At 59.3% G+C, this 139,775-nt stretch overlaps 2 protein-coding genes and 1 long non-coding RNA gene across 4 annotated transcripts; 1 reads left to right on the top strand and 2 right to left on the bottom strand.

Annotated features, from left to right (window-relative positions):
• Positions 1-55,094: 55,094 nt before the first annotated feature.
• SLC9A3 (solute carrier family 9 member A3) lies at positions 55,095-105,001 on the top strand. The gene is made up of 16 exons (XM_064375828.1): positions 55,095-55,311; positions 87,232-87,534; positions 91,856-92,016; positions 94,362-94,440; positions 94,881-95,058; positions 95,636-95,856; positions 96,353-96,555; positions 96,927-97,016; positions 97,211-97,281; positions 99,033-99,162; positions 101,545-101,657; positions 102,240-102,369; positions 102,517-102,693; positions 102,804-102,876; positions 103,224-103,331; positions 104,748-105,001. The coding sequence occupies exons 1-16, from the start codon at positions 55,095-55,097 to the stop codon at positions 104,999-105,001; spliced, it is 2,508 nt and encodes an 835-aa protein (XP_064231898.1).
• Positions 97,912-99,672, bottom strand: LOC135274851 (uncharacterized). Its single transcript, XR_010342560.1, has 2 exons — positions 99,283-99,672; positions 97,912-99,132 (listed from the first exon to the last, which is right to left on the bottom strand). It is a non-coding gene; the product is annotated as an uncharacterized LOC135274851 (long non-coding RNA).
• Positions 105,002-111,742: 6,741 nt separating the features above from the next.
• EXOC3 (exocyst complex component 3) lies at positions 111,743-138,080 on the bottom strand. 2 transcript variants are annotated; one of them, XM_064375827.1, is made up of 13 exons: positions 138,022-138,080; positions 134,738-134,937; positions 132,014-132,233; positions 125,434-126,115; positions 122,758-122,875; positions 120,699-120,824; positions 118,850-118,950; positions 116,599-116,709; positions 116,195-116,345; positions 114,687-114,809; positions 113,877-114,038; positions 113,347-113,474; positions 111,743-112,193 (listed from the first exon to the last, which is right to left on the bottom strand). In XM_064375827.1, the coding sequence occupies exons 2-13, from the start codon at positions 134,879-134,881 to the stop codon at positions 112,022-112,024; spliced, it is 2,238 nt and encodes a 745-aa protein (XP_064231897.1). In that variant the 5' UTR covers positions 134,882-134,937; positions 138,022-138,080; the 3' UTR covers positions 111,743-112,021. The 2 variants fall into 2 exon arrangements, with proteins under 2 accessions (XP_064231897.1, XP_064231896.1); XM_064375826.1 differs by lacking the exon at positions 138,022-138,080 and having other exon boundaries at positions 134,738-135,112.
• Between the last annotated feature and the right edge of the window lie 1,695 nt (positions 138,081-139,775).

Genomic DNA, 139,775 nt, shown 5'->3' with positions numbered 1-139,775 from the left:
TGCGTGGTGGTACCGGCCCAGCATCTCTGTGGCCCACGTGCAGCAGTGGCTGGCCTGGGCTCTCTGTGAACAATGCATGGTGGTACCGGCCTGGGTTGTTTGCGGCCCACGTGCAGTGGTGGCCAGCCAGGCTCTCTATGGTCCATGTGCGGCAGCAGCCAGCCGGGGCTCTCTGTGGTCCACATGCAGTGGCCCAGGCTCTCTGTGGCCCACATGTGGTAGCAGCTGGCCTGGGCTCTCTGTGGTCCATGTGCAGTGGCCCGGGATCTCTGTGGCCCATGTGAGGTGGTGGCCAGCCGAGCTCTCTGTGATGAATGTGTGGTGGCAGCTGGCCCAGGCTCTCTGTGGTCCACTTGTGGCAATGGCCAGCCCGGATCAATGTGCAGTGGTGGCCAGCCCGGGCTCTCTTTGGAACACATGCGGTGGTGGCCGGCCCGGGCTCTCTGTGGCCCATGTGCAGTGGCGGCTGGTGTGGGCTCTCTGGGTCTGCATGCAGCCTGGGGGATGGTGGGAAAGTGCAGAAGGAGGAGGAGGCCCATGGGGACAAAAGCACCAGGGGCTATTTCTTCTTCTCTCCGTGGGGAAAACAGGACATTTTAACACTATTGTCACGATTATGCTGAATTAAGTGGTTAAGATAAAATGTTACTTCCTGAAATGCATCCCTTCCAAAACAACTTAGAAAAGTTAAGCAACAAAAATTTTATGGAAAATGCTGTCAGGAAACCAGGGGACAGAGGGAGGCAGCCTCTCTGCCAGGGTCTGGCTGCATCCACTGGGCAGAGGGCAGAAGAAAGGTTTAATTACGGAAAGCTTGTAACGTACACAGAGGCAGAGAGAGCCGGCCGCCCCTCATACCGTCGGACACACATCCGGCTGTGTTTACTTCACCTGTTATCCTGGCCGAGGGAGTCAGGTCCACTTATACACGTCGTGGCATCGGACCCCTCGGGAACTCAGCAGGTGTCTCTAAAGAATAAGGCCTGTTCCTATGGAACCCAATACCACAGGCCCCAAACAAGTACGATTCCCTCACATCAGCCAATCCCCAGGCCACACCCACTTTTTCCCATTGTCCCAGAAACACAGGCCCCTGGCTTCTTCCACCATCCAACCGAGGCGTGTGCTGCACTCAGCATTTGTGAGGATGGTGGCTCAGCTGCATTCAGCATGTGTGGAGATGATGCCTCAGCTGCATTCAGCATTTGTGGAGATGCTGGCTCAGTGTGCATTGAGCGTTTGTGGGGATACTGGCTCAGCACGCACTCAGCATTGTGGGGATGCTGGCTCAGTATACATTCAGCATTTGTGGGGATGCTGGTTCAGTATACATTCAGCATTTGTGGGGACACTGGCTCAGTATACATTCAGCATTTGTGGGGATGCTGGCTCAGTGTCCTTTACTTGGAGAAGTACAAAGAGAAAACAGAGTAGACCTGTACCTCCCTCTTTATGAAACGTCTGCTTACATCTCTGGAAAGTAATCAAGTGTAGGGGTGTGAGACCAGGAGATTCAACCTACAGAGCCGTGGAGAGAAACCAGCGGCACCTGCCCAGCCTCTGGGTGGCCGGCCCTGCCAGGGTTTTGCTGCTCATTCCTGCTTTCAGGGCAGGTCTGGTGTGTGCTCATCTCTGTCTTCGTTTTCTTTTCCTTCTGCACCAGGCAGCATTTCCCTCCCTGTCTGCTGGTATATGGATACATAACCGATTTTCGTGTACTGATCTTGTGTTCTCAGACCCTGTGAGTTTCACATTCATTCCAGTTGTTCTGAAGACTCCTTAAACTTTTCCTCGTAAATAACTGCATTGTCTGCGATTAGAGATGATTTTACTTTTTCCCAACCAGTCTTTACTCCTCTTTCTTCCTTCCTCTGTGGTCCAGCCAAGACCCGGAGTAAGCAGTGTTGTGGAAATGGAGCACCCCTCCATGCCTTGTCCCTGGTCTCAGGGGAGAAGCGCGTGGCATCTCACCATTGTGCGTGACGCGGGTGCAGGTTTCACGTGATGCCTGCGATTGCCAGCGGTCTCTACCTCACGTGGATTTCGGATTTCATTAGAAGCTCTTTCTGCTCCTACTGATGATTCATATGGTTCCTCTTTTATTCTATCAATATGGTGAGTTACATTGGTTTGGTTTTCAAACACCAAACTCTTGCATTTCTGAAAAAACCCTACTCTGTCATGATGTATTATATTTTTTATAAGTGTTTGGACTCAATTTGCTAGTGTGTGTTTACAATTTTTTGGATCTATCTTCATGAGGGATACTGTTCTGTAATTTTCATATCTTATAATGTCTTTGCCAGGTTTCTACATCTGAGCTAAGCTGGCCTCATTAAAAAGTTAGGAATGGTTTTCTTCTCTTCTCTTCTCCTAAGTTTTGAAAGGTTTTATTAAATATTAGCATTATGTTGTTTCATCAACTCTTTGATAAATTTTATCATTGAAATCATCTAGCTCTAGAGTTTTTTTCTGGAAAAGTTTTTGACAAAAAGTTCATTTCTTGAATAGATATGGGAATATTCAAGTTTTATTCCATTTTGTGTCAATTTTGATAAGTTGTATTTTCAGAAGAATTTATTACATAAGCTGTCAAATGTATCAGCAGAAAATCACTCACAAGGTTATGTCATTTCTGCTATCATCGTAGGGTCTGTAGTGATGTCTTTTTTCTCCTGGCGTTGGTAATGGATGATTGCAGTTTCCCTTTGATCAGTCTGGTCAGAGTTTTATCAATTTTATCAACCTTTTCAAAAAACACCTTTTGTCTTTATTGACTTCTCTACTTGTTTTATAATTCATTAGTTTCTCATCTTTATAACTTTTTTCCTTCTAGTCCCCTCTTATTTTGGATTTAATTTGCTCATCTTTTTAAAACTTCTTAAGGTGGAATGTTAGATCATTGTTTTGAAAACCTTTTTTTCTAATGTGAGCATTACAGCTGTCATCTCCTCTCTGAACTTATTTTTAGCTCATCTCACAGATGTTTATATGTTTTGTGCTCGTTGTCATTTGTTTACAACATTTTCAAGTTTCCCCTGTGGTTCTTTTGACCCACGGGTTATTTAGATGTTTTCTTTAATTTGCAAATATTTGTGTTTTTCCCCAGATGTATGATTATTATTGATTTCTCTTTTAACTCCGCTGTAATCAGAGGGCATCCTCACTGTGATTTCAATTATTGGAAACGTTTGAGATTTATCTTATGACCCATTATATGGTCTGTGGTGCTTTCCAGTTTCAGCATTTCCATTTGGTTTGGAAAACACGCCTGAGACAGATCCCAATCAGTTAGAGGTTTATCTATCAAGGTTGAGGACATGCCCATGAGTCACTCTGGGGTCTGTGTCCTGCGCTGTTTCTGAAGAGGGTTTGGGGAACGTCAATATTGAAAGGGAAAGAACAGACAGGAGGAGAAGGAAAAAGAGGGGGGTGGGCAGTGAGGCACATGGTTCTGTCCTGTGAGGCTCTGATCGGCACCCAGTGGGCCTGAGTTTTACGTGAGATAAAGAGAGCATGGGAAATCACTGCTGTCTTTCTGGGAAAAAGAGGATGACGGTTTCCACAAGAATCCACTCCCAAGCTTCACTTTCCCTTGGGCACCAGGAGTTTGGGGTCCTGAAATTCTATTTTCCTTTCAAGAATTTTTTGAAAAAGTGATTGCAATTTATCTGCTGAGATTCTCTGTTCATTCATTGTGACTATACTTTCCTTTAATTCCCTGAACATATTAAAGTCCCTGTCTTCTAATCTTATCATCTTTCATTAGCTTGAGGCAGATTTCTGTTGACTGCTGTTTCTTTCAGCTGTAGGTCACATTTTCCTGTCTCTTTTCATGCCTGAAAGCTTTTCTGTCACCACCGTATATGGCTGTTGTTGTCAATAGGATACAGAGACTCTGGATTACATTTCCTGTGCTGGAAGATGTTGCTCTCACCCTTGCAGGCCACATGTCAGTCCACTGTGGCCACGCCCCACTGGAAGATGTCACTCACACTGTGGCCACACCCTGCTGGAAGATGTCGCTCACACCGTGGCCACGCCCCACTGGAAGATGTCACTCACAGTGTGGCCACACCCTGCTGGAAGATGTCGCTCACACTGTGGCCATGCCCCGCTGGAAGTTGTTGTTCTTACTGTGGCCATGCCCTGCTGGAAGACACTGCTCACACAGGCCACGCCCCGCTGGAAGATGTTGCTCTCACTGTGGCCACGTTCCACTGGAAGATGTCACTTTCACCCTCCCAGACCATGCACCCAGGCACTGTGGCCACATCCCACCTTCCCTCATGGCAGCTGCCTCCTCTCTGCAGGGACCCTCAGTGTTTCCCACAGGACGCTTAGTCCAGGACAGGATTGAGATGGAATTTGCGCACAGTGCTGAGGGCCCTGTCATCTGTGGCTCCCTCCTTTTGGGTTCCACTCTTCCTTCTCCAGCCTCCCACATGTCTGTGGGTGACACCCCCCATGGGCACCGAGAAGAAGAGCTGTCCAGACCCCAGGCACAATTAGTGCCTGAAGAATATCTTAGTTTATAGTGTTATTACTCAGCTATTTCCTTTATATAATGCTTTATATATAATCATATATTAGTTTACAGAATTAGTGCCTGAAGTATAACTGACTGCTTACATATATCCAGCTTATATAATCATATTTAATACCTATATCTAACATACTTAGTTCTATATAATCTTTCTATATAATCATATAGGTATTGTAGCCAGAGCTGTACCGACACATTTAGTGCTGATTAATAGAATCCTTCTACATAACCATATAGCAGTCTGTAGCAGGAGGAATGCCTAGAGCAGTCACAGAACAGAAGCAGCACATGGGAAAACAGCCAGCCCAGGACGAGAACCAAAGACCCAGGCGGTGGCGTCCCTGCCTGAAAGGGCACACGCTGTATGGCAGGCTTGGAGCAGGAGCCTCTCCTCCTGATAAAGGAGCTGTAGCACCTTGCATCCAGTTCCTGTGGAAAGTCGGCCTCAGGCCTGAGATCCTGGAAGGAACCGAGGGAGAAGAACCCTCTGGTGTGACCAGTCACGGAGGCTGTACACCCCGTCAGTCTTTTCTCGCTTCTGGGCTAGCTCAAATCATCCTCCCATAAATATCTTAAGAGAAGAGCACAAGTCTGTCAGCTCCCACTGCACTGGCTGACAGTATCCTTCTACTAGAAATCCTTTGAAGTCTGCAGCCCCCAGATAAGAAGTGTTGCACATGACACCTGTTGCACACAGCCCATCTCCTTGCCTCGGTGACCTAATGGGGGTGGACCCCTTTTCTGTACATGACCCTCTACTACTGCGCATGGCACGGCCCCCTACTGTGCACGGCCCGTGTCTCTGCCCAGGTGACATAATGGGGTGGTCCCCTCGCTGTAACTCATGTGATTATATATGCCCTATTACTAAGCCTATAGATGATGACCTCACTCAAAACCCTGCCCCCTGCTTGTACCTAATAAATACAGATGCTCTTGGGCATTTGGGGGCCACCACTGATCTCTGCTCACAGGTGGCATGGCCCCCCGAGTCCAGATGCTCTTCACCAGTTCTTCAGTGTCTTGTCTCTTTACTTCTCGGACCCTGCACCTCAGCACAGCATAAGGGACACCCCACGACGCTGTGGGGCCCAATAGCCCTGTGACATCCAGCCAGTGAGACTGCAGTGCTCTGCTGATGCCACCCCCACCGGTGGCCAGGGCACAGGTGTGAGCCGTGTGCGAAGCTCGCCCATTGTGGTTCCTGCCTTCAAGGCTGCCACGCTGCGTCTCTGCCATCTCTGGTTGCTCTCCACTAGCTTCCAGTAGAGTTTTATAGTTTTCCAGAGTCTGTAGTTTCTGTTCATGGGAGGTGATTCTGATATAAGCTATCCTGCCATTTCCAGAGGAGAACCCCCCATGCTGTTTTCCTGTGCCCCACGTTTTCTTCGTAAAATCGTCAGTGGCTGCTCATGTTTGCCGATAGGCTTGCCAGGTCTTCTCTGTGCGTCTTGGCCTCTTCTGCTCCCCTCCTTCCTCCAGGGCTGTTTCCTCTGCGAAGGGCGTGTCACGACCTTGCTTTGGGGATGGTCTGTGAATTTTGTGTCTCTTTTCTGGTCTTATATGTCCCAGAGTGCCTTTATCTTACTGCATCCTTGAGTGACGCTTCGCCCACAGTTCAATGCTGCTGCCTGTCCCTCGCACGCAGAGGCGCTGCTGGGTCGCTTCCTGGCCTTTGCTGTTGTGGGTGAGAAGTTGGCTGTCGGTCTGATCACCGTGCAGACCCCAGGGTCTGCTTTTCTCAGTGTTATTCGGCAAAGGCCAGGCCTCTTAAGGGGATGCCCTATCTGTTCATAAGACCAAAAATACACCATTTAGAATGCGATTCACCTAATATTTCTGGTCACTATTTTCCAGCCTAATTGGAATAACTGCTCATCTTGAAGGGATAAAAAGGCCATTTCAGGCTGAATTTGTATCCCACCACTTTTCGATGAAAAAACGTTGTGGGAGGGAAAATTTATTTTAAGTGGTCGAGGAGAATAAATGGTCATCAATAGATTGCATAAAATCCACTCCTAAGTACACACCTGTCAGCAGTGCATCCACATTCACACGCAAGCCCGGATGCGAATGTTCACAGCAGCATCATTGGTGAGAGTCAAGAAACAGAGACAGCCCAAACGCCTGAGTGACAAGTGTGAGAACACTTATACCCACACATGCAGCCACTGCTGATACGCGGCACAAGGTGGGAGTCTGGGAGCGTCATCTGAGTGAGGAGCCGTGCGTGACGGCCACACACCGTCGGTGCTGCCACGGAAATGTCCAGGTGAGGAGCCGGGCACGATGGCCACACACTGTCGGTGCTGCCACGGAAATGTCCAGGACAGGCTGACTCGTGGAGGCAAATTGGCCGGGACAGGGGTGACAGGAGGAGGTGAACACTGAGGCAGGGGTGAGGGCATGATATGTTCTGACATGTGTCGTGGTAACAGACACACAGACCCAAGAGCATATGAGGAGCAAAACAGAAAGAAAGAAGCCGCGTGATGAGCAGCAAGGGTCCCCTCTGCAGACCTTCCATAAAGCCTGGCGGCGGGGAGCTGGCTGGGAGGATGGCGCCCTGCTGCATTCGGAGTCCTGAGTCATGAAGGATCTCGGCCCTCGGGACCAGACCCCCACCAGACCACATGTGGCTCTGTGCCAGCCCCCTCTGCTCCCTTCCCACATGGGAAGACCCCAGGAACTGGGCAGGGGCCGCTGGCCCTTCAGATCCTGGCCAGGATCTGGGCTCTTAAACAGTGATATCAACACAGTCTCACCAGCAGCAGCAGGGGCCCCTCCTGTCACGTGATTTCCGTGCCAGGCGCCAGGAATTGAAGCCGCAGGAGAACCCGGGAAGGCTCCTGCTCTGGAGGACGCATGGGGCCCAGGAGGGAGAACAGCCCCCTGCAGCCACTGGCCAGCTCTGTGGCTCAGGGTCACACCAGACCCCGCAGCCACCGGCCGACTCCGTGGCTCAGGGTCCCCCAGGAACCCCGGCCCGGCTCTCCCCGGTGCTCTCAGACCCAGCTTTAAAGGTCACGTTGTATTTGGTTTTATTTTTTTAACATGTAAGAACAACACACACATGTGATAGAAAAGAGACGTGAATGGGGCTCCTGGCCACGCAGCTCCCTCCAGAACAGTGGGTGCTGGGGTCGCCACGGGCCCTTCCAGAGCCGTCAGGGGAGCACCCGCTTTCTCTTCACTTTATATAAACAGAGCGAATCCCGCCTCCCACCACGTCTTCTCCAGTAACGGGAAATGACTCCTTGGTCATAACCCAAAGTCTTCCTGTTTTGGGGTCTTTCTCTAGACGCACATCCCACTCTGCAGACTGAGCCACTGAGACACCGTGCCTGCTTCCCCAACGGGCCTGAGTGTGACAGGGCGGACCCCCCGCTCCTGCTTCCCCAACGGGCCTGAGTGTGACAGGGCGGACCCCCCGCTCCTGCTTCCCCAACGGGCCTGAGTGTGACAGGGCGGACCCCCCGCTCCTGCTTCCCCAACGGGCCTGAGTGTGACAGGGCGGACCCCCCGCTCCTGCTTCCCCAACGGGCCTGAGTGTGACAGGGCGGACCCCCCGCTCCTGCTTCCTCAACGGGCCTGAGTGTGACAGGGCGGACCCCCCGCTCCTGCTTCCCCAACGGGCCTGAGTGTGACAGGGCGAACCCCCCGCTCCTGCTTCCCCAACGGGCCTGAGTGTGACAGGGCGGACCCCCCGCTCCTGCTTCCCCAACGGGCCTGAGTGTGACAGGGCGGACCCCCCGCTCCTGCTTCCCCAACGGGCCTGAGTGTGACAGGGCGGACCCCCCGCTCCTGCTTCCCCAACGGGCCTGAGTGTGACAGGGCGGACCCCCCGCTCCTGCTTCCTCAACGGGCCTGAGTGTGACAGGGCGGACCCCCCGCTCCTGCTTCCCCAACGGGCCTGAGTGTGACAGGGCGGACCCCCCGCTCCTGCTTCCCCAACGGGCCTGAGTGTGACAGGGCGGACCCCCCGCTCCTGCTTCCCCAACGGGCCTGAGTGTGACAGGGCGGACCCCCCGCTCCTGCTTCCCCAACGGGCCTGAGTGTGACAGGGCGGACCCCCCGCTCCTGCTTCCTCAACGGGCCTGAGTGTGACAGGGCGGACCCCCCGCTCCTGCTTCCCCAACGGGCCTGAGTGTGACAGGGCGAACCCCCCGCTCCTGCTTCCCCAACGGGCCTGAGTGTGACAGGGCGGACCCCCCGCTCCTGCTTCCCCAACGGGCCTGAGTGTGACAGGGCGGACCCCCCGCTCCTGCTTCCCCAACGGGCCTGAGTGTGACAGGGCGGACCCCCCGCTCCTGCTTCCCCAACGGGCCTGAGTGTGACAGGGCGGACCCCCCGCTCCTGCTTCCCCAACGGGCCTGAGTGTGACAGGGCGGACCCCCCGCTCCTGCTTCCTCAACGGGCCTGAGTGTGACAGGGCGGACCCCCCGCTCCTGCTTCCCCAACGGGCCTGAGTGTGACAGGGCGAACCCCCCGCTCCTGCTTCCCCAACGGGCCTGAGTGTGACAGGGCGGACCCCCCGCTCCTGCTTCCCCAACGGGCCTGAGTGTGACAGGGCGGACCCCCCGCTCCTGCTTCCCCAACGGGCCTGAGTGTGACAGGGCGGACCCCCCGCTCCTGCTTCCCCAACGGGCCTGAGTGTGACAGGGCGGACCCCCCGCTCCTGCTTCCTCAACGGGCCTGAGTGTGACAGGGCGGACCCCCCGCTCCTGCTTCCCCAACGGGCCTGAGTGTGACAGGGCGGACCCCCCGCTCCTGCTTCCCCAACGGGCCTGAGTGTGACAGGGCGGACCCCCCGCTCCTGCTTCCCCAACGGGCCTGAGTGTGACAGGGCGGACCCCCCGCTCCTGCTTCCCCAACGGGCCTGAGTGTGACAGGGCGGACCCCCCGCTCCTGCTTCCCCAACGGGCCTGAGTGTGACAGGGCGGACCCCCCGCTCCTGCTTCCTCAACGGGCCTGAGTGTGACAGGGCGGACCCCCCGCTCCTGCTTCCCCAACGGGCCTGAGTGTGACAGGGCGGACCCCCCGCTCCTGCTTCCCCAACGGGCCTGAGTGTGACAGGGCGGACCCCCCGCTCCTGCTTCCCCAACGGGCCTGAGTGTGACAGGGCGGACCCCCCGCTCCTGCTTCCCCAACGGGCCTGAGTGTGACAGGGCGGACCCCCCGCTCCTGCTTCCCCAACGGGCCTGAGTGTGACAGGGCGAACCCCCCGCTCCTGCTTCCCCAACGGGCCTGAGTGTGACAGGGCGGACCCCCCACTCCTGCTTCTCTTCTGAGGCACCCCGGCTAGCATCTGTTTAGCCCGAAACGCCATTGTTTTGTCCATTTAAACTTCAAAAAGAGCTGGTAGTTGAAAAATATTCTTTTGGACCATTTATTGGGACCTTAAATCTTTGTCTTTTTGAAGAAAGTCTTTGAGTCCAGGGATTCTGTGCCCTTAGATTCGTTCACATATTTATTTCTGGCCCCTTAATGGCGTTTTAAAGCTTCCTTCACGTAGATTCGATGCCTCCGGTCATCCTGGCGTGTCCTCACCGGCGCCACGGAGGGAACCCTGCCGTGCGGGAGCGGGTGGCTCACGTCCATTCAGCTTTCTGCCGTTTCCGCTGTTGGTGTGGCCCCAATGTTGCCTGACCACCCGGCGCGGTCACCCATGTTCCGTCAGACCCCGGAGTGTCCAATCTTTTGGCTTCCTTTGACCACACTGGAAAGAGAATTGTCTTGGGCCACACATAAAACACACAAACACTCACAATCGCTGATGAGCTAAAAGAAGAAATCACAGAAAAATCTCATAATGTTTTAACAAAAGTGTCGTGGCCCGCGGGCGCATAGTAGGACCAGCTTGCTTTACCCCGTCAAAATCGCCGGCCCCAAATTTGCCACATAACCACGCAACCGTCCTGTGTTCCAGGCCAAGGCGGTTCTCCTTAAGCTGGACGTTTTCCTTTATGATTTCCTCACTTGAATGCTGCTGGCAACAAATGCCTTTTATTTTCTGAGAATATCTGTGTTTACCCTTCATGTTTGAAGGACGTTTTTGTTCTGTGTGAAATTCTGGGTTCGCGGATGTGGGCTTCCTTTGTTCATTGGAGGGAGTCTGGTTTCGTCGGCTCGCAGAGGCTGCCTCTCATGCTCCGACCCCTCGTGTCCGTGCCACGTCCTCCACCGTTGCTCCTGACCGTGTGTCTCTTTTCTTTAGGGTTCCCTCGACCTCGGCCACAGCCTTCCCTTGGGGGCCCCTCACTTCTGGTGGCTTCATCCACTCAGGTGTCCCTGTATCCTCCGCTTTCTGGCGTTCTTTTTTTTTGTAGTTGTGAATTTATGGCTTATGTGACTTGTTTAAGTTGTTTAGTGAAAATAGTCTCTTGAGACTTTCTACATTGTGGAAGTGGAAGTTGTGTGCATTTTTTAATAAAAAACATAACTTATTTAAGCAACGTATGAATTAAATTTGTTCTTTTACAGAAAGGTGTCAAGAGTAGCACAGGAACATTTATCTCTGACCGTTTAGGGGTGACATTGGCTTGACTGGCGGCTGCCCGCAGACTCAGAGTCCCCAGAGCGAATCCAGTTTCCGATGGACACCAAGCACTGCCCTCTGCAGCCTGGCCCCTCTGCCGCCCAGGTGGGTGGCAGGGCACGTGCTGGGAGAAGACCCTCGTTCTGGGTGCATTGGCTGTTTCCTTGAGGCAGAATCAGGCTACAAGCCTGTGGTGGGAGCGCCCCGAGGCCCCGCCAAGCCCCTCCCGTGCCGTACCCCCCCGCACCCCCTCACCGCACGTCCCCTCCCGCACCACACCACCCCCGCCGCAGCCCCCGCCGCACCCGGGTCCCCCCCGCGCTGCACCCACCCCGCGCAGGTGCCCTAGCTCGCACGTGAGGCTCGGGGCCATGTGGAGGCCACTGCCGTCAGGCGTCCTCGAGGTACAGCGACTGGTCTACCCCGGTACAGTTACCAGGCCCCCTGAGACGGTGCAAAGGACCCGCTAAGGTCTTCCGCGTGTGTATTTATGTCAGGATGGGCTCGTGGGGTCCAGTTTTATGCCGGGGCTAAGATTTGGGACTGTCGTTTATATTGACGTCTAGACGCATGTCTCTTGATGTCTTCAAGGGATGGGTCCCAGGACCCCGAGGTTAACCTGCAGAGGATCAGGTCCCTGATGTGAAACGGCATTGGACTGACAGGTCACCTGCACACAGCCGCCCCGTGCCTCGAATCATCCCTGATCACTCATCCCACCGAGTACGTGGAAGTGCTGTGTAAATAGACGTTACGCCGTGGGGTTATTTTTATTTGTATTTTTCATGTACTGTTACGTTTTGTTCCTTTCCAGGAACTCGTGGCCCTTGGTTGAATCTTTGACCCTGTAGACGGGGAGGCACCTGCAGACGGGGAGGCACCTGCAGACGGGGAGGACCCTGCAGACGGGGAGGACCCTGCAGACGGGGAGGACCCTGCGGACGGGGAGGACCCTGCGGACGGGGAGGCACCTGCAGACGGGGAGGACCCTGCGGATGGGGAGGACCCTGCAGACGGGGAGGACCCTGCAGACGGGGAGGACCCTGCAGACGGGGAGGACCCTGCGGACGGGGAGGACCCTGCGGACGGGGAGGACCCTGCAGACGGGGAGGCACCTGCGGACGGGGAGGACCCTGCGGACGTGGAGGACCCTGCAGACGGGGAGGCACCTGCGGACGGGGAGGACCCTGCGGACGGGGAGGACCCTGCGGACGGGGAGGACCCTGCAGACGGGGAGGACCCTGCGGACGGGGAGGACCCTGCGGACGGGGAGGCACCTGCGGACGGGGAGGACCCTGCGGATGGGGAGGACCCTGCAGACGGGGAGGACCCTGCAGACGGGGAGGACCCTGCAGACGGGGAGGCACCTGCGGACGGGGAGGACCCTGCGGACGGGGAGGACGCTGCGGACGGGGAGGACCCTGCAGACGGGGAGGACCCTGCAGACGGGGAGGAACCTGCAGACGGGGAGGCACCTGCAGACGGGCAGGCAGGCTGTCTGTATCTCTATACACACCTATTCATTTTGCAAATTCTAATTCACACAGATGCCTCCAAACCGAATCCAAGTCAGAGCTGATGACAGTTTTCTCTTTGCAGAATTTGAAACTCTGACGGTAAAGCCAGCTCCCGAGGTCTCTGACACATTTGCTTCTGGGGTCCACCCCCCTAGTGACCATCCCCGGCTGGTGACACCCTTCTCTTCTTGCCTAGGCTCAGCTTCCCCGCCGTGTGGGTGGCCCTCGCCGACCAGGGCTCTGATGCCCCGCAAGCCCACAGCAGACCCTGTCCCCCTGCCCTAGGCTGGGGCTGACTGTGTGGGACACCCCACCCCACCAGCCTTGGGGTCTCTGATGCTAGGTAGGGGCTCTGCACCTGCAGTGGCCAAGGCCACCTGGGCACAGGTGCGTGGGAGGAAGCGCCGCTCAGGAGCCAGCGGAAGTGAGGCCCAGGAGCTGGAGGAGACATGGGGACAGCAGGAGGGCCTGGGGCAAAGGGCCCGGGGCCACCCTGAAGCCTGAGGGGGCTTTGCGGAGCACACACCTGGGTGCAGACCCCACGGGGCCGCGCTGCTGACTTGCAGGTGGCCGCGTTGAGTGTAATCCCTCCGCTCCCCCATCCACGCAGAATTCCAAACAAGGACGAACACCTGATAAGAAACCAATTAAACCCCGTTTCTTCATCAGCTTTTATTTTACCTGACAGGCAGAGCCTAATCTCGTGGAGGGGATGGGCGGGCCGCTCTGTTCCCACACAGGGAAACGGACAAGGGCTTTGAACTCCCGCTGGGGAGGTCCGGCTCCCAGGAAGGCCCTGTGGCCACACGGAGCGCTTATCTGCTGATGGCCTGGGGGCCAAGGCTGCTGTCAGCAGAGGGAAGGTGCTGGGTGAGGCGGGAGGAGCTGGCACAGCTCTAGGGGTCACCAGGGACCAGTGAGGAGGCTCCCTGCAGAGACTACGTCCCTGAAAGTTGAGAAGAGCCAGGCGGACACTCCGCGCCTAGTTGGTGGCAGGCGCCCCCAGCATGCGGCCCTGGGGGGCTCGACTGTGTGCCTGCGTGATGCTGGCCTCCCTGGCGTGCACCGCCCAACCCCGTGCACTCATGGGCCGGGGCCCGGGGCCGGAGTCCCCCGTCCCCCGGAACAGCAGCGGGATCGCGGTGGTCAGCCTGCGGTGGCTCCCCGTGCACGCCCCCCTCTTCGTGACCCTGTGGACTCTGGTGGCCCTCTCCGCCCTGCTGGGTAAGCACCTGTGGCAGTTCGTGGCTTCTGTGGCTGTTTTGCCTCTAGAAGGGGGTGGGCGGCCAGCTCGGCTTTTCTGGTTTGGTTTCTCGATTCCTTGTGTGTTTTAAACCTTCTTTGAGTAAGCCGTGGTCCTCCTGCGGCAAACGGGCCAGCAAGGCCATCCCTGGGCCTCCCTCCTCAACGCCCCTCCGACCCAAACGCCCTTCGCTGTCAGTCCACACGGCCCGCCAGCGGGGTCTGCGGGAGGGAGGCTGCTGAGCCTTTGAAGGGTCTTTGTGGTGAAATGGCCCCAAGCACATGCCGTCCACACTGCGCCGCGTAGGCCTGAGGGAACCCGTCGGCAGCCGTCAGAGAGGGCCCTGGGGCCTGGCCCCCGGACTGTGCCGAAGGTTGTGATGCTGTGGGGGGGTCATGACCCCGTGGGGGGGGGTCACAACCCCGTGGGGAAGTCACGATCCTGTGGGGGGGTCACGACCCCATGGGGCGGGTCACAACCCCGTGGTCAGCCACTGCCTCCTGCTCATGGTACATTTGTTCCCATGTTAATTTTGAGTTTGTGGAGATTAATGTCAACCACCCACCATCCTCTGGTCTAAGAAAGCCGTGGTAACTGTAGAGAAAATCATTCCCCTCTCGGGGCAAATCAGACCTGGGGCTCGGTACCAGCCTTAACAACGAACGGGCCACCCAGCAAGGGTCTAGACTAAGATGAAGACAGACAAAGAGGCCCAAGGGTCAGGGCTGATGCCCAGGACCTCGTCTTCACAGAAAGAATTCACCAGGCCGCATGTCCCTGTGGCACCACCGTCTGCACTCAGGACTGGTCAGCCAGGGGCTAGGGTGGGAGGGGCAAGAGGTTAGGGGCTGAGGACCTGGCTCCAGCCCCGCCTGGCCACTGGGCGCCACCTGGCCTTCCTAAACGTTAGGACCGCTGACCCTCAGGCATCCTTGGGCCCACCGGGAATGTGGGTCACTCGGGGGCGGGCATGGAAATGTAGCTGGGTGCTTTGGCACTGCAGAGACACCCACAGCTGAACTGTGCCACGCCTGAGGGGCCACAACAGACCGAGGGTCCCCTGCTGCTGGGGGCTGCGGCGTTTCCTCGGTGCTGGAAACACCCGCTGTAACCTCACAGCCAGAGGTCAAAGGAACTGGCTCGCAGGCAGCCTGAAAGGCCGAGTCATCCATCCTGTAGGCGCAGAACTCCCCAGGCCCCTGCTCCGCAGGGCTGGCCACCTGCATGTGTCCTGAGGGCTCTGTCCCCCGACAGCTGTGCGAAGAACCCCAGTCCCTCATCAGCCACCCCGAGCTCCGGGCAGGCTTCCCGCAGTCTGGGTGCAGCGCCCGCCCTGTGCTGCTTCCAATCTATTTCCCAGTCAACGTGGATGTTCGCGGGTGAGGGCGTTGGAGCCCGTGGGGCCTCACAGAATAACACATGGAGATTCGCTCGATGCGTTGCTTTCCAAGACCTGCTCCCCTGTGGGAGGTCAGGGAGAAAAGGGTTTGCTGCTCTGCTTGTAAAGATGGGAGGAAGCACGTCAGGCTCACAGCCGATGGGGGCTCCAGCGGCGAGGGAGGGGCCCCACGTGAGGAGCCGGAGCGCTGGCAGACTGGGGGCACGGCTGGGTGGGCGAAGGCACCCATGGCGTGTGGGGGTGGGTGCCGGGCAGCTGGACACCAGAGCTTCGGTTCCTTCCAGAAAAAGGAAGGATGTTCCACAGCCAGGAGTGAGGCTGGGCAGGGGCTTTGGGGTGAGGAGAAGGGCGCGGCCGGGCGTGGGGCACGGAGGCTGGAGGAGGCTGCTCTGCACAGGATCTGTTAAACACAGGACGTTTGCAAAAGGGCGGCTGAGATGATAGAGCCGAGAAATGGGGGAGCCGCGCGGGAGCAGGAGGCACCAGGGCAAGGGGCCGGCGTGGGGAGGGCTGGGCTCAGGGCTCAGGGCTCAGGGAGCCGGAGGCTCCCCCAGGGGACGGGGTGCGGGAGCTGCAGCAACGGGTCTGGGGTGTGAATGTGGGGTAAGGGGTGGGGCAGGTGGAACACGGGACCCCTGGAGGGCTCAATGACCTCAGAAGCCGGGGTTCGAGGGGGCTCTGCGTGTTCTGAAATTGCCAATAATCGAGGCAGAGGTTGCCGTGGAGACAGCTGCTCCGAGCCAGGAGCTGAAATCCTAGAGAGAGGAGGCGATGGCCTGTCACAGGGCGGGGTGGCATCACAATGACCCCGGGTTTAGGAAAGAGGAGGGGAGGGTGCCCTGGAAGTGGGGGAAGAGCTTCTGGATAGGGAAGAGGGGATAGGCTGTGGCCAGAGACAAAGGCTTCGGGGCTGGGTGCAGATAGGGGGCCCAGGGCTCCTCTGTGGATGGAGGATGGCACACCCTTGCCAAGCACAGCTCTCTCCTTGACCCTGTATGACGGGCAGAAGACCCTGGGGGAAAGGCCCCAGGAACCCCTGAACCATGGCTGTTCAGATAACAGCAGCCTCAGGGTTCAGGGTTCCACCTGCGGCCGTGCCGTCCCCAGGCCGGACTCTCCAGGGGTCTCTGCAGGAACCTGCGTCCTCTTGCAGGGCTGAGAGGTTCCCTGGCTGCCGGGGGAGGATGCTGCAGTGACCTCGCTCCCAGGCCCCTCGGGGAAGCAGACCCTCAGCCACAGGTGAGCTTTGCAGGGTGCAGGCCCGCTCGGGCGGTGGCTGGAGGGCAGGTTGGCTGGGCGGGCACCCACGGCACTGCCTTGTGGCTTCCCTGAGTACCATTTCCGGCCTCCCTTGAGTGGCTGTGGGTTCCCATCCGTGGCCTGCTGCGTGTGCCAGGGTCGTTAGCGGCTGGGTTGCCGGGCGCTGGGCACGTGAGCCTCGGACCCGCGTAGATCCCGCCCAGCGCGAGGGCGCCACTGATTCCCGTCCTCGGTGTGGACGCCTCCGCACCACGCTCCACGCTGCTCTCGTCGCCAGCAGGTCTTTGCATCATGGGCATCTATGGGCCTCGTGGGGGTTCGTTTGCGTTTCCCATCTCATGTATTTTGACTAAACGGGGCTTCTTACTTCTAACGTCGTCAAAGTCATCAAACTTCTCCCTTGTGCTCAGTGTATTTTGTGTCCTATGTGAGAAATCTTTCTCCGTGAGCACCTGATGCTTTTTCCTGCGTAGATACTCCGTGGTGCCAGCACCCTCTGTTTGAAAAGACGGCCCTTCCCCAGGACTCTGAGATGAGCCTTTGTCACAAATCCTGCGTCCACACGCCCGTGGGCCTCCTGGAGTGTCCATCTAACCTCATGCCAGCACGGGGTGGTCTCCATGTCGTGGCTTCACAAGGCGTGGTGCAGGCAGGCCACACTCCCTGCCTCCTTGTCTATGAGGACATTCGGGGCCATTCAGGGACGTAGGTCTGTCTGTCAGGTCCCGGATGAGTTGCACAAAGTGTTGGGATTTTGGTCGGGATTGCGTGGAATCAATAGCAGGTCGCATTTTTACGTCGAACCTTCCGGTCCAGGAACGCGCCGTCTGTCCTCCTGTTGAGGGCAAAGCACTACCCCTACTGTGAGGGGAGGTTCACGGCTCGTCAGTGGCACTGAGCACCTCCTATTCCTCCCAGGCGATGGGTCCCTTTGGAGGCTCGGCTGGGCCTCTCTGTGACTGGGGTAGACAGCAGCAGCACCACCAGGTCAGCCTTGATGGGGGTGTTCCCAGCTGCATGTCACCCGCATCCCAACACCCTGGCACATGTCACCCCACCTCAACACCCAGCCGCACGACCCCTGAATCCCAACACCCAGCCACATGTCACCCCCATCCCAACACCCAGCCACACGACACCTGAATCCCAACACCCAGCCGCACATCACCCCCATCCCAACACCCAGCCACACGACACCTGAATCCCAACACCCGGCCGCATGTCACCCACATCCCAACACCTAGCTGCATGTCACCCACATCCCAACACCTAGCCGCATGTCACCCCCATCCCAACACCCAGCCACACGACACCTGAATCCCAACACCCAGCCACATGTCACCCACATCCCAACACCTAGCTGCATGTCACCCCCATCCCAACACCTAGCCGCACATCATCCCCATCCCAACACCCAGCCGCACGACACCTGAAACCCAACACCCAGCCGCACATCACCCCCATCCCAACACCCAGCCACACGACACCTGAATCCCAACACCCGGCCGCATGTCACCCCACCCCCAACACCCAGCTACACGTCACCTGAATCCCAACACCTAGCCACATGTCACCCCCATCCCAACACCCAGCCGCACGACACCTGAATCCCAACACCCAGCCGCACATCACCCCCATCCCAACACCCAGCCACACGACACCTGAATCCCAACACCCAGCCACACATCACCCCCATCCCAACACCCAGCTACACGTCACCTGAATCCCAACACCCGGCCGCATGTCACCCACATCCCAACACCTAGCTGCATGTCACCCACATCCCAACACCTAGCTGCATGTCACCCACATTCCAACACCCAGCCGTGCGTCAACCCACATTCCAACACCCGGCCGCATGTCACCCACATCCCAACACCAGGCCGCGCATCACCCACATCCCAACACCCGGCCGCGCGTCACCCACATCCCAACACCAGGCCACGCATCACCCACATCCCAACACCCGGCCGCATGTCACCCACATCCCAACACCCGGCCGCGCGTCACCCACATCCCAACACCCGGCCGCGCGTCACCCACATCCCAACACCTGGCCACACGTCACCCACATTCCAACACCCGGCCGCATGTCACCCACATCCCAACACCCGGCCGTGTGTCACCCACATCCCAACACCCAGCCCCTTTGCTCATGGCTCACCGAGCAATGTGCCACGGGTGTCCAGTCTCCTTGATGGCGGACGCACCCTCTGCTGTGGTGTCCTCTGGGGACTGCAGGGGGACGCACGGGCCTCCATGCTCTGTGTTCAGTCCGGTGGCTCCCCACCCCCACCCCACCTCATAAACCTTTACCTGTGTGCTTATTAATAAATTCTTCTAGCCCCAAAGGCGAGACTGTGTTTGTACTCATCCACAACAAGGTCTAAACAAAAATCCCTCAATGGTTTCTTGCTCCTTTACAGACTAAAATTTAACTAACTCTAACTTCAGCTGGAACTAGCTCCGGCCTAACTCCTGGTTAGACACATTTGAAGCCCTTTTTAAAAATCAGGCTTTGTGGGTGAATTGTTGAAGGACACGAACTCTTGAACCATAGCAGTTGGCTGTGAAACGTTTCATTCCTTAAGAGTGTTATGAAGACCTCCCACAATACGGACAAAACACTTAAAATTTCACAAATGTTCTCAAGAAGACTCTCTCTAGCTTGTTTTTATTAGCTAAGTACGAGATCTTATCACAGCAATTGCTCCCACCCAGTCCCGGACGAGTCAGAGCCTGCGCTGGACTCTGTGGCCCCAGGACCCCTCTCGCCCTAGGAGATCTGGGCATGGCTTCACTGCAACCCCCGAGCTGGGACGGCCCGGGGCCTGCAGAGGAGGTCACCCGATGCTCCCAGCACACGGGGCCCCCTCTGAGCCTGGTCGTGGGGTGTCCCCAGGCCTGCCCAGGGGCAAGATGCTTGGAGGAGCCCAGCAGCTGCACCCCACGGGCAGCTGAAGCCATTCTGGTCCTGCGCCCACACCCTCTGATGAATGGCTCTTCATCATTTTCATCTCTTGCCCACTTTTGAATGCATTCCTGTCTGGGGTGCCTCTGTGAGCGCAGGACTCTGGGCTGGCAGCTTTCTCTCCTTTCACCACGGCTGAGATGCTGTTCAATCTTCTTCTGGCTCCCATGGTTTCACTGAAAGTCAGCTGCGAATCCTTTGTTGTTTCTTTGAAGATAAATTCCAAAAATAATTTATAAATTTAATACAATTCCAATCAGAATCCCAGTCAGATTTTTTAAAATAGAAATGAACATGCTGGTCCTGAACTTTCTGAGGGGTTAACGATCAAGAACAGCCGGGACGAATGCGGCGAGTAACACACCAGATGCCAAGATCTACCGTCAACCGTTTGTTAAGACGGTGTTACCCTGGCTCAGAACTCTGCAAGCACCATCATATTCTTACTTCAAACAAAACATTCATGTGCATTTACAGAGTTTTGTTTTTCTGGATGCAGGTTTTTGAAAGTTTCATGAGTGGCAAATGCCTTCTAGTCAGTATCTTTTTTCTTTCATTTTCACAGTATGTTTTTTAAAGAGAAGTGTTGAAACTGGAAATGAATTTACTGTTAGACCTGTCCTTCCACTTCGTTTTTCTGGGTGGCATTTTTCAGCCATTCCTCCTCCCCTGGAGACAACAGGCTTGATGTTTAGTCATTGTCTCAGCAAACTCCTGTGAATCGTAAGCTAACAGGGGAATCTTTACAGCACATGAAGCAACGCCCTCATCCTGGGAGGGTCGCCTTGCGGCTTAAAGGCCCCCGGACCAGCTCAGCCCAGGTAGGAGCTCGGTGTCTCATTATCAGGGACAGAGAGGACCCTCCAGTCACACACCGTGCCTATCACTTGGGTCACAGAGGTGGCTCAGAGCTGTTCCCTCCCCTGTAAAATCGTGCAGGAGCAGCCCCTGCTTCACCGGGCGTGCTGCAGGAAAGCTTACACAGGCGCTGGGAGCCCGGCCCTGCGCACGTGGCCCTGGGGCTGTTCTTCTTGTACGGGGCAGGCACACAAGGCTCTTGAGTCCTGTGACCTAGCCCGGGGCTGCCGGGGCCACATGGAAATGTGGCTGGGCCTGTCCGTGGGGACCCGTCATCTGTGTGGGGAAGGACCCGGCACCTGTGGCCGGGACATCGCTGCCAGCCCCACCTGCCTGGCGTCCTCGCCTCTCAGGAGCCCGCACGCCCTGGGCTCTCCTCCATCCAGGAGAGGACTCTGCCCCGGGGACTGGCCTGCAGGGCCTCTGGGCAGCTGGCACGTTTTCTCCAGGCACCAAAACCCTGGGCACAGCGTCTGCTTCCCTCCTGTCCTTCCCTTTAAACTGGCTAAAGACAAACGGCTCAGTGACAGCCGTGATGCTGGAAGGGACTCCGAGAACTCTTGTCTTGCTCGTGGGGAAACTGAGGCCCCACGTCTGCTCCCCCAGACCCCAGAGAGTAAGAACTGGGGTTCAAGGACAGGGCTTCGGGCCCGGGTTTGGGGACCCCTTCTGGGGGCTCATGCTCACATCGCCTTTCCTCGGGGTCACTCAGAGACCCTGGACCCACCGCTGGGCGGCTTCCTCCACTTTCTGGAACCTCGTGGTTGAGCAGAGAATACATTTTTTCAAAGAATTATTTGTTGTGCACTTTCAAAAGAGCCTGGTGAAAACAAAAATGAATATATCCCTTAAACAGCGGTTTGGGCAAGAAGGAAACACGCCTTCCACGTCCGGGGTTTATGACAAACGCCTCATCGCCCTGTGCCCCCGACCCACGGGACTCCTCAGGCTGCGTGTGGCGCGGGGCCGGCCGGGACTGTCTCACGCAGGAGGCCCTCGAGTCTCTGCCACCGGAAGGCACCGGGCTGCACGCCGAGGCCGAGAGACACAGGATCGTCCGAAGCAGCAGCACGCGTGTCCTGATGGAAACCTGGACAGCTGACATGTCCGCCAACGATCATGGAATGGCTGAAGCCCGGTACCTTCCAGAATGTTCCTGCCTCAGAAGATGATACAGCCAGTTAGGTACACGGGTGATAGACAGAGCTGGATAGATATAGAAATACAGAAAGAGAGGCAGACGTAGTTGAAGATGAAGATACAGGTGACTCAGGGATACAGAAATCCAGATGGATGACAGACGGACGGGTAATGGACAGATGAATAGATGGTAGCCGGACAGACAGGAGGGAAACTGCTTGAGAGATGACAGGCTTTTGATAGACGGAGGTTAACAGACAGAACGGGCATCAATGGATGGTTACGGACAAGTGATTGGCAGGTGACTGACAGAAAGCTGGGGCTAGAGAGAGATGGCGGAAGGCAGGCAGACAGAAAATGAGAAGGTCGTGTTAATAGACAAAACGGGCAGCTTAAGAAGCTGGATGAGGCCGGGCCCAGTAGCTCACCTGGAACCCCAGCACCTTAGGAGGTCAAGGTGGGAGGCTCGTTTCAGGCCAGGAGTTTAAGATCAGCCTGAACAACACGGTGAAACCCTGTCTCTACCCCGCAGCAAGAAAAATTAGCTGGGTGTGGTGGGGCATGCCTGTGGTCCCAGCCACGGGAGAGGCTGAGGTGGGAGGATGTCTTGAGCTCGGGGAGGTCGAGGCTGCACTGAGCTGAGATTGCAGCACGGCACTCCAGCCTGGGTGACAGAGAAGCGGCAGCTGGACAAAGGACAGGGCACGCAAACACACGGAGGAGGGATAAAGATTCCGCAACTGAACTGCGCCACGCGGTGGCCCCACAGAGAAGGAGGAGGCCGCCTGCTCCGTTCCCTGAGCCTCAGCCCTGGCGGGAATCGGGGGAGCCTCACGGGTTTTTGAAGCAACGGCACAGACGACGCGCTGGCTTGAAAAAGGAGCAGAAATGATTGATGCCAGAAACCGAGATGGGAGCGGAGGAACCCGGCAGGACGTCGGCGTCTCCGTGTGTGTGCCCTGCATGCGTGATGCGTCACAGATGCACACGTGTGTGCACACACACAAAGCGAACAATTTCTACCAAAATACAAGCCGTCAATCAAGAAGACGTGAAATCCGAACAGCTGTAAAATCACCAAAGCGTGGGATCAAGGACGAAAAACCTGCCCAGCCTCCAGGGAAGCGAAGCCCCACCAGAAAAGGGGCTGGAAAGATAAAAGCACCTGCTCCTCCTGCTCAGCGTCCCGGGCGCTGGGGAGACAGCCTAGCGGTGAAGCGGCGTCCGGGCTGCCAAACACTCGGCACCTCCGTGGGCCGTTGAGTCCTCGGTCCGCGACTCACACCCTGAAAGCAGCGGGAGGGCCAGAGAGGCCTGCCTTCCCTGGGACCCGGGCTGCCGGTTCGCCTCCATCCTGCCCAGATCAGGCCTTGCAGCCCAGTGTGACCCGCGGTCCAGCAGCAAGGGTGTCCCGGGAGCCATGGGAAGTGCACTGTCCCAGACCCACCTGGCCCTGCTGGGACAGAAACTGCATTTAAACAGGATCCCTGGGGTTCAGGGCACGCCATGTTTAATTATGACTGGATTTAGGGGTCTGCCCAGCTCCCTGCCAGGCAGAGAGGAAATTCTTTTCCAAGGAAGGTAAAATCACCCAGACCTCTCAAACCAACCCCCATTTACTACACAGATGGCTCTTAGGACACCTGCGCTTACCATTGTAGGTGGCAATGCAGGTGGTCCAGGTAGGGTGAGTGCTCCGGGCAGCGTGAGTGCTCCTGACAGGGTGAGTGGTCCTGACTGTGTGGTGGTCCCAGTAGGTTGAGTGGTCCAGGTAGGGTGAGTGCTCCGGGCAGCGTGAGTGCTCCTGGCAGGGTGAGTGGTCCTGGCTGTGTGGTGGTCCCAGTAGGTTGAGTGGTCCAGGCAGGGTGAGTGCTCCGGGCAGGGTGAGTGCTCTGAACAGAGTTTTGTATGGGGCAGAGGTGCAGGTGCCGGCAGACACGTCAAGCTCCATCCATTTTCCTGGCAGTGTTGTTGAGCGTGGCTGGAGGATCCCAGAGAGGATCTGAGGGAGGATCAAGGCTCCATTGAGCGACCTCACCCGCCCATCCATCCTCACACGAGCCCAAACCTTTCCCTCTCCCCGCCCATCCATCCTCACACGAGCCCCCACCTTCCCCTATCCCTGCATGTCCAGCCTCACACGAGCCCCCACCTTCCCCTCTCCCTGCCCGTCCATCCTCACACGAGCCCCCACCTTCCCCTCTCCCTGCCCGTCCATCCTCACACGAGCCCCCACCTTCCCCTCTCCCCGCCCGTCCATCCTCACACGAGCCCACACGTTCCCCTCTCCCTGCCCGTCCATCCTCACACGAGCCCCCACCTTCCCCTCTCCCTGCCCGTCCATCCTCACACGAGCCCACACGTTCCCCTCTCCCTGCCCGTCCATCCTCACACGAGCCCACACCTTCCCCTCTCCCTGCCCGTCCATCCTCACACGAGCCCCCACCTTCCCCTCTCCCCGCCCGTCCATCCTCACACGAGCCCCCACCTTCTCCTCTCCCCGCCCGTCCATCCTCACATGAGCCCCCACCTTCCCCTCTCCCTGCCCGTCCGTCCTCACAGGAGCCCCCACCTTCTCCTCTCCCCGCCCGTCCATCCTCACACGAGCCCACACCTTCCCCTCTCCCTGCCCGTCCATCCTCACACGAGCCCCCACCTTCTCCTCTCCCCGCCCGTCCATCCTCACACGAGCCCACACCTTCCCCTCTCCCTGCCCGTCCGTCCTCACACGAGCCCACACGTTCCCCTCTCCCTGCCCGTCCATCCTCACACGAGCCCCCACCTTCCCCTCTCCCTGCCCGTCCATCCTCACACGAGCCCACACCTTCCCCTCTCCCTGCCCGTCCATCCTCACACGAGCCCACACCTTCCCCTCTCCCTGCCCGTCCATCCTCACACGAGTCCACACCTTCCCCTCTCCCTGCCCGTCCGTCCTCACAGGAGCCCCCACCTTCTCCTCTCCCCGCCCGTCCATCCTCACACGAGCCCACACCTTCCCCTCTCCCTGCCCGTCCATCCTCACACGAGCCCCCACCTTCTCCTCTCCCCGCCCGTCCATCCTCACACGAGCCCACACCTTCCCCTCTCCCTGCCCGTCCGTCCTCACACGAGCCCACACGTTCCCCTCTCCCTGCCCGTCCATCCTCACACGAGCCCCCACCTTCCCCTCTCCCTGCCCGTCCATCCTCACACGAGCCCACACCTTCCCCTCTCCCTGCCCGTCCGTCCTCACACGAGCCCACACCTTCCCCTCTCCCTGCCCGTCCGTCCTCACAGGAGCCCCCACCTTCTCCTCTCCCCGCCCGTCCATCCTCACACGAGCCCACACCTTCCCCTCTCCCTGCCCGTCCATCCTCACACGAGCCCCCACCTTCTCCTCTCCCCGCCCGTCCATCCTCACACGAGCCCACACCTTCCCCTCTCCCTGCCCGTCCGTCCTCACACGAGCCCACACGTTCCCCTCTCCCTGCCCGTCCATCCTCACACGAGCCCCCACCTTCCCCTCTCCCTGCCCGTCCATCCTCACACGAGCCCACACCTTCCCCTCTCCCTGCCCGTCCGTCCTCACACGAGCCCACACCTTCCCCTCTCCCTGCCCGTCCATCCTCACACGAGCCCACACCTTCCCCTCTCCCTGCCCGTCCATCCTCACACGAGCCCCCACCTTCCCCTCTCCCTGCCCGTCCGTCCTCACACGAGCCCACACGTTCCCCTCTCCCTGCCCGTCCATCCTCACACGAGCCCCCACCTTCCCCTCTCCCTGCCCGTCCATCCTCACACGAGCCCACACCTTCTCCTCTCCCTGCCCGTCCATCCTCACACGAGCCCACACCTTCCCCTCTCCCTGCCCGTCCATCATCACACGAGCCCCCACCTTCCCCTCTCCCTGACCGTCCATCCTCACACGAGCCCCCACCTTCCCCTCTCCCTGCCCGTCCATCCTCACACGAGCCCACACCTTCCCCTCTCCCTGCCCGTCCATCCTCACATGAGCCCACACCTTCCCCTCTCCCTGCCCGTCCATCCTCACACGAGCCCACACCTTCCCCTCTCCCTGCCCGTCCGTCCTCACACGAGCCCACACGTTCCCCTCTCCCTGCCCGTCCGTCCTCACAGGAGCCCACACCTTCCCCTCTCCCTGCCCGTCCATCCTCACACGAGCCCCCACCTTCCCCACTCCCTGCCCGTCCGTCCTCACACGAGCCCACACGTTCCCCTCTCCCTGCCCGTCCGTCCTCACAGGAGCCCACACCTTCCCCTCTCCCTGCCCATCCGTCCTCACACGAGCCCACACGTTCCCCTCTCCCCGCCCGTCCGTCCTCACACGAGCCCACACCTTCTCCTCTCCCCGCCCGTCCATCCTCACACGAGCCCACACGTTCCCCTCTCCCCGCCCGTCCAGCCTCACACGAGCCCCCACCTTCCCCTCTCCCCGCCCGTCCATCCTCACACGAGCCCCCACCTTCCCCTCTCCCTGCCCGTCCGTCCTCACAAGAGCCCACACCTTCTCCTCTCCCTGCCTGTCCATCCTCACACGAGCCCACACTTTCCCCTCTCCCTGCCCGTCCATCCTCACAGGAGCCCACACCTTCCCCTCTCCCTGCCCGTCCGTCCTCACACGAGCCCACAGGTTCCCCTCTCCCTGCCCACCTGTCTGCGTCTCAGCTTTCCTTAGGCTGTCCCGTCGGGGGACTCACATGTACCAGGGGGTTTCTAGGCCCTGACTCAGTCAGAGCGTCCAGCTGACTCCTCTTCCTGCAGGGAAGGCGCGGATCTGGAGTCCGCAGCCCAGCGCCATCCTAACCGCCCAGGCCTGCCTGGAACGCGACGGCTGTCAGGCTCCCGGAGAGCAGAAGCGCACGTCCCGCCAGGGCCCTGCTGCAGCCAGGGAGGTGGAACTCCCGGCGCCGACACCGTACAAGCCTTGCTGGTCACCCCCCCCCGAGTGCCACCCGCCACACCCGAGGGCCCAGCACCCTCCGCGTACCCCTCCCCGGCAGCCCAGGCACCCCTGGAGGGAGAAGGTGCGCCCCAAAGCTAGGCTAGGGCCCCTCCGAGCCCCGCTCCACTTCTGGGTGTTTTGGGCTGCACGTCCGCCTGCCTGTGATCTCGTCTTCACGCCAGCATTTGGAACGGGAGGGCGCACTCCACGGCCCACGCAGCAGCTCCTGTGGCCTCCTCGCAGCCCCCGGGGGACACACGCCTGGATCCTGCTTGTACTCAGAAAACCACCTTGCACTGGGCTGGTTTCTTTTCTGAAGGGGGCCTGTGTGCGCAGGCGTTCCAGGGGCGTTGCAGGGGGCATGGCTGTCGACTCCGCGCTACGTCCCCATCGGGTTCCAAGGCACAGATGTTTATGGGGAGAGCCTGAGGGACTCACCGGGGGCAGGGCTGAGCAGCGGTGACGGGCACTCTGGAGCCCTCACCACCTTGGGGTGGCTGCATGTCAAGGCCCAGAGGCCTGATGTGCCCACTGCCGGCCAGTTGCTGGGTCAGGCCACTCCCCGGGGGGGATGCCAGGCTACCCTCCTCAGGGCAGAAGCAACTGTTAGGAGCCTGATCTCCACGGTGGCAGCCACCAGCCCTCCCAGCTGTGGAACAGGAGCTCATCCCCCCGGGGAGGGGGCCTGGGCAGCCCCACCATACCCTGAACCACCTGAGCGTGCTGCTGCGTGGAATATTCACAGGGCTCCTCACAGTGGGAGGAGGCAGATCCAGCCAGGGCACCGGGGAGGAAGCCGGACGTCTCAGGAGTCACGCAGCCCCCGCCTGGGCGCTGGCGAGGAAGATGCCCTGCAACCTTGGAAACCCCAGGTTTACCCCGTGACCCACCCCGGCTCCGGCAACCCGCGTGGCTTTTCTATTTATAGTTGCCTTGCTGTATGTTGAGCGCAATTTTACAATCGGCCCAGAATTCCTTTGAAAAGAAGATAGGTGTGTACGCCCTAAAGGAATAAAACGCAGTGCGATTCGGTGAAAGGTAACGGCACATTTATCTTCCTTGTCATAAACACGCTGCGATTGCCCTGAGTATAGACCTGGCAAGCAGCACACGCGCAAGGGGGGCGTCACCGGCCTCTCCTGCGCGCTCTGACGGGGCGCACGGCTGGAGATTTGCATACCAGGCTCTCAGACAGGCAGGAGGCGGCCACTGATCCCAGAGCGCGGCACTGATTCTCCTCCTGATATCCCCTGGCTGTGTGGCCACAGCCTGCAGTTCAGTCTGTAACCAAATACTTTGTGTAGACGGTCCAAGTGATCCCAGACCCTAAAGGAAGCTTCTCCAAAATGCGAGACTGTGGGTGGTTAGAGATCGGAGGCTGTGGGTTAGAGACGGGAGGCTGTGGGTTAGAGATGGGAGGCTGTGGCTGGTTAGAGATGTGAGGCTGTGGATTAGACACGGGAGGCTGTGGGTTAGAGACGGGAGGCTGTGGGTTAGAGATGGGAGGCTGTGGGTTAGAGACGGGAGGCTGTGGGTTAGAGACGGGAGGCTGTGGCTGGTTAGAGATGTGAGGCTGTGGATGAGAGACGGGAGGCTGTGGGTTAGAGATGGGAGGCTGTGGGTTAGAGACGGGAGGCTGTGGCTGGTTAGAGACGGGAGGCTGTGGGTTAGAGATGGTAGGCTGTGGCTGGTTAGAGACGGGAGGCTGTGGCTGGTTAGAGACGGGAGGCTGTGGGTTAGAGACGGGAGGCTGTGGCTGGTTAGAGACGGGAGGCTGTGGGTTAGAGACGGGAGGCTGTGGGTTAGAGACGGGAGGCTGTGGCTGGTTAGAGACGGGAGGCTGTGGGTTAGAGACAGGAGGCTGTGGCTGGTTAGAGATGGGAGGCTGTGGGTTAGAGACGGGAGGCTGTGGCTGGTTAGAGACGGGAGGCTGTAGTTTACAGATGGGAGGCTGTGGGTTAGAGATGGGAGGCTGTGGGTTAGAGATGGGAGGCTGTGGCTGGTTACAGATGGGAGGCTGTGGCTGGTTAGAGATGGGAGGCTCTCTGTTTGAGATGGGAGGCCATGGGTTAGAGACAGGAGCCTGTGGCTGGTTAGACTCAGGAGGTCTTGGGCTTGTTAGGGGATGTAAGGCTGTAACTGCAGTTTCTGCTTTTCTGTGGCTGATGCTCCCACCCTTGCCATCGGAAATCTCTCTGTCACCCTCTGGTGTTTCCTCTGCCTCTGACGTTGCAGCCGCTGCAGCTGCTTCTCCTGGGTCCACCACCCTGAGTCCCCTCACAGCCACCAGGGGCCCCTTATTTCTCATCCTCCTGCCTGGGTCCTGGATGCAACGTCTCTTGATGAAAATCTTTGTTTTATATTCATTCATTTATTTATTTTTGAGACAGAGTTTCCCTCTTGTTACCCAGGCTGGAATGCAATGGCATGACATTGGCTCACCTGGGTTCAAGCGATTCTCCTGCCTCAGCCTTCGGCGTAGCTGGGATTACAGGCACGCACCACCACGCCTGGCTAATTTTGGTACTTTTAGTAGAGATGGGATTTCCCCATGTTGGTCAGGCTGATCTCAAATTCCTGACCTCAAGTGATCCGCCCACCTCAGCCTCCCAAATTGCTGGGAATACAGGTGTGAGCCACCACACTCAGCCTCTTGATGAAAATCTTCATGATTCTGGAACCAACTAAGGACCACTCAGAGCTGAACATCACCTAAATTTAGAGGGTTTTTTTAAATCTTACAGGAACTACTATAAAACTTTCTCTGCATCCACGTCTTATTTAAGAGGTTTACTGGGGTATAATTGACATACCATAAACTGCACGAAGTGTCAGTTTGATGGTTTCACGTGTTTCCACATGGGTGAAACCACCACCATGAACTAGATGAAGAGCATTTCCATCCACCCGAAGACATCTCCTTCCCCTTCGCCGCTCCCTCCTCCCAACCTCCGGGACGTCACCGACCTGCTTTCTGTCACCGTTGATGAGTGGCATTTTCTATAACTTTCGTAGAAATTGATCAGACACTGACTCCCTTTCTTTGGTTTGCCTTGTTTCACTCAGAAAACAATTCTGACGTTTATCTATGGTTTCACACGTATCAATACCTCATTCCCTTTCAGAGCTCAGTCACGCACCGTTGAATGGATATACCACCGTCTATGTATCCCCAGCCCTGCTGAGGCACACTCAGTGGTTTCCAACTTTGATGTTAACTTAACACCTCCAGATGTCTTTGATTAGGACTAGCATGGTCCGTTTTTTCCCGGTCTTCTGTTTATTGCTTATTTGTGCCTTTATATTTAAAGTGTGAAGGGGGCACACAGTTAGGTCTTGGTTTCTTGGTTTTTTTCAATCTGACAACTTTGCTTTTTAATTGGGATATTTAGATCATTTAGATATAATGTGATTGGTGATAAGGCTAAGTTTAAATATACCGTTTTTCAGGCCGGGCGCAGTGGCTCATGCCTGTAATCCCAGCACTTTGGGAGGCCAAGGTGGGCGGATCACTTGATGTCGGGAGTTTCAGAACAGACTGGCCAAACATGGTGAAACTCTGTCTGTACTGAAAACACAAAAATTAGCCAGGCATGGTGGCACATGCCTATAATCTCAGCTACTCAGGAGGCGGAGGCGGGAAAATCACTTGAACCCAGGAGGCAGAGGTTGCAGTGAGCCAAGATCGCACCCCTGCTCTCCAACCTGGGTGACAGAGTGAGACTCCGTCTCGAAAAATAACAATGTATGTACCAGTTCTCCATTGGTCTCGCCCTATCTGTGTACCTTCTCTTTCTCCTTTTTTTCTATTTCCCTTTGGATTATTTTTCTATGATTCCATTTTATCTGTTTTGTTCAGTTTTTGGCTGTTATTCTTTGTTGTGTTAAAATGATTGCTTTAGGGTTTATAATATACATCTTTGGTGTATCACAGTCAACCTTCAATGCTACGATAGCAGTTAAAACCCTTGCGACAGCACACTTCCCTGGCTTTCCTCCCAGCCTGCATGCCATTTCAGCCAGACAGTTTTTCTACATATGCAAAACAACACGATTACTTTTGCACCGACGTAACACGATCCCATAGTATGTTGTTAATTTGCTTTCCCCATCTTAGGGATAACTGTCCTGTGTTGTCTGATGGCCAGTGTCTTGAAAACCTTTGCTTCCCGTATCGTTTTCTGGTTTACTTGTTTCAGACAGGTGGTAAACCTGCTCCCAGTGACTCCATCACAGCCGCAGGAGGAAGTGAATCCACTTTATTCATTTGTGTGTACGCCATGTGCATTCAGTGATTTAAAACATTGGAAGCTATAGAGAACTAAAAGTTGACAGAGTAAAACCCACCCCAAATTTTACTATCTAGAGCGTCATTAAGACCCAGTTACATTTCAGCCCAGTCACGTTCACAAAGAATATTTCCCAATCACAGTGTACACCAATTTACACATCACACAGAGGACATTTCTCCATGTCATTAAAATTCAAAAATTCAAATTGAAGTATCATTTATTTATAACTTTTCACTTGCTGGGTTTGCATAATCGACCATTTCAGCCGGTAGAATTTCAGGTAGAAGATTGGTGTGGACGTGAAGATGGATCCAGGGGAGAAGTCTGGAAATACAGCCGTGTACACGGAAACTGGCACATCAGAGAGGCAGCGTTGCCAATCCGTGGGAAACGGTGATTCTACCTGCTAGGCACTGGGAGAATGATAGGCCGGGCCACGGTTCTTTCTGCCAGGGTGAGTGGTGCAGAAAAGAGTCGCCATGGAAAATGAATAGATTGCTGGGGTCACCTTCTTCCCGCCTCCTTTGCCTGTGCTAATCCCACCCTCAGGACTCACCCCAGCGTCACCTCCTCCAGGAGGCCTCCCCGAAGCCAGGTGCCCTCTCTCTTTGGGGCCCATGGGAGCCGATGCTCTCATGTGATTGGGGATAAGGCTGTTTAGATATAGCGTATTATATATGGCATATATGTAAATATATATATGACCTCGGGGTGGACTTTCGCCTTGGTAAGCCCTGCCAGTGTCTCTGGTGCGTGGGGCAGAGGTTGGGAGCTCTCTGAGAGTGAGGTCCTCTCTCCTTGCTGCTGGCTGGGTCTCCACACCCTTAAAAGCAGAAGCCCGGCTGCTGCTCACACTGGCTTGGCCTTGCTCGGGGTGAGAGGCCCTCGCAGGACTCAGGGCGGTGGGGATCAGCACGGAGACATGCCAGCGTGGCCGTGTCTCAAACACAGCAATGGACAGGCTCCTGTGAGAGAAAGGGAGTGGCTGCGTGTCTCCCAGGGCGGTTCGTGGTTTTGAGGCTCCGTGTGCTGGTTCAGAGCAGGCGGAAGTGAAGCTCCCGGAACAGAGAGAGACAGTCCCGACGTAACAAGACGTGTCACGTCAACTGCATCCCAATCCAAAGACAGATTACTGTGTGGCATATTAAAGCTGGCCGGAAAGTGGTGTTCATTCCTTGGAATCCACGGAAGCCTATTCACGGTGCATTTGTTACTCATGAGCACCAGCGAGTCGGTACCTGCAGAAACAGGAGGGAGGAGGCGCCATGTGCAGCGTCCAGGCAAGGCCCGGCTCCAGTGCGAGGCGGCCTGTTTGGGCAGAGCTGGACTCGTCCGCCCGCACTGGGCAGACACATGAACCCACAGAGCACAGCCCATGCGGGGCCCAGCACTGGCGGGTTGTCCTATCCTCTTCTGGGCAGGAGGATGACACTAGCCCTGACACACAGAGGCAGGTGGGCGCCAGCTCCTGCGTCCCACCAAGAGCCAGGGTCTCCTCCAACCTGGTGCCTCAGCCTCAGACAAGCAAAGTAGAGAAGACCCCGTTAGGTTCATGGTGGCAGGTGGCCCAGCAGTGGGCAGGTGTAGGAGGCTCATCCTGGACAGGCCACTCTCAAGGCTGTGGGCTTATCTGCCTGGCCCCTGTGGCCCTGTCCATCTCCTGGGCCAAGACCCCCAGAACAGGTCAGTGGACCCAGGTCTGCAGCTTCTGAGGACTGCACAGTTGGCGCCCCCAGCCCCACCCTAGCGGGACAGGTCCCAAAAAGGGGGCTGGCCTGCAATGAGGGTCCAGGAAGGAGCCATCTTGGGCAGCTGCTCCCCAGGCCCCGGCACTGCCCTCAGTGCCCCCCACACACACACTCAGCCTCTCCACTGGCCGGTCAGCCTGGCTCCCTCCTGGTCAGGCCCCTCCCACTGGCCAGAGTCCAGTTTTGCCCCTTGGGTGATGGCAGGGGAGCAGCCTTGACCCCCGGGCCCTGACCCAGCTCGGAGGAAGAGCCCGGCCCTTCCCACCCGAGTAGCTTCGTGGGCAGCTGCTCTGGACTGTCCGGCCCGTACCCCTAGGGAAGCCTGGGTCACAGAGGAGATCCCAGGGTGCTGACAAGAAAGAGAGACCCCGCTTCAGCTGTTTCAGATGCAAAAGAGCCCTCTTTCTGTGAGACCCTGGTATACTCAACCCTGCACACGCAGCTACCTCCATCCCCTCCCCCGGCATTTGGAGGATGTCCTGGAGGGCTGGGGTGGGCAGGGTCTCAGGGCCAGGGGCTGTGGCGCTGGCCCGTTTCCCCCTGGAGGCTGCCCTGCTCCTGGCCCAGGGCAGGGTGGGCAGGAGGGAGGCCCCCTGTCTGGCAAGGTCCTCATGCCTTTTGGAGACCCTCTGGAGAGAGTCCCTTCTGCCTCCTGGGCCCGGATCTCATTTTCTGCCTGGGGGTCTCCAGGTGCACCTTGAGGGGGCCCTCACCCCTCTGAACCCAAGTTTTAAACACAAGGCTTCCCAGCCCCCATCCTGGTCTTTGGGCAGAGGCAGCAGCCAGTGGGACCCCCGTTCCGGCCATCTGCGCCTCAGTTATCTGGGAGTAGGAAGTGGGTGTTGCAACAGAAGTAATCAGGTGTCGAAGTTCAAGCCACATAATTCCGGGAACTTTATTGGTAGGAGGGGTGTCTCCTGCTGCTTGCCCCATCCTTTTGGCCCCAAGTATAAGGTGCCCCAGCCCATAGCAAGGCCATTCAGGGATTAATACATTCGAGCCCCAGCCTCCAGTCGGGTAAAGGGCAGAGGACGGTAAAAGGCCTTCCAGAGATCCCAAGGCTGGCCTCACGGGGCAGGGCAGCTGGCGTCAGGGTCACAGCCTGGCACCAGCACCACTACTGAACACAGCCCCCGCCTGGCACGGTCATAGGACTGCCCAAGGTCAGTGCAGGGGCCACACAGCATGGGTGTGACCTCGGGTGGACTTTCCCCAGATAAGCCCTGGCAGCTGCTCCAGACCCCGGCAGGGACAGGCAAAGTCACTTTCCCTGACCTCCTCCTTCCTCGGCCCTCCCAGAGCTGCCAGAGCCCACCGTGATGCACAGAGGCCAGGACAAGAGGAGAGGAAGCCTGGGGCTGGGGGCAGAACCGAGCCTGCGGGGTGGTTGGCGCTCTCCCAGGCTCCAGGGCTGGCTGTGCCGGGCTTTCACCAGCGAGCAGGGTGGAGGTCCCGCCCATGCTCCCTGCAGCCCCAGCCGCCCCCCTTCAGACGCTGGCCTCGAGCAGGGCCAGGGAGGCTGCTGGGCCCATGGAAGAGCCTGTGCAGGAAGAAGGCCTGAGACAGACAGGGAGTGCTCCGGGAAGGCCCCACTGAGGATGCTTCCGTGGGGTCCCACGAGCACCCAGGACCCACTTGCTGACGTGATGCGGATGCCAGCCCCCAGGAGCCAAGGCAGAGGAGACGGCTTCCCTCTCCCCTCCACGAAGGGTTGCCACGTTCTGCAAAGTCAGGGGTCAGGGCCCACCGTGGCCACCAGGAGCCTGCCCTCTGCCCCCCAGGGTGTGCTGCGCCTCTCTGCACCTCACAGCCTCCAGCAGGCCTGGCCCACCCCAAGGAAAGGGGCTCCAGGGTGCCTAAGGTCCCACAGAACTCAGGCCCTTGACCACATCCGGCCTCCAGGCCCCGTCCACTGAGGTGGTCGGCAAGTGCTGACCCACAGGTCACGGGGGTCTTGGGCCTCAGGCCCTCAGTCCAGAAGGGAGATGAGCCGGGCAGCATGTCAGGCGGGAAAGGGCCTCTCAGCAGCCAGTCTGAGTGGCACTGACTAAGGCCTGGCTAGGGCTGGGCCCACAGTCCCGGCAGGTGGTCTGGGACCCACAGCCCCATGTCCCACAGAGCCGAGTTTGTCACGGCACACACAGCTGCGTTCACGCACAGACACGCCCTCCAGGACCCTGTGATGAGACGTGGCCGCAGGTGGCTTGGCAGGACCCAGGTCGACCAGACCCTCAGAGCCGTCCTCTGCCGCCCATCCTTCCCCGGGGGGTCGGGGCATCCTGAGCAGCTCAGGACCTCAAGGAAATGTGGCGACATCTCCCCCCGGCCTGCAAGCAGGTGATGGGCCGCTGCAGCCCACACCCCAAGACCGCTGACCTCCCGTGGTCTTCTGGCCCGGTTTGGGTTTGGTGCTCTACCAGGCTCATGTGACTGCTGGGGCCCACCTCAGGGCCAGGCCAGACAGGCTCCCTGGATAGACTCAGGTCCCACAGCCTGACCCAAGGCAGGGAGACAACGGGAGAGGGGGTGAGACACTCCCTTGGGTGCCACGGAAGGGACGCCTGGTGCTCGGAGGCCCGACCCCGGCCCCTCGGCGAGCAGGAAGCAGCTGCGTCCTCCGTGGCCCCTGTAGGGCTGTTGGGCCCCACAGGGTCATGGGGTGCCCCTTATGCTGTGCTGAAGTGCAGGATTCAAGTAGAGACAGGACACTGAAATGCTGGTGAAGAGCAGTTGGACTTGGGGGGCCACGCCGCCTGTGAGCGGAGATCGGCAGTCCCTAAATGCCCGGAAGCGTCTGTATTTATTAGGTACAAGCAGGGGGCAGGGTCGTGAGTGAGGTCAGTTTATAGGCCTAGTAACAGGGCATACATAATCACATGAGTCACAAGCAAGGGGACCACCCCATTATGTCACCTGGGCAGAGAGGTGGGCCGTGCGCAGTAGGGGGCCGTGCCGTGCACAGTAGTAGAGGGTCATGTACAGAAAAGGGGTCCACCTCCATTAGGTCACCGAGGCAAGGAGGTGGGCTGTGTGCCACAGGTGTCATGTGCAACACTTCTTATCTGGGGGCTGGAGACGTCAAAGGATTTCTAATAGAAGGATACTGTCAGCCAGTGCAGTGGGACTGACAGACTTGTGCTCTTCTCTTAAGATATTTATGGGAGGATGATTTGAGCCAGCACAGAAAAGACTGACGGGGTGTACAGCCGCCGTGACTGGTCACACCAGAGGGTTCTTCTCCCTTGGTTCCTTCCAGGATCTCAGGCCCGAGGCCGACTTTCCACGGGAACTGGATGCAAGGCGCTACAGCTCCTTTATCAGGAGGAGAGGCTCCTGCTCCAAGCCCGCCATACAGCGTGTGCCCTTTCAGGCAGGGACGCCACTGCCTGGGTCTTTGGTTCTCGTCCTGGTCTGGCTGTTTTCCCACGTACGGCTTCTGTTCTGTGACTGCTCTAGGCATTCCTCCTGCTACAGACTGCTATATGGTTATGTAGAAGGATTCTATAAATCAGCACTAAATGTGTCGGTGCAGCTCCGGCTACAATACCTATGTGATTATATAGAAAGATTGCATAGAACTAAGTAGATGTAAGTATTAAGTATGGTTATATAAGCTGGATATATGTAAGCAGTAAGTTATACTTCAGGCGCTAATTCTATAAGCTAATATATGATTGTACATGAAGGATTATATAAAGGAAACAGCTGAGTAATAACACTATAAACTAAGATATTCTTCAGGCACTAGCTGTGCCTGGGCTCTGGACAGTTCTTCCTCGGTGCCCATGGGGGCTGTTACCCACAGCTCCTGTCCCAAGGAGTGGGCAGCCGGGCCCGGGCGGCCATCTGCTTACTCTCCGGGGATGGATGTGCCAGGCTCGGCGTGTGGACCCCCATCTGACCCAGCCCTCTGCTAGGGTGGCGCCCGCCCTCCCCACGCTGCCTGCACGAGGAGTGGAAGTGGAAGTGAGGCCGGCCTCTCCCACGGCCTGGCCGGCAGAGCACGGGGCTGGAGCTCCCCCAAACCTTCACCTCCTTCCAATGAGCAAGGTCGGCTAAAGGTAACTCAGTCGTAAAATGATTTCCGGATCTCCTGGAATCCCTGGCAGCAGCTCCCACCCAATCCCATCTGCTAGTTGTTCCTGGCTGATGAGGACGGGGTTGAGGAGGGGATGGAGACCGGTCGCGACCTAGGGCCTCGTCTGAGCCACTGTGTCCGGACGCGGGGCCCGGCAGGGGTCACCACGGTGACTTTCCCAGTGTCTGTCCCAGACCCCCAAACTTAGGCTCCAGGCAACTCCGCCGTGAGCCCTGCCCAGACTCCCCTTCGTGGGCCAGATCTGCCATCCCGGACATGGTGCTCAGGACCCTTGAAGACCTGGCCTTCTGTCCCACCATTGTTCTGGGGACCTCAAATGCCCACAGGGTGACGCCCCGGAATCTTGCCCCCTCCTCCCTGGCCTGGCTCCCTCTGGCCTCCACTAAGCCCCAACCCCAGGCTCTGTTCCTCCTTGGGAGGCTCCAACTAAGCCCAGCGCCGACTCCGACATGGTTGTTCTATTTCCCCACCTGACCATTCTTGGGACAGCAACACGCGGCCCCAGGAGCGCCGGGCACCTTGGCTTCTGCTCAGCCCTCCGTCTGCTCCCTCGACGAGGCGTCTCGAGCACACCTGCTGGACCCGCCAGACCCCCGACCCCGAAGCCCAGCCCTGGCCCGGGGTTCCGTGGTGCTGAGCCCGCCCCAGCCCCACCCCACCCACAGCTGCTGCAGACGTGCAGGCTCCGGCCCCGGACTTCCCTCCACAGGCGACCCCAGACACAAAAGCGCCCTCAGCCGCCGCCCTCCCACGTCCTGCCCAGTCCCCTGCACCCCGCACGCCCGCCTGCCCTCCGCACGCCAGGGCCGCCGCCTGTCCCTCGGCCCTGATGGCTTGTCCGTCACCACCTGCGCACGTCCCGCCATCGTCTGCTGAACACCGAGAACAGCAGATCCTCCCTCCCGCTGCCCTGCTTCTGCCTGCCGCTGCCAAGCGGCCCCAGCACCCGAAGCGCCCACACCCAGCCCCCCATCGAGCCCGGGCAACCCCTGGCACCTAAGTCCCCGTCACCTCTGGGCCCCTCGCACCCAGGCTCCCCAGCGACCGAGCCCACCCCCCCATCCGGGCCCCCCACACCAGAACCGCCCCTCGCACCGGAACCGCTCACACCCCCTCACACCCAAGTCCCCTCACAATCCCTGACACCTGAGCCCCTCACACCTGAGCCCCCTCACAATCCCTGACACCCGAGCCCCTCACACCGGAGCCCCTCACACCTGAGTCCCTCACACCCGAGCCCTTCACACCCGAGTCCCCTCACACCCGAGCCCCTCACACCCGAGCCCCTCACACCCGAGCCCCTCACACCCGAGCCCCTCACACCCGAGTCCCCTCACACCCGAGCCCCTCACACCCGAGCCCCTCACACCCGAGCCCCTCACACCCGAGTCCCCTCACACCCGAGTCCCCTCACACCCGAGCCCCTCACACCCGAGCCCCTCACACCCGAGTCCCCTCACACCCGAGCCCCTCACACCCGAGCCCCTCACACCCGAGTCCCTCACACCCGAGCCCCTCACACCCAAGTCCCCTCACACCCGAGCCCCTCACACCCGAGCCCCTCACACCCGAGTCCCCTCACACCCGAGCCCCCTCACACACGAGTCCCCTCACAATCCCTGACACCTGAGCCCCTCACACATGAGCCCCTCACACCTGAGTCCCCTCACACCCAGGCCCCTCACACCCGAGCCCCTCACACCCGAGCCCCTCACACCCGAGCCCCTCACACCCGAGTCCCTCACACCCGAGCCCCTCACACCCGAGTCCCTCACACCCGAGTCCCCTCACACCCGAGTCCCCTCACACCCGAGCCCCTCACACCCGAGCCCCTCACACCTGAGTCCCTCACCCCACGTTTCCAGGGGCGTGCATTCATGCCTGGTGCCATGTGCAGAGCGACGGCCACCCTGAAAAGCCACTGGAAAGCCGGAGTTCCCACCCGCATCTCAAGTGCTTTTCTTGAAAAGTGTTTTTGTTTTTTCTTCTCAGATAACAAACTGTCACCAAGGTCACGCCTAAATCCTGACTTAGGCTCCTCCTGCGAGCACAGTTCCCCGAGTAGGCGCCAACTCTGTGGGTCCTTCCTGTGGGGGTGTGAGAGGCTCGGCTGTGAGGGTCTCAGGTGTGAGCGTGTGAGGGGCTCAGCTCTGAGGGACTCAGGTGTGAGCATGTGACGGGCTCGGGTGTGAGGGTCTCAGGTGTGAGCGTGTGAGGGGCTCGGGTGTGAGGGTCTCAGGTGTGAGCGGGTGTGAGGGGCTCAGCTGTCAGGGTCTCAGGTATGGGGGTGTGAGGGGCTCGGGTGTGAGGGGCTCGGCTGTGAGGGACTCAGGTGTGAGCGTGTGAGGGGCTCGGGTGTGAAGGTCTCAGGTGTGAGCGGGTGTGAGGGGCTCAGCTGTCAGGGTCTCAGGTGTGGGGGTGTGAGGGGCTCAGCTCTGAGGGACTCAGGTGTGAGCATGTGACGGGCTCGGGTGTGAGGGTCTCAGGTGTGAGCGTGTGAGGGGCTCGGGTGTGAAGGTCTCAGGTGTGAGCGGGTGTGAGGGGCTCAGCTGTCAGGGTCTCAGGTATGGGGGTGTGAGGGGCTCGGGTGTGAGGGGCTCGGCTGTGAGGGACTCAGGTGTGAGCGTGTGAGGGGCTCGGGTGTGAAGGTCTCAGGTGTGAGCGGGTGTGAGGGGCTCAGCTGTCAGGGTCTCAGGTATGGGGGTGTGAGGGGCTCGGGTGTGAGGGGCTCGGCTGTGAGGGACTCAGGTGTGAGCGTGTGAGGGGCTCGGGTGTGAAGGTCTCAGGTGTGAGCGGGTGTGAGGGGCTCAGCTGTCAGGGTCTCAGGTGTGAGCGTGTGAGGGGCTCAGCTCTGAGGGACTCAGGTGTGAGCATGTGACGGGCTCGGGTGTGAGGGTCTCAGGTGTGAGCGTGTGAGGGGCTCGGGTGTGAGGGTCTCAGGTGTGAGCGGGTGTGAGGGGCTCAGCTGTCAGGGTCTCAGGTATGGGGGTGTGAGGGGCTCGGGTGTGAGGGGCTCGGCTGTGAGGGACTCAGGTGTGAGCGTGTGAGGGGCTCGGGTGTGAAGGTCTCAGGTGTGAGCGGGTGTGAGGGGCTCAGCTGTCAGGGTCTCAGGTATGGGGGTGTGAGGGGCTCGGGTGTGAGGGGCTCGACTGTGAGGGACTCAGGTGTGAGCGTGTGAGGGGCTCGGGTGTGAGGGTCTCAGGTGTGAGCGGGTGTGAGGGGCTCTGCTGTCAGGGTCTCAGGTATGGGGGTGTGAGGGGCTCGGGTGTGAGGGGCTCGACTGTGAGGGACTCAGGTGTGAGCGTGTGAGGGGCTCGGGTGTGAGGGTCTCAGGTGTGAGCGGGTGTGAGGGGCTCAGCTGTCAGGGTCTCAGGTATGGGGGTGTGAGGGGCTCGGGTGTGAGGGGCTCGGCTGTGAGGGACTCAGGTGTGAGCGTGTGAGGGGCTCGGGTGTGAAGGTCTCAGGTGTGAGCGGGTGTGAGGGGCTCAGCTGTCAGGGTCTCAGGTATGGGGGTGTGAGGGGCTCGGGTGTGAGGGGCTCGACTGTGAGGGACTCAGGTGTGAGCGTGTGAGGGGCTCGGGTGTGAGGGTCTCAGGTGTGAGCGGGTGTGAGGGGCTCTGCTGTCAGGGTCTCAGGTGTGGGGGTGTGAGGGGCTCGGGTGTGAGGGGCTCGGCTGTGAGGGACTCACGTGTGAGCGTGTGAGGGGCTCAGCTGTCAGGGTCTCAGGTGTGGGGGTGTGAGGGGCTCGGGTGTGAGGGACTCGGCTGTGAGGGACTCAGGTGTGAGCGTGTGAGGGGCTCGGGTGTGAGGGTCTCAGGTGTGAGCGGGTGTGAGGGGCTCGGCTGTGAGGGTCTCAGGTGTGAGCGTGTGAGGGGCTCAGCTGTCAGGGTCTCAGGTGTGAGCGTGTGAGGGGCTCGGCTGTGAGGGTCTCAGGTGTGAGCGTGTGAGGGGCTCAGCTGTCAGGGTCTCAGGTGTGAGCGTGTGAGGGGCTCAGCTGTCAGGGTCTCAGGTGTGGGGGTGTGAGGGGCTCGGGTGTGAGCGGGTGTGAGGGGCTCGGCTGTGAGGGACTCAGGTGTGGGGGTGTGAGGGACTCAGGTGTGAGCGGGTGTGAGGGGCTCGGCTGTCAGGGTCTCAGGTGTGGGGGTGTGAGGGGCTCAGGTGTGAGCGGGTGTGAGGGACTCAGGTGTGAGGGGCTCGGGTGTGAGAGCATCCGGGCAGCTCCTCAGAGCAGGTGAGGGGCCCGGGGGGGAGCCCGGCCAGCCGGGGAGGCGGGGTCTGCAGAGGCAGCTGCGGACACAGCTGGGACGACCCCCTTGAGTGGAAGCCTCCGGGTGGCCGTTAGAGGTGCGTAGCACCCGACACCATCGACATCTACATAAACATTAATTAGCTCCAGTTAATGAATAATTCCACACCCGAGGAATGGCACCAGCGTGCTGTTGATGGATAAGGATTTAATGAGAAGGACGGGAACGCGTGGATTGATAAGAGCCTTCCCTTCTGTGATCGACGCCAAGGTCACGGGTGGGGAGCGGCTGGGAGGGTGCAGGACCCGCGGCAGGGAGCTGCGTGGCCCAGGCCTGAGGCAGCCCCGACGCTGCCCCCACCCAATTCGAGGAGGAGCTTTGGGACGGGGCTTTGGCCCTGCTTCAGGGACAGCTCTGCTGGGGGTCATGTTACCATCGCCGTTTTCTACTGATGTCCGGCCTAGACTCCAGCCGTGGGTGGCTCGTCCACACAGCGACCTGGAGGCCAGCACCCCCGACGTGGCGGCTTTTCTTTCTTGGCTCACAGACGTCACAGGGAGGGAAGGTCGGCGGGCCAGGGACGGGCAAAGTCAGGCAGTTCCGGGTGAAGCGGCTCCCTTCCCACAGCCGGTTACTGCAGCGGGAGAGGTCACCTCCCAGCCCATCTGAGAGGCCAGGTGCGGCCGTCCACGCATGGCCAGCAGGGAGGCAGGGGCACCAGGGTGCGAGTCTGCCTTCCAGGGTGCAGAGGACTTCACTTCCGGAGAAATAGGCAGCCGGAGAGCTCCTTCCCAGCCCTGCCCTCCGCCTCTGCCCCATCCACGCGGCGACTGCTCTGAGGCTGAGTCCTGGGCCGCAGTTGCTGAGGCGGCAGACAGAGCCCCAAGGGCAGCTCTTCTCCGGCTAGCTGACGCAGGCAGGAGAGGGAAAGTCACGGGTGGGCACAGCGCTTGCCCCAGCGAGCTCACGGGACAGGTGCCAGAGGGCAGACTGCCTGCTCTACAGCTGCAGACACAGAGCTGGTATCCCTCCCGAGGACACATGCGCGCGCACACACGTACACCAACGAGCTTTATTTCAATCACCTGGTCCCTACCGAGGTCACCTCATCATGCGGGTGGGACCAGGTGGTTGAAATAAAGCACGGCGACTCCCAGCCTTCGCCTGTGTCTCTGGAGCTCCAGGCTGGCTGGAGACGCATGTGGGGCCGGGCTTCGGAGGCACGGGTGCAGGCCAGATGCTGGTCCTGTGCTGACCACTTCCCCGACTCCCTCCAGACGACTGCAGCCAGGCCGGTGCCAGCAGGGTCTCAGGAAGACCCTGGAGCGAACACACAAGTGCCCGTGCCCCTCCAGCCACCCAAAGTGTGCCGTCACACACAGACACGACAGGTCACTCCTTGGGGCAGCTGTGCCATTAAGGAAACAGCAAATGTTTAAACAGTGCCTCGGCCAGCTGGTGCTGCAGCCAAGTCAGGGGACGCCGTCTCCCGGAAGGCACAGCTGTTCCCTTGAGCCAAGGGCGCTTGGTGACATCCTTCCTGAGGGAGCCCTGGGCGGCTGAGGCGGCATGTCGAGCAGGCACGAGCTTCCCCAGCCTCGGTCCCCACCCTGACAGCTGCCCGCCCACCTACCATCCAGGTGCCCTGCAGCCCTGCTCCTGCCGTTGGTGACTCCAGGCTTTGGAGGAGAATCTGGGGGCTTCTCTGTGAAGGGGGTGAGACCCGCAGGTGTGGCATGTCAAGAACGGGGCTGATGGTGTGCTGGCCGCCAGCGGAACACCTGTGACCCGGGGCCGTGGGTAAATTAGTGAACTCAGGCACTGTTAGCATACGTGACCTTTTCCCCTTTAAAATCACCAGCCGCCCGCTGGCCCATCAACCAACCCGAGCCCGTGGGGTGAGTGTGTTTCTTCTGGCTCAATCTGTGTTGACCCCACGCCTGCTCAGTGGCTCCACTGTGACCCTCAGAAGCAACCTTCCATCCACTCAGGGCCGCTTTCTCCTACGCAGGGCAGCGGTGCCTACACCGGCACTCACTGGCCCTGGGCCCCGGACAGGAGTGGGGGGCTGGCATGGTGTCACCCCCACCTGACAGATGAGGATGCTGGGCACAGAGAGGCCGAGTGACTCCCCAGAGGCAGCACAGCCAATCAGTGTGGGGACAGGACTCCCTCAGGCCCTCGGGCCAATGCAGGCCCAGAACATCCACAGAGGCTGGCAGAGTAGGGCCTGGCTCAATGGCCATGTGACCCACGGCGGGGCACCGAAGCCTTCTACTTCCTTGCTTTAGAATGGGATTAGGAGTGGAGGTGAATGCACCAGGTTCCCATGGGTATCAAATGAAACCCGGGTGGGGACCAGCAAGGGGGTGAGCTCTTGTTTTTCTGTGTGTGTAATACCCAGTCTCTAAATAGGGAAGTTCTGAGACGGAACAATGAGTATATTCACAGTGGACGAGCACAGGGGACGGGCCACGGGCCTCGGTCCGGGAGCCCCTGGTGGCCGGCACTGCTGAAGGACGGCAGACAGCACGGAACCCCGCGCGCCCCCTCGGCGGCCCGAGGTGGGGGGGCAGCGCCCTGCAGTGGCCATCGAGGGGCTTTCGTCCAAGGGAGGTGAGCTGGTGTGAGCAAAGCATCACCCCCCGTGCGGCGTCAGAGTCACAGAGTCACTGACACGGACGCTCGGGGAGAAAAGACCAGGCTGGGAAGTGGTGAGCCCGTGTGAGCTTGGCACCTCAGGGCGAGACGGAGGCTGCTTTGTCTGCCAAGAGATCGCTGTGCCGCAGGGAGCTGGGACCCCACGCACACGTCCAAGGAAAACACCCTCGTCGTCACAGACAAAACAACAGATGCATGAGACATTGATTTTTGAAAATATTATTCCCGAAATCTAAGTGTGCAGCTGGCGTTTCCTGGCAGCAAAAGGCCGTCTGGGCCTCTGGCTCCGCGGCTCCGGCGTCTGCCTGGGGCTTGGCTCGCGGAAGCACTTCGGAACCACAAGGAAAGTGGCCTGATTTGCATATCGTCTTCCGCTCAAAGCTGTCACCTGCGTCGCTGGCTCACCTTGCTCAGGTGGGCTGCGGGCCGGGAGTGGCCTCATGTCCTCTCGGGGCCACTAAACGATGACTCAGGAAATGCCGGCGTCCTTATCCTTCCTCCACGTGACACCCCATAAACCTGGCAGCTTCCTTTTCTGGGAAGAAATCAGGGTTCCCGTCCACCACAACCACGCCTCCCTCACAGCCCCACTGACCCCAGCGCAGCCAGGGCTGGCCCAGGACGACTTGTGCCGGGGGTGCCTGGGCGGCTGTGGGCTCCATTCTGCGAGGTCTCCCGGGTGGGCTGGGGTGGGGCCCCAGCCACAGCATCCAGGGCAGGGCAGGGTGGGAGGGCACAGCAGGACCTCAGAAGGGGCCCTTGGCTGCAGCCAGAGCGCATGCCCCCGCGGGGACCCGGAGGGCATTTCAGGGCCCCAAGTCCACAGCTCTCACCCAAGTCCCCACGCGTGGTGAGCAGGAAGCACAGGGCTCCGTGTGCCCACGGCTGACCTGAGCGCCGCTGGCCACTGCCAGGGTCATGGAGCCCACGGGGGAGTGCAGATGCCCTCAGACCGAGCACCTGCAGCAGGGTGCCTGCCAGCGGACCGAGATGATGTCCAACTGCAAAGGGATGGGAGGCCAAGGCCAGCCCTGGTCCCCACAACGACCCTCGAGGGGGGCCTCTAGGTTCTCTACTAGGAGGAGGTGTCCTGCCCCTGGCGAGGCCGGGACGAGGGTGAAGTGAGGTCCCGGAATGGGGGGCAGGAGGTGGCTGGGCACGCAGCGCTCTGCTGGGGTGCGGCCTGGTCCGTGGCTGCTTCAGGACCCTCCTGCAGGGAGATGTGCGTTGAGGGTGACGACCCCGCGCACTGCAGACCCAGGGCGTCCTCAGGTCCCAGGGTACTCCCATCTGAGCTTACTCCCAGCCTATACCTTAAATCAAACGCACACCCAGAAGAAGACAGGGCTCTGCCAGGGCTGAGGCCAGGGACGGTGGGGGCCCGGAAGTGAGCCTGTGGGGTCCCACTAGCTACCAGGGGATGCAGAGGAGGCTGGACCCTCACACGCTGCTGAGGAACGCCTTCCCCTCAGCTCCACTCCCAGCCTGGGCCCCCTTCTTACGGGGCTCTGACCTGAGTTGTCACTTCCGCCCTGGCTTTCATCGCAGGAGTCTGGACCAGCAGGCGGGCTCGGGCAGGTCGGGGCTGACTCAGGACGTCCTCGTGCATGAGCTACAGGGTCGAGGGCGGGTCAGAGACCAGGCCTGGAGAGGACACCTGGCCTCACTGGGACAGGGAGGACAGCACTGGTCCCCAGCAGTGTCGGGGCAGCCAGCCTCCCTCCCGGCGCCCTTCCAGGCCTGCTCTGTCCGTGCCCAAGGGCCTCCGCAGGGCCCCAGGGGAGGTCATGGAGCAGTGGCCCGGTGCCCCAGGCTGGGAGACAAATCCCTCCCAGGCTCTGGCAAGTCACACCCCCCCCCCGCCCCCTCACTGAGCCAGCCCTGACTGCCGGAGGTTGAGGCTTGTGCTGGGGCTGGGGATGACAGGCACGGTGAGTTCCCACGCAGCTCTGTGAGCAACTGCTCTCCCAGGCCGCTTGCACTGGAGAAGGGTCAGGCCAGAGAGGGAGACGGCCGTCGTCCGGCGCAGACCCTCCGTGAAGTCGGGAGCGACTGAGTGACCACGGCCCTGTGCCTCCCTGTGGACCTGCCGGTGGGGTCCAAGGACAGTGAAGTCTGAGGCTTCGGGACAGGAGGGAGCCTGGGGGAAGGCCTGAACGCCAGGACCTTGACTCTGAGCTCAGGGACATAGAGTCCTACCCCAGCAGCCGTTCTGTGCTGACCGGGTCTGGCATGAGCAGCCTTCAGATCTGAAAGGCTAATGTGTGCAAATGAGCGCTGGCTCTGCCGAGGAATTCCGCCTGCTTCCCCGTGGCTGCAGGCATTCCTCTCTGTGGGAACTTTCCACTCTCGGGAGCAGCGTGCCTGGGTGTCCCACACTGTCTCCAGGTTTAGGGAAAACATTTTCCTTCAAGGCGGTTGGAGCCGGGATGGGGCTTGGGCCTGCCCACCCCGAGGAGGTCAGAGCCCCCCGGCCACAAGGTCACCTGCCCCAGGGCCCTTTGTCCACTGTTGTACGTTGGCGAAGGGGTGGCCACAGGGACCTTGGTGCTAAAACTCTGGCCAGAGGTTTTGCCTGTGAACCACCTTGGTCCCCAGCCCAGCACTGTGGACGGAACCCCAAGCCGGGGCCACACAGCCTCGCCGGGCGGGGAGAGCCCCACACAGGCTGAGACGGCTGTAACAAGCCAGCCCTTCCCCGACCCGACGGCTCTGGGCCTTGAGCGTGACTGGGGCCAATGCTGGCTGCTCCAAGTCCTTCCTGCCAGTCTAGACGGCTCCATGGTCAAAGCAAAACAGATGGAGGGGCCACGGATATGAGAGGACTGAGCCCCCCACACATCCTGAGGCAGCAGCCAGCCCTCCTCCTGCCTCCTGGAGGCGCCCACCTCTCAGGCCCTTCGAGGCTGCATCAGGAGGGGGCCAGGCTGTGACCCATCCCAGCCGAAGGCATGGGCCTACCCCCGCAGTGGGTCCCCTGAACCGTCCAGGGCTCTGCTTCACCCCGGGGCTCAGCGTGGCCCCCAATTCCCCAAGCGTCTGGAGGCACAGCAGGCCCAGCCTTTGCTCACGCTCGAGAATGTGGCTGTAACGGCAAACGCATGAGAACATGAATGGCCAGTTTTCAGAGCACGCCAGTAGGAGTTCTGAACTTATTCCCGTGAACAAAGCTGCTGTTATTTGGAGAAATCTCTTGGATTCTTTTGAGAAGAAATGCTATTGGCAGTGACTGTGCCAGCAGAGCCGTGTCCACCCCCACGAATGGGGGCTCATCTGCCAGCCGCTGAACCTCTGCTCAGCCCTGGTGACTGGGGTCTCTGGGACCACAGTGCACTTTGTGCCGTGACATGCGGGGCCCTGGCTCCAAACGCAAGAGACTCCCTATGTCCCCAGCACGCACTCATCAGCCCAGATGAAGCCCAGCCTGGCAGCTCATTGTCACAGCATTCAGACCGGGACAATGTTTGGGCTGAGCCTGGCCTGATACACTGAGCTCCAGGCAAGGCGGGTCTCCTGGCCCACTGATGGCGGCTGTTTCCACGCCCAAGGGGACCTGGCCGGCAGCCTGGGCATTTCCACAGCTCCAGAGGCTTCTCCTCAGCCATGCTGTGAACTGAGCATCCTCCCCATCTAGGAGATCCGAGGTGCAAGGGCCGGGAAGTCACCACCTGACACAGGTCACTCTGACAGTTTTGGGGACGTGCCGAGGTGCACAGCATGAGCGAAGCCCCTGGGCCAGCTCAGAGCCGCTCACTAATGAGCCACAGACACACAGGGAAACTGACACCATGTGCCATAGCCACATGGGGAAACTGAGGCCAGTCAATGTACAGGAGATCTTGCCCAAGGCTGGTGGGGACCTGGGCCTGGCCAGCTCTGGAGTTTTCTTCTCCCCACAGCAGACGTCTGACCAGAAATACCAGGGACCTTCGGCCTGTCTGGGTCAAAGCTGAATCCACAGGATGTGGTGGAGTGAAGAGCTGAGCGCTCCTGGGGAGGGACGGATCTGGGATCCAGCGTGAGCTAAGATTGACTGAACAGCTGCCTCAGAGAGCCACTCCGTCCGTCTCCAGCTGCGTCTACGGAGGTACAGTGAAAGGGCTGTGGGGCAGGCGCAGAGCGATGGGAATGCTGGCTGGTGAGCAGCAGCAAGTGGGTGGCGCCCGCCCCCCGCACACCTGGCGCACGTGCGCATCGACCACCTGGAGCATGCCCAGCCCTGTGGCCGAGGGACTTACCGCCCTCGCTCTGCGGGGGTGCTGGAAGGCACAGTTAAGGCTGGGCCACACCAAGTGAGGGCAGTGCCTGCTCCCAGTCTCAGGTCCCTCAGCTCCACCTGACTTCTGGGTGTTTCTAGCGGTGTGAGGACCACAAGTGGCCCTGAGGCCCCCCACCAGCACTGGCCTCGGGCCGGTGGCGAGGCTGCCACTGTGTCTCCAGGCCGTGAACGAGACTCTGGGGGGCCCTGGAGCGGGGGAGAAGGACGCCAAGCCCACGCCTCCTGGAGAAGGGCTCAAACGCTCGCCGGGGTCAGAGGCAAGGCAGAGTCTGGCAGGACACACGCCGGAGCCCCCGGGGGGCCGTGGGCCTCAGAGGAAGCCGGAGGAGGAGACCTGGATGGCCACTCAAGTGTGCGAGAGTCAAGGACGGCGCTGTAGCCAAATTCTGTGTGAACGCTGACCTGGAATGCGGCCGTGAGCCAGCCCGGGTGGTGGAATGTGGCACCCGGTCCGGCCGCATCTCTCCTTTCTGGCAACCCCACGCTCCCTAGTCGCCCGTGCAGTTCCTCTGACATGCGTCGCATGCGAGGGTCCGCCACCCATGCAGTGCCCACATTCAGAGGGTACCTCTGTGCCTCAAGCGGAAACGAACACCACTCAAGCAAATATTTGCTGAAGGGAAGAGAATTCTAAAGACGACGTGGGGAAATGAACCAGGTCGGAGAGACAGAAGAAAACACGGGCAGGACACAGCAGAGCGAGCTGGTTTTCCCCTAAGCGGGTCTGCAGCAGTGACAGAGCACACAGGCCGCGTCCCTGAGTGTGGTGGGCACCGTGTCGGGGGGGCAGGGCGGAGGGTTGGGAGGGAAACCGTGCTGCCCACACCAGCAGAGAGGCCCAGCTGAAGCGTGCGGAGCTGGGGGCTGCCAGCAGCCGTCTGCATGTTATTAACTGAGAAGAGCTCTTGGAAGGTAAAGATTTTCAGGCCCATGGAACAAAGCCACACACCTAGAGCGCTGCATCCCGGCATCCTGCAAGTCCCGCTGGGAGCAGAGCACAGAAAACAGAAGTGCATCGGGGCTGAGGCAGATTCACCTGCACAGACCCACCCGATTCCTCCCACAAAGCGCCTGTTGCCAAACACAAGAGGACTGAAGTCACAGGGCCTGTGTTCTCCGGACTGTGTGGAATTGCAGTCGATCTCAGTAACAGAAAGGCAAGAGGAGAATCTCCAAACGTTTAGAAATTAAGCAATTGTGGATTAAGCAACACAATTCTAAATAACGCATATGCCAAAGAAGAAGCCACAGTAGAAATCAGAAAATGTCTTGAGCTGAATGAGGAACACACAGCACCTGAAAGCCTCCAGGATACGCAAAACTGTCACCAAAGGGAAATCTAGAGCTTATGGGAAAAGTTACACATTTAAAAACGGAGAAATGCTGAACCAGTGACCTGTGCTTTCAGTTCAAGAAACTAGAAAAAGGACATCAAAATACAGGCAAACAGAGTAGAAGGAAGGAAACCATAGTACAATCTGTGAAAGAGAAGCCAGACAGCAATCAGAGAAAATCCACGAGGCCAAAATCTGGTTCTGTGAAAACATGAATAAAGTTGATAAACCCCTAGCAATGCTGATCATTAAAAAAGAGAAAACAGGCCGGGCGCGGCGGCTCACACCTGTAATCCCAGCACTTTGGGAGGCTGAAGTGGGCAGATCACAAGGTCAGGAGTTCGAGACTAGCCTGGCCAACATAGTGCAACCCTGTCTCTACTAAAAATACAAAATTAGCCGGGTGTGGTGGCACACACCAGTAATCACAGCTACTCGGGAGGCTGAGGCAGGAGAATCGCTTGATTCCGGGAGGCAGAGCTTGCAGTGAGCCGAGGTCAAACCACTGCACTCCAGCTGGGGCAACCGTGGGAGACCCCATCTCAAAAAGAAAAGAGAGAAAACAAAATTCGTCCCACGAGGTATAAAAAGGGAAATATCACTGCAGTCTTACGGACACGAGGGGATTACGATCATGCTTTACGTCAATAAACATGAATTTTTTGATGCAATGAGCAAATTTCTTGAAAAATACAGTTTATCAAAATGGTCACAAAAGAAAAGTCCAAACAGCCTAATATTTATTACATAAATTAAATTCATCATTTAAAACCTTTCCACAAAGAAAGCTCCGTGCCCATTCGGTCTCACTGCTGAATTATCCTATAAATATCTGTCACACGTCTTGCTAGATTTTTTCTTAAGTATTTCATATTTTTGATGCTGCATAAATAGTACTGTTAACTTTCATTTTCTAAAACGTGTGTTGTTCGTGTGTAGAAACCCAACAGATCTTGGAATATTGGCTTTGTAGCCAGCATCCTTGCTGAACTCAGACTTGCCAGTTCTGAGTGTGTGTGAGTGGCCGCTGTGCGGCCCACCGCCAGGTGCATTCCTGCATCCTAAGGGTGAGGCTGAGTGGGGGCTCGTGGCTGAGTCTCTGCCTTCCCGAGTGCGGCTCCTGCTGGCCTTAGGATGCTACCCATTCCCTGCTTCTGGTTTTTTTTTTTTGAGATGGAGTCTCACTCTGTTGCCCAGGCTGGAGTGCAGTGGTGAGGTCTTGGCTCACTGCAATCTCCGCCTCCCGGGTTCAAGCCGTTCTCCAGCTTCAGCCTCCAGAGTAGCTGGCTTTACAGGCACCACCACCACGCCCAGCTAATTTTTTGTATTTTTAGTAGAGACAGGGTTTCGCCATGTTAGCCAGGATGGTCTCGAGCTCCTGACCTCAGATGACCCACCCTCGCGGGCCTCCTAAAGTGCTGGGATTACAGGGAATCCGCTTCTATTCTAGGTTTCCATTCATGGTTTCCCCTCTCGAGTTGCCAGGGCCACAGGTGAGCACCAACCCCCCCCACCCCCCGGCTATATTTTTTTATTGTGTTTTTTAGAAACAGGGTCTCACTATGCGGCTTAGACTGGTCTCGAACTCCCGGCCTCCAGTGATCCTCCCACCTTGGCCTCCCAGAGTGCCGGGCTGGTCTCTACGCACCGCTGGATTCGGTATCCGGGCTTCCCATTGTGTTGGGCGCTGGGGTAGCCGGGTTTGCCCAGGGCAGCGTGGTCCCTCCCGGTGTGCCGGGCCTGGGTCCCGGAGCCTGGGCAGGGGGGCGGCCGCCCGCTTAGCGCCTGGCCGCGGATCCGCAGCGTCTTTCGGGCCGGTGCTGGGGTGAGGCGTCGTGGGGGGGGGTCTCAGCCAATGGGCGCTGGGGAGGGGGCGCGGGGCGGGGCCGGGTGCAGAGCGAGGGGGCGCCCACAGGGGAGGGGTCGCCTGTCCCCGGACTGCGAAGACACCGTAGCAGAGTCGCCTGGGGCGGGGTGGGGGGCGCGCGGGGATGGGAGCGGAGAGGGTCCGTCGTGCGCTCTCAGAGGGACAGACGCGTCTGGCGAGAGGGGCTCCCACGGCGAGTTCGGGGTCGGGGTCAGGCGGTCCCCAAGGGCGGAAGGGAGGGCGCGGCTCCGGGCGGCGGGGGTCTGGCGGGGGCACCACGCTCGGATATGGTTCCGGGAGCGCGCGAACCCCCTCCCCTCGCAGCCCGCCGGGCCGTGCCAGGTCCCCCGCGCGACCGCCCTGGCGTGGACCGCGGGGCACAGAGACCCTGCGATGGCGCCGCCCCGACCTCCCCACCCAACCCCGGGACGAAGCTGCCTGCTGCAGACCCAGGCCCCTCCCCAGCTACCCCGGCAGGGGTCTGGCAGTGGGAGGTTGACTCCGACCCTGGCCAGTGCCCTCAGGCAGCCAGGAAAGGTGAGTCTCGGTGGGTGAGAAGACCCCAGGCCCAACCCGGGCAGGACGGACCAGAGCCCAGGCCTCAAGTCCCGTGCGGGCCTCCAGCTCCAGGCTGCTCTCAGAGTCGGAAGAAGAGGAAAGGCCAAGGCCGAGGTCCCACCTGAGGCCTGAGGAAGGGAAGGGCTGAGCTCTCATCTGCTTTTAAGAAAGGCCCCAGCGATCAGATAACCGATAAATGTGGCATTGACGGGAGGTGGTGGGATGGGGGTCTCCTTCCTGGAAGGGCACCTCCCAGAGGGGCTTTTCGGCTGAAGCGGAGCCGTGCCTGGCACACAGCCGGCAGAGACGAAGGGAGGGCCAGCAGGTGCAGCTCCCCGCGGAATAAAACCTTCCTCCTTAACAAGACCTGGCACCCGACAACTTTGAGTTGAAAAATAAGCTTGTACGGGAGGGAGGTGATGCCTGTCTCCTGCGTGGCCTCAAGCACTGAAAGTTACTTAAAAAGTTACCTTTCTTCTCTTGAGTATTGTTAACAGCATTAACGGATGCTCCACAAGACACTTTCACAAGCCGTACAATGAAATTCATGACGGGAAATTAACGTGATGGACTAGGCGTTTTCGGTTTTACTTTCTTAATCTTGAAGCTCAGATGCGGTGGTAGCTAGGTGTAAGATTACAGTTTTTTTCAAACTGGCTTTTGCATTATTTCCATATTTTTGAATACGTTTTATGGCCATGGCCCTTCCCAATATATGCAGGGGGGGGGGTCCCAGGACCACAGGGGGTCCACGCCATGGTGGAAGCATCCAGAATGCGGTGCCTGCTTGCCTGAGGCAGGAGGGGTCAGGCAGTTACCAGTTCCTCACCATCCGCAGGACACTTCCTGAGACCCCCTGTCACACACACACAAGCCTCTGGGTCTGTTAGGCCATGAGGGTGTGCAGGTTGTGCACTGCACAATTCCAAAGGGCACAGTTCATACAGTCCGTCTGATAATGATGGTGGCCCTGCGGTGGTGGGGTGCCACAGCCCTGCCTAAAACCACCACCCAGTTGGAGGGGGGCGTGGCACCAGTCTGCAGGTAGCGGAGTGCAAGTGCACAGCCCTCATAATCCCCTAGACTGACTTCTGCTATGAGGCTGGCGTCCTCACGGCCATGCCCATCACAGCCTGGGGCAGCACCCTCGGAGTGTGGACACATTTCATCCTCCACGTGCAGCACAGCAGCCACACTTCTCAGCTGTGCAGGGACGCTCGGGCAGCGGGGCGCTCAGGGGTTCATTGCCTTTCTACTCCCCATCTGGCAGCCCTTCCGGCTGTGGGGGCAGCAGGGGCGGGGGCAGCACACTACCTGATGGTCAGCGCCTGGCACTCATGCCTCTTCTGGATTCCCACATCCAGGCATGACACTGCTCTCTGCCTTTTAAACAGCTTTGTGGAGAAAGGTTGTGGGCCCTTAGGACAGGCTGGTTGGGGTGCGTGTGGCCGGAGGGTCAGCGGGCATGATGGCACACACCAGTCCAGTGGGAACTGGCCTTCCTCTGCAATGCAAGGGCAGCATCTTCAGAGAGGACGTCCTTCCTAAAGGCTCCACTCAGGACCCGTAAGAAAAGAGCAGGGAAGCTCCAGGCTGGAGGGAATCCTGCTCCTGACCTGGTGGCTTTTTCTCTGGGACAAGAGGCTGGGAGTAGAGTGGGGGACAGAGGCAGATGGGGCAGGGACACAGGCCAAGAGTGACTCCAGTGCCCCCGCCTAGCAAGGCCATTCTAGTGGCCAGTCACTTCCATTCCCCAGTGCCTTGTCCAGACCCTGCGGCGGCCCAGCCCAGGGCCATCCTCCCTTCCCGCCACTCAGCGGCCAAGTCACCGGGCAAGCACCTTCTCTGTGCTACATAGGCCACTTCCATCAACATGAAACTGCACCCCCCCACCCCCACCCCACCGGATAAAGTCATCCAACTCAGTGTTGTCCTCCTCCGGCCCCTGCAGCCCCGCGACGGATTCTCAGACATCAGAAGACACGTCCATCTGCACCCACCAACCGCCCACCTGCCCTCTGTCCACCCGTCCATCCATCCATCCGCTCAGTCAGCCACTATCTGTGCCCAGCTCTCTTCCATGCAAGCTCAAGGGACGCATGCACGAACCCCTCGCCCTGACCTCCCCACCCAACCCTGGGGTAGGGCAGACATTTCCAAGGTGAGAGCAGACAGCTCACGGTCAAAGCTAGCAAGCACCAGGGCCGGGAGGTGAGCTGAGCCCCGGAGCCAGCCAAGTAAGCAGGGGTGGCGGGAGCTGGGCTGCCACAGCTGTGAGCTGAGTGGGTAGGGGTAGAGCAAGAAGGTGCCATTGGAGCCCAGCCCCTGGGGAGCCGAGGAAGGGGGCACACAGAGCCATCCAAGCGGTGGGGTCAGTGCACGCAAAGGATCTGGGCTGTGGCGGGCACCGGGATGGGGGTCAGGCAGTGGCTGGGGCCGAGCTCCTGGGAGAAGTTGAGCCTTTCCTCCGACGGGGAGGGTCCCAATAGCGGGGTCTGAAGGGGCAGGTGAAGGGCCAGGCACGAGGCTTTGCAGGTGGCTGCTGGCTCCAAGAAGCCGAGCCGCTGGTTTTGTGCCCACCCTGAAGGTAGAGCAGACAGATATGCTAAGACCTTGGAAAGCCGGTGAGGGAAAGCAGAAGGCCGCGTGCCTCCCAGGTCTGTCGCTGGAAGGCTGCAGGGTGGGCTTGGAGGAAAAGACAGGTGTGGTTTGTGTCGTGGAGCGGGAGATGCCCAAGGGCGCCTGTGCTGCCAGAGGGGGCTGTGGGCAGAGGCCCTGCCTCCCCGTGAGGCCTGGGGGTGTCGGGGTGTTTCGGTTGGAGGTCACAAGGCAGGAGCGGGGCGGGGAGGCCACCAGCGCCCCTGAGTTCCCATCTCAGAGGCTGGGGTGGGGGATGCTCCGGCGAGGGCAGGGGCAGAGCGACTTCCCAGCGCGCACGCAAGGCCTGGGCGGCCCCGGCTTCTGCTAAGTGACCGGTCAGGCTGTGGAATGCAGGCTCGTCCTGCGGCCCGGGGCCCCTGCACACCCTTGGGCCGCCCCGTGGGGTCTGCGCAACCCCAGGCGCTGCGTGTATGAACGAGGGTTGGGGCGAAGGCACTCGCGGCTGTCCCGGCACCTCAGGAGCTGCGCGGACGCCGAAAGGCGCGGGGAACGGCCCGTCCCGCCGCCCCCCGCCGTCCTCCACTCGCCGCCCGCCCCCAGGGAGGCGGCCGCGCAGTCCCGGTCTGGCCCTCGCTGCGACCTCGCGGACCTCCAGGCTCCGGGGGAGGGTGGGGACCGGGGAGCGCCGGGCGGTGGAGGCGCGGCCGGCCGGGTGGGCGTGCGCGGGCGGGGCGGGCGTGCCGGGAGCCGCGGCGATGTCTGCGCTCGCCAGTGCGCGGCGGGGGCGGGCAGGCCCCGCCCCGGGACGGGAGGGGGCCGCGGGATTAAAGGCCACCCCGGTGGGCGGGGATCCGACTGTCGCCGGCACCGGCACCGGAGCGCGCCGGGGTCCTCGCCGAGTCGCGCGTCCCGCGGCCCCAGCCCCGCGCGTCGGCCGAGCCCAGCGGGACCCCTCGCGACCTGCGCGTCCTGGCCCCGCGCTGAGCCGGCGGCGATGTGGGGACTCCGGGCGCGGGGCCCCGGCCTGGGGCTGCTGCTGGCGCTGGCGCTGGCGCTGGGCGGGCTCTTGCGGACCGGGGGCGTCGAGGTGGAGCCCGGGGGCGCGCACGGCGGGAGCCAAGGCTTCCAGGTGGTCACCTTCGAGTGGGCGCACGTCCAGGACCCCTACGTCATCGCGCTCTGGATCCTCGTGGCCAGCCTGGCTAAGATCGGTAAGTGGTTCGCAGGGTCTCCGGCCGGTCACCGCCTGCGCCCGCGGGGTCTCGGGACCACCGACCTGGGTGCGGCCGTCACCCCTGCCCCCGTCTTAAAGTCCGGCTCTTGGATCCAGCAGAGCGGGACTCGGGCGCGACTCTGGCCGCGCTAAGCCGCCCTGAGGGTCGCCGAGGGTCGCCACACCCCAGCGGGGGCACAGCCTCGGAGTCCCCGCTCCCGGTGTCTGTGGGGTCTCCGCCGGCCTCCGCTCCTGCAGGCTGCCCGCGCCAGAGAGTCCCCGGGGCCAGGTTTCCTGCGGGGTTCTCGGGCTTTTTAAAGACGCGTCCTCGCCGGCAGGCACTGGAGTGACGATGATTTTTCGTTCGTTACAAGGGCAAAAAAGAAGAGCAGCGCCACCCGCATGAAACCCAGCAGAGTCCTCGTTAGAGGCGCAGCGTTCCCATTCGCGGGCTTCCTTTTTTAGAAAGTCCCGGTCGGTCAGATTTCTCTTCTTAACTGGCTCCAGTGAACCAGTGCTGTGGGCCGGGCAGGTGGCTCCTGGCAAGGTGACAGGAAGGTCAGCTTCCCGAGGACTCGTGGGGATCAAAGTTTCATGTGTTGGTCCACAGGGCAGGGTCTCTCCAGGGGTGGCAGGGAGGTGGTCACTCGTGGGGAGGGGCGATTAGGGGACCCAAGTTGGGCCAAGAGAAACGGCGGGTGCCAGGCAGGTTTCCAGCGCGGCTTTGGACTGGGGCAGGAGGTTCGGATGCTGGGGCCTAGGAGGGGCACCCGCGGAGGACAGGGAAGGGACAGGCTTTGGGGAGAGCTGCCGAGGACCTTGGACTTGGTGGAACCTGGTACGCCCGGAGGCTTGATGGCCGAAGGCGCCTTTTTCTCCAGTGCCGCCTGCGCCTGCCCGTTGAGGCCAGGGTCTCCCTGCCCTTCGGGGCCCTCGCGCGTTTACCTTCTGTCTCATGGATGCTCCCCGAGCCCTCCCGCCTCCTCGCTTCTCCGAGACCTCCTCCTTGCTCTGGTGTCCTTCAGCTCCCGGCCCCCGGCTGCCCGCCCGCCCGGCTCACTCTGTCCCCTCTGGGCTCCACTGCGGGCTTGGGATGCTGGCAGTAGGGGAGGCCCTGACACTGGCTGCTTCCTGCGGGTCATTTCCTTGAGAAGGGCCCCTGGGGCCTCAGGGAGGTCCTCAATCTGGGTCTCTGAGGATGCGCGGTCCTAAAGCCCACCCTGCTTTCCTCTGACGGGAGCGCCCCCCTCGTGTAAAGTGAATATGAAATTTCTTTTCTTTTTTTTCTTTCTTTCTTTTTTTTTAGAGACAGAGTTTTGCTCTTGTTCTCTTGTCGCCCAGGCTGGAGTGCAATGGCACGATCTCGGCTCACCACAACCTCCACCTCCCTCGTTGAAGCGATTCTCCGTCTAAGCCTCCCGAGTAGCTGGAATTACAGGCATGCACCACCACACCCAGCTAATTTTGTATTTTTAGTAGAGACGGGGTTTCTCCATGTTGGCTAGGCTGGTCTTGAACTCCTGACCCTCAGGTGACCCTCCCGCCTCTGCCTCCCACATTGCTGGGATTACAGGTGTGAGCCACCACTCCTGGCCGTGAATATGTAATTTCTGTGCAAGCTGGGGCCTCTCCCAGTTCTGCCCAGTGTTTGGAGTCAGAGCTGCCAGGCACCAGCCGGCCCCGCTTAGAGGCCGCCGGGAGGGCACACTGACCGCTTTGCCTGGTCTCAGAGTTTGCTGTTCCTTCCCAAGCACTTGGACTGATTCTGGGAAGACGTCCTTGAGAGCAGGGAGGCCGCCGCCAGCAGCAACTCCCCGGGGCAGGGCGGGCCCAGAATGCATCTTCTGCCGGGAGCTGGCCCTTTATAGGAAGGCCCACTCTGATAGCACAGGAGGCTATCTCGGTCCGGGATCGTGGGCCCCCCGGGGAAGGCGAGAGCCTAGCATTGTGCAGCTGTGGGGGTTCATCACCGCTCCCACCGGTGCAGACTCGCTCCAGACCTGCCCTCCACGCTCGCCGTCATCCCCTCGACCCACTCTCCACTCTGCAGCCCGAGCAGTGACAGCTGAGGTCTGCCCTGGGTCTGCCCTGATTGACCCCAGGGTGTCCCACCCCCCACTCCCTCTCTGCCATCCACAGGTCTTGAACGCAGCCCCCAGCCCTCCCCTTGTGCTTCCTTCCCCAGCCCCTCCCCCGTGAACTCTGGACTTCTCAGATCCCGCTGGCCCAGGCCGTCCTCCTTGTGCAGCCAGCCTCAGGTGCATGACCTGTCCCCCAGAGGACCCTCACATCCAGGCCTTCACAGGCACCAGGGCCTGCGCCCGCACCACAGTGGGAAGCACTCCAGTTTCAGCCCCAGCCTCCTCCACAGCCCGCGGCCCCCGACCCACCCGGTCCGGACTCACTGCCAGTTTCAGCCCCAGCCTCCTCCACAGCCCGCGGCCCCCAACCCGGTCCGGACTCACTAACTACTTGGCACATTTTGTTGTTTAAATGCTCAGGGGTTGGTCAGATTCTTACAGTCTCAAGTTACACAAACAGAAACGTATCTTCCAACAGAAAAGGGCTGCAGTCCTGTTGGTTTTCCAAACGTTTGTTGAATTTCTCACATGTCCTGAGTGTTTCCAACTCACAGCCCTAGCCTTCTTCGAGCCATTTGTAACCTGATTGGGGAAGTAAGACTCCGGGGACCCTGAAACCCACGGCAGTGTTGATCGCAGGAGGTTGCTACTCCAGGCGGCTTGGGACAGAGCACGGCCAGAGCTGCCCCAAGCAAATGCTGTGGCTGGGGCCTCAGCAGGTGTCCCAGGAGCCCGGGCAAGGAGCAGTCTCTGCCGTGGGCCCACCAGCCTCGGGCCGCATGTCTGGGCTCCAGCAAGGGTCCCCTACAAGTCCCCTATTTGTGTGCACTGGGGCCTCTGGGGGTTTCTCTGACTGTTAGAGCATCTTTTTAAAATGCAGAAGGGGAGGCAGGAACTGAGGCCAGAGAGCCAGTCCACAGCACAGACCTCCTGGGCTGAGAGGGTGAGGTAGTCTCTAGCAGTGGAAGTGGCAGGGCCTGGTGTCTGACGCAGGGAGGGTGAGGGGGTTTTCTCCTGTCACCCTTTGGGGGCCCCCAGCCTGCAGCCACCCACACCGGGGCCACTCTGGGCCTTGGGTGCCCACCGGAATCCTGGCCTTGCCCTGCACCTTCAGCTGTGGGGACTCCTTCCTGGGCTTCCTCTGGGAGTTGAGGCTGCGCCTTGCAGAGACTGTCAGGCCTGGCAGCATTGGGTGGGGGCCCCTGGGTGGAATCCGGGCAGTGGCAGGTGTCGGGACAGCTAGGAATGGGCCCCTGGAAGGAGAGAGAGACAAGGAAGTCAGAAGCAAGAGTGGGAGGCCCAGGGAGGGTCCCTGGGGAGGCAGGGGGAGACCTGAGCAACTCAGCTCCAGGCCTCGGAGGACACTGGTCTCCACCCAGGGTCATGGTGATGGGTGGGCGTGGTCAGTTCTGGGTTCTCAGACCACTGCCTGGCCGTGGGGCACAGAAAGGCACAGTCGTGGGGGGATTCCCGGAGGACAGTGGGGAACTTTCCTTGGGCAGCAGGGCAGTGGACACCAGGGCCTCTGTGGGGCAGGGGTGGGGACATCACAGGGTCGTCAGTGGCACAGCAGGGGCCAGACCTCCTGGTCCCATCTGGTTCTCAACCCTTGGGGGGTCTCTGCTGTGCTGACCGTGCCTCGAAGCCCTGAGCGATGCACCCGAGCAACAGGACCCGACCAGAAGAGACGTCGGAGACTGGGGTGGGGCTGAGGCTGGGAGTGGGTTCTAGGCCCAGCTGGCTCTATCTGTCCCCAAGCATTCGGCCGTGGAGACCCCTTGGGCCATGGACGCACAAGAGGTGTGGGAGCCGACATCTTGTGGGGCCCGGACTCTGGAGGGAGATGGCGTGGTGAGGGGTGGGACCTGAGCAGCAGCAGTGGCGGCCCACGGGGGAACCAGAACAGCGGGGCTGGGTGCGGGCGCGCAGGCAGGTGGGACAGGCTCTGGAGTCTGCAATGCCTTGTGCAGCCACAGGAGGGTCTGGTAGACATGGGGGTGCAGCGTCGGGAGCGCAGTCCCTCCCTCTCTGACCGGCGCTGTCTCACTTCGGGAGGGTGGGAATGTGCTTCTCCACCGGAGCTTCGGCCTTGGGATCACAGCACCTCCTCCGTAACTGGACGGTGCTCAAGACCCAGATCCTTGAGTGCCAGGTTCCCTGCTCCCGGCCCCAACCCCGAGGCACCGAGGTGCTTCCTTGGTGTCTGGGGTGGGGCGCAGGAGGTCACCCCGCTGTCTTTCCCAGGGTGTCCCAGCGAGCCTCTGCCATTGGGGGTGTGGTGCTGCCTAGACCACCTACCTGCCCAAGCTGTGGATTTCTCCAAGGTGCAGCTGTCCGCCAGGCACTGGGTGTCTTCCCAGGCTGCGAGGGCAGCTGTCGGCTCATACTCACTTCCTGGGGTGGACAGTTTTATTGCATGGGCTCTGGCCCTGGAGGCAGGAATCCCTCACTGCACATAGCGCCTACTGGCCTCTGAGTCAGCTACCCACTCCAGCTGAACTGCCCTTAGATTCTCCCTGAAGGAGCAGAGGAGAGGAGCATCTGGGGACAAGGATGGCCTAGAAGGCCAGGTTGGGCAGCAAAGTCCCTAGGGACCCAGTCCTCCCAGGAGAGGACCAGTCAGTGGGCCCCGTGGGCCCCAGTCCTGGCAGGAGGGACGCACTCCATGGGATTGGAGTCAGGAACCGTCATGTGAGGCCTGGGACCAAGGACTCTCCCAAGAGTCTCCACAGGGGAGGGTCTGGGAGTGAAGGGGTGAAGTCTCATTTTCCGTAAGCTGCCCATGAGAGAATCAGTTGTAGGCTGTAAAACAACCCATGGCATTTGGAGCTAAGGTGTCGCCCAGGAGTATCTTGAGGAAAGGGGCAAAGGTTGGGAAGTGCTGATAGCATGGGGGCAGGGAAGGAGCCATCAGGGCTCCCTGTGGGTGCCTGTCAGCTCCCTCCGCAGGAGGCCCAGAGAGAGAGGGATGGTGAGTCACTCTTGGCTGCCACCCCCCCGCCCCCAGGGAGCTCCCAGCCTCAAGGCGTGTGCGGCGCTCCCTGTGACCACACAGGCTTCTTAAGATGCCTGTCTGGGCCCATGCTCTAGCACCTGGCCAGCCTGACGTCTACTTCTGCAGGGATGGCTGAGATCCCCTAGAGTGGCTGCCCCCACCAGCTTCCCCAGGAGCCATGGGGAATGTTTAGAGCTGGGGTTCCCACCCTGCACATCATCTGCCCAGTGTCTGGGCTGAGTTCAGTACCCAGGAGTCTCAGTGCACGATGAAGCCACCAAGGATCTCCCCACTCACCCTTGAGACAAGCATCTCAGGGCACCAGGCCTCAGGGCGCCAGGTCTCAGGGAACCAGGTCTTAGGGTGCCAGACTCCACCCTCCCCCAAGTCATGCACTCACCCCCGCTTTATTCCTCCACACCCAGCCTCTCTCCTGCCCCTTCTCTCCTGAACTCAGTGCCTTCCTTCTCCCAGCTCCTGAGGGCATCTCCTCCTCCTCCAAGGTCTTTTGGTGCTATGAGGGCAGGGACTGTCTGTCTTATTCCTGCTGTGTCTCCAGTGCCAGTACCCAGCAGGGTCCTGCAGATCTGAGCACACACGAATGCACACCTGGATGGATGGATGAGTGAACAGATGTACGGATAGATGTGTGGATTGATGGTTGGATGAATGGATGAGTAAATGGATGGATGGGTGGATGGGTGAGTGAGTGGATGGATGGGTGGATGGGTGAGTGAGTGGGTGGATGGGTGAATGGGTGAGTGAGTGGATGGATGGATGGATGGGTGAGTGGGTGGGTGGGTGGATGGGTGAGCGAGTGGATGGGTGGATGGGTGAGTGAGTGGGTGGATGGGTGGATGGGTGAGTGAGTGGATGGGTGGATGGGTGAGTGAGTGGATGGGTGGATGGGTGAGTGAGTGGGTGGATGGGTGGATGGGTGAGTGAGTGGATGGGTGGATGGGTGAGTGAGTGAGTGGATGGATGGGTGAGTGAGTGAGTGGATGGGTGGATGGATGGGTGAGCGAGTGGATGGGTGGATGGATGGATGGGTGAGTGGATGGATGGATGGGTGAGTGAGTGGATGGATGGATGGATGGGTGAGCGAGTGGATGGGTGGATGGGTGAGTGAGTGGGTGGATGGGTGGATGGGTGAGTGAGTGGATGGGTGAGTGAGTGGATGGGCGGATGGGTGAGTGAGTGAGTGGATGGGTGAGTGAGTGAGTGAGTGGATGGGTGATGGATCAGTGAATGGATGGATGGATGGATGAGTGGACTGATGGATGGATGAGTGAGTGGATGGATGGATGGGCAAGGGGTTGATGGGTGAGTGGATGGATGGATGGATGGGTGAGTGGATGGATGGATGGGTGAGCGAATGGATGGGTGGATGGGTGAGTGAGTGAGTGGATGGATGGATGGATGGATTGGTGGATGGGTGAGTGAGTGGATGGATGGATGGATCAGTGAATGGATGGATGGATGGATGAGTGAGTGGATGGATGAATGGGCAAGCGGTTGATGGGTGAGTGAGTGGATGGATGGATGGATGGGTGATGAGTGAATGGATGGATGGATGAGTGGACTGATGGATAGATGAGTGAATGGATGGGTGAATGGATGGATGGGTGATGAGTGAATGGATGGATGAGTGGATTGATGAATGGATGGATGAGTGAATGGATGAACAGATGAGTGGACTGATGGATGGACGAGTGGATGGATGGATGGATGGATTAGTGAGTGGATGGATGGAGGAGTGAATGAGTGGATGAATGGAGGTGTGAATGAATGGATATATGGATGAGTGGATGGATGGATGACTGGACTGATGGATGGATGGGTGAGTGAATGGATGAATGGGTGGATGAGTGAATGGATGGATGGATGAGTGGACTGATGAATGGATAGATGAGTAAGTAGTGAATGGACAGATGGGTGGATGGCGAGTAAATGGATGGATGGATGAGTGGACTGATGGATGAGTGAGTGGATGCATAGATGGATGAGTGAAGATGGATGGGTGGATGAGTGAATGAATGGATTAGTCAATAGGTGGATGGGTAGATGGGTGGATCGGTGGGTTGATGGATGCATAAATGGACAGATAGGTGCATGGATGGGTGAGTGGATGGATGGATGGATAAGTGGATGGATGGGTGGATGGACAGATGAATGGATGAGTGAATAGGTGGATGGATGGATGGATGGATGGATAGGTGAGTGGATGGATAGATGGATAAGTGGGTGGGTGGGTGGATAGATGAGTGGATGGATGGATGAGTGGATGGATGGATAGATGAATGGATGAGTGAATAGGTGGATGGGTGGATGGATCAATGGATGGATAGGTGAGTGGGTGGATGGATGAGTGGGTGGGTGGATGGATGGATAGATGAGTGAGTGGATGGATGGATAAGTGGGTGGGTGGGTGGATAGATGAGTGGATGGATGGATGAGTGGATGGATGGATAGATGGATGGATGAGTGAATAGGTGGATGAGTGGATGGATCAACAGATGGATAGGTGAATGGGTAGATGGACAGATGAGTGGGTGGGTGGATGGATGGATGGATAGATGAGTGAGTGGATGGATGGATAAGTGGATGGATGGATAGATAAATGGATGAGTGAACAGGTGGATGGGTGGATGGATGGATGGATCAATGGATGGATAGGTGAGTGGATGGATGGATGGATGGATGAGTGAGTGGATGGATGGATGGGTAGATGGATGGATAGATGTAAAGATGAATGAATGAGTGAATAGATGGATGGGTGGATGCATGAATCAATGGATGGATAGGTGAGTGGATGGATGGATAGATGAATGGATAAGTGAATAGAAGGATGGGTGGATGGTTGGGTCAATGGATGGATAGGTGAGTGGATGGATGGATGGACGGATAGATGATAGGTGAGTGGTTAGATGGGTGGATGGATGGGTGAGTGGATGAGTGGATGGATGGATGAATGGATAGATGAATGGATAAGTGAATAGATGGATGGGTGGATGGGTTTGTGGATGGATGGTTGGATGGATGGGTGAGTGGATGGAAGGATGGATAGATGGATAGGTGGATGGATGGGTGAATGGACAGATGGATGCACCCACAGGTGGGTGAAGGAAGAATGAATGAATGAGTGGATGGACAAATGGATGGATGCGTGCACACACAGGAGAGTGAAGGAGTGGAGGGATGAACATTGACTTCCCATGTATAAGCTTCATCCAAAACCCTCTGGACACTGGGCCCAGGTAGAGGCTTTCTCAGCTCCTTGGCTGAATTATTTCCTTAAATTGCCACAGGGTCTCCCGGGAGCAGCACATCTACTTCCAGGTGACAATGGCTTTAGCAGTGCCACCTGCCAAGAAGTGGCAGACTTAACCTGCAAAGTGGGATCATTGACAAAGTGATTGCAGCATCAGCCCAGAGCACTTTGGCAGATCTTGGCTCAGGATGGAGAGCGCCATCTGCCCCCACAGAGCTCTTCCAGGAGTGGGTCATGTGCCGGGAGAGAAACCACACTCGCCTGGCCTAAAACATGCTCTATCGTCAGCTGAAATTGGCTGCCCTGGATTCCGCTGCCTTGACTATGCCTTCTGGAATAAGACAGACAAACCCCGCCCCATCCTGATGTTGCCAGGCCTCGGAAGATCCAGACACATCCTAGGCAGGCCCTGACTTGGTGCTGGGACCGCCCCACCTGGCACCCTCCTGGGACACAGAATGGAACTCGGGGTCGCAGGCAGCCAATACCCTCAGCACACCAACCACTTTTAGCAGCTTGAACAGTCTGATTTATTTTTATCAAGGTAGCCCAAAATGCTTGACTTTTTAGCGACCAGAGCTCTGGGTAACAGACAAACTGTCTCCAGTTTAACACTCATTCAATGAACATTCAGTGCCCACCACGCCCTGTAGACAGTGGGGATCCCACTTCAAATGAGACCCAAACACCCCATGGGCAGCACTCCTGGAAGGAGGCAAAAGACAGACAGGAAGTCAAACCCTGGGTCAGAGGGAACGGTCAGCCCTGTGGGTTATGGGACAGGGCAGGAATAGCCAGGGCGGGTCCCTGAGGCAGCGAGCGTGGATGAGGGGCAGGGGGGAGGTGTAAGTGCCTGAATGGCAAGCGGCAATGTGTGGTATGGGAGGGGCAGGTGTGGAGTGTGTGGGTGTTTGAAGAGCAGAGGGGAGTATGTGTGTCTGAGGAGCAGGGGGACCCATGGGGGCAAGAAGGAGGTGGTACCTGCACTCTGGCCATGGGGTGACCATGTTCAGAGCTGGGGTGACTCTGGGTCGCTCCCTCACAGTGGTGAGTGCCTTTACCGACCTGAGGTCTGGGTTCGCTGCTCTGTCTCATTCTTGGCCTTCTTTTGGGCTGGCTGTGTGTCAAGTCCCTTTCCAAAGCCAAGTGTCTTCGGTCTAGGAAGAATTGTGATGTAGGCCTCAGGCCGAGGCCAGGTGGAGGAGTCAGGAGAGCAGCCCAGGGTGCCGAAGGGGGTTCCCATGTGTGCACCATCCACACGGGCCTGAAAGGGAGGAGGGCAGGCAGAGCAGGAGGGGCTGTGATAGCAGCCGTGGGGTGGCAGGGGAATTCCACAAATGGGGAGGGGCACGCCCCAGGAATGCTGTGCTGGGCATGGCCAGGGTGTGATAGAGACTCCAAGTTGATGGCATGGGCTGTGGGGCCAAGAAATCTCCCCCATCCCCCAATTGAAGGCTCTGCCTCAGGGAAAGACAAGGCGACCCGTGCCAGGCTCCTGCCCCACAGAGGGCATCCTGTGCGTATCCCTGAGGGATTCGTGTTGGGTCATCCCAGCCGGGACCCCAGCATCTGGCTCTGGGAGCCGCCCCTGGGCAGGGAGGAAACCAGTGGCCCCTTCCGGACCAGGCAGGGCTGGAACAGAAAGTAGGAGCGGGGGTGGGGGTGCGCAGACAGCTTCCTCCTTCCCGGTGGATCAGAAACCTCCAAGTTCACCACCTGCTGAGCTGTCATGCCAAAGTCCAGGGGTTTGAGTTCTCTGTCGGGAAAGGTTTCTCGTAAGCCTGAATGGGCAAGTTGAAAATGCCTGTTTTTAAGAGCTTTGGGGGTGACACAAAGTGTGGAAGATCAGCAGCTCCTGGGGGCTCCGTCCTCAGACTCAGCCCCAGATGTTTGGCGCGGAGGACACAGGGCCGATCAGCTCGTGAAGACTCATTCCCCTTAGAACCCTCCCCGGGCCCTCAGCAGCCGCACCATCCCTCCCCGCCTGCCAGCTGTGGGCCCCACTGGGCAGGGCTGCCACCATGAGCAAAGCCCCAGACGGGCCAGACCTGATGGGCCCCATGGCGGCAGGGTGGGCCCCAGGCAGGGTGGAGCCAGTGGCCACTGGTCTTGGGTGCCACTGCAGAGGTGGGGAGGGAGGGGGCAGGCCGGAGGCTGGGCCCCAGAGCCCCTCGAGGGACAGAGCCCAGGAGACCGCCTGTCTGTGTGTGAAGTGTTTCCAAACCGGGACTGCCCGAGCCCCCGGAGCCCCCTCCCCAAGGGCTCACCCATGTGAGCGGCACTTCCAGGATTCTGGCTTTAATCCTGGTTTTCTCAAGATCTCAAGGTTAAGTTTAGGATTAGTTGGAGCCAACTGTGATTAGGGAGGTAATCTCTTCCCAGAAAGCAAGTGCCCTTCCGAGTGGGGCTGGGGCCTTGCCAGGTGCCACTGTCTCTGCTTCTCTGGATTTTGCCCACGGCCTACACCCGGCACAGAGCCGGGGGAATCTCTTCAGGCAGAGCCGGCTTCGGTTGGTTGAGAGCTGCTCCCAGGAGGAAGCAGGAGGAAGCAGGAGGAAGCCACAGCTCCGGCCCTGGTGGCTGCTGTGCACGGCCCCGCTTGCCTTCAGAGAGAGGAGCCCTCCCGCAGCCCTGTCGCCGGAGGTGGGGACAGAGGGGAGAGCCGCTTAGCTGTTTTCAACCTAAATCCGCAACACGATGGCTGACTGTGGGAAGTCAAAGGTTCCTGAGAAGGAGCCACCTGGAACTAGTTCCAACGTCACCAGGGGAGACAGCGGAGGTGGCCGAGCTACTGTCCTGCCCACCAGAGCTGTCCCTGCACCCCTAAGGAGCATGTGTGTCATGGGAGAGGCATGTGCGTGCTGTGAAGTCAGACATGGTGGTCTCAGCACCCACTGTGTCTCAGGGACCCTGTGGCCAGGACCCACCCAACTGCCCGTGGTGCTGACAACGTTCTCTGCCCTGCACAGCCCTGCGGCACTGACCCCGGGCATCACTCCTGTGCCTCGCGCTTTCCTCCCGTCCAATACCGCATCCTCAGAGGGGCCGCGTGCTTTTAAGGGGCACTTGGGTTCTGTTGCAGCAGGGCGTGGGGGCTCCCGTGTGTGAGGACCCATCTAGCACCTGCATTCTGGCACAGTGGCTATGCCATAGGCCAGCCTTCCTCCTGGCCTTTCTCCTCCCCCAAAAGCATCAACAAAATGAAGGACCCAGATACTGCCCGAGGTAAATGTTGCCAAAATCCAAAACCCCAAAGGGGCTGCTGTCTCCCGGGCTGTAACCAGCGCCACTATCATGTTCCAAAAGCATCCCTGGCGTTGCGGTTTGCTGGAGCCCGCAGCAGCTGGCATCTCAGTGGTCCCTGCCCACACCACGCAGCTCACAACAGCTGCCTGCCCCCCCACCTTCCTGGTGTGCAGGAGGACATTCTCCAGCCACTGTCTCTGGTTTTCCTGCAGGGGAAACGTCTGTAACATCCTTTCCGCTTTATCCTCCAGTGAAAAGTGGGACTGGTGTTTGCTCTGATTTTGGTGACATCTGACAATAGTGTCTGACTCTACTGTGGAGTCAGAACTGACAGGTGGATCAGGACGAGACTGGCTGCCGGGCCTCTGCATGCCTGGCCCTTCCTCCAGGTATGCCGTGGCCAGGGCTCAGCCTGCCCACCACACGCATGCTCTGCCTGGAATGCGTCGGCCTGGCTTTCTCCAGCCCACCCCGAAAGGACTGCCCTCCACAGCTTCGGAGGTGCCCTTTCTTAGACAATGAATACATTCAAGTTTCTTAGTAAAGTTGTAGATATACAGAATATTGAGCAGATAGTATAAAGTTCCCTCTAGCCACACCCCACCCCTTCCATCCCCCACACTCCCTATTGTTAACGGTGACATTGGTGTGACATTTGTCATGATTCAGTCACTCTTGATACATTATTATTAACTAAAGTCCGCCGTTTACATGAGGGCTCATTCTTGGTGTTGTGCTTCTGTGGGTTTGGACAGGCATTCAGGACGTGATCCAGCATCACAGTCTCATCCAGAGGCGCGTCACTGCCCTAGAAACCCACCGTGCTCATCCCTCCCTTCCATCAATCCCTGGCAACCACTGATCTTTCTACTGTCTCCATAGCTTTGCCCTTCCCAGAACACCATGCAGTTAGAACCCTACCGGTGCAACCTTCTCAAAGCAGCTCCTTTTACTTCCTCGTCGCCTCTGTGTTTCCTCCATATCCACTCAGGGCTTGACACCTCACTTCATTTTAGCACTGAATGATATTCCACTGCCTGCACCCATTCACCTACTGAAGGACATCTCAGTTGATGATGAATAAAGCTGCTATAAACATCCACGTGGGGGTTTTAGTGTGGACGTAAGATTTCAACTCCTGTGGGCTTGACCGTTAGGTGGTATGGTCATGGCATGCTTAGGTTTGTAGGAAACTGCCACGTGGCCTTCCAGTTGGCTGCATTCCCACTGTGTGCCCCCACCAGAGCTCAGTGTGCGCTCCTGTGACCCCACATCGTCGCCAGCATCCGGTGCCATCTGTGTCCTGGGTTTCAGCCACGCTGGCGGGTGCGTGGAGATGTCCCCGTGTGTTTCAATTAGCAGTTCCACCATGACATGGGCTGGCGTGCAGATTGCAGGGGCTTATTTACCATCTGTCTTCGGTGAGGGGTCTGCCCCGATGTTTGGCTCATTTTTCACTGGATTGTCTATTTTTCTTGCTGAGTTTTAAGAGGCCTTTGTATGTTTTGAATTACAAACTCTTTATGAGATATGTGTTTTGCAAATGTCTTCTTTTGTAGAGAAAGTTTTTAGTTTTAACAAAAGTCCAACTTATCAATTTTGTCTTTCATGGCTCAGGCTTTTGATGTTGATCTAAAAATTGATCACCATACCCAAGGTTCTCCGGCTTTTCTTCCATGCTGTCTTCTAGAAATTTTCTAGTTCTGTGTTTTACAGTTAGGTCTTTTGTCCACTGCAATGCCGGCCCTGCCATCTGAGAGCAGTCAGACACTCTTGCCGCGGCCCAGCGAGGCCAACGGGACCACAGTGCTCTCCTTGTGGCTCCCAGTTTTGTGGCCCGCTGATGCGTGCTGGGTATTTTAGGATCTCACATGCAGATAGACAGGTATATGACCCTTTATTATGAGGCTGGAGGAGTCGTGATGGGAGGCCACAAGATCGCAGGGTGGTACCCGCAGAGACAGGAAGCAGGGCTGTGGTCGGGGAGACATGGGAAGACCGGGTGGGGCAGCGTGTACCCAGGCACGGGTATGAGACGGTGGGAGCCATCTGCTTGGCTCATTTTCATTGGGTTGTCTGTTTCTCCTGTTGAGTTTTAAGAGGCCTTTGCATGTTTTGAATCACAAACTCTTTATGAGAAACGTCTTTCGCACGTCTTGCAGGTCTTGGAGCATGGTAGAGCCCAGAGAAAGCTGCTTGTGCATCTTCCCGGCCCCCAGCCGCCCTGGCCTTTTCCCGGGCTCCTCCACCTCCGTGTCCCTAGCCTTCCCTACTGCAGGATCCCCCAGGCAGCCGACCTCAGACCCATCAACTCACAGAAAATGGCACCTACGGCTGCCTGCCTGGGTCTTTTCGGGCTGAGTCTGTCCCGGCCCGTGGGTATCGGGCCCTCAGCAAATGCCTGAAAATGCAGCGGACGTGTTCGCCTGCCAGGCGGAGAGCTTTTCCTGAGTTCACAGGCCTCATCATTTCCTCTGTTAGCTTTGTCAGATGAAGAATCAAGTGGTCCTAGGGTTCATCTGAAAAAACAGCCGCCCCTGCCCACCTTGTTCCCTAGGCCCCTGGTAAGGTCTCCGTCCCTGGGCTGGGGGAGAGCCTCACTGCTCTGGCCCGTCTCCAGGCTGGACCCATCGTGCCGCTGGCTCTTGAGGGTGTGTCCCTCGGGTTCTGGCCTTTCCGCTAGCACTTCTGTCCACACGAACGCCTCGGAGCTCTGTGGCCGCGTAGTTTCTTTTCCCACACAGCGTCTGGCTTTGCCTGGAGGGAACGATCGTCTCTTGCTGCTCTTAGCACCCTCTCTGAGCTCACCAAGTGACTCTGCCCCCAGCTCCCAGCAAGCTGCTGTGCTGCGCCAAGGGCCCAATCCTCCTGCTTCCAACCGCCCCAGGCCTGCAGCAGCTCCCCCGGCCCAGCCCAGCACCTGCCTCCCTGACACTCTCCTCCACTGGGCGGCTCACTTCTTGCAGCCACATCCTGGGAGCCCCTCTTCTCTGTGGACTCCTTCTCCTGAATCCTCTCCCATCCCTGCTCAGGCCTGGGAAGGCAGCTGGGCGCCATCCGTCTGGTGGAGCAGGACACAGCACGCCGGCTGCCCCACGGCCCCTCTGAGATGCCTTTGCCTTGCCTGGTGCGCGCCGCTGGAACTGGTTTCCCTCTAAATCATCAGGCCCTGCGCCAGCTTCATCTGGAAGGAAGACTCGGAAGTCTTCCTTGTTCCTGGTTCTTTGCAGGGGGCCTCCTCACCCTCCACGTGCCCCATTCTCCTCTCACTCCCTGATGTGCTTTGGGGTAGAGCTAACTTCACCTGCTGTGCTAGGTCCCTGGCAGCCACTGAGCCTGGAAACGCACGCTTGGTTCTGGGAACGGCTGTGGCGGTGCCTGTCATCCCTGGCTCCCCATCTCTCGCCCATGCCTGAGTTCCAGGGCTCCACGTCTGGCCCACGTGCATCCAGCCTACTCTGCTCTCAAGCTCCCTGCCCTCCCTCCCTCCTTCCTTCTTTCCTTCTCAATCGGCAACCTCTACCTCCTGGCTTCAAGCGAGTCTTGTGCCTCAGCCTTCCGAGTAGCTGGGATTACAAGCATGGGCCGCCACACCCAGCTAATTTTTGTAATTTACTTTAGTAGAGACAGAGTTTCACCATGCTGCCCAGGCTGGTCTCAAACTGCTGGCCTCAAGTGATCCGCCCTGCCATCAGCTTCCCAAAGTGCTGGGGTTACAGGTGTGAGCCTGTACATTTATTTTCCTTTTGTCTTTTTATCTCTATCTTCTGAGGTAATTTTTTTTTTTTGAGACAGGGTCTGGCTCTGTCTCCCAGACTGGAGTGCAGTGGTGTGATCTCAGCTCACAGCAGCCTCCACCTTCCAGGCTCAAGTGATCCTCCTGCCTCAGCCTCCCAAGTAGCTGGGACCTCAGACCAGCACCACCATGCCTGGCTAGCTTTTGTATTTTGTAGAGACGGGGCCTCACTATGCTGCCCAGGCTGATCTGAAACTCCTGGGCTCAAGCGATCGCCCCACCTCGGCCTCCCAAAGTGCTGGGAGCACAGGTGTGATCCGCCAGGTAGGGCCTGAGAGAAATTCCTAACCTCCTCTTTCAACGCCTCTGAGTTTTAAACCCACTTCAGTTCTCAAGTTTGACTCCTGGGAGGTCTTGTCTCTGAAGGTCCTTGCCCTTTACGGGGTGGGGGGCGATGGTGACGCTGAGGCCGAGGTCGGAGTCTCCCTACGGCATCTCCACCCCTGGGCGCGCTCTGGGCTACCTGTGATTCCGTAGCTGGGTTCGGAGCCGGACACCGCTCAGCCTTCCCCGGCTCCCCTGGTGTGAGGGGCGGGGCGGAGAAGCTGAGTGGGGGCGGGAGCCGCGGGCTGTGGGCGGGGACCTGGGCGTGGCCGGGGATTCCGGTGTCTGCGGGGGTCGGGATGAGGGTGTATGTGGGGGGCGGAGAGTCGGGCGTCTGTGGGGGGCGGAGAGTCGGGCGTCTGTGGGGGGCGGGGAGTCGGGCGTCTGTGGGGACGGGGAGTCGGGCGTCTGTGAGGGGCGGGGAGTCGGGCGTCTGTGAGGGGCGGGGTGTCGGGCGTCTGTGAGGGGCGGGGAGTCGGGCGTCTGTGGGGGGCGGGGAGTCGGGCGTCTGTGGGGGGCGGGGAGTCGGGCGTCTGTGAGGGGCGGGGAGTCGGGCGTCTGTGGGGGGCGGGGAGTCGGGCGTCTGTGAGGGGCGGGGAGTCGGGCGTCTGTGAGGGGCGGGGAGTCGGGCGTCTGTGGGGGGCGGGGAGTCGGGCGTCTGTGAGGGGCGGGGAGTCGGGCGTCTGTGAGGGGCGGGGAGTCGGGCGTCTGTGGGGGGCGGGGAGTCGGGCGTCTGTGAGGGGCGGGGAGTCGGGCGTCTGTGAGGGGCGGGGAGTCGGGCGTCTGTGAGGGGCGGGGAGTCGGGCGTCTGTGGGGACGGGGATTCCGGCGTCTGTGAGGGGCGGGGTGTCGGGCGTCTGTGGGGGGCGGGGAGTCGGGCGTCTGTGGGGGGCGGGGAGTCGGGCGTCTGTGAGGGGCGGGGAGTCGGGCGTCTGTGAGGGGCGGGGAGTCGGGCGTCTGTGAGGGGCGGGGAGTCGGGCGTCTGTGGGGGGCGGGGAGTCGGGCGTCTGTGGGGGGCGGGGAGTCGGGCGTCTGTGGGGGGCGGGGAGTCGGGCGTCTGTGAGGGGCGGGGAGTCGGGCGTCTGTGGGGGGCGGGGAGTCGGGCGTCTGTGGGGGGCGGGGAGTCGGGCGTCTGTGAGGGGCGGGGAGTCGGGCGTCTGTGAGGGGCGGGGAGTCGGGCGTCTGTGGGGGGCGGGGAGTCGGGCGTCTGTGGGGGGCGGGGTGTCGGGCGTCTGTGGGGGGCGGGGAGTCGGGCGTCTGTGGGGGGCGGGGAGTCGGGCGTCTGTGAGGGGCGGGGAGTCGGGCGTCTGTGGGGGGCGGGGAGTCGGGCGTCTGTGGGGGGCGGGGAGTCGGGCGTCTGTGGGGGGCGGGGAGTCGGGCGTCTGTGAGGGGCGGGGAGTCGGGCGTCTGTGGGGGGCGGGGAGTCGGGCGTCTGTGGGGGGCGGGGAGTCGGGCGTCTGTGAGGGGCGGGGAGTCGGGCGTCTGTGAGGGGCGGGGAGTCGGGCGTCTGTGGGGGGCGGGGAGTCGGGCGTCTGTGGGGGGCGGGGTGTCGGGCGTCTGTGGGGGGCGGGGAGTCGGGCGTCTGTGGGGGGCGGGGAGTCGGGCGTCTGTGAGGGGCGGGGAGTCGGGCGTCTGTGGGGGGCGGGGTGTCGGGCGTCTGTGGGGGGCGGGGAGTCGGGCGTCTGTGGGGGGCGGGGAGTCGGGCGTCTGTGAGGGGCGGGGAGTCGGGCGTCTGTGGGGGGCGGGGAGTCGGGCGTCTGTGAGGGGCGGGGAGTCGGGCGTCTGTGAGGGGCGGGGAGTCGGGCGTCTGTGGGGGGCGGGGAGTCGGGCGTCTGTGAGGGGCGGGGAGTCGGGCGTCTGTGGGGGGCGGGGAGTCGGGCGTCTGTGGGGGGCGGGGAGTCGGGCGTCTGTGGGGGGCGGGGAGTCGGGCGTCTGTGGGGGGCGGGGAGTCGGGCGTCTGTGGGGGGCGGGGAGTCGGGCGTCTGTGGGGGGCGGGGAGTCGGGCGTCTGTGGGGGGCGGGGAGTCGGGCGTGTGTGGGGAGTGGGGATTCCGGTTTAGAGGGGGAATTCATGTGTCTGTGAGGGGCGGATATTCAGGTATCTGTGGGGCTCCGGGATTCAGGTGACTGTGGCGGATGGGGATTTGGGTGTTGGGGGTCAGATGCCAGTGTTTTCGGATCAGCCCAGGACGGGCGTGGTGGCTGACACCTGTGATCCCAGCACTCTGGGAAGCCGAGGCTGGAGGATTGCATGAGCCCAGGAGTTTGAGAACATAGCACGGCCCTCTGTGTCGTTACAGCTGCTTTCGGCTACACTGGCAGCGAGTAGTTGTAACATAGGCTGAGCAGCCTTGGAACCTAAAATGCTGACGATCCACCTTTAAGAAGAGATACCCCACAGCCATTCCAGTCCCCCGCTGCGGCGTGTCATTCGTGTGGTTATGAGGACGTTTCTTTTCTCTCCCTGAGCAGCTGCTTTAGGTGCTCGTCTGCTGATTCCAGCGTCTGACCCTCTTGAGTTCTGCTCTGATGTGGGCTGGGCCCCATTCCCTTTTTCACGTGTCTCGTGATTTGGGTTGCTCCAGTGCCTTGCCCAGGCCCGTGTCCCGCCGCGGCCCGGGAAGGCGTCACTGAGGGTCTGCCGCGGCTGAGGCTCGTTGCTGCTTTGAGTAGTGTAGCCCTGAGGTGGTGGCAGCTGCCATCTGCATCCGGCTCTTCTCTCTACTGTGGAAAGCTTGGGACCTGCTTGGGCCCTGCCTGCATCAGTCTGTTCTCACGCTGCTAATAAGGGCCTCCCAGTGACTGAGTAATTAATAAAGGAAAGAGGTTTAATTCACTCACCGTTCCACATGGCTGGGGAGGCCTCACAATCGTGGCGGAAGATGAAGCAGGAGCAAGGTCATGCTTTACATGGTACCAGGCAAAGAGAATGAGCCAAGAGAAAGCGGAAACGCCTTTCAAACCATCAGATCTCCTGAGATTTGTTCACTACCGTGAGAACAGTACAGGGTATCCGCCCCCATGACTCAGTTACCTCCCACCGGGTCCCTCCCACAACACGCGGGAATTCTGGTAGCTGCAACTCGAGATGGGATTTGGGTGGGGACGCAACCACACCAGATCACTGCCTGTCTCGTATGACAATTGGGGATCAGTCAGAGGTTTGGAAAGAGTTAGACACACGGTTTGGGGCTCCCCTTCTCTGGCCCTTCCTTTCCAGGATTCGTGCCTCTCTGGTGGCTGCTGTGGTCAGCTTGACCTCTGTCTCCACGTTTTTGAGCGGTGGAGATGGTGATTTCCATCTGGGTTTGAGCTGCTTAGCATGCCCCCACACAAACCTGTCTTTAGGAGAAGAGCCTCAGACAGCAGGAAAGTCACCCAGAGCCGCTCCCTTCCTCCCAGCCTCTCCTCCAGTGTCTCAAGACGACGTGCCTGTGTTTTCCTGGAGCTCATCCTTGTTACTCATGGAAAAGCTGGCGTGATGGAGCCACTCCACCGTGAACCAACCTAAATACATGTGTGGGACAGTCCTTTCATCAATCTGTATCTGAACTAGAGCCAGTCGCGAGGCTGTAAGAAGGAGGTTGGGCACGGTGGTTCACACCTGTCATCCCAGCACTTTGGGAGGTCAAGGAGGGCAGAACGCCAGAACCCAGGAGTTTGAGACCAGCCTGGGTGACATGGCGAAAGCCCGTCTCTACAAAAAGTACAAAAATTAGCTGGGTGTGGTGGTGCACACCTGTAGTCCCAGGTACTCAGGAGGCTGAGGCAGGAGAGCGGAGATCACACCACTGCACTCTGGCCTGGAGGACAGAGTGAGACTCTGTCTCAAAAAAAAAAAAAAAGAAAGAAAAAGAAAGCAAACCTTAAAACCTACCCTCCTCTGCATGGGGATGGGGAGGAGGCCGGCGCAGGGGTGAGGAGAGGATGCTCAGGAAGGGCCTGCGTGGCGAAGAGATGCCTCCAGCTGCAGGCTCCGGAGTCCCAAGCCCCTGCACACCGGTCCACTTTGTAATCAGTGTACATCATCATGCATGGTATCACCAGTAACGCCTGCTGCATGGCCACCTGCTCCCCCGGGGACAGCCTCCGCACAGGATGACACTTTCATTTATAAACAAATGTGCACCCGGGTCTCGCCGTAGTGCTTGACACTGAATCTGAAGCCCCTCTTTCTCCTCTGCTGCCTTTCCTTGTGTTCCTGCCCCGAGGGAGGCCTGGGAGCTGGAGTGGGCAGCCTTTCCTCCCACCCTGGGGCTCAGGGCTGCGGCCGCTGCACACTCTCACCTGTTTCTCACCTGACCCCAGAGAACGCTTTTGTCGGTAACTTGGGGCAGAGGAAGCAGTGGTGCTTTGTGCAGACGGCACTCCAGCCTATCTGAGTCCCGCCGGGCAGATGATGTGACAGAGGGAGGTGGAGGCTAGGACAGGGAGCGAGGACCCGCGCCGTCCTGTGAGGACATGGAGCCAGCCCCCATCACGGCAGCCCATGAGGACCCGCGCCGTCCTCCTTCGAGGGATGCAGCGCTCCCAAGGCTGGGTTGTCTCTGGGGAAGGCTGGAGAGGCTCGGTCCCGGGGAGGAAGGGGTGTGGGGTCTTCCCAGCACCCCGGACATGAGGTCGGGGCTGGCTCAGAGCTGCCTTCATGTTGCCCTAGTGCTGCTGCTCAGGATGATTTGGAATTGAAGGAGCTCCTGATTCTCTAGGGAACTGTTGGCAACATTCATGTTTCAATTTAAAAACCAACAAGGTTTGCTGGAGTGCTGTAGATGTAGAGTGTCTAAATACCTGGTGACCTGAGCGCAGAGAGCCCAATCCTGGAAGGGCTGTTCCCGGTGCTGCGTGAACTTCATCTCACACGAAGCAGCTTCCTGGCCTCGGAAGCCCCCGCCTCCCTCGCTCAGAGAGGGGCTCCCTGCGAGGTCCCTGGGGAGCAGCCTCCCCTGTTCCACACCACCCTGAGCATCACTATGAACCACACCCACTGGCAGGGACAAGTGGGGCCACGCAGGCACATCTGCCAGGCTGCAAGGTGGGCAGTGTGAGCACCTGCACCTCTGCCCTGGGCTTGGCGGCCAACACAGTGACCGTGATTCCTCGCAGGTGTCCCGCAGGCGGGCAGAGCGATACCGAGGTCAGAGCAGCAGGCTCTGCTCCCTGTGCACTGGTGAGCTCCGCTGGACCTGCAGGGACAGGTGGCGGGGAACTCAGACCCACGGCTCTGCTAGAACGGAGCGGACCCTGCGTGTGTCTCTGTGCCTCTCTGTATCTCTGTACGTCTCTCTGTCTCTGTGCATCTCTGTGTGGGTGCACGTATTCGCCCATGTGTCTGCACCTGCCTGCATTACACGCCCCGGCCCCCTCGTTCCACAGGAGGGCGGGTCCCCCTGCTTCCGCTTCCTCCTGGCCTCACTGCCCCACTGCTTGGCCGGGCTGTTTCTGGGCAGCAGAGTTTAATCTTCCAGGACGTTCTCCTGTTAAAGTACAACCGCGGCACGGACTGCGCTGTCGCATTTTTGTGGACTCAGCTGAATCTGCTGTCACCTTGAAAGGTCCTTGGAGTCGGCAGAGGCCCTGGGCCAGACCAAGCCCAGTCTCACTGTGCTCCGAGGGGCGTGACGTGCATCGGCCATGGCCTTGCTGAGCTCCCCGGGGCCCAGAGAGAAGCCCTTTCCGGCACCTGCTCCAGAAATGTCCGGTTTGCCAGCGCCAGCCTGTCCTCCTCCAGCCACAGGGTTTGTAATTAGAACTAAAAGCGTCTGTCCCCTGTCATAACCATCAGGCCACTGAGCCATTTTGTGCTTAATTAGCTGTGACTCTCCAGCCTCGGCAATCAGTTACCTGAGGGCTTGCCTGTCCCCAGCTTTGTCCCCTTGTGTGGAAGCCACACAGGCTTCCAGTCTGCGGCAGGCAGACTCGGGGCCCAGCCCCATCCACACCGGCCCCCAGCCCTGTCCACACTGGCCCTGTCCACACCGACCCCATCCACACCGGCCCCCAGCCCTGTCCACAGTGGCCGTGTCCACACCAGTTCCGTGTCCACACCGACCCCATCCACACCAGCCCCCAGCCCTGTCCACACTGGCCCTGTCCACACCGGTTCCATGTCCACACCAGCCCTGTGTCCACACCAGCTCCATGTCCACACCGACCCCATCCACACCGGCCCCCAGCCCTGTCCACGCTGGCCCCATCCACACCAGCTCTGTGTCCACACCAGCCCCGTGTCCACACTGGACCCCAGCCCTGTCCACACTGGCCCTGTCCACACCGGTTCCGTGTCCACACCGACCCCATCCAAACCAGCCCCCAGCCCTGTCAACACTGGCCCTGTCCACACCGGTTCCGTGTCCACACCAGCCCTGTGTCCACACCAGCTCCATGTCCACACCAGCCCCATCCACACTGGCCCCCAGCCCTGTCCACACTGGCCCTGTCCACACCGGTTCCATGTCCACACCAGCTCCGTGTCCACACCAGTTCCATGTCCACACCAGCCCCATCCACATTGGCCCCCAGCCCTGTCCACACTGACCCCGTCCACACTAGCTCCATGTCCACACCAGCCCCGTGTCCACACTGGACCCCAGCCCTGTCCACACTGGCCCTGTCCAAACCGGTTCCGTGTCCACACCAGCTCCATGTCCACACCAGCCCCATCCACACTGGCCCCCAGCCCTGTCCACACTGGCCCTGTCCACACCAGTTCCGTGTCCACACCAGCTCCGTGTCCACACCAGCCCCATCTACACCAGCCCGCCTGGCCGATCCATGCTTGGCATACATTTCCTGTGTCCCCAGAGGGTCCCATCCCTGTCTCCTGCCTCCCTCCTTTCCATTTCTGCCGGGGCCCCATGCCGGCCACGTGCCACCTGTGTGTCTACCTGCCGGAGCCTCGCGGCCAGCCGGCCAGCAAGTCCCGGCTGTGCAGGAAGCCAGTTCTGTCTGTGGAGCTCCTCGTGGTTTTGGCTTCCGCAGCTGAACGGCTGAGCCAGCCTCTGCATAGCGCATCCCGGGCAGGCCCCGCACCCGCCAGTGCCCTCACAGTGCCTGCAGTGGGGTGAGTCTGCTCCCTTCATTTCCTTAAGGTCTCAGACACCCTCTGCCCTTTTGACCCACGGGCCGGGGTTGCTGCCGTGAGCGCCGTGGGCCTGAGGCTCTTTGATGGAAGGTTGAGGTCACCCTGCAGCGCCCGCCCTACAGCGATGGGCTGAGAAGCCTGTGCCTGTGTCCATGGTGGCTCCGAAAGGGCCCAGGGCTGTGGGTTCCCTCCTCTTTGAGGTGCAGTGGCCCCCCACACTCCCGTGGTGTCAGTGTAGCCATGCTGGCTTGAGCAGTGGCCCCTCCAGATGGGGATGGACCCGGACTTGGAGCAATCCTGGCATCATCTCAGGCCCTGTCAGTCCCGTCCCTCCTGTCCTAGAGCCTCGAAGGCCCACGTGTCGAGGGATCAGGAGTGACCGTTGTCAGACCAGAGGCAGTTTCGGTGCTGAACACTGACCCACAGCAGGAACTGGACACAGCAGGGCAGGGCAGTCGCCGGTGTGTGCGTGTGGACGGCACCAGCCAGGTCAGGCCCTCCCTCGTGCCCTGCCAGTCCCAGGCACTCAACACCGTCCCGACCGACCTACAGCAGGAACTGGACGCCGCGGGGCTCACTGCTCAGGGTCTTGGCTCCCAATCGTCCATTAAGGTGCTTAATTGCTGAACCGCTAGCAAATTACCTCTTAAAACCAACCGCGTTCTGGGTTTCACCAGCTAATTATAATGCAGACTGCGGTTTCAGCGGGAAAAGCCATGCGGAACAGACCAGTCCCAGGCTGAGGACGCCCAGTGAGAACTTCCACCAGCCACAGAACCCCTGGTTTCGGGGGAGGGTGAGAACAAGACCCACCGCACACCATTACTCTCTCGGTCCCCAGTCCTACGTCCCAAACCAGAGAGGTGGTCACTGACACGAGGCCTGGCCTTGGCGCCTCCTCGGGAGGAAGATGTGGAAACCCAGGAAACCCTCACCCTGGCTGGGGCCAAACTGCCATCAGGTACCAAAAGAGTCATGGCCCCCCAGCCACGGGAGAATGAGTAGAAAGCAGCATCCCACCCAAAGCCAGCTCAGAAGGGAGACACACCCCAGGAAACAGCCGAGGCCGCGGGGGGGCGCCCTCCGCAGAGCGGGCTGTGCAGGGAACATCCACGGAGCAGCCCACAGCATCCACAAGCAAGGGGAGAAGACACACCTGGCCCCGGTGGCTCACACCTGTGACCCCAGCACTGTAGAGGGACCGAGGCAGGTGGATCACGTGGAGTTCAAGACCAGCCTGGCCAACATGGTGAAACTTCATCTCCACAAAAAATACAAAAATTTGCTGGGCATGGTGGTGGTGCATGCCTGTAATCACAGCTGCTCGGGAGGCTGAGGCACGAGAATTGCTTGAACCTGGGAGGCAGAGGTTGCACTACTGCACTCCAGCCTGGGCCACACAAGGAGACGCCGTCTCAGAAATAAAAAGGGCATGCTCGTGGCTGGTGCTGGAAGGCAGGAGGTGGGGCTGGCAGGAAGAACCCAGCCCAGGACACATGTGATGAGAGGCAGCAGGAGTCCCGCTGTGCCTCACACCACGGAAATGGCCGGAATGCAAGTCGTGGGAAACAGGGTGGGGTGTTCGTTGAGAGGACGCGCACGGAAGACACAGTCAGAACCAGCACTGCTGCGTCGGACCGAGATGGGCCAGAAGCAGCAGGAGCAGAAGCGGCTGCCGAGGCTCAAGTCACCGTCAGAGCAAAAGGTGTGAGACGTCCAGGAGCGCGAAGAAAAAAGACAAAGAAGATAGAGTGATCGGAGGCGAGAGAGCCGTGATGAAGAGGAGGACAGTGGCCGAGGCGGGTGGCTGGTATCCCAGAGGCAGGGGCTCCCCCGAGCAAGGCTAAGGCTTCGTAGCTGACCAGCACGTGCCTGAGCCGCTGGAAGGCAGAGGCTGGAGGTGTCAGGTGGCCCCACCCAGGACAGGGGCAGAGGCTGGAGATGCAGCCAGGCAGCCCCATCCAGGACAGGGGCAGAGTCTGGAGATGCAGCCAGGCAGCCCCACCCAGGACAGGGGCAGAGTCTGGAGATGCAGCCGGGCAGCCCCATCCAGGACAGGGGCAGAGGCTGGAGATGGGACTGGGCAGCCCCACCCAGGACAGGGGCAGAGGCTGGAAATGGGACCGGGCACCTCCACCCAGGACAGGGGCAGAGGCTGGAGATGCAGCTGGGTGGCCCCACCCAGGACAGGGGCAGAGGCTGGAGATGCAGCCAGGCAGCCCCATCCAGGACAGGGGCAGAGTCTGGAGATGCAGCCGGGCAGCCCCATCCAGGACAGGGGCAGAGTCTGGAGATGGGACTGGGCAGCCCCACCCAGGACAGGGGCAGAGTCTGGAGATGCAGCCAGGCAGCCCCATCCAGGACAGGGGCAGAGTCTGGAGATGCAGCCGGGCAGCCCCATCCAGGACAGGGGCAGAGTCTGGAGATGGGACTGGGCAGCCCCACCCAGGACAGGGGCAGAGTCTGGAGATGCAGCCGGGCAGCCCCATCCAGGACAGGGGCAGAGTCTGGAGATGGGACTGGGCAGCCCCACCCAGGACAGGGGCAGAGTCTGGAGATGCAGCCGGGCGGCCCCATCCAGGACAGGGGCAGAGGCTGGAGATGCAGCCGGGCGGCACCACCCAGGACAGCTGCAGATGAGACATCATTCCCAGGGGTCAGGGTCAGCAGCTCAGGGGCACTGCAGTGGATCTGGAAGCTTCAGCAAGCTGCTTTGAAGTGGAGGAAGAACAAAAGAATAGAAAATTATGTGAAGAGCTGTCCTTGTTTCCAGATTGAAAACAATTTATTCTGACAACAAGACAGAGAAAAACATGGAGTGACCCCGAGGAGGAGCTGAGCAAGGTCAGGCAGCCTATGTCCTTCACAGCAGCCACGTGTCCAGGCAGGCTTCTGGCCGTGGCTCAGACACAGAGCAGTCGGGCTGGCGTTTGCAGATGCGCGATGTTGGACACCAGCTGTCGAGGGAAGAACCCGGATTTGAGACCCAGGAGCAGAGAAACCAGGTTTTGAGGGCAGTGGGGAGCATTGATTCTGCACCAGAGAGAACTTGGCCAGTGCACGGTGTTGTCTGAGGCAGAGCAGTGGCGTGACTCACGAGACACCCGACGGGCAGGGGCAGGGGCACCGGGAGCCATCTAGTAATACTTACGGACACCAGCGGGCGGGGCAGAGGCACCAGGAGCCGTCCAGTAATATTCACGGGACACCCTTGGGGGAGGGGCAGGGGCTCCTGGAGCCGGGAGCTGTCCAGCATTGCCACCCAGATCCGCTCCCAGGCTCAGGGATTTCAGGAACCGGCGTATGCGTGGAAAGACTGTCTCAGGCTAGCAGGCCTTCTGAGTCCCAACTATTTTTAGGTATTTTATTTGTTATATGCAAGTAAAAAAAAAGTTTGTTTTGTTTTGTTTTATTGAGACAAGGCCTCCGTTACCCAGGCTGGAGTGCAGTGGTGTGAACTTGGCTCACTGCAGCCTCGACCTCCCAGGCTCAGGTGATCCTCCCACCTCGGCCTCCCAAGTGGCTAGGACTATAGTTGTGTGCCATGGCACCCAGCAGAGTCTTTGTATTTTTTTGTAGAGTCAGGGTTTTGCCATATTGCCCAGGCTGATCTTGAACTCCTGGGCTCAGGGACCCACCTGCCTTGGCCTCCCAAACTGTTGTGTTGGGATTACAGGTGAGAACCACCGAGTCCAGCCTTCCAAGAAAATTTAATTGAGTGCCTTTTAAGAAAATTTAATTGAGTGCCTTCTATATTTCCTGCTAAAAAGTTTAGCAGAAAACAGTAGCAGAAACAGTTTTGTTAAGCATTACACAAAACACAGAGGCCATAAAACAAGGGACCAATAAACTTAACTATAAAAAGAGAAGATGTTTGCATGGAGCAAATGACACAGACAAGGTGGAAAGCTAAGAGCAACACGTCTGAGCATGAAAATCCACCTGCCGCTGAAGACATAGGTCAAGGCGAGATTTTCCAGCTTACGAGGATCCTCGGTCAGCAGGAGAGAATTGGCGCCCGTGCAGGGAGCAAGCCAACTCTGTTCATAGAACTGGAAGTCACTCGGCGTCACCCCAGGTCATCTGGGGATCTTGGGTTGGACCTCCCAGGGAGTGTGGCTCACGGCTCCTCCAACGTGGGCAGGTGGGACAGGCACGGCCGTGCGGGAGGACACAGGTGAGCTCTCGACTCAACACACACACACCCTGCAGGCTCCAGGAGCTGCCCGTGGACGCTGCTGCCCGTGGGAAAGGCGTATCCAGGATGCCCGATGGCAGAACACTGGAAACAGCCACCCTCCGCCTACGTGGCATTAGTGTGTGCATGGGAGGTCCGACCTAACCTCCTCTGACAATCTGTAGGTAACGCATGTATACTTTTCTCAGTGACTAAAAGGTCAGGGCTTACTTCTGAGCAGGAGTGTTTGGTCTGAAGCCAGCCTGCCCCTCACCTGCCAGTGTCCTGGTTAACAGGTTTTCACAGCAAGCAGCAGCCGCACTGGAGTGTGGCGGAGGGTCAGCAGTGTGGGGAGCACAGAGGCCACGTTGGAGTGTGGCGGAGGGCCAGCGGTGTGGGGAGCACAGAGGCCACGTTGGAGTGTGGCGGAGGGCCAGCGGTGTGGGGAGCACAGAGGCCACGTTGGAGTGTGGCGGAGGGCCAGCGGTGTGGGGAGCACAGAGGCCACGTTGGAGTGTGGCGGAGGGTCAGCGGTGTGGGGAGCACAGAGGCCACGTTGGAGTGTGGCGGAGGGCCAGCGGTGTGGGGAGCACAGAGGCCACGTTGGAGTGTGGCGGAGGGCCAGCGGTGTGGGGAGCACAGAGGCCACGTTGGAGTGTGGCGGAGGGTCAGCGGTGTGGGGAGCACAGAGGCCACGTTGGAGTGTGGCGGAGGGCCAGCGGTGTGGGGAGCACAGAGGCCACGTTGGAGTGTGGCGGAGGGCCAGCGGTGTGGGGAGCACAGAGGCCACGTTGGAGTGTGGCGGAGGGTCAGCGGTGTGGGGAGCACAGAGGCCACGTTGGAGTGTGGCAGAGGGTCAGCGACGGTGTGGGGAGCGCAGAGGCACCGGTGTGCAGAGCTGTGTAGTTTTTTTTTTTAATTGCATTTTAGGTTTTGGGGTACATGTGAAAAACATGCAAGATTGTTGCATAGGTGTATATGTGGCAGTGTGATTTGCTGCCTTCCTCCCCTTCACCTATATGTGGCATTTCTCCCCATGCTCTCTCTCCCCAACTCCCCACCCCCCGCGGTCTCCCCCTACTCCCCCGCAACAGACCCCAATGTATAGTGCTCCCCTCCCTGTGTCCGTGTGTTCCCATTGTTCAACATCCGTCTATGAGTGAGAATGTGCGGTGTTTGATTTTCTGTTCTTGTGTCAGTTTGCTGAGAATGATGGTTTCCAGGTTCATCCATGTCCCTACAAAGGGCGCAAACTCATCGTTTTTGATGGCTGCATAATATTCCATGGTGTATATGTGCCACATTTTCCCTGTCCAGTCTATCATCGATGGGCATTTGGGTTGGTTCCAGGTCTTTGCTATTGTAAACTGTGCTGCAATGAACATTCGTGTGCATGTGTCCTTATAGTAGAATGATTTATAATTCTTTGGATATATACCCAGTAATGGGATTGCTGGGTCAAATGGAATTTCTATTTCTAGGTCCTTGAGGAATCGCCACACTGTCTTCCACAATGACTGAACTCCCACCAACAGTGTAAAAGTGTTCCTATTTCTCCACATCCTCTCCAGCATCTGTTGTCTCCAGTTTTTTAATGATCGCCATTCTAACTGGCGTGAGATGGTATCTCAATGTAGTTTTGATTTGCATTTCTCTAATGACCAGTGATGATGAGCATTTTTCATATGTTTGTTGGCCTCATGTATGTCTTCTTTTGTAAAGTATCTGTTCATATCCTTCGCCCACTTTTGAATGGGCTTGTTTGTTTTTTTCTTGTAAATCTGTTTTAGTTCGTTGTAAATTCTGGATATCAGCCCTTTGTCAGATGGGTAACCTGCAAAAATTTTTTCCCATTCTGTTGGTTGCTGATTCACTCTAATGACTGTTTCTTTTGCCGTGCAGAAGCTGTGGAGTTTGATTAGGTCCCATTTGTCTATTTTGGCTTTTGTTGCCAATGCTTTTGGTGTTTTGGTCATGAAGTCCTTGCCTATGCCTATGTCCTGAATGGTTTTGCCTAGGTTTCCTTCTAGTGTTTTTATGGTGTTACGTCTTATGTTTAAGTCTTTAATCCATCTGGAGTCAATTTTAGTGTAAGGTGTCAGGAAGGGGTCCAGTTTCTGCTTTCTGCATATGGCTAGCCAGTTTTCCCAACACCACTTATTAAACAGGGAATCCTTTCCCCATTGCTTGTTTTTGTCAGGTTTGTCAAAGATTGGATGGTTGTAGATATGTTGTGTTGCCTCCGAGGCCTCTGTTCTGTTCCATTGGTCTATATCTCTGTTTTGGTACCAGTACCATGCTGTTTTGATTACTGTAGCCTTGTAGTATAGTTTGATGTCCAGTAGTGTGATGCCTCCCGCCTTGTTCTTTTTGCTTAGGATTGACTTGGCTATGCGGGATCTCTTTTAGTTCCATATGAAGTTTAAGGTGGTTTTTTCCAGTTCTGTGAAGAAGGCCATTGGTAGCTTGATGGGGATAGCGTTGAATCTGTAAATTACTTTGGGCAGTATGGCCATTTTCACGATACTGATTCTTCCTAACCATGAACATGGAATGTTTCTCCATCTGTTTGTGTAGTTGTTTTTAAAGACAAAGCTGGCCCCGTGCATCCTGACCTCCTGGCCCTGCAGTTGTCTGGTGGCTTCACAATGGTGGTGGTGATTGCTGTAAATCTAATTTTGGAAGATTGTGGCTAAAAGACCCAAGCCCTGAACGAGAGGACCCGAGGCCATGTGTCTGCAGCCACCTCAGGCGATGGCGTCCTGGAGCTCCCAGGCTCCCACCTCGTCCCAGGTCTCACCTTCGGCCACACTGCCCCCTGCCTGGGGATGCATGGTCTCTGTGGTCACAGGATTTTATCCTCAGAGCGTCCACACACTGGCAGGCACCGAGGGGCCACAAGTGCCCCTCTGGCTGCCCCACAAGCGCTACTGGGCAAGCACCATCTCCCAGGTCTTGTGACCCTGGAAGGGGAGGACAGGTGAGCTGATCCCCTGCAGGAGCCAGCCTGGGACGTGGGCAGAGGCAGAAAATGCGTTGTGTAGAAAACAGTGGCCTGGGTGGGTCTCACCAGGGGCTGGGCAGCCTCCAGGTGTCACCATGACCATGGCTGTGCCGGGCCTTGCTGGGCACTCGTGGGGCAGCAGCGGAGGTGACGCCACCACCAAGGACGGATGTGGGAGGCGCGGGTCGGGCCTGCAGGTGAGCAAGTGCTGGCACCAGGCACGGACCACCCGGGTCTTCTGAACACAGCTAGGGACGCCACGGCCAGGATTTACAGCCTCAGGAAGGAAGAGAAGGTGGTGCAGGAGTCCACAGATGCAGAAGCACTGGCTCCAGGCCTTCTTTCCCCACGGGGACCCCCAGCAGGACTCCCAAGGGCCTCAGAACCCCTAGCATGAAGATTCCCGGGCCAGCCTAGGACCCGTTGAGCCGGGTCTGGAGGGGGCACCAGGCTGCCCTGAGCAGAGGCCACAGCCCTCCCCTTGCAGGGCCGGAAGAGGCCACCCACGTCTTCCCAAAGCTCTGCGAGGCTGGGTCCGTCCCCAGCCACCACAGGGACCGGGCCATGGAGCCCAGAGGAAGAGGGGGCCCTGTTTTCCTGCTGGGCTGCAGCTCCGTGAGCCCAGGTCTGGGGAAGGCACGGGCTGTTGGGGTACGTGTGAGGTCCCAGGACTCCTCACTTCCATCACAGCTGCAAGGGCAGCACCTTCCAGAGAATGGAGAGCTGTAGATGGCTGCAGGGTCAACCCCGCAGATGCTCTCCTGCTGACAGATGGAGCCGACGGACCCCTCCAGGCCAGCTCTGAGCAGGGCCCCGAGGACTCCAAGGAACCCGCCCTCCGTGTTCCCCAGGGACAGCCGCCCTCCCTCACTCCAGGCCCTGCCCTCTGCAGTTTGCCGTGCCACCCGTGGTATTTGGCAAAACCAAAACAGCACCTCCCTCCTCGGCCAGCACCCGATCCCTGCAAGAGCCCCATAATTACAAGGGAGAAACCGGGCAGGGAGGGCCGAGCCTGTCAGGGCCACACAGCCGGGAAGGGCGGGACACGGCCACTGCCCCCGATGCCCTCCAGCTGTGCCCACGGGTTCTTCGGAGGTGGGCAGTCTTCGGGTCTGTGACAGAGCCTCCCTGCTCCCGCTGCTCTGTGTTTAAATGGGGTCTTGCCCGTCTCAGGAGACAGCTTGCCTTTGCATTTCAAATTAATAAACAGCAGCTCAGGGAATGGAGAAGCTAATTATCCCTTATATCACCTAAGCCGGAGAACACACCTTCCCGCTATTTTGAAATCAGGCCGAATGCAGGAATTCTCATCACCGTTTTCTTTCTGAGTCCAATTAAAACACAGGAGACGTGGCCCAGATAGGCTGGTGCCTGTGCCCCACCCACAGGGCAGGCCAGAGCCTCTAACTCCGGGGTCCTGCACGTCCACCCAGGGGACAGGGTGAAACGTGTTGGCTCCGTGAGGCCCCAGGGCCTACTGTCCGCCCTCAAGCTCACCCGTGGGAGGGAAGTGGGCTGTCATTGGTGGGACCCAAAGACCCTTCCTAGAAGGCCCCCCCCGGGGGCTGTGATCCCAGGAGAGGGGTGAGAAACAGGGCCAGCCTCTAGAAGGAGCAGGCTCTGGACAGGTCAGGGATAGTCAGGGCGAGCCCAGACCTCGGTCACCGACGCACAAGGCACAGAGCGAGTTGGGGTCCGGGGACCAGAGCCAGCCGGGGCAGGGCGGCAGGTCAGAGGCCCACCCCTGTCCACCCGGCATGGGCCTCCGCCCACAGCACCGCAGCCTCCTCCAACCAGCCCCATTCTGGAGGCCCCAGAGGCCACCCCTGCACCCTCCCTCCCGGCCCTCTTGGGCTCCCTGAAAAGTGGGGAATGGTCTTGCATGCCAGCATCTCTGAGCCCCATGGGACCTGGTCAGGCTGACCTCCCTCTCCTCCCTTGCAGGGTTCCACCTGTCCCACAGGGTCACCAGTGTGGTTCCCGAGAGCGCCCTGCTCATCGTGCTGGGCCTGGTGCTGGGCGGCATCGTCTGGGCGGCCGACCACATCGCGTCCTTCACGCTGACGCCCAGCGTCTTCTTCTTCTACCTGCTGCCACCCATCGTGCTGGACGCCGGCTACTTCATGCCCAACCGGCTCTTCTTCGGCAACCTGGGCACCATCCTGCTGTACGCGGTCGTGGGCACCGTGTGGAACGCGGCCACCACCGGCCTGTCCCTCTACGGCGTCTTCCTCAGCGGGCTCATGGGTGAGTCTGCGCTGCCGCTGCCCCCTGCCAGGGCCCAGGGTGGGCTCCAGGAGGGGGCGGGGTCCAGGAGGAGGCGGGGTCCAGGAGGAGGCGGGGTCCAGGAGGGGGCGGGGCCCAGGAGGGGGCGGGGCCCAGGAGGGGGCGGTGTCCAGGAGGGGTGGGGTCCAGGCGGGGGCGGTGTCCAGGAGGGGTGGGGTCCAGGCGGGGGCGGGGTCCAGGAGGAGGCGGGGTCCAGGGGGAGGCGGGGTCCAGGAGGAGGCGGGGTCCAGGAGGGGGCGGGGTCCAGGAGGGGGCGGGGCCCAGGAGGGGGCGGGGTCCAGGAGGGGGCGGGGTCCAGGAGGGGGCGGGGTCCAGGAGGGGGCGGGGCCCAGGAGGAGGCGGGGTCCAGGAGGAGGCGGGGTCCAGGAGGGGGCGGGGTCCAGGAGGGGGCGGGGCCCAGGAGGGGGCGGTGTCCAGGAGGGGTGGGGTCCAGGAGGGGCGGGGTCCAGGAGGGGGCGGGGTCCAGGAGGAGGCGGGGTCCAGGAGGGGTGGGGTCCAGGAGGGGGCGGGGTCCAGGAGGGGGTGGGGCCCATGAGGGGGCGGCGTCCAGGAGGGGCGGCGTCCAGGAGGGGCGGGGTCCAGGAGGGGGCGGGCTGCCTCCTCTGAGCACACAGGCCTCCACGCAGTGTCAGGTGAGAAATGTGGCTGGTAGCCCTGTGGGGCCTCATGACCAAAGCCAGTCCCCTGTGCATCCCCAGGCCCCAGCTCTCAGCCGGGAAGGGTGGGACACAGCCCTTGGGGAGGCGTTTCCGTCTCGGCAGCTCAGCTGGGGACTGCAGGTGGCCGGGGGCCTCTGCTCTTACTGTGGTGCTGGGCAGAAGTCGGGGTCTGTCCACACTTGCCGGCCACCAGGACCCCAGGGAGAAGAGGAGGACACAGTCCATCTACACTCGCCAGCCACCAGGTCCCCAGGGAGGAGAGGACCGCAGAGACTCGTGCACCTGGCGCGGTTCCTCCTCTCCCGTGTGCTAGAGCCACTCGGCCACTTCCACACCCGTGTGGCTGAGCCACGTCCAGAGCCAGTGCAGCCTGCCTGGTTTTGGCTTCTCGACCCTTGGGTGCTTTGTCTCTCGGGCACCGCCTCCTGCCCTGGAGCCCGATCCTGCCTAGCTGGTGCCTCCTGAAGCCTCGCACAGATACGCCAGGTGTCATGCAGCCCTGCCGCCGGCTGCTGCTGCCGGGCCTGCTACGGCTTGGACCAGCTAGGTCTCAAGATGGAGCACAGGCCTCAGATGCCCTCATGCCTGCAGGATCAGCTCCGGCGCCAGGGGTGGCCAGGAAGGAGGGGCAGGTGTCACACCTGATGCCCTCACGGGGCCTCCCCACCTGTCTGAGAACTCAGTGTCAGCCTCAAACACATTCACCAGCTGAACCAGCCTTGCAAGAATTGGTGATTTTCTGTCTGGTTCAAAGGAGAGCATGGCCCGGCCCCTCCATGGGAGTCCAGGGGCTGAGACCTGAGACCAAGAAGACTCATGAGAAAGAGGAGCTCCCAGCTTGGAGCCGCCCCCACCTGGCACATGGTCCCTTGGGGCCTCGTCCTCACCCCCTCTGGAGCCCTTGCTGTCTGGCACCACCCGCCAGGCCCAGCCCAGAGAAAGCCACCAAGGGTGCAGGCCTCACAGACTCGTGGAGGCAGGCTCAGGCCAGCGCTGTGGGTGCCACGCATCACGTGGGCAATGCCGTAGGTGGTCAGGATGCATCTCGGATGGGGCAGCCGCCCTAGCCCCAGGGCCCAAGGGACAGCCTTGTGAGTCAGAGCAGGGACTCGTGGACCAGTGGCTCCTTGAGGGTCATGGCCACTTTGCCAGAGGGTCCCTTGCCCGAGATCCCAGCCGAGCGCTTCCTCCAAGCTGTGTCGAGTGTGCGTGGAGTACCCTTGGGCCAGTCTGGCCATCAGGGTGGTTCCTTTGAGAGCCAGGCACATTCCGTGGCTCTGAGGCCGCTGGTCACGATGGTCCTAACCTAGCATCGGCCAGAGACAGTGCCAGACTTCCCTTGTAGGAAGCAGAATGTCCTCAGTGCAACTGGCCTGGCCTGGGGTAGGATGTTCACACTGCAACTGCGCCTTCAGGCCCTGGAGGTCGCCTGACCCCGGGACATTCCTGCTGCACCTGCCCCTTCAGGCCCTGGAGGTCGCCCGACCCCGGGACATTCCTGCTGCACCTGCCCCTTCAGGCCCTGGAGGACGCCCGACCCCGGGACATTCCTGCTGCACCTGCCCCTTCAGGCCCTGGAGGACGCCCGACCCCGGGACATTCCTGCTGCACCTGCCCCTTCAGGCCCTGGAGGACGCCCGACCCCGGGACATTCCTGCTGCACCTGCCCCTTCAGGCCCTGGAGGACGCCCGACCCCGGGACATTCCTGCTGCACCTGCCCCTTCAGGCCCTGGAGGACGCCCGACCCCGGGACATTCCTGCTGCACCTGCCCCTTCAGGCCCTGGAGGACTCACGATGTGGGGACGTCCTTGGCCCCACCGGCCGCACTGGGTTCCGCCATCCTCCAACAATGCTCCCTGTGGGAAACACGTGTCCCGGGCATTGCTGTGCCCCCTTGAGGCAGGCTGCTCCCCAGGTGACGTGGATGCCAGAGGCCTGCACTCAGCCTTGGGCCCAGCTGGTCAAAGCTGGGTGCTGCCTGAGGTCCCGGAGCACAGATGCCCACGGCTGCAGGTCCGTCCCATTCCTGGGAGCCCGAGGAAGCTGGGAGGCCGCGACTGATCTATGCAGACCAATGGCCAAGCCCCGTGGAGTGTCTCAAGTCCAGACCTGCCCCTCGGGAAAGGGTCCACATGGCAGGGTTGGCCTGGGGGGTGTCTGGGCAGCGTGGGGACAGGCCCTGCGGAAGCTCCAGGCATCAGAGGCCCTTGCACAGGCAAAGCACACGGTGGAAAGAGGCCTGGTGGCGTGAGCCTCCTGGCAGGGCCAGCACAGGGCAGCTGTCCAGACAGGAAGGATGCTTCCCGGTTGGTCTGAGGCCTGAGTTCAGAGGTGGAGAAGCCACGTGTGGTTCCCATTCCCATGCAGAGACCTTACCTCCCTGAACGTTGCTGCTTCTGGCATCTGTCACCTCCTCGGGCTGTTGTGACGCTGGCCAGAGGCTGCCGGGGCTTAGGCGCTCACAGCAGACTCGGCTTTAGTCACGACGGAGGCAACCCCGACCCGTCCCCTCCCGGGCGCTAGTACAGAAACCCCTGGTCACGCTGTTCTACGCTATCTCCTGGGGCCTGTCCTGCTCCAGGGACAAAGCTCCCGGAAGCCCGAGCCTCGGCCCAGGGGTGTGGTGGGTTCCGTTCCAGCCCAGCAGGGAGGCAGGAGCTGTGTGTGGGACTCAGGCAGGCCTCACACGTCGTGGGAGCATCCCCTCCCTGGGTGGCCTCTCCCACCCCCTCACGGCCCTGGCATCTCCAGTCCCTGGACTCATAGCCGGGAAGGCAGCAGAGAGACCGTGTCCTCTGAGCCCTGTAGCCACAAGCGAGGGCAGGTGCCCAGGGCCCACGTGGTCACACTCAGTTCCCCGAGGGCCCCCTGGAGCCCGGCACTCCCTCATGGCCTGCTCGAGGCCTGGACCCTGGGTTGAATTGCAAAGGCTTGTGCAGGATGAGGCTGCATTTCAGTAAAACCTCCCCATCAAGGGACATCAGAGGCCACAAGCAGGTGCAAGGAGGGGAGGAAAGCTGGCCAGGCACTGGGGACCACGGGGACCATGCCTTCCAGGCCCCCTGCTCCCCCACAGCCCGCTCATCCCCACAATCTGCCCCCATGTCCCCAACGGCCCTCCCGCCTGCCCCTCTCTGGTCGTGGCTCCAAGGTGCTGTGTGCCCAGCTCCAGGCCCATCCTGGGTCTGCCCTACTTGCTCCCCACAGGCTGGGATGTCACTCCAGGTGACGGGCTCCCATCCTCCCAGCACACAGTCCCCTGCCCCCACCTGCCTCAGACACCTTCACCGCTGGGCTGGGAACCCCAGTGAGAGGGCTCAATTCTCTCCGGGCTGCGCCGTGCAGGCCGGGGCCCGCATCGCCCGAAGACGCAGGGGAGGGCCGGGGTCGGTCGGTCTATCTGTCTTGCTCAGATGGAATGGGCCCCCTCGGAAGACACCAGCCTTCCCCGGAGGGCACCGGGGGCCTGTGGGAGGAACACCTGTGGCTGGCCTGGCTCCCCTCACCACCGGCGTCAGCCAGCCAGGCTCAGGCCCCCCAGTGGCAGCCAAGCGTCTCCCCAGGGCCTCCCTCTCAGGTGGTGGCGCCTGCGCTCGCCCCACGGCTCTGCTTGCTTTGCAGGCGACCTGCAGATCGGGCTGCTGGACTTCCTCCTATTCGGCAGCCTCATCGCCGCCGTGGACCCGGTGGCCGTCCTGGCCGTGTTCGAGGAGGTCCACGTCAACGAGGTCCTGTTCATCATCGTCTTTGGGGAGTCCCTGCTGAACGACGCAGTCACCGTGGTAAGCCACAGGACCGAGGCTCCAGAGCAGCCACGCCGTGCAGGCCTGAGCCCCGTCTCGCCCCCATCTGTCTGTCGGCAAAGGAGGGTGTGAAACTCTGTCCCCACACTCCCCTCCCGGGCGTCCCGTCCCTCCACCTCCCTCTTCCCAGCTCAGAACCATGGGCGGCTTTCACGAGGCTTCTTCGGATCTTTCACGGTTCTTAGGCCCGGTCCGCCCATCCACACCTTCAGGGTTAACGATGCTGCTGTCCAAATCCCACCCTCCCGGACTCCGGAGCAGGGGGTCTGTGACTTTAGACCCACAGTTGCTACCACCCATTCCTGAGTTCCTAAAATATACGTGAATGGCCAGGCACGGTGGGTCACGCCTGTAATCCCAGCACTTGGGGAGGCCGAGGCAGGTGGATCACCTGAGGTCAGGAGTTCGAGACCAGCCTGGCCAACATGGTGAAACCCTGTCTCTACTAAAAACACAAAAACTAGCTGAGTGTGGTGGTGTGCACCTATAATCTCAGCTACGCGGGAGGCTGAGACAGGAGAATCACCTGAACCTGGGAGGTAGAGGCTGCAGTGAGTACAGATTGCGCCGTTGTACTCCAGCCTGTATGGAGGGCAGGAGTGAGACTCCATCTCAGAAACGTAAATACGTACATGAATAAGCCAACAACAGAATCCCACAGGAACCGCGTGACCTGCCAGGGCGGCCGTGACGAAGCGCCGCAGGTCCAGTGCCTTGAGTGACGTGGATTCTCGCACAGTTGTGATCACGGTGTCGGTGGGGTGGGTTCCTGCGGGACCCATTTCTGGGCTTGCAGATGGCATCTTCTGTGTCCTCACGTGGCTGTCCCTGCGTGGATGCGCCCTAATCTCCTCCTCCTACAGGGACACAGGTCCCATGGGATCAGGGTCCACGCCGGTGACCTCACCGTGCCGTGCGCCCCTCTTTAAAGACCCTGACCCCCAACGCATACTCACATGCTGAGGTCCTGGGGGCTGGGACTTTAACATGGGAATTTTGGGGGCACAGTTTGGCCCGTGAAGGAAGGGAAATGGAGCTGGTGCTGACAGCCGGCCACAGGCATTGTGTGGATTTCTCTTCAGGAGATGGCGTTCCGGCAGCTTGCGGGGCTTTGCGGGTGGGCAGGGTTGGACGTGGGCCTCCATGGAGGCCCAGAGGCCACATCAGTGCTAAGTAAGGCCAGGAGAAGAGTCACAAACCCCAAGAAGCAGGATTGCCACTTCACAGCAGCAATCGTGATGTTTCAAAGCCAATCCCCAAATGGGGCGGCCACCTCTGGGAAGTGAGTCATGGGTCGACCCTCTCAGGAACTGTCAGTGAGGCCAGCCCTGGGCCCGGTCCCCAGGCCGCCCCTGCCCCTGACGCCGCCCCAGTCCCTGTGCTGCCCCTGGCCATCCTCCCCCAGCCCTGAGGACCCTGCAGATGCAGCCAGAATGGTGGGGTCTGTTTCTTCTCCCCTCTAACAGTGCCTAAGGCTGTAGCACACCAGATTTCTTCTCTTTCCACAGCAAATGAGATATTCTCAGGGAATCTGAGAAGTGAGACTGAATCAGAAATACAGTGACAGCCCCGTGTAACTGCAGCCCTGCAGCTCCCACGTCCCCATAGAAGCCAGAGCCCCCCGAGAGGTTGTCTTCCCTCCCAGCCAGATTTTCATTAAAAAACCCAGCTCTGAGAAGGCCCCGAGAGACCCCAGGACCTTCTCGGGTCCCCTAGCCCAGCCCGCATTCACAAACACAACTCACACACCTGCCCCGGGGGGTCCTCTCCCGCCTTGACCAGAGCCAGGTTCTCCCCAGGGACCTCGGCCCACCCAGGACAGGCCTCAGCAGGTCCCAGCGCAGCGTGGCTTTGCTCGGAGTGGAGCCCAGGGCGCGGACAAGGCTTCCCTGCATTTTATCATCTCAGGGTCTGGTGGGCTAAGGTTAAAAACACGCAAAGACCGCGGGGGCTCAGCCTCACACTCTGGAGCCAGCACAGCAGGGACGTCGCTAAAACCCCGGGTTTGTCTCGGGAAATGAGACTCAGAATTCCAGTGGCGGGAGAGGTCTGCCGCTGCCCCTGTTCTGCCAAGGGTAGGAAGAGGCCAGCTTTGCTCCCAAAGCTTCTAGTTCCCTCCAGAACATTCTTTGCCCAGGTGTCCCCCAGACCGCTGGCCTCTGGCCTCCCCTCTTCGGCTGCCGTTGCGCAGAGATTATTTTCCTTCTGGTGGCCTCGGTTCCCGTGGGCTCCACACTCGGGCCAAGTTGGGCGAGGCCTGGGCCCCGGGGAGGGGGCAGCGCTGACCAAGGGCCTGAATGTCCTTCTCGTCTCTGTCCCTGCAGGTCCTGTACAATGTGTTTGAATCTTTCGTGTCGCTGGGGGGTGACAACGTGACTGGTGCGGACTGCGTGAAAGGCATAGGTTTGTAGCTGTGGGTCAAGCAGGGCGGGCGGCCGCGTCTCCTCGGGGGCCGACCGTCCTCTCTCCACGCCTGGCCGGCAGCCCATGCAGGAAAAAGCTTTTCACTCAAAGCTGCTGCACTGAGCCCTTCTGTCCACATCCCCTTCCAGAGCGATTCACACACGAGTTGACGAGGGCCTGGGGCTCCTGGGCATCTCCCAGAGCAGGGACAAGGGCAGCCAGGTCTCCCCAAGAGAGACGGCCGGACAGGGCCTGGGCCAGGCTCCTGGGGGCTCGGGAAGGTCCTCTCCCCTTGCTGAACCAAGGCTGGTGCTGAGACCAGCCCCCCCGCCCCCGCCAAGAGAGCGAGGAATCCACCCCTTGTTTCCTGGGCTCCCGGCACCTCCTCGGGGGTCGCCACCCGGAAGGCAGCACGGACACAAAGGGGGTCCTCTCCCCAGTGTCCTTCTTCGTGGTGAGCCTGGGCGGCACGCTGGTGGGGGTGGTCTTCGCCTTCCTGCTGTCGCTGGTGACGCGCTTCACCAAGCACGTGCGTATCATCGAGCCCGGCTTCGTGTTCGTGATGTCCTACCTGTCCTACCTGACGTCCGAGATGCTGTCGCTGTCGGCCATCCTGGCGTGAGTCCCGCCCGCACGCCGAGCTTCTCCACGCCCTCCCGGGGCCCACCTCACAGGGACGGTGCTAGCTGGGTGGCCACCGGGCTGCGTGTGGCGGGACCCCTGGGCTCTGCGTCACCCACAAGTTCCCTGTGAGCCCCGCAAGGGGCCATGGAGGGCCTGCCCTGCCCGCTGCCCCGTCGTCTGCCTCGCTCTGCTGCTGCTCCCAGGCTGGTGGGAATTCAGTGTGGGGCTAAGAATTTTATCATAAGGAGTTTGTGTTTTCACTGAGTTGTCTGTGAGCCGGGAGCAGCGTCTGTGAGACGGCTGAGGGGCAAGGGGCTCCGGAACCCTTTGTTGCCATCCCTGCTGGTGGCAGCCCTGGTGCCCCGTACCCACCCGAAGGTGACGGCCGCCTGTGACCCTGCAGGGCCGTGGGCAGGAACCCTGGCGGCCCAGCCTGGCTCGGGAGGGAGAGGCCCCGTAACCGCACAACTGTGACTCTGTGCCTGCAGGTGCCAGGCCGTGGGGGGTGGGTGACGTGGGGGCCTCGGGCGCTGGGCCACGTGTCCGAGTCCTGAGGCGCGTCTGTCCATAGGATCACCTTCTGCGGCATCTGCTGTCAGAAGTACGTGAAGGCCAACATCTCGGAGCAGTCGGCCACCACCGTGCGCTACACCATGAAGATGCTGGCCAGCGGCGCCGAGACCATCATCTTCATGTTCCTGGGCATCTCGGCCGTGAACCCGTTCATCTGGACCTGGAACACGGCCTTTGTGCTCCTGACACTGGTCTTCATCTCCGTGTACCGAGCCATCGGTGAGGCGGGGCTGGGCTGTGGGTGTGAGGCTGCGATGGGCCGGCCCCATCCCCGGGAAGGTGCAGGCTTTCTACTGGGCCCGTGGAGATGGAGGCACAGCCCCGTGCGAGGCAGAGGAGGGGACCTAAGGGAGGGGACCCGATGGTGGCAGCCTTGGGGCTGGGGTAGAAGGCTCTGGAACCCCAAGGAAGCTTACTCGTTTTCCCGCTGACTCACCCAGGACATGCCTAGGACAGGGTCAGTGGGATGGGAGATGGACCGGGAGACAAGAAAACCCCGCCCCCACCCAGCCCCGTCCCCCGGCACCTGCATGTGTGATGCACAGAGCACGTGGGGAGACGCCAGGCCACGTGTGGCTCCGTGGACAGTGACGTGGGACGTGGCGTGGGGACGCCGTATCCAGGTGTCGCTGTTCTCTGTCAGCACGTGCTTGCCCACCAAGGCCCCGCGGGGCAGGCGGGCGGTTGGGGAGCTGAGTGCCCACCCCGTCCACAGGTGTGGTCCTGCAGACGTGGCTCCTGAACCGCTACCGCATGGTGCAGCTGGAGCCCATCGACCAGGTGGTCCTGTCCTACGGGGGCCTGCGTGGGGCCGTGGCCTTTGCCCTGGTGGTGCTTCTGGACGGAGAGAAGGTCAAGGAGAAGAACCTGTTCGTCAGCACCACCATCGTAGTCGTCTTCTTCACCGTCATCTTCCAGGTGAGGCCGGCCCCGCCCGCCCTGGGGTCTCTGCCCCACCCGCGAGGGGCCGATGAGTGCTTCCGGGCTCCAGATCCTAATTGGGTTTGATAATTTTAGTAACTGGGAGCTGTTTGGGAGGTTTTCACGTGGCCCCACTGGGGAGGAAGCATAAGTGTCCTAAAAACGTTCTTCCCGAGCCTTCGCTGGTGGATGAGGCCGGTGCCGCCTCCTCCTCCTCCGCAGAGCAGGGCTGCGGGTGGCCGGGCGCCAGGAGAGCGGGGAGGGCATCCGCGGGCCCCGGGGCAGGCAGCTCTGTGCGGTGCGCGCTGCGGGGCCAGCGGGAAGTGGGGGGCTGCCTGGCACCAGGGTCACGAGACCCGGTCCTCCAGGGCCTGACCATCAAGCCCCTGGTGCAGTGGCTGAAGGTGAAGAGGAGTGAGCACCGTGAACCCCGGCTCAACGAGAAGCTGCACGGCCGCGTACGTCCAGGGCTGGGGGGGAGGGGGTGCTGAGTGTTCCTCGGGGCTGGGGGGCGGTGAGGGGGCGCCGAGTGTTCCTCGGGGCTAGGCCGGGAGGGGAGCGGAGGCTTCGTCTGGGCCTGGGAGGGGAGAGGAATGTCACATGTTCCCCCGTTGGCTGCCGCGAGATGTTCACGTGCTTCTTCCCTTGAAAGGCTTTCGACCACATCCTCTCAGCCATCGAGGACATATCTGGACAGATCGGGCACAATTATCTCAGAGACAAGTAAGTGCCTGAGGCTGCCCCAGCTGTGCCACACGGCACAGCCCAGCTTCCAGAAACATCCTCCGCTCCAAAGAGCCGGAAGCCACGTGCGTAACTGTCTGTGTCCAGGCAGGCTCCCGTGCCCCAGGAGGCCAGGTGCCAGGTATGCCCCAGACACACAGGTGCTGCCGAAAAGGGAGCTGCATGCCCTTTGCTCCTGGGAATAGAGACACCCTCCCATGTGGGCCAGTTAATTCCAAATTGTTACGTAGGAATTGAAAACAGGGAAAATAGATCATTTCCTCCATGTCATAAACAGGGTGTGTTCATATCAGTCAACCTTTAAAATGATTTTGTCTAGTGGGGCTCACACCTGTAGTCCCAGTACTTTGGGAGGCCCAGGCAGGCAGATCACTTCAGGTCAGGAGTTTGAGACCAGCCTGGCCAACATAGTGGAACCCTGTCTCTACTAAAATTACAAAAATTAGCCAGGGGTGGTGGTAGCTGCCAGTAATCCCAGCTACTCAGGAGGCTGAGGCATGAGAGTCGCTTGAACCCAGGAGGTGGAGGCTGTGGTGAGCCGAGATCATGCCTTTGCATTCCAGCCTGGGTGACAGAGAGAGACTCTGTCTCCAAAAAAGATTTTGTCCATTAAGCTGAAATCACCTATGTTTTATTATAAAATACATGACATTTAAAATCATAATAAACCCAACACGCAGCACCATTTGCCCTTGGTTCCTGTTTTCCAAACGATCTGTGTTCGGTGGGGGTGGAAGCATCCAGATGGTGTGGCCACGTGGCTTCATAAAGCACACCTGTGGTTCTCCGTGGCCACAGCGACTCTGCTCCAGGTACCCAGTCCCCAACTGCCTGGCCTCCCAGGGGCCGTCCGGGGGTCTCGGAAGGCACGGCCTCCGTAAGCTTTGACTTCTTGACGGGGTGAGACTCGACCTGCATTGAGCAGCCACCACGGCTGCCGTGGGGCCTGCCCAGGTGTGAGCACAGCAGCTCGCCAGGGCCCACCTCTGCCCCGGGGGCCAGGTCTGGCAGCTGCACCCATGTCTAGGAGTGACAGGCTTCACCTGTTTGTGCCCCAGAGTTTCCTCTAAGTCCAGCCGGGCCACTGTCCCTTCTACCTTGGAAAACCAGTGAATACTGTTAGACTAAAACACCTCACTCTGATCAGCTTGGCTCTGGCAAGTTGAAAAGCTCAGGGCGTCTGCCCACCCCTGCCTTTCCTCTTGTCCAACTGAAATGTTCCCCCATGTGGCTGGAGCCCCCTTGCCCAACCAGGCCTGATGCCCACCCTGTCCTGAGCCCCCCTCTGGAGGCGGCGGTTGCTGGAGAGTGGAATGCAGTTTCCTGTGCATTCTAATGGCCTCCATCAAACAGGACCGGCAGAACAGCAGCGGAGCAGCCTGGGTGCCTGGCGGGGCTGCTCTCCTTTTAAATGCGCCTGCAGGGTCCTTACACCAAATAAAATTCAGAGAAGAGAAGGGCCATCTGGCAGGCTCCAAGTCACCTGTGGCCTGAGGCTCACGCTGTGAGGCCTGTCCCTGCAGGTTCCAGGGCGCCTGTGGCCTGAGGCTCACACTGTGAGGCCTGTCCCGGCAGAGTCCAGGGCTCCTGTGGCCTGAGGCTCACACTATGGGGTCTGTCCCGGCAGGTTCCAGGGCCTCTGTGGCCTGAGGCTCATGCTGTGAGGCCTGTCTGGCAGAGTCCAGGGCTCCTGTGGCCTGAGGCTCACACTATGGGGTCTGTCCCTGCAGGTGGTCCCACTTCGACAGGAAGTTCCTCAGCCGGGTCCTCATGAGACGGTCGGCCCAGAAGTCTCGAGACCGGATCCTGAATGTCTTCCACGAGCTGAACCTGAAGGACGCCATCAGCTACGTGGCTGAGGTCACAGAGCCACCCGCTCCCTCTGTCGGGTGGGGGCTGAAGCAGGCTCAGACACTGGCTGTGGGAACCACAGGGGCAGTGAGGAGCGGCCCCTGCACCTGATCCCAAGGCCGGGCCCACCTCAAAAGTTCACGGGAGGATCCTGGGCCTTCTGATGCCCTGGAAATCCCAGCTGGCTCTCACAAGGGATAAACCACATCACAGGGCCCTGTTGACGGTGGTGCTGGTGGGCTGAGAGCTGAGGCCAGGTCCTCGAACCCTGAGCTTTTGCACTTTCCCCGGAGATGGAAGCGGACAGGAAGCAGGCAGGCTGTTACAGGACCTGGCTCCAACATTCCCGGGCACACCCAAGCACGCACACACATGCACACACCCATGCACGCACACACATGCACACACACAGATGCTTACATGCACGCACACACGCAAACATGCCCACACCCAAACATACGCATGCACGCATGCACGCGCCCACAGGCCCACATGTACGCACGTGCCCACACACGCACATGCCCAAATGCACATACGTGCCCACAGTCCCTGCTGGCCGCAGCAGGGTTGTCTCCCGCCATGGGCAGGCTGTGGCTCTGAGGCTGCCCCAGCATCTCCTGGTCCACAGAGGGGGGCAGGCCTCTTGGCATCTGCAGCGCCCCTGCCTGCTCCAGGAGACAGGGCCCCAGGCACCCCACCCAGCCCCACGACCACTGGTCACTGGCTCCTGCTCCTGCCCAGAATGGCCTCAGCCTCCTGGGCCTGCCCTGACCTCCCCAGAGGGGCTCTGGCTGCAGGAGCTGTGCGGAGCAGGGCCTGGAGGCACAGCTGCAGGGATTCTGCTCCCTTTAGGTCCTGCTCCTCCTGAGGGACAGAGCCCTCCCTATGGAGCTTTGGTGTTCTTGTCCAGCAGCCAGTTGGGGCCGGTGCTCTCGCCAGAGGGAACGGGCTGTCTTAGCAAAACCTAACACAGAGGGCCAGTGGGGGCCTGGAAATACCGTTCATTCAGACAGAATGATTCTGCTTCCACTGGGATGCATTCACCCCAGACGTACCACCCATGGCCAGGGCCACACGGAGTGGCAAGGCGGCTCCTGGCAGAGGGCAGCCTGGGTCAGTGCAGATCAGGAAGGAGGGCCCCTGGACCAGGCTCCATACAATACCCCAAACCACAGGCCCAGCAAGCAAGAGCAAGTTGAGATACCCTGGCTTGGGGGCCCGGAGCCTGGCTGGAGGGTGGGAAGGGGCAGTGGGCTCCCCTCACCCCCACATGGGTGACAAGGTCAGCAGGCAGGGCCTCGAGCCTCTTCCCCAACCCCACCAGCCACCGTCCTTGACCTTGGGCTCAGCTGCGTGTGGGGAGCCTGTGGGCCCCTCCCGGTCACTCAGTGGCTGGAGTCTCCCCACCTGGGGTGGTGTGGCCAGAGCGCCACCTGCCCAATGTCCCTCCTGGCTCCCACACAGGGCAGCCGCTTTCTCTCCCAGCGCCCGCCACCCTGCAGCCCTCCCCCGTGTCTGCCCAGAGCTGCAGTTAGACCCTGGCTACCCCACTCTTACGTCTGTCTTCACGGAGTCAGTGGGAGAGGGACGAAGGTACAGAAGCAAAAGCCTAGACAGAGGATCCTCAGAACCAACAACCCTCACAGGCCCCAGGGTGGGCACCATGTCTGCAGTGGGAGTAGAGGCACCTCCCGCCCCTGGAGGCTTTTCTGGGAGGGTTCTGCCGCTGCAAGGCAGCACGGGTGCCCACCTGGCGAGGATGGAGCACAGCGAGCTGACACTCCCCACACCCTGGCCTCTGCAGGCCCTGGGGCCCCTGATTCCAGGCGTAAACCCAGCCTGCCCTATGCTCCCCCACAGCCTCACACTCGGGCAGGCGGGCGGGGTCTGAGGACGCTCAGCTGTGCAGCTTCTGTGCCCCATTGGGCTCTGCTCCGTTCCCTTGACCTGATTCTGTTCCGGACGTGGCGCCGATGGGGTCCCTTTCTGGGGGAAATGGGGGCAGGTGTTTCAGGGCCTCCGGCAGGGACAGGAGCTCCTCTCTGACTCAGCAGTATAGACAGTGTCCCCAGACACACCCCAGGCCCCAGACAGCCTCACCGCTTCACACACAGACCGCTGTGTCCTCACGCACTGTTACTTCTGCCCAGCTCAGGCAGAAGCCTGGCTATGCCTCAGATGGACACGGACGGGGGCTCGAAATCTGAGCTCCTGGTCTCGGTGTCTCCACCCGCCACAGCTGTGAGGGGTGAACCCAGGCTCCGTCTTCAAGATCTTCCCTGGGCCCCGAGCTCCCAGCGCTTCCCACCAGGGCACACATCAGCAGCAGCTGCCCCAGGTCCGGGGCCTAGGGCTGCTCAAGCCGCTGACGGGGCTGCCTCCTGATCACAGGGAGAGCGCCGGGGGTCCCTGGCTTTCATCCGCTCCCCCAGCACCGACAACATGGTCAACGTGGACTTCGCGCCGCGATCATCCACCGTGGAGGCCTCTGTCTCCTACCTCCTGTACGTGGCCACGCTCACACAGCTTCCCCGGGGGAAGAACGAAGCCCCGGGAGCTGAGAGTCACAGAGGGGCTGGGCAGGTCCTGGTCTGGGGGTGGCGGGGTGGGAGGGAAAGGGAGGGGTGCAGAAGGCGGGGCCTAGGGTCCTCTCCGGCAAGCACTCCCCTCCCGTGTTAGGCGTTGGCCGGACTCCCTCAGTGCGGGATGCAAGATGAAAGTGGGAGGCACACAGGATTGGGGGCCGAGCCTGACGTGTTTGCCCCCAGTCAGGAGCAGGCTGCCCTGGTCCCCGTGCCACCCCTACTGCCCCTCTAGCCCTGCGCTCCACAGCTCATGGCCAGTTGTCACGGGAGGTCCACTCTGCCAGGTGTGCAGACGCCAGGGTCCCCAGATCTCATACCCAGGGCTTCGGAGGGGGGCCAGTGAGGGGCTCCACTTCAGATGGGAGTCCCGGAAGGCCTCGTGAGGACTTGGCCTGAGCCCCGAGGAGAGAAGGGGCTGGCCGGGTGGCTTCCATAAGGCGAGGGGCACGCAGGAAACCCCGCCCCGAGGCAGCCATGTGGCTCAGCGCTGTCCCCGCACAGGAGGGAGAACGTCAGTGCCGTCTGCCTGGACATGCAGTCTCTGGAACAGCGGCGACGGAGCATCCGGGACACGGAGGACATGGTCACACACCACACGCTGCAGCAGTACCTGTATAAGCCGCGGCAGGAGGTGGGTGCCGCAGGCTGGGGGCCGGGGAGCCTACAGGGCGGTCCTCTCCCGGGACCGTGGGGATCCGTGCTCAGCCCCCGCAGCAGGGGGGCAGGAGTGCCCAGCGCGCGCTCGGGACTGCTGTGACCTCCGTGCCCGACCTTGCAGTACAAGCATCTGTACAGCCGGCACGAGCTCACGCCCACGGAGGACGAGAAGCAGGACCGGGAAATCTTCCACAGGACCATGCGCAAGCGCCTGGAGTCCTTCAAGTCGGCCAAGCTGGGGCTCAACCAGAACAAGAAGGCGGCCAAGATGTACAAGCGGGAGCGTGCCCAGAAGCGGGTGAGGGTGGGCCACCGGGAGACGTGGGGGGCCGGGGCCTGAGCGGGAGCGGGGTCAGGGCCAGTGTGGCCGTGTTGGGGTCTGTTAGCAGCTTCACGTTCACTCCGCAGAGAAACAGCAGCATCCCCAACGGGAAACTGCCCACGGAGATCCCCGTGCAGAATTTCACCATCAAGGAGAAAGGTGTGCTAACGGCCCCACCTCCAAGGCCCCGCCCTCCCCTCTCGGGACCCTCCCAGCTGCTGCCCCTCCAGCCACCCAGGCAGGGGACGCACAGTCAGACCCACCCAGGATGGGGCTTCAGCGGCACTGCCCTACAAGCGGGGTCCCTCCTCACCCTCCGCTGGCCCTGTGGTCCAGCCTTCCTCTCTGGGTCCTCCCCCAGCCCTGCCATCCAGGCTTCCGCTCTGTGGGTCCCAACCCCCTGCACCGAAGTGCACAGAACTGATGGACACTGCTGACCAGTGTGTGAGGATGGCCCCCCAGTGACCCCAGTCCTCACCCCAGCCTGTCTCCCTCATGCCCCCCAGACTTGGAACTTTCAGACACTGAGGAGCCCCCCAACTATGATGAGATGAGCGGGGGGATCGAGTTCCTGGCCGGTGTCACCAAGGACACAGCATCCGACTCTCCTGCAGGTGGGGACAGGGTGGGGACGTCGTGGCCAAGGGACGGGTGGCCCCTGCTGCCCCAGAAGGGAGCTCTGTCATTGGACCAGGGACACTGGGGCCTGGCGGGGAGCGCTCCTGTGAGTTCTTGAGGGCCCTGCCTGGCACTCACTGAGTGCCCCCTCAACCAACTCGGACAATGCTGTCCCCGGAGTGGGCTGGGTGAGGAGCAGGCTGGGTGTGTCTTGAGGGAAGGGAGGTGTTACCCATGCTGCCTTTGGTGTGTGGGGTCATGGATGTGGGGGAAGGCCCTGCAACCTGAAAGGCACGTGACCCTAAGCTCCCGAGTGACCCTAACCTCCTGGGTGAGCCTGACCTTCCCACTGACCCTGACCTTCCAGGTGACCCTAATCTTCCAGATGGTCCTGACCTTCCTGCTGACCCTAGCCTTTCCACTGACCCTGACCTTTTAGGTGACCCTGATCTTCCTGCTGACCCTAACCTTCTGGGTGACCCAGACTTTCCTGATGACCCTAACTTCCCAGGTGACCCTAACCTTTCCACTGACCCTGACCTTCCAGGTGACCCTAATCTTCCAGATGGTCCTGACCTTCCCGCTGACCCTAACCTTTCCACTGACCCTGACCTTCCGGGTGACCCTGATCTTACCGCCGACCCTAACCTTCCTGGTGACCCAGACTTTCCTGATGATCCTAACCTCCCAGGTGACCCTAATCTTTCCACTGACCCTAACCTTCCAGGTGATCCTGACCTTCCCACTGACTCTTAGCTTCCTGCTGACTCTAACCTTCTGGGTGATCCTAACCTCCTGGGTGACCCTAACCTCCTGGGTGAGCCTGACCTTCCGACTGACCCTGACCTTCCAAGTGACCCTAATGTTCCGGATGGTCCTGACCTTCCCGTTGACCCTAACCTTTCCACTGACCCTGACCTTCCGAGTGACCCTGACCTTTTAGGTGACCCTGATCTTCCCGCTGACCCTAACCTTCCAGGTGACCCAGACTTTCCTGATGATCCTAACCTCCCAGGTGACCCTAACCTTCCAGGCGATCCTGACCTTCCCACTGACCCTTACCTTCCCGCTGACCCTAACCTCCCAGGTGACCCTGACCTTCCGGGTGACCCTGACCTTCCCGCTGACCCTGGCCTTCCGGGTGACCCTGACCTTCCTGCTGACCCTGACCTTCCGGGTGACCGTAACCTTCCGGGTGACCCTGACCTTCCCGCTGACCCTGACCTTCCCGCTGACCCTGGCCTTCCGGGTGACCCTGACCTTCCTGCTGACCCTGACCTTCCGGGTGACCGTAACCTTCCGGGTGACCCTGACCTTCCAGATGACCCTAACCTTCCAGGGCACCCGCCCCGGCGAGGCCTCCCCTGCTGCGGGGTTCCAGGGGGCTGACCGGCCGCTGCTCTCTTCCCTAGGAATTGACAACCCTGTGTTTTCTCCGGACGAGGCCCTGGACCGCAGCCTCCTGGCCAGGGTGCCGCCCTGGCTGTCTCCCGGGGAGACGGTGGTGCCCTCGCAGAGGGCCCGCACGCAGATCCCCCTCTCTCCCGGCACATTCCGCCGCCTGACGCCCTTCCGCCTCAGCAGCAAGTCGGTGGACTCCTTCCTGCAGGCCGACGGCCCCGAGGAGCGGCCCCCCGCCGCCACGCCCGAGTCCACACACATGTAACGCTCCCGGGCCACGCGCTAACGCCTCTCTCCGCAGCTCCTGTCCCGCAGGTCTCGACTTTCTCTCCTCCTCCCGGGACCTGAACCTGGCACTTGTCTCTCTCTCCCGCAGCGCCTCTTCCTCCTCTAGGCCCCGCCGGCCGCACCCGCCGGGAGCCCGGACCGAGACGCCCGCCCTCTGCTGCTCCTGCGGAGCCGAGGCCCGGGGCTGCCCGAGGCTTCCTTCCTTTAGGCGGCTCCGAGGGCCCGGCCGCGAGCCCAACGCCCGCGCTCCCCGGGAGCGGGCAGCAGGCCCGGGCGGGGCCCAGACAGGAGCCGGGGAGCTGCCCGCGCCCCGCGCCCCTCACCCGGGGACACGAGGGCCCGCCCCGCAGCTCAGGGCCGGGAGAGCGAGGGGCGGCCTCGGTTTAAGACGGAGGCAGCAGGCGTCCCACTTGGGGACCTTCGCCTCCCGCGCCGGGACCCCCGACGGCGGGACGTGACTGGGCCGGGCCGGGGCTTCGCTGCTTCCGCTTCCGCCTCTGCCCCGCGAACCCGGGTCCTCGGGGGAGTCCCCGGCGGGCGCCGAGTCTGGGGCGCGCGGCGGGAGGGTAGGGGGAGCCGCCGGGCTCGGGGAGAGCCGAGCCCCCGGGACCGCCCCTCCCGCCCCAGCGCCCCGGCTCCGCGCGCCGCTCACGCCCCGCTCTCCCGCAGGTGACACTGGCTCCGACACGCCGCTGACCGGACGCTCGTCCCCGCGCCACGGGCCGCCCGCCGCCGCCGCCGCCCCTGAGAAACCCGCGATCCCGGCGCGGCTGCAGCGACCGCGCGCCCCGAGCCCCGCCCCGCCCGCGCCTGCGCAAAACCCCGAGAGCGCCGCGCCCGCGCCCGCGGAGCCGCCCGAGAGCGAGCCGGGGGCGGGGCCTGCACCGGGGGCGGGGCACGGGGCGGGGCCGGAGCGCCGGGGGCTGCCGAGTGCGCACGCGCGGTCGGCGGCGGCGCGCCGCGTTCACAGCCGGCGCTCGTTCCAGCGGCCTCGCGCGCGCCGCCGCCCCGCGCTGCTGAAGCTGGCCTCGCTGCCGCCCTCGTGCCACGCGCCGCCTCACGCGCTGGAGCAGGAGGAGACGCCGCTGTGACGCCGCAGGCTCCCGCCAGAGCTGGCCGCTCGCGCCCGACCCCACCGTGGCCCCGAAACCGTGGCTCGCCCAGAACGGGTTTGCAGGCGGGAAACCAGCCCTGGTAGCTCCGGGCCCCTCCCTGCCCCGCGCCTCTCCCCGGGACCGACCCAGGGACCTCCCCAGCGCCGTTTCCAGGCCCTCGCGGGGTCTTTGAGCTGCAGGTAAAGTGGCGGAATGTCTTAGACTCCTGCAGCCAGCACCTGCTCCGTTTCCCTCCCGGGTTCCGTCCTGCCCGCGCCGGGTCTCAGGGTGGCGGCCCTGGGCACCGCCGGTCCCCACAGACGAGGTCTCCGGCCCGGTCTGTCGCCCCTGGCGCGGAGGTCGCCCGGGTGCCCCGGCTGGGTGAGAGGTGGCCTGGCGGGCGGCGCTGGCCGAGAATCACGGCCGGTCCCTCAGTGGCTGCCCTGGCTCCGTTAACACAGCAGGGGGCGCCAAGAGGGTATGGAGGTGCCCGGGGCACCCCCCAGGCTCAGGCCCTCCAAGGAAGACCTGCGGAGCCCCCTGGGCCTGTCCTGGACCCTTCCCACCCGCTCCGGCGTCCCTGGGCCGGTCCTGGTTCTCCGCAGGGAGACCAGCTTCCAGCCTCAGTTCTGGGACGCGGAGTCCAGAGACTGGGCGGAGGTCGCGGTGCTGAGCCGGGAGGGGGCTCCGAGCCCACCCATCCCTCAGGCGGCAAGTCCCACAGGGTCCAACCTGCCTGAAAACCTGCCTGCACTTGGCTTTGATGCGGGCAGTGGAGGTGGGACATTCCTAGGGAGGGGCTCTTCCAAAGGCAGACTCGCAGCTCCTTGCTCATCACGGTGAGTGCTGACAGTCACCAGTAAGGAGGCGTTCTTAGAGTTGTGCATTGCTTGACTATGGCACACTGGTGGGAAGAGTCCACCATTCCCACTGGTAACTTCGTACTGCTGTGGAAAAGGGAAGTGTCATCCACACAGAAGCCTCCGTGACCCCTGCTTCGGAGAAGCCCTCATCTCACTGCAGCCACTCATGTGAACCAGTGGCTCAGCCATCCAGATCAAGCGCAGTGACTTGGTGTTCGGTGGTCGTTCTCCACACTCTGCAGCCATTTCAATCAACTCTGAGCACAAAATCCAGCCATTCTCTATGCAGCAAGGCTGCCCAGTCAGTGACCCTGCTGGACAAAGCTGAGGCCAGCCTGGGTCCCTGCTGCAGCTACCATCTTGATGTTCACCAGAGCAGCCTGGGGCCTGGCACGAGTGGGTGTTCTGAGAGGCCCCCAGTTTGTCCCGTCTGCACCGCCGAGAGGTCTCCAGGTGGCCAGAGGAGCAAAGCTACCTTCCAAGTGCCTATCCTAGCCTGGGAGAACAGAGCAGGAGCGTCGTGCGGCCCACAGCACAGCGTGCGGTGACTCCGGGCACGGAACAACTCCCCTGGACCCTTGCTTGGGCCTGCGTTTGACTCTGGGCTGCAGAGTCAGAAGCTGAGTCCAGGTAACTAACTGCTCGGCCACTCCTGGTCGCTCCTCCCTGGACACCAAAGTCAGCAAAGACAACGCGGTCATCACCGCCAGCTTACCGTGTGGTGAACACAACACTTACCAACACCTCTTTGAGGTCAGTCTTCAGCACCGGGGTGGGCAGGCAGGTTTTCTGTGTTTATGAGAACCGCACAGGCTTAAGCACAAACGTAGAACCAGAGTTCCAGGTGAGGAAACCTCGCTCACAGAAGCTCAGACCACACCCCACCAGGTAACGTGGCGCGCCCGTGCTGTGGGTGCGAGGAACGAGGGCTAGGGACGCGTCATGAGCGGGAATCCCCGTGTTCCTGTCACTACTGTGAAACAGAAGGTGAACAGTCTTATGAATGTATTTCCTTAGGAAAACCGTTGTAAAAACTTTTATTAGGAAGGATGTGTATTTATTTAATACTGAACTTTGGCCTCCTCTGTGATAAAGTCAACAAATTTAGGAAATCATTATTTCTCACTTCTGTATTTTCTCAAAAATAATTTTGTTACAGAGTTGAATATACTGTGTACTACTGATCATCTATTGTGAAAGCAAAGAATTTCATCAAAACATTTCAAATTACAAGTGTGAAAATTGTGTATAATTTTGCAATTGTAATATTAATTGAACTTTGTGTAATTCTAATCACAAAATGACGTGCCTTAAATGCCCTCCAGGTGTGGGATGGCAGCGTCCGGAGAGGGAGGGCCCATCACCAAACCCTGAACCATTGCTAGACCACTTCTATTAAAAACATTTCAAGGCATTTTGCGTGCAAACTTCGTTTATAAATGAGAAATCATCTACCTACGAGAACATAAGGAGCAGTCTCCTGTAGGCGGATATCACTTTGCCAAAAATTAACACTGAGACAGGCGTGTGTGGGTGCATCTGTGTGTGTGTGGGTGGGTGCATCTGTGTGTGTGTGCATCTGTGTGTGCTTGTGTGTGTGTGGGTGCATCTATGTGTGTCCATCTGTGTGTGTGCGTGTGTGGGTGCATCTGTGTGCATGTATGTGTGTGTGCCTCTGTGTGTGTGCGCCTGTGTGTGTGCACGCGCGGTTGCTGCCCTTCCTAGCGGCTCTGGGAGGACTCCTGGAGCTGAGCACGGGCCTCTCCGGTGCAGACTGATGGGGTCAGAGCCCCCTGGGGAGGGTGGGAGGGAGCAGCTAAGGCAGAGGCTGGGACTGGGACACAGTGCTCACCCAGGCCGGAGCAGAATGAGGTGCCTGAGACACTACAGCAGCCTAGAGCAGGTGGGCCTGGGGCTGGAGAGAGGTGGGCTGAGGCTACAGCCTGGATGGCTTGGCCCTTCTGGGGGGTGGGGGCAGCCAGCAGCCCTCAAGGGGGAGCGTGCTGCCTGTCAGCTTCCTCTGGACAAAAAGGAACCCTATGTGCCTGGGCCCCATGTTTTAGGGGGTGATCTTACAGCAGCTGAGACTGCAGTCAGCAGACGTGGGGGGCTGGGTCCGTGAACAGCAGCAGATCCTCATCGTTAAAGAGATGTGGGAGCCCCTTACTGTCTGGTGCCCCCCACCACCACCAGTAAGAGGAGATCAAGGAACTGCCCTAACTTGAAAGACGCCCTTTCAACCAAGGGGCCATGGCCTGAAGGTCGCGTGCAGTGGAAGGGGCGACGGTCCCAGGATGCGCTGAGGGCCGCACACGGTGGAAGGGGCGAGGGTCCCGTGGATGCGCTGAGGGCCACGCGGGGTGGAAGGGGCGAGGGTCCCGTGGATGCGCTGAGGGCCACGCGGGGTGGAAGGGGCGAGGGTCCCGTGGATGCGCTGAGGGCCACGCGGGGTGGAAGGGGCGAGGGTCCCGTGGATGCGCTGAGGGCCACGCGGGGTGGAAGGGGCGAGGGTCCCGTGGATGCGCTGAGGGCCACGCGGGGTGGAAGGGGCGAGGGTCCCGTGGATGCGCTGAGGGCCACGCGGGGTGGAAGGGGTGAGGGTCCCGTGGATGCGCTGCAGCCCAGTAGCCCTACCTGTGCATCCACTTCCCCAAGGCCACTTTGCAGCCAGACGCTCCCGCAGGCAGCAGGCAGCAGGCAGCAGGCAGCAGGCTTTGGTTTCACCACTCACTGCCCTCCTGGTAGGAGGTGGCTACAGGCCTTCGCCCAGGCGTCCTGCAGTGTGTGGGGCGGAGACAGCCCTCCCCTGGTGTCAGGATGGACACCCACTGCCCAGGCACCAAACGCAGCCTCGGCCAAAGCCACCCAAGAGCCTGCCCGCACATCCTGGCTAGAGTCCTACCTCCCAAATCACGCTCATCAGTCAGTGGTCCCAGAACTCACCGTCTGGTTTCAGTCTGGCCTCCAGAGGCCGAGTAGCCAAATGCTTCATCCGCTGTCACTGCAGGTGCCCCTCAAGTGGATGTGACCAGTGACTGTGGGGCCCAGCAGTGACCCTCGTAAAGAATCAGAGCAAAACTCCAGTGACGGCCGCACGCTCAGGACCGTTCACGCTGGGCGCTCATTCCAGAAGTGACGAGAATTCCCTCAGTGGAGAAATAGACGCATTTTCATTGTTCTAAGGGGCGATCCTTAATGACTGTGAACCTGGAGTTTATTCACCCACATGCGTTTACCGAGCACTCACGGTAAGCCAGGCGTCTTCAAGGCCTGCTGCTGAGCTGGCAGCTGGATTAAGAGGCACACGGGGGACTGGGGCACGGCGTGCCCGCTGGACGGCCTGGGGAGAGCACCCGCTTCTCAGCCCTGATGCTCCTAAGAGCTGCTTCTATGTCTCAGTTACTTAACTCCCCTGAAGTTTTGATTCTTTCAAGAAAAAGTCCCACTTGTAAATTTTTCACACCTTGTGAGGATGAAATAAAAGCAAAATGTCAACTCTGCCATCTCGAAAATGTCGAGAGCAAACAAAGCATGTCCTCACACAGGCTGGAGCACCTTCACCACACGGGGCCCACGGGGACAGACGGGCCCGCGGACACCCCCACCCCTTCCAGCTGTGAGTCCCTGGGGCTGAGACGAGGATGGAGGGAACGAGCCGCTGTGTACACAGGGCAGCGCAGGAATGAAGGTTAAACGCCTCGCTCAACAGAGACAATTCTCTTCTGTAAACCGAGAGTGCACAGGACTCTGCCGTCTGAGCACCAGGACCAAGGGCTCCCTGCTCCTCCTGGAATAACACTCCTGGAATCTCGCTCCGCTGCCCACGCTGGAGTGCAGTGGTGCGATCTCGGCTCACTGCAACATCCGCCTCCCAGGTTCAAGCAATTCTCTTGCCTCAGCCTCCCAAGTAGGTGGAGTTACAGGTGTGCGCCACCACACCTGGCCAATAATTGTATTTTTAGTAGAGATGGGGTTTTGCCATGTTGGCCAGGCTGGTCTCAAACTCCTGATCTCAAATGATCCACCCACTTCAGCCTCTCAAATTGCTGGGATTACAGGTGTGAGCCACCGCACCCGGCCTCGGGTAATTCCCTTAATTAGCTTTGGATGAAATTAAAGAGTAACGTACAAAACAATGCTACCGTCGAAGGCAGACGCTGTAGAGAGTTGGATACGTTTTGGAAAAGAGAATTTAAAGGGGTCCATATCAGGAAAAGCATGATTCACAGGTCTTGAAAATGTACTCCAAGGACATATTCACTTTTATATTTGCTTTTACCAAAATGTACACTCCTGCCATCGCTCATCTACCAGGCATGGCTGACCCAGCCGGCACCACCCAGTGCCAGAGGTCTGCTCACCTGGGGGTGGGGACAGGGCTTGCTGGGCGCAGCAGGAGAGTGTCTCATCTCTCAAAGGACCCAAGGAGTGAGTCTGGGATGTCAGAAGGGGACAAGGAGGCTGAGGGAAGGCTTTTACTTCCGTAATTGACACAGTTCCTGGGCAATGCTGGATCAGTAGTCGGGAAACCTTAACTGGAAAGAGAGTGCGTGGCGCTTTCATTTCTCTGAGGAAGCAGGGAGACTTTAATTAGCTGACAGAGTTCCGAGTACTTAGAGCAGGTGGGGTGCGGTGAAGGTCCAGGGAGGAGGGAGGGCACGGAGGTACATGTCCCCTGCGCCCCCCGCACCTTTAACAACGGCAGTAAGCAAGAACCCGAGACAGGCCGTGCACCCAGGGCTTTCACAGCAGAACGAGGGGCCTCTGCACGCGGCTCATCCACACGCACCCAGTGCATCCCCTGGCGCCCAAGGACAGGCCTGCAGCTGAAACCAGCATGCGTGGCCACGGAGAGCAATCGGCTTTACTGCGATTCTGAGGGCAGGGACAGGGTTGCAGAGGAGCAAAGGCCAGGCTGGCGGAGGCTGCTGCATTTCTGAGGACGGGGCAGGGCTGTGGAGGGCGTGCAGGGGGAGGCTTTACTGTGTTTCTGAGGGGGGGGCCTGGGACTGTGGAGGGCACAAGCCAGGCCGGTGGAGGCTACTTGAGCAGCTTGGCCACGTTCAGGCTGGGCACCACGATGTCCTTGAAGAGGGGCATGTAGCTGGGGCTGGCCTGTGCTGGGCCCTGCTCCAGGGTCTCCATGATGGTCTGCTTCATGTCACGGCTGGTGTCCCCACGCACAGCCAGCAGCGCACCGATGTGGTCGTCCCTGGGGATGGGGAGTCGTCGGCCCGCGCCCACCTAGCACCCCCATGATACGCCCCCATGATACGCACGGCCTCACCACCCAGCCCCCAAAATGCAATGGGTGAGGACAGCTGCAGACAGATGGCACCTTTCCTCTTCAGGGGAGAAACAAGCCTGCATTTTCATCTTACTCTGTCTTTGCTCAGAAAGCTTTTTCAACATCGATTTTATAAATCTTTGTTCCAGCCCAACCAGCGCAGAGACCCTGGAGAGCTCTGGACCCCGCTCTCCATGTTTAACCAGAAGTGGCAGCAAGATGATGGGACGGAAGTGGGCAGCTGCAGCCGTGGAGGTGGCCCTGTGGAAGTGGCAGGTGCCTTGGAACAGGGGCTGCAAAGGCCGCCTGGGGCCAGCATGGAGGGTAGGGGTGTGCCTGGGCCCCCTTCCCTGGGGCCTGGGGCCAGCATGGAGGGTAGGGGTGTGCCTGGGCCCCCTTCCCTGGGGCCTGGGGCCAGCATGGAGGGTAGGGGTGTGTCTGGGCCCCCTTCCCTGGGGCCTGGGGCCAGCATGGAGGGTAGGGGTGTGCATGGGCCCCCTTCCCTGGGGCCTGGGGCCAGCATGGCGGGTGTGGGTGTGTGTGGGTTCCCTTCCCTGGGGCCAGCATGGTGGCTGAGGGTGTGCCGTGGGTCCCCTTCCCTGGGTGCTGGGGCCTGGGGCCAGTATGTCTGGTGAGGGTGTGCATGGGCCCTCTTTCCTGGGCCTGGCACTGGGACTCCCTGCAATCACGTCCTCAGAGGGCATCCTGTCCGGTCCAAGCGGCACTCGGACCCTCCTGGGTCACCATAAGCACAGAGGAAGCTTCCTAAACTGGCCCGGCACAGGCCAAACCTTCCCCACCAGACACAGCAGAGTCACAGCCCTGCCCCCACCGCACCACGGCCCTGCTGTCCAGCCTGGTGCGTCCCGGAGCTCCGCCCACCCACACGCAGCCCAGGCCGGGTGGGAGGCAGCACGGGAGCCACTCTGCTCCTCACACGTGCCCCGCTGTGCCGCGCCTGAATGCCTGCCCCGCTGCAGGGCCGACCTTGTGAGCCACGACCCTCCACCCGCCCAGCGACAGGAGGAAGGACCCACCGTTCCACTCCAGGATTCCAAGGCAGGCGTGCGTCCCTTACCTGATGTCTGGATACTTGCTGACCAGAGTGGAGACTTCCAGGTAGAGCAGAGAAGGGTCTGTCAGCTTGATCACTTCGGCCACGGCGACGATGGTGTCGCAGTACCCGTCCACGTCTTCCCCAAACCCCTGGCGGGCAGCAGGAATGTGAGGAGCCACCCTCGGCTGTCCTCCCCGCTGGAGCGGCTGGATTCTGGCTGAGCCCCTTCCTGACTGGGCGCCTCCCTCTTCCCCTGGCCCTCAGGATTGACTCTGAAACCCTGGTGATGGGACAGGGTCCTGGAGTGAGCGGCGAGTCAGTGGGAGATGACCAGCAGGGAGCTGTGGGCAGCCTGGAAGCCTGGAAGCCGGCACTGCGAGCGTGTCTGCCCCCGCCTCCCCCGGTCATTCGTGTCCTACCACAAGGTCAGGCAGCATCAGGACTCAGGCTCCCCGCCGGACAAACACAAGATGGACTCTGATCTGCTCGCCTCAAAGTCCCAGGGTGAGGCTGAAATCCCTTCTCCACAGCAGCACGGGGGAGACACTCACGGACGCCAGCTTGCGGAACAGGAAGCGCAGCTGCTCCGCCTCCCTGACCATCTTCTCCGCACCCTCCTTGCGCTCCTCGGGGCTCCGGAAGGAAATGCGCTTCTGCATGACGGCCCGCAGGTACTCCACCACCACGCGCCGGTGTGCCTCGGCCGTCATCCTCTGGGGAGAAACACGCAGTCGGCCACAGGCTCCACAGCTCTAGGACCACGAGTGCTTTCATTTAAACCCAGGCCACGGCTCCCAGCGGCTCCCCGGAGGCTGTGAGTCTCCTCCTCCTTGCCCTGCCACGGCTGTGGGCATCTCACCACACAGGAGGAGCAGGAGCTCAGTGGGGGAACAGTGGCCACGACTGGGACCCTGCAGCAGGCCAGCTCCGGGCCCAGCAGGACAGGCTGAGTCCCGGGCCGCACAGCAGCACCCGGCCCACAGACAGGGCCGGTGCTGGGGGCTGCTGCCGCCCCGGGACACTGGCAGGCACTCTGGAGGAAAGAGAACCCGCTCCAGCAGGAAGGAGGGTCTGCGGCGGAAAAGAAACCCCTGGGGCAGCACGGAGTGAGAGGGAGGGCAAGAAGGTAAGATGGGTCACGGAGGCCTGTCTGGGAACCACGGCTCCCTCCACCTCAAGTGGGCGCCACGGAGCCCCGAACCAGGGAGGCGGCGTCCGCAGGCCTCTTGCCTCCCGTGGGCTGAGAGGACAACGAGGGACTGTTCGTCTTCATGGAGGGCTCGCTGGATGCTGGACTGTGGGCAGGGTGCAAGGTGACCCTAGCGTGAAGGCGACCAGGGGACTAGGTCCCAGCTTCTTACCTTCTTATACAGCTTTTTAATCTTGGCAAAGTCGTTGAAATAGTCTTCCACGGTGACACAGATAATGTCTACAGCGTTTGATCCCAATAGCCATTTCTTGGTCATCAGTTCATTCAGATGTTGCTGAAAAGCACAAACAGATCGTAGAACTCACCACCTCAACGTCCCACGAGGTCGAGTATGCGCGTGGGGAGGCACTTCCGAGCGTCTTCGAACCGCTTTTGCAATTACAACAGCATGTGTACTCGGGTAAAAATTCGATTCTATAATCTGCAAGTGTGTACTTTAAGTATAGGAGATTTATACTATGATTTCTGTGACGAGCCTCACAAAATGACGTGTTAAAGATGGAACTATCTGTGCATGGATGCATTTTACCTCTAATGGCGACACATACCACATTTATTTGCCCAATTCTCTGACGGACATTTAAATTTTTTTCACGTTGCAATGATAATGCAACAGTGAATCTGTATAATTCTGATGAAATTCCTTAAAGCCGACTTTTAAAACTCCTATGGGTTTATTTGCAAACTGCCCTTCAAAACCCAAACCAGTTCGGGCCAACACAGAATACAAAAAGCCCCTTTCTCCCGCACCCTCCACAGCCCCGAGCGGCACCCGTGTCTCTGCTTCCTGCCGTCCCGCTGAGCGGCAGACCCCGTTCGGCCGTCATTCTTTGAGGATAAGGTTGGGCATCTAGTTTCATCTTGAGGACGCTGGTGTTGCTGTTTCTATGAAGTGGCCGTTCATGTCCTTTGTCCATTTTTCTATATATTCTTTTTAAATTTTGAAATAATTTCAAATGTAAATATTTCCCTCTTGCTTTCTGAGTCATTTTGTGAAAAGTACAAGTGTCTGCCACTTTGGTGACACTTCCAAGCGCATTTGTGTTCTCCTGCACAACCAGATGCTGATGAAGCCAGCAGCCAATGCACCACCTATCCCAGGAACCCCTTTCCAGCAGGACCCCCAGGTGGCCATGGCCTTATTTTTAAAATATATTCTGATTTCTGCCAATACATCTAAATCATGCTAAACCATCTTTCTATTTCTGAAATAATCCGTACATTTCATGGTAGGGTTTGCCTTTGATACACTGTTAAATTCATTTTATTAATGATTTTTGTTCGTGTGTGTGTGTGTGTATTGGAAAGTGAACAGATCTGTGAGGTGGGGTGTGTGTGTGTGTGAGCGCACTCTCAATCTGGCTTTTTCACAGGTCCTTACATATTTATTTCTATTTTGTAATCCACTAAATTGTCTGACGTCTGTAATACTTACTGGATGAATCTACCGAGCTGTGTGCATAAGAAGGACCCTGCGTCATAGGAAGCACGCAGCGTCGTGGAAAATGGAGGCGCGTAAGCGACTTAACCTGAATGCGACGGCGCAGCCCGGCTCCCGGACGGCGTCCACACGGTAGTTCACAGCCCGCGTCCCAGAGGGCAGGGAGGAAGCCCCATGCGTCGGCCCCAGAAACGGCAGGAGGAAAGAGCCAGGCGCACCTCCAGGTCCAGGAAGACCTCCTCCAGCAAGCCGCTGCAGCCCTCCCTCGCGATGGCGTCTAAAATCCCGTCCATGTTTGGTTGGCTCAGAGACACGCCCTCTTCCACTTCGTTCTTTAAATACTTTCTTTTTAAACTGACTATGGATTCTCTGCAAGGAAACGGTTCAGGTTCAGCGCAGCAGCCGGGCCCGCCCCGCCCACCACCCTCCCGCCGCCGCGGCGCCCGGCCCAGCCCGCCCCGCCCCGGCCCGCCCCGCCCACCGCCCTCCCGCCCCGGCCCGCCCCGCCCACCGCCCTCCCGCCCCGCCCCGCCCGCCCCGCCCACCGCCCTCCCGCCCCGCCCCGCCCGCCCCGCCCACCGCCCTCCCGCCCCGCCCCGCCCCGCCCACCATCCCCGCTCACTTGAAGGTCTGGCAGTTGTTGATGATGGCGACCATGTACTGCACGTAGCACTGCGGGTGCTGCCGGTTCCTCAGGTGCTCTTCCTTATACAGCTGCGCTTCGTCTTTATATCTGAGGACAGACGGACTCCAGTCAGACGGCAGCAAGGCCGACACCACGCGGACGTCGTGCCCGGCCCGAAATTTCACATCGCTAACGCCCGAGCGGATGAGCCTCTAAAAATAAAACAATCTTCAGATGATCCACACTGATGGAAGGACAGAGAGGTTGATCGCTTTAAATGGATTATTAAATAATAACTTCACCTGAGGCTTTAAAATATGGCTCATTAGGCGGCTGGGGCGGGGGGAGCGCTTGCGTCCAGGACTGAGCTGGTGAGCCCCCACTACGCTCCAGCATGGGCAGCCTCATGAGCCCTCGTCTCTTAAAAACAAGTAAAAAATATAAAAACGTTGAGGAGTCGATAAAAAATAACTGAAAAAAGGAAAAAGAAAAAATATGGTTCAGAGGCTGTGAAAATATACAACATACTTGATTGTGAGGAACTGGAAAAGCATTATTTTATTTACGATACAATTCACCTAGAAACTCAGTGTCGGGAACATCATCCCATGTCAGGGAGAACGTCCCTCTCAGAAACTGTCCCTGAAGCAATCCAGTTGAAAACAGACACCCGAAATCTCAGGAAGACAAGCTACTGCAGCCACACACTCTATTTTTAAACTGACTGAGATTCTCAAGCACACAGCAAGTGAAAGAATTGGGCAACAAAAACCGTTTCTAGTTTTAGGAGATGTTAAGAAAGGAGCAAAGTGAAAACTGGCAATTAAAGGGAAATAACTTGGCATTTCTGTCCAAAGTGTGGTTCAGGTAATCAAAAAGCTGAGGGTGACCAGGGAACATTCTCTTTATAGAAGAATCTAACCTCATAAATGACACTGACCTCTGAAGAAACAAACTCTCAGCCAAAGTCCCATGGACAGACAGCCTATAGGGACTTGGCCATGACCCCTGTGGGTGGAGGGTCAGTGGGGGTGACCCCTGTGGGTGGACGGCCAGTGGGGACTCAGCTGTGACCCCTGTGGATAGGCAGCCAGTGGGAACTCGGCTTAGACTTGGCCTAGGGACTTGGCTAATACCTCCATGGATGGAGAGCCAGTGGAGACTCGGCTGTGGATGGAGGGCCAGTGGGGACTTGGCCATGACCCCATGGATGGATGGCAGAAGGGAACTCTGAGTGGGTGGCGTGGCCGTAGTACCTAAGCCCCCAGGACAGGACCTGTGGCTGTCACGTCTCCTGATGTGCCACATTGTGGCGGCACACTTGCCAGTAAGTGGGATCCAAGCCTGCAGAGCCAACGTCTGGCTCGGGGCTGACGGCAGACTGAGGACGAGGACAAGGGACATCTCTCTACAGAGATCTACAAGCCAGCAGCTTACGAGGGAAGGGGCTGTTCTACTGAACCAGAGGCCTAGGAACCCTAAGCCCTCACGCAATGCAGTCCAATCTGAGTGACAACTATCAAAAGACATACTTGAGATAAAACCCAAATGCAGACTCGGTGTCGGACGACCCCACGGAGTCACTGTGCACGTGCCTCTGACGTGATGGCGCGGCAGCGGCTGGAGAGGGTCGTGGAGACCACGCCACAGTGCCTGGGGTTTGCCTTAAAGTACTTCAGCAGAGAGCGAGCGGAACGGGCGGGGAGAACAGATCAGGCGAGGGGCTTTGGAGGGGCAGCTTGTGGACTGCACGGTGGGTGAACATAGGTTTTTAAACCATTTTTTCCATGTCTGTACAGGTTTAAAAATCATCGTCAAAAACTCATGGGGAGGGGGACGTGCCAGGTCATGGCCACCTGGAAGCCTCCCGCCAAGGGCACCCTCCCCACTGCGAAGTGAGCACTGCACCGGGAGTCACCATCCCCACTCCAGGAAGTTCAGAACAGGCGACAGGAGAAGCCTGACTCCAACAGAGCTGGCGTCATCCGGCACATCACTAAGGACATCACAACCCATAGCTCTGGGAGCCCAAGGGGGCATGTGGTCCACTCAAGGGGCAGACGGTGCAAAAGCTCCGCTCCATCCCTTTGCGTCTCTAAAGAACACAAGGAGGAGACACGGGGGGGAATCCACAGGCTTTTTGTTTTGTTTTTTTTTAAATAACAAGCATAGTAGGATCAAGACATTTTTGCTTTTAATGTTTAAAAACGTTCAATTTGTAAATTAGCACGCTGGCAAAAAGACATACCTGCTTAGGAAGGAATTCATTTGCTGAAGACACAAAACTAGTACCTTTGTTTTCAAATCTTCACTTATCTGAGCAGCAACTTGAAGATTCTGTTCAAACATCTAAAAATCGGAGAACTTATGAACTGTGATATCATCTTACAGGAGTGTCCTAAGAGTACAAGTTTGCTGTTACATAAAACCCCCATCTGCTAACTGGCAGTTAGGATAGTCCAAGTTCAGAGAACAAAATGAAACCGCTTGAATAAGAACAAAGTTAGTTTAAAAAACAAACAAACAACTTTCTCCCCTGGGAGAGTACCGAGTGAATCATTTCGTAATTACCTGCACACTGGTTTCTCCCAAGGGGGCTGCGTCTGTCCTCACCCACGTGACTCAAGTTCTAACGTGTGGAGTAAGGCCTCGCAGGGAGATGGGGCCCCTCGGGCACCTGACTCACCTTCCCTGGCTCCAGGATCGTCATGATGCAGATTTCCTAAGAATCTGGACTTGGGGGTGCCAGGCCCTGCCATGAGCTGAACACAGGCAGAGGAAGGGCGAGGGGGCAGAGCTCACTGGGCTCTCCTCACACAGTTTCTCATGGCATCCAATTCCAAACAAAGCAAAGGGTTTGGAATAGGCTGTCAGTAACTAATGGTATCATTCAGACAGAAATGTCTCCCACCAGCCCTCACCCCTGCCTGAGTGAGGATTCTAACACAACTGGGCTCCAACCCTCAGCAAGGCCACTCAAATTAAAAACATGATGCGTCAGAAGAAAAAAGAGCAGGAAAAACAGGACATGGGTGGATGGCTGGACGCTGGAAAGTGAATCCATGAAAAGAATATACATGGCTGTAACACCTAGTGAGGCTTGGGCACTGGAAAGGGAACCTGTGGTAAGTACGCACGTGGGTGTAACATCTAGTGAGGCTCGGGCACTGGAAAGGGAATCCGTGGTAAGTATGCACGTGGCTGTAACACCTAGTGAGGCTCGGGCACTGGAAAGGGAATCCGTGGTAAGTACGCACGTGGGTGTAACACCTAGAGGGGCTCAGGCACTGGAAAGGGAATCCGTGGTAAGAACACATGTGGGTGTAACACCTAGTGAGGCTCGGGCACTGGAAAGGGAATCCGTGGTAAGAACACATGTGGGTGTAACACCTAGTGAGGCTCGGGCACTGGAAAGGGAATCCGTGGTAAGTACGCACGTGGGTGTAACACCTAGTGAGGCTCGGGCACTGGAAAGGGAATCCGTGGTAAGTATGCACGTGGCTGTAACACCTAGTGAGGCTCGGGCACTGGAAAGGGAATCCGTGGTAAGAACGCACGTGGGTCTAACACTTAGAACCCTGACCGATGAACAGGAAAGCAACTGAGAAAGCTAATAGATGCCTTGAGCCGGGAGCTGGAGGCTGCCGTGAGCCGAGATCGTGCTAGTGCACTTCAGCCTGGGCAATGAGTGAGACTCAGTCTCAAAAAAAAAAAGAAGCTAATGGACGCTCCCCAAATCCACCTGTTTAGACTCAATCCTGTGCCATTTTTGTGACAAATCCTGGACATCAACCCAACTCTCATTTGAAAGTCACTCATAAATACCACATAATTAGGCTCCAGTCCAAACCCATAAAGTCTAGGTCAGAAAAGTAAAGTGGCCTTGGGCAAAACTATTTGGTAACTATGATCCCAGGCTTCTGCAGCTCCAGAAGGAAAGAGACCCAGAGAGGAGACGCTTAGATGCACCAGGCAGGGCTCTCAGTCTGTTCCCTACACTCTATGGATGAAGATCCTGGGCATCTGTGTCATTCTGTACAACCTACGGTCCCGCTATCCACCTAGGAAATGGAACTGTGCCAACGCCCTGCAGGTACCTGGAAGACAATGGCAGGGAGTGTGGTCTGGTAGTACCCGTCCTGGTCGGCTTCCGGCTCCGTCTCTTTCACCCAGTCTTTCTTGTCTGTCTCCAGCGCTTTCCGCAGCCAGGCGATGATGTTTGACTAAAGGAAGTTGAGCATCATGGGGAAGATGGGAGAGGAGGGGAGGGGAGGGGGAGAGGGGACGGGAGAGGAGGGGGAGAGGAGAGGGGAGGGGAGAGGAGGGGGAGAGGAGGGGGAGAGGGGAGGGGGAGAGGGGACGGGAGAGGAGGGGGAGAGGAGGGGGAGAGGGGAGGGGAGGGGAGGGGGAGAGGAGAGGGGAGAGGAGGGGGAGAGGAGAGGGGAGGGGAGAGGAGGGGGAGAGGGGACGGGAGAGGAGGGGGAGAGGAGAGGGGAGGGGAGAGGAGGGGGAGAGGAGAGGGGAGGGGAGAGGGGAGGGGAGAGGAGAGGGGAGGGGAGGGGAGAGGAGGGGGAGAGGGGACGGGAGAGGAGAGGGGAGGGGAGAGGAGGGGTGAGGGGAAGGGAGGGGAGAGGAGAGGGGAGAGGAGAGGAGGGGGAGAGGGGAGGGGAGGGGGAGAGGGGAGGGGGGAGGGGAGGGGAGAGAAAGGAGGGGGGAGGGGAGAGGAGAGGAGGGGGGGAGGGGAGGGGAGGGGGAGAGGGGAGGGGAGGGGGAGAGGGGAGGGGAGGGGAGGGGGAGAGGGGAGGGGAGGGGAGGGGGAGAGGGGAGGGGAGAGGAGAGGAGAGGGGAGGGGAGAGGAGGGGGAGAGGGGAGGGGAGGGGAGGGGGAGAGGGGAGGGGAGAGGAGAGGAGAGGGGAGAGGAGAGGAGGGGGAGAGGGGAGGGGAGGGGAGAGAAAGGAGGGGGGAGGGGAGGGGAGAGAAAGGAGGGGGGAGGGGAGAGGAGAGGAGGGGGGGAGGGGAGGGGAGGGGGAGAGGGGAGGGGAGGGGGAGAGGGGAGGGGAGGGGAGGGGGAGAGGGGAGGGGAGGGGAGGGGGAGAGGGGAGGGGAGAGGAGAGGAGAGGGGAGGGGAGAGGAGGGGGAGAGGGGAGGGGAGGGGAGGGGGAGAGGGGGAGGGGAGGGGAGGGGGAGAGGGGAGGGGAGAGGAGAGGAGAGGGGAGGGGAGAGGAGGGGGAGAGGGGAGGGGAGAGGAGAGGAGGGGGAGAGGGGAGGGGAGGGGAGAGGAGAGGAGGGGGAGAGGGGAGGGGAGAGGAGAGGAGGGGGAGAGGGGAGGGGAGGGGAGGGGGAGAGGGGAGGGGAGAGCAGGCACCTGTGGGTCATGCCAATCGCCTGCTTGGCTGCCTGCACAGCTGCACAAACCACACACAGGGCACGAGAGTCCTCATTCGCAAATGAGGACTCCGGAGCAGGGACCCGTGAGCCACCCCCAAGGAAGGCAGTGCCCACAGCAGCCTGCCCGGATTTAACTGGAACCCTTGGTACAGATAAAGAGGGAGAAGAAACTAGACACTCTTTTGGCCACACCTCATGCTGGAGGACAAGGCTGTTGAGTCCCAAGTGCACAGAGAATGAGGCCGACCAGGTCCAGTCAGTCTGGTCAGGCCTGTTCCCTGTTCCCAGACTCAGCAGCCTCAGCAGCTCACGTCCCAGGAGAAGGCAGCACTCCCTCCCCAGCTCCTGAGGACACCTCGGCATTCCGGTACAATGCTGCTTTGCTGTGTGGACGCACCCCTGTCTAAGAGGCAGACCCTGCTGACCTCCTCCTCTCAACCGGACTTGCCCTTTGGTCCTTGACGGACCCCCCCGACCCTGGGACTCAGAGCCGAGAGCCTGGCAGGTGCCACCACACACGGTTCGGACGTCCCGGGCCCTGGCCGGCCTGCAGAGGATGGCACAGGCTCATGCCTCCAGCAGGGACAAGCTTCGGATCCAGGCCCAGAGAAGGGGCACTCTCCTCCGCTAGCAAACGGAGCGGCTGAGCGACGCACCCTAGGAAGTCCAGGCTAAGGCAGTTTTCACCCTGCCTGCCGCCTGCTGCCAAGCCCATTTACTCATCTAACCAGCACGGTGGCCTGTGGCGCACAGGCCAGCCCTACTCACAGTGAGCGTGGACATGTACGTGTCAAGCAGCTCAGAGACCACGTGTGGAGAAAGCAAAGGCTCCAGGGTGCCGACGTCCACTTCCGGGGCCAGCTCCACATTCCTCATCATCTCCGTGCTACAGCAGAACCAGGAACATGAGTGACAAGCCACGACAGACACAGAACAGCGTGCCCAAGTGTGTCGAGGCGGTTTCTCTTGACCCACGAATGTCCACCCGCCACCCGCCCTGGAGACCTCTTGGTCACAGCTGGTCCACGGCTCAGGGGAAAGTGCAGGGCAGGGGCCTAGGGCTTTGGGGCCTCCGTGGCGTCACCCCCCAGCTCTGAGACCACGTGAGTCCCTCCAACCCCAGCCTCACCCTGCTGCGCCGGCTTCACAAGGTGCTGGGGTTCAAATGCGTTAGAGCCTTCCCCGTGGGGAAGACGTGTGTTCTGTTCACCGTGCCTCCAGAGCCAAGGCAGGGCCTGGCAAACAGGAGGCGCTGAATAAACAAACGTGCTCAGTCAGAACGATGACAAGCACAGCCGGCCTCCACAGCCACGGGTGCCGCGTCCACGGACTCAACCAACCACGGACTGAAAACATCCAGGAAAAGCAACCATAAAAAATAATAAAGGTCTCAAAAATTACAGCACAACAACTATTTTCACGGCATTTGCACTGTATTCAGTTTTCTAAGTAATCTAGAAACGGTTTCAGGTATGGAGGAGATCGTGCCAGGCTACATGCAAACACTACACCCTTTCTTGTATCAAAGGGACTTGAGCTTCAGAGGATTCCGGTAGCCACGGGGGGTCCTGGAATCCATCCCCTTGAGCGTGGAGGGCAGCTGTGCAGTGATTTGGAAGCAAGCCAGTGCAGTTGGCAGAGGATGGTGACGGAACGCAGAATATAGGACGTTACTGATAAAAACGCATCGACAAGAACAGGCAGAACCACGTCCCGTCTGCCATCCAGGTGGCACGAGACAGCGCTACGGTTCAGGAGACGTCTCACTGCAAAGCTAGGATCTGTGCATGAGGTCGGGTTCTTTAAAGTCTAAGGTTTGATACACGCACTCTGTGCCCACAAAAATTAAAATTAGAAAGTTTTAAGTCTAAGGTTTGACCACTCAGAAAATTCACATGCCTCATGCGATGTCCCCTAAATACATTCGCAGAATGACACTGAGTAAAAGGAGGACAGGAAGGCCGTCACAGCCTCCTCTGTATTTCTCACCTGTTTTCTGGGCACCCAGCAGCCTCAGGTGGCCTCTCTTAGGTTAAGGGCCATTCCACTATCTATAAGAAATCTGAGAGCTTCCTGAGTGAAAAAGTGCTTCCTAAAATTCTGCATTTTAAAAGACTTTTATTTAATCTGGATTATTGCCCAAGAACCTCAATTCCACGTGTGAATGTTTCTAGTGAACACTTCAACCTCGGCTGAGAAAGGCCGGGGCAACAGAACTCATGAGACCAGCATGAAGCTGTCAGAGAAGCCCCGAGGACAGAAAAGCACAGCGTGGAAAGACAAAGTGAAGACACGGTCTGTGCAAGGTGCACACACGCACAGCCCGGTCTAGTGGCCACGCCTGGCGAGGGCCCAGGGACGGGACTGGAATCCAGCTTCCCACTCGCTTGCCGTGTGACCTGGGCACGTTCTCCATCCCCTGCCTCCCGCCCCAAGGGGCTGCTGACACGCGCCGGGCACGGCGGCCACGAGGATTGGCGGTGGCGGGGGGAGGTGAGCCCGGCGCTGCGCACAAAGGGGCCTGGTGACCGTTCTCTGCGGGGCTTCCTTTCTCTTCTGTGCTTGTGTACTGAAATGCAAATTCTCTGTGACAAACAGCTACCAGTAAACAAACAAAACACACAAAAATACACCTTACTGCTAAAAAAAAAAAAAAATGAGGTTTATTTAATTTCTTCACGGCAGTGACAAGATGGGCAAGAAAGAAAGAGCAGAAATTCCAGAACATTATTTAATGTTATTTTCCATCCATGTTGGAAAATTAAATTTTCATTTCAGCTACCTAATCCTAAAGAATTTCGGAATAACCCCACCGCTGCCCATTTTCAAACACTACTTCAAATTGATCTGCACAAAGTGGTTCATGTTCCCTTAAGAGACAAAGTTCAGTGCTACCATATAAAAAGGATGGAGTTTTCTAGAACTATCTAGACTTGTAACTGTTTATTTTTGGAAGATTAACTGCTATAGCATATTCGTGAACAGAAACCAAACCCTGGTTGCTGGAACCTGGGTGGGTGGCGGGGTGATGTGGTGGTCTCCTCCAGCTGGGTGGCCATGTGCCAGTCCCAGCCCTGCCTGGGACCATGTGTCCTCACCTGTAAAACAGTAACGACACACGCACCTCGGGGCGTCACCGTGAGGAAGCAAGTCAGCACATGGGGAGCACAGGAAACAGGCCCGGCCCGGAGCTGCACCGTCAAGTTCCTCGGGGCCGCAGGCCGAGGGCACGGACACCACCCAAACACAACGGCATTCACGCACCAGAGGCCGGGCGCCGGCACACGGACCACAAAGAAGACACTCCTGGGCCAAAACCGAGGCCACGGCACGGAGCACCTGCCCGGAGCAAAGCCCCGCGGTCGGCTCTCCGGCAAGCGACTGCCGGCCCCTCGCACACACAGCCTCCACCTAAAAGCCAGCGCGGGCGCCAGGGCGGCTTACCTCGTGTAGGTGTTCAGGACCCACGTCAAGAGGCTCACGATCTCATTGGCTTCCAGGTCTTCCGACGCCAGCTCCTGCATCCGTGTGCTCAGGGCCTGGTGGTACATGCTCAGGAGGTTTCTGAAGATCTCGTAGTGCGGGGGGAAGCACTGAACCATCAGGTTTTTGGCGACGATGAGATCGTCCAGGACGTACTTCCTTATAATCTCCAGGTGGCGGACGAGCCACATCTTGTCGGACTCCCTGGTGTCTGCCTGCGTGCCCTCAATTCTGGTGGTCACAGTCCTCTCCAAGATGGTGAACATTTTCTCCTTCCAATTCTTGGGCCTCCCAGGAGGAACAAAGCCAGTTTGCTTTTTCCGGTCAAGTATACGCCTGTCAATTTTTTCTTCCCTTTCGATGATCCTGACAACTGAGACCAGCAAGGTGGGGTCACGGCGGACAGTGACCAGCGACCTCTGCAGCACCATCCACAGCTGCTTAGCCAGCTCATCAGACAGCCCCTGCGTACTGCCGAAGTAGCCGTGGATGAGGGTCATGTCACGTGTGTTCCCGCTGTCCATGCGGTACTGCTCGTACATCAGCCCATCCCGGGAACACTCCAGGTCCATCAGCTTCCGGTGGGCTTGCAGGAGAGCCCCTTGTTCAATTAGGTCCTGGGTCTCCCTCACAATCTCAGGCACTAGGGGAAAGGCACAACACGGCAACATAAACAACCATCCGCCAACAACCACCAACAACCACCAGCACATAACAGGCTGCCTGCACGCAGCATTCTGGGAAGACAGCAGAGAAAAGGCACAAGATGGCAACATAAACAATCACCACCAACCACCGAGCACCATCACCACCAACAACCACTCACCACCACCAACCACTCACCATCAACCACCACCCACCACCAACCACCATCACCACCAACAACCACTCACCACCAACAACCACTCACCACCAACCACCACCCACCACCAACCACCATCACCACCAACAACCACTCACCACCAACAACCACTCACCACCAACCACCAGCACCCACCACCACCTTCCACCACTACCACCACCACCAACCACCACCTCACAGAGGTGCAAAGAGCTGAGCTGTTCATAGGCCCCTCCTCTCCCCGCACACAGTTCCAGGGAACTTAAAGGGTCAAGGTCTTCACCACTCCCTTCATTTTTCCCCCTTTTTGAAAGCCAGATCTTTATGAATAAAGACATTCAAAAGTAACTGCATATACAGGAAAAATTAGGAAGTGACCAATGCATGCCCAGGCAAAGGCACAGGCTCAGAAACGATCTGAGATGACCTTTAAGTTTACACCTCAGGCCGAGCCTTGGCACAGAGAGCCTACAACAACCAAGAAACAAAAATCCGCATAACCTGGGGAGGGGAAAGAATCTGATTTCCAGGATTATCATGTTATTTGATTCACGGGTCCATTTTTCAGCAATTAAAAAATCACAAGACACACAAAGAAAGAAGAAAGTATGGCCCATTCAAAGGAAAACATAAGAAACTGTCCCTGTACAAGATCTGATGGCAGATCTACTAGACAAAGACTTTAAAACAACTATTTAAAGACGCTTAAGGAACTAAAAGATGTGAAGAAAGAAACATGTATGAACAAAATGGAAATATCAATAATGAGACAGAAAATCCAAAAAGAAAATATGAACAGAAAGGTACAATAAACGAAATGAAAAATTCACTAGAGGGATTAAAAGGCAGATCTGCGCAGGTGCAAGAAAGAATCAGTGAATGTGAAGACAGGACAATGGGAAATATCAAGTATCAGGAACAGAAAGAAAGAAGATTGAAGGAAAGTGAACACAGCCCCAGGGACCTTGTGGACCCCATCAAGCAGGGCGACATATGCTTAGTGGGACTTTTAGAAGGAGAAGAGATAAATGGGCAAGACATTATCTGAAGAAATAATAGCTGAAAACTCCTCACATTTGATGAAAGACATGAATACGAAGATCCAGGAACCTCAATGACCTCCAAGCAAGAGGAACTCAAAGAGATCCACAGTAAGATGCAACATAATCAAACTCTTGAAAGAATTTGGAAAGGAGCAACTTGTCAGAAACAAGGACTCCTAAATAAGATGTGGAGCAGATCAGACTTCTCACCAGAAACTCTGGAGGCCAGAGGCAGAGGGAGGACATAGTCAAAGTACTAAAAGAAAAATACTGTCAACCAAGAACCTTACATCTAGCAAGACTGTCATTCAAAAGTGAGAGCGATATTAAGACATTCCCAAACAAACAAAAGCTGAAAAGCTTGTTACCACAAGATCTTCCCTGCAAGAAAGGCTTAAATGAGACCCTCTGGTTGAAAAGAAAGAGTTCTAGAGAGCCAGTCAAAGCCATGTGAAGAGGTAGAGGTCTCCCTAAAGGTAAGTCCATTGACGATCATAAAACCTAGTATTATCAAAACTTCAGTTTTTAACTCATCTCTCTGTGTTCTATATGACTTAAGAGACTAATACTTCTCTGGTTAAAAGGGGCAAATAAAAAAGAAGCCAATATATTAAAAAGAAGTCTAAACGCTAGTAATACTGTCACTATGGATTCTAACTCCACATTGTTTTCTACATAATTTTTAAAAACTAATGCATTAAAAAAAAACAATTATTAATCTATCTTTTTGGACACACAATGTATAAAGATATAATTTTGTGAAACGAACAACCCAGAGGGAGTGGAGATGAAGCCGTATATGGACAGTTTTTGCATGTTATTGAAGTTGATATAAATTCAAATGGAAGTGATATAATATTAGATGTTAAATACAGTCTTTATGGCAGGCACAAAGAAAATAGCTATAGAATATACACAAAAGAAACAAGAAGAGAATTAAAATGTTTACTATTAAAATAATCAAAAGAACAAAAAAATGAAATGTAGAAATAAGAGACAAAAATGTTATATGGCATATAGAAAACAGCAAAATGACAGAAGTCCCTTCTTATCAGTAAGCACGTAATGTAAACTCTTCAATCAAAACAGGTGGGCAAAATTAATTAAACTCTTCAATCAAAACAGGTGGGCAAAATTAATTAAACTCTTCAATCAAAACAGGTGGGCAAAATCAATTAAACTCTTCAATCAAAAGAGGTGGGCAAAATAGATTTTAAAAACAGAGAAAACATGATTCAATCTGCATGTTCACCAGAGACTGCCATTAGAGCCAAAGACACAAACGGGTTGAAAGTAAAAGGATGGGAAAAGATATTTCATATAAATAACCACCATAAGAGAACAGGAGTGGGTATACTAATAAATACGAAATAGGCTTTAAATTTAAAAAACTAGCAAAAAGAAGGCCATAATTATTAACAGAAGGTTCAGCAAGAAGATGCGACAATTGTAAATGTTACTGCAGTTACTAACAGACCATCTAAACACACGAGGCAGAGCCTGCTGCAATGGAAGGGAGAAGCACAGAGTCCTGTAACATCTCCCTCTCCGTCATGGACAGAACAAGCTCAACAAGGGAACAGAGGACTCGAACACTGCAACGAACCAACTGCATTGAACAGAATACATGCTATTCTCAATGCACATGGACAATTCTTCAGGGCAGACCACGTATTAGGCCTCAAATTAAGACTCAGAGTTTTAAACGACAGATATCATACAAAGTATCCAAACTCAACAGATGAAGTCAGAAATCAGTATCAGAAGGAAAACTGTAAAATTCACAAATCTGTGAAAATTAGACAACACACTCAAACAATTAATGAGGCAAAAAAGGAAACATACAGGAAATTTTTAAACACCTAGAAGAATGAAAATGCAGACTCATCAGAAGCCTCCACACTACTGGTGGAAAAATGTCAAATGGTGCAGCCACTGGAGGAAACGGTCTGGCAGTTGCCTGCAGATTTCAACGTAAAATCACCGTGCGGCCCAGCCATTACACTTGTGCGCATGTACCGGAAGGAATGAAAGCAAACTGTCTGTACACACAGGTTCACTGCAGCATCGTGCACAACAGCTAACACACGGAAGCTACTCCAGTGTCCACCAACAGACCAGCAGGTAAGCAAAACGCGGTCCATCCGTACGATGGAGCACGATTCAGCCTCAAGAGTGAAGGAAATCCTCTAACACTACAGCGTGGAAGAACCTGAGGACACTGGGAGTGACATAAGCGTGTCACAAAAGGACATGATGTGTGAGGCCACTGACATGAGGTCTCCAGAGTCACCCAATTCACAGAGACAAAAGCAGAACGGTGGGGACCAGGAGCTGGGGTGGGGGGTGTGAGGTCAGCGTTTAATGGGTGTAGATTTTCACGTCAGCAAGATGAAGAGAGTTCTGAAGACAGAGGTGGCAATGGCTTCTCAACAATACGAATGTTCTTAATGGTACCCAACTCAACAGTTAAGATGGCAAATTGTACGTGTGCATTTCATCACAATAAACAATGTGGGAGGGGAGCTGTGTGCGCAGCATTGCTCAGTTACGGGCAACGAGACAAGTCTGAAGGGGGCCGGACCACATCTTCCCAACGAAAATGTATCCATAACAAAAAACACGCACACAACAGGCTCCTTTGTTTATCAAAGGAAGGAAACTACTTTCAACTGCTGGGGATAAATTAATCCCAGTAATGTACCGTTTTGGTCATTAGCATTAGCTTTACAAGATCAGAAGGAAATGTAGGCAGCCAACAGGAAGTACGAGGAAATTAACTAGAAAGGCGCCAGAGACCATCGCCAAGGGGACGCCATCAAGAGGACTTTGTTCCAGTTCCAGGCTGTCCACAGTAACCAAGAAGAGCTGCTTTCTGAGTTGGCAGCGCTGTGGCATTCGTGGTGGGCGTGCACAAAGACACAGACCACGGGCTGGGCACGGTGGCTCACGCCTGTAATCCTAGCACAGCACTTTGGGAGACCGAGGTGGGAAGACCATGAGGTCTTGAGACAGAGACCATCCTGGCCAACATGGTGAAACCTCGTCTCTGCTAAAAATACAAAAATTAGCTGAGCATGGTGGCGTGAGCCCATAGTCCCAGCCACTCGGGAGGCTGAGGCAGGAGAATCACTTGAACCGGAGGCGGAGGTTGCAGTGAGCCGAGATGGCACCATTGCACTCTAGCTGACGACAGAGCAAGACTCTGTCTCAAAAAAAAAAAAAGAGAGAGAGAGAGACATGGACCACGGCCCCACGTGTGACCCTGTGGATCACGGCCTGGAAGAAGGGCACGCGCAGAGCAATGGGACAAGGTGCTCAGCGATGCTGAGCCGCGAGCGTATGAGGAGGGCGGGGCCGGGGTAGACAGGACACGGCGTTACCGAGTGCGCTGTGGGCAGCCGGGGAGAACCGCGCCAACTCACACGTGACCTCGGGAGCCGAGCGGCACCACAGGCGATGCAGCCCAGCCAGTGCGGAGTGTGCGCTGGGGCACGTGACGGCTGGGGACATCAGGGCAGAGGTGTCTGGTAGAACAACAGGAAGAACTTGCCAAGAGACCAGAGACAAGGACGAAGGAAGGGAAGGAACCAGATCATGCTGAGGCTTCTAAGTTGGGGACGTGAAGGATGCTGCTGGCCCTGACACAGAGCGGGGACCGAGGGGAGGACAGGGAGGGGCATGTGGAAGCAGCTCCCATCACAGCAAGTGTGAGGAGACTGAACACGAATGCTGGGAGCCGCCACCCAGGGCCAGCTGGCACCGTTCAGGGACAGGTTACTGGGCCCTTGGCACCCCTCTACCTGAGGCGGTCAGGGAGAAAACTGAAAGGGTCACCCCCCATGGCGCTGAGTCCCAGGCCTGCCCCGGCCCGCGCACAGGCGTCTCCTCCTGCCTGGGAACCACTGCTCGCCTCATCCCTTCTGCTCTGGGACCCTCTGGCTCTGTTGCAAGCGCGGGGTGGCTTCTCCCACAGCTCCTTTTAAGTGTGGGCTGCAGCACCTTCATTCTACTGCACGCAGAGTCTAACAGCCACATCGCAGCCAAGGGAACGACATTCAGCCCGGGACTCCCTCGACACTGTGCCTGCCAGGCAGCCGCTGCTGGGCCCGTCCTGACGCAGCACTGCAAGCCTCCTCCCAGCCTTGACCTGCTCCACTGACCACTTCCATCCACGTTCAAAACAAGACGCTGAGCAGACAAGAATCACCCTTACTGTCTAGCGGTCTACAGCTCGGGCTGCAGAGATCCCGGCACACGGAGCTTTCAGGGGGTCATGCAGAGAACCCGGCACACAGGGCTTTCAGGGGGTCATGCAGAGAACCTGGCACACGGAGCTTTCAGGAGGTCATGCAGAGAACCCGGCACACAGGGCTTTCAGGAGGTCATGCAGAGAACCCGGCACACAGGGCTTTCAGGGGGTCATGCAGAGAACCCAGCACACAGGGCTTTCAGGGGGTCATGCAGAGAACCTGGCACACAGGGCTTTCAGGGGGTCATGCAGAGAACCCGGCACACAGGGCTTTCAGGGGGTCATGCAGAGAATCCGGCACACAGAGCTTTCTGGGGGTCATGCAGACAGGTGTGAGCGTGGGCATGCGCATCGCGCGTCGGACAGGTGTGAGCATGGGCATGCGCATCGCGCATCTGCCTGCACCTGAGAAGATGTTCTTGAGGTTTTCCACGGCCGCGGCGAGCTGGCTGTGCTGCACCACGGCGTCCTTGACGTCCCTGAGGCTCTCGATGGTGTTGATGCTCTGCCTCCAGTCCTTGCTGACGTCTGCCAGTGACTGCTGGATGTCTTTGACGTCATTCAGGGCATTGTGGAGCTGGCTGAGTCCCGTGCGCACCCCGTCCAGCTGCGACTGGATGGCGGCCTGAGGAGAGACGCCGCACAGGTGAGCAGGGCCAGTGACAGCCACGGGCGGCCTCCTGAAGCACACGTCTTCCCCAGAGGATCCAGCTTAGAAAAGAGCCATCAAGTAGCAGGAAGTAGCCAACACCCACAAAAGAGAATAAAATTAACAAGGATCTGATTCATTCACAATGTAACTTTTTTTTTCATTGCTGTCTGGGAACAAAACAATGATGAGAAAACTTCACGCCACTCCTCATCTAGCCCTACACCTGGTGATACTGGATGCCACCACGGGCCTGCCCTGGGCTGTGGCCGGCTACAGTACCTGCAGAAGGACATCCTGGGCCGTGACCCACTACAGTACCTGCAGAAGGATGCCCTGGGCCATGGCCCGCTACAGTACTTTCAGAAGGATGCCCTGGGCTGTGGCCTGCTACAGTACCTGCAGAAGGACATCCTGGGCCGTGACCCACTACAGTACCTGCAGAAGGATGCCCTGGGCCGTGACCCGCTAGTACCTTCAGAAGGATGCCCTGGGCCATGGCCCGCTACAGTACTTTCAGAAGGATGCCCTGGGCTGTGGCTTGCTACAGTACCTTCAGAAAGACGTCCTGGGCCGTGGCCCACTAGTACCTTCAGAAAGACGTCCTGGGCCGTGGCCCACTAGTACCTTCAGAAGGACGCCCTGGGCCGTGACCCACTACAGTACTTTCAGAAGGACGCCCTGGGCTGTGGCCCGCTAGTACCTTCAGAAAGATGCCCTGGGCCGTGGCCCGCTAGTACCTTCAGAAAGACGTCCTGGGCCGTGGCCCACTAGTACCTTCAGAAGGACGCCCTGGGCCGTGACCCACTACAGTACTTTCAGAAGGACGCCCTGGGCCGTGGCCCGCTAGTACCTTCAGAAAGATGCCCTGGGCCGTGGCCCGCTAGTACCTTCAGAAAGATGCCCTGGGCCGTGGCCTGCTAGTACCTTCAGAAAGATGCCCTGGGCCGTGGCACACTAGTACCTTCAGAAGGATGCCCTGGGCCGTGACCCGCTAGTACCTTCAAAAAGACGCCCTGGGCCGTGGCCCGCTAGTACCTTCAGAAAGATGCCCTGGGCCGTCGCCCGCTAGTACCTTCAGAAGGACGCCCTGGGCCGTGGCCCGCTAGTATCTTCAGAAAGATGCCCTGGGCTGTGGCCCGCTAGTACCTTCAGAAGGACGCCCTGGGCCGTGGCCCACTAGTACCTTCAGAAGGACGCCCTGGGCCGTGGCCCGCTAGTACCTTCAGAAAGATGCCCTGGGCCGTGGCCCACTAGTACCTTCAGAAGGACACCCTGGGCCGTGGCCCGCTAGTACCTTCAGAAAGATGCCCTGGGCCGTGGCCTGCTAGTACCTTCAGAGGGACACCCTGGGCCGTGGCCTGCTAGTACCTTCAGAAAGACGCCCTGGGCCGTGGCCCACTACAGTACCTTCAGAAAGATGCCCTGGGCCGTGGCCCGCTAGTACCTTCAGAAAGATGCCCTGGGCCGTGGCCTGCTAGTACCTTCAGAGGGACACCCTGGGCCGTGGCCTGCTAGTACCTTCAGAAAGACGCCCTGGGCCGTGGCCCACTACAGTACCTTCAGAAAGATGCCCTGGGCCGTGGCCCGCTAGTACCTTCAGAAAGACGCCCTGGGCCGTGGCCCACTACAGTACCTTCAGAAGAATGCCACCTATGCTCTCCCAGGAACACTACTTTCCTAAAAGGTCTTATCGAGGCAGAGAGAACGATCAGGACTTCACTGGCTTGGGGGAGGGGCTCCTGCTGTTCAGCCAGGACCACAGGTGGCCCCAGGACGGCTGACCCACACAGAACCAGAACCTGAGCTTCAGATCTGTTCTGTGTTAAATGTGAGTTAAAATGATGGGAACAAAACGCCCTCTAGTGGTGCTCTGTAGAAGAGCTTTAAATAAGACTTCTCATCCAACAGTGTTGTTTAAAAACAGGAGACACTTCCAGGGTGCTGTTTTTTGCTGGTTTGTTTTTTGAGATGTAGTCTTGCTCTGTCGCCCAGGCTGGAGTGCAATCTAGGCTCACTGCAATCTCTGCTTCCTGGGTTCAAACCATTCTCCTGCCTCAGCCTCCAGAGTAGCTGGGATTACAGGCACCCGCTATCACGCCAGCTAATTTTTTGTATTTTTGTAGAGACGGGGCTTCACCATGTTGGCCAGGCTGGTCTTGAACTCCTGACCTCAGGTGATCCACCTGCCTCAGCCTCATAAAGTGCTGGGATTACAGGCATGAGCCACTGCGCCCAGCCTCAGGGTATTTAAAAGGATGTTCCTTTGTGTGTTTTCACCATTCGCACTGTCTTCTAAGCAAAGCTACTGACTGGTAATACACTGCTGAAAGTAACTGGTCAAGAAAGCCCAGCTCTGCCTCCTCCCACATCACCACAAAGGCTGGTTCAGCAAAATCGTCACGGCGAACCTGAAGCCCAAGACAGACGGTTCTGTGCCGCCTGGGACCGGGGCAGGTGGCCGTGATCTCTCTGCTCACCTTCAGTCTGGCCTCCACGGAGGCCTTCTTCCGCGCCTCTCTCCTGCGGTACTGCTCCACCTTGTCCAGCTGGTCCGGGCGCTGGAGCATCCCCGCAACCCTCTGCACTGCGGTCGCAACAGCCTCCCTGTCTGTCTCCTTCATGGTCAAAAGGCAGGTGGAATCCTCACACTGTTCATGCTAGAGGTATTCTGTGTGCACTGCAGGTCGTTAGGAAGGGAGGAATGTTAGATACAAACCTCCCTCAGACAACCAGGTGATCACAGTGGAGCTACCAGGGGAGCGTTTGAGACCGATCACCCAGAAAAGCTGAAGGAGAGCTCGACTAGGGTTAGGAGCTCCTTAATAAGATAAGCGAACCTTTGTAACCCAAACATGAGAAGTTGTACCTTTAAGAGAAGAGTGGGGTGTTTCACAGGCAGGAGAGACAGGGACATTTGGAAGATTCTAGATGTGGGTCCCAGACCACCCACCATGTAGATATCAGACTCCAAGGCACATCTCTGCCCAAGACAGGGCTAGTTTCTCCTTTCCAGAGCCTTTCCCCAACACCTTGGCCAGGCCTGTGGGCAGCTGCACCAGGACTCAGTGAAGACAAGTACAGCACGGGCATCTCCCCCGACCCGGCACCGCAGCTAGAGGCCCAGCACAAGCCCCACGATCCCCTATAAAAGTCCCCATTGTCTTGGGCATCCAAAATCCCATCTCCCCCTTTTTAACGGCCCTAGAAAACATCATGCATCCCTTCTTTGCACAGATCTCGTGAGGACCACAGGTGCTCAGATGCCAGGCAAGCCTGCCTTCCACGCTCACACCACCATCGTCCTCCTCGGGAGCTAAGAGGGCTGCCTGGTGAGCATCTGGTCAATGCAGGAATCTGATACACCTGTTCCCCTTGACTTCGGCTGTTCAGTTTTCATCTTCATGAATATTAACAATATCCACCTTCTCCAGGAATTTTTCATTCTCCATGCCCACATGCTTTCAGACACCTCTCTTCTCCTTTTTATCTGGAGCTATATTGCAACCTTTCCTTTCTCTTTATTTTCTCATCATGAAATTAGACATACCAATGTGGGACAAAAATACAGATCCTAGAGGCAACTCCTCTGAAATCTCACCACTCAGGGGTGACTCCCCTCAAATCCCACCATCCGGGGGCGGCTCCCCTCACATCCCACCATCCCGGGGCGGCTCCCCTCACATCCCACCATCCGGGGGCGGCTCCCCTCACATCCCACCATCCGGGGGCGGCTCCCCTCACATCCCACCATCCCGGGGCGGCTCCCCTCACATCCCACCATCCAGGGGCGGCTCCCCTCACATCCCACCATCCGGGGGCGGCTCCCCTCACATCCCACCATCCCGGGGCGGCTCCCCTCACATCCCACCATCCCGGGGCGGCTCCCCTCACATCCCACCAACCCGGGGCGGCTCCCCTCACATCCCACCATCCCGGGACGGCTCCCCTCACATCCCACCATCCGGGGGCGGCTCCCCTCACATCCCACCATCCGGGGGCGGCTCCCCTCACATCCCACCATCCCGGGACGGCTCCCCTCACATCCCACCATCCAGGGGCAGCTCTCTCTAACCGGGCTTCTTTCCTTCCAGTTTTTGTTCTTTTCCCCCTTCGCGTTTCTTTTTAAGCTAAGGTTCCACTGCTTATGACTTGTAGGTGCCTGCTTTTGCTTCTTATTTTGTTTGGACGTTATCATCAGCATTTCCATGACATTAAAGCCTGTATGATCGTGATTCTACGGCTGGATAACAGCCCAAGAAGTGGACATCCAGCCGTTCTGCTGGTGCAGACAGCGAGGTGGCTGGACCCATCCCAAGGCTGGAGTCAAGGACAGTCAGGAGCCAAGGTGATGTGGGTGGAGAGCTAGTGAAGCAGAGCTCACCCTGGATTCACAACAAAGCTACTCACATGGGAAAAGGGAAAATCTGAAGGTAAAAAACACACCGCAGAAGTTTCCATCCCAGCCTGAAGACTGGGTTACAGAAGCAAAAGAGGAACTCGGAGGCCATAAACAGAGACCCAGGTCCAACCCCTACTAGGGCCCTTCTGACTGCCTTTCCCTGGTGCTGGCTCAGGTGTGAGACTCCCCACAGAGGGGGAGACACCCCACTGAGGGGAACATCAGCACCCAGGGGGACAAATACGCTGGGTGCGGGGGGGACCTCACCGGGAGGACACCTGTGCTGAGGGGAACACCTCGCAAGAAGTGGGGGCACCTGCACCAGGGAGATACCTCTGCCAGGCAGACACCTCCACCGGGAGGGACACCTGCATGGAGGGGAACACCTGGGCTGAGGGGTACCTCACCGAGGGGACACTTCACAGAGGGGACACCTGTGTCGAGGGGAACACCTGTGTTGAGAACACCTGTGCTGAGGGGAACACTTGTGCTTGGGGGCACCTCACGGAGGGGACAGCTCCACTGGGGGTACCCCTGCACCTGGGAGGACACCTGCGCCAGGAGGGACACCTGCACCAGGACACTTGTGCCTGGAAAAACACCTACACCGAAGGGATCACCTGTGCTGGGGGCACTTCACTGAGGGGACACCTCCGCCGAGGGAACACCTGCGCCTGGGGGGCACCTGCGCCGAGGGGACACCTGCGCCTGGGGGACACCTGCGCCGAGGGAACACCTGCGCCGAGGGAACACCTGCGCCGAGGGAACACCTGCGCCGGGGGGACACCTCCGCCGAGGGAACACCTGCGCCTGGGGGGCACCTGCCGGGGGACACCTGCGCCTGGGGGACACCTGCGCCTGGGGGACACCTGCGCCTGGGGGACACCTGCGCCGGGGGGACACCTCCGCCTGGGGGGCACCTGCGCCGAGGGGACACCTGCGCCGGGGGGACACCTCCGCCGAGGGAACACCTGCGCCTGGGGGGCACCTGCCGGGGGACACCTGCGCCTGGGGGACACCTGCGCCTGGGGGACACCTGCGCCTGGGGGACACCTGCGCCTGGGGGACACCTGCGCCTGGGGGACACCTGCGCCTGGGGGACACCTGCGCCGAGGGGACACCTGCGCCTGGGGGACACCTGCGCCTGGGGGACACCTGCGCCTGGGGGACACCTGCGCCTGGGGGACACCTGCGCCGAGGCCACTCGCACGAGCGGGACACACCACGGGGTCCGGAACGGCCTCCCCGCCCGGCCTCCCCTCTACGCGCCCCCGCGGAAGCCAGGGACTGGGAGAGCGAGGATGAAAGACGGCGACCACCGCCCAGGGAGCCGAGGGCCGTCGGGACCCGCAGCGGCCTCACCCTCTACGCCGCCGCCGCCGCCTCGGGAGCCCCGGCCGGAAGTGGACGGCGCGCGGGAACTTCCGCTTCCGTCACGGCGCCGGAAGGACGCGAAGGGCCCCGAGCGCGGGACTCCGAGGCGGCGGCGGCGGCGCAGCGCGTGACGGGGCGGCGCGACCCGGGGGGACGCAGGACGGAGCTCAGGCTCCCAGCAGCCGGGCGGCGCACGGAGGCTTCCGTGTGATGCGCGGGTGCTCGGGGGCGCGTCCTCAGTGAAGGGGCGGGCCCGGCGGAAGCGGCCCCGGGGACCTTGCTGGGGAGACCCGCCTCCCCCCGGGCGGGAGCGGACTCGGCGCGGGGAGGGAGGGAGGCGCCCGCGGTCCCGCCGCTCCGGAGGTGGAGGCCGCGCTTAGCTCCTCCGTAGGCTTCCGAAGCGCGCACGCGAAGCTCAGCCGCGGCAGAGACAGGAACAGGAAATTCAGGCAGCGCCGCGGAGACCGGAGGCGAGACGTGGAGGACCCCGCGCCCGAACGCGTCCGTAACGTGAGCGCGCGTCGGTTCCCGGGAGAACGTCGGGAGCGTCGGGAGCCGCGGTCGGAGCTGCGGGCTTTTGACTCCGGGGCCCGCGAGGCCCGAGAGGCGGGAGTGCTGATGTGACGTTCGCGGTGCTCAAATGCTTCAATCCTCAAGTGAGAAGCCAAGCCCCAGACTGCGGGGAAACCTCGTCAGCATCTGTAACTGACGCATCCCGAATAGAAACGGAACTCCGGCAAGTCAATCCGGAAGGGCAAACAGTGCAGCGAGAAATGGGCGAAGAGCCTTAGGCTCCGGGGAATACGCTGCCTCCTTGGCCTTCCTCACGGAGACCTTGTCCCTGCACCCTCCTCACGGGGCTCAGCTCAAGCCTTTGAGCCACGACACTCAGATCTCACTGGGGCCGCGCTGCCTCCCTGACCTGCCGTTCGGCTCCAGCCCTCCATATGACCCGCATGAAACTGCCCCAAAGACCTGCGGCACCCGCAACCCCAGCTCTGTGCACCTGCAAAGCACCGGCCCCTCCCTGCGTCACAGAGTTGACAGGGTTCTCATGGTCACGTTCAGCTGCCTGCGCCCCTTCTCCTTGCACGTACGCACGCACCTGCAGACACCAGCTCTGGGACACCACTGACGTTTGCATGTGTTTTCTCCTGAATGTGTCTCCGCACTGTCGCAGGGCCTGACATTTAACAGGGATTAAAAAACGCCGAATGAACAAAACACAGAAAACTGCCGTTTCATCCCTTCAGAAGCCCAAGACTGAAAATGTCTGTCCACACAGGTGCCAGGGCTGGGTAGGGTGGGAGCGTGGGAGATGAGGAGGTAGGAGGGAGACCACGTGGGTGAAGCCCCTCTTCTGGGCAGCGCCTGCTGAGATGAAATTGCAAGTGTCCAGCAATTAGGCTCACATCTATAATTCCAGCACTTTGGGAGGCTGAGGTGGGCTGATGACATGAGGCCAGGAGTTTGAGACCAGCCTGGCCGACATGGTGAAACCCAGCCTTTACTAAAAATACAAAAATTATCTGGACGTGTTGGTGGATGCCTGTAGTCCCAGCTACTCTGGAGGCTGAGGTGGGAGAATCACTTGAACCTGGGAGGTGGAGGCTGCAGTGAGCCAAGATCACACCACTGTACTCCAGCCTGGGTGACAGAGTGATACTCCATCTCAAAAAACAAAAATTGTGTTCATCCTAAGTCCACACAGGCTCGCTCAGCAGAAGCCAGACTGGGGGTGA

This window comes from Aotus nancymaae, unplaced genomic scaffold, assembly GCF_030222135.1.
Source record: "Aotus nancymaae isolate 86718 unplaced genomic scaffold, 86718_ANA_hifiasm-v0.15.2.pri h1tg000014l, whole genome shotgun sequence".
Taxonomy (NCBI): domain Eukaryota; kingdom Metazoa; phylum Chordata; class Mammalia; order Primates; family Aotidae; genus Aotus; species Aotus nancymaae.
This window is presented reverse-complemented; position numbering and strand designations above follow the sequence as displayed.

What these genes read in the sequence shown, in the direction of transcription:
- SLC9A3 (XM_064375828.1), top strand. Translation starts at nt 55,095, where the DNA reads ATGTGGGGACTCCGGGCGCGGGGCCCCGGCCTGGGGCTGCTGCTGGCG. An exon ending in ACGAGAAGCTGCACGGCCGC is followed by an intron (nt 97,017 to 97,210) that starts GTACGTCCAGGG and finishes TTCCCTTGAAAG; the next exon opens with GCTTTCGACCACATCCTCTC. An exon ending in TGTATAAGCCGCGGCAGGAG is followed by an intron (nt 102,370 to 102,516) that starts GTGGGTGCCGCA and finishes CCGACCTTGCAG; the next exon opens with TACAAGCATCTGTACAGCCG.
- EXOC3 (XM_064375827.1), bottom strand. Translation starts at nt 134,881, where the DNA reads ATGAAGGAGACAGACAGGGAGGCTGTTGCGACCGCAGTGCAGAGGGTT. An exon ending in TCCCTGCCATTGTCTTCCAG is followed by an intron (nt 118,951 to 120,698) that starts GTACCTGCAGGG and finishes TCCGATTTTTAG; the next exon opens with ATGTTTGAACAGAATCTTCA. An exon ending in TTAAAAAGCTGTATAAGAAG is followed by an intron (nt 114,039 to 114,686) that starts GTAAGAAGCTGG and finishes GTTTCTCCCCAG; the next exon opens with AGGATGACGGCCGAGGCACA.